The 144179-nt window shown below is 34.5% G+C and overlaps 5 protein-coding genes, 2 long non-coding RNA genes and 1 other non-coding gene across 10 annotated transcripts in view; 4 read left to right on the forward strand and 4 right to left on the reverse strand.

Moving 5' to 3' along the window:
- The first annotated feature begins 3324 nt into the window (after positions 1–3324).
- On the forward strand, positions 3325–11291 carry LOC117931280 (guanosine deaminase). The gene is made up of 5 exons (XM_034852219.1): positions 3325–3562; positions 5195–5252; positions 5838–6028; positions 10643–10753; positions 10863–11291. The coding sequence occupies exons 1-5, from the start codon at positions 3545–3547 to the stop codon at positions 11043–11045; spliced, it is 561 nt and encodes a 186-aa protein (XP_034708110.1). The 5' UTR covers positions 3325–3544; the 3' UTR covers positions 11046–11291.
- A 9916-nt stretch (positions 11292–21207) lies between these two features.
- Positions 21208–22668, reverse strand: LOC117930847. Its single transcript, XR_004653946.1, has 2 exons — positions 21950–22668; positions 21208–21851 (listed from the first exon to the last, which is right to left on the reverse strand). It is a non-coding gene; the product is annotated as an uncharacterized LOC117930847 (long non-coding RNA).
- A 1868-nt stretch (positions 22669–24536) lies between these two features.
- Positions 24537–26056, reverse strand: LOC117930845 (probable transcription factor At3g04930). The gene has a single exon (XM_034851600.1). It carries the CDS (start codon positions 25987–25989, stop codon positions 24802–24804), a length of 1188 nt encoding a protein of 395 aa, XP_034707491.1. The 5' UTR covers positions 25990–26056; the 3' UTR covers positions 24537–24801.
- Positions 26057–32103: 6047 nt separating this feature from the next.
- On the forward strand, positions 32104–32977 carry LOC117930126 (rubredoxin). The gene has a single exon (XM_034850598.1). It carries the CDS (start codon positions 32238–32240, stop codon positions 32838–32840), a length of 603 nt encoding a protein of 200 aa, XP_034706489.1. The 5' UTR covers positions 32104–32237; the 3' UTR covers positions 32841–32977.
- A 3016-nt stretch (positions 32978–35993) lies between these two features.
- Positions 35994–117536, reverse strand: LOC117930125 (5'-3' exoribonuclease 4). Its single transcript, XM_034850597.1, has 22 exons — positions 117123–117536; positions 99709–99811; positions 99554–99630; positions 99278–99469; positions 98986–99105; positions 98750–98812; positions 98545–98667; positions 98263–98427; positions 97761–97838; positions 92828–92914; positions 83207–83287; positions 64486–64581; positions 60195–60265; positions 59678–59806; positions 59445–59521; positions 59319–59359; positions 59143–59217; positions 49457–49608; positions 49239–49343; positions 49078–49153; positions 37801–37883; positions 35994–37342 (listed from the first exon to the last, which is right to left on the reverse strand). The coding sequence occupies exons 1-22, from the start codon at positions 117315–117317 to the stop codon at positions 36604–36606; spliced, it is 2928 nt and encodes a 975-aa protein (XP_034706488.1). The 5' UTR covers positions 117318–117536; the 3' UTR covers positions 35994–36603.
- A 16531-nt stretch (positions 117537–134067) lies between these two features.
- LOC117930842 (cysteine synthase) lies at positions 134068–140414 on the forward strand. 3 transcript variants are annotated; one of them, XM_034851594.1, is made up of 11 exons: positions 134068–134173; positions 135061–135115; positions 135209–135324; positions 135792–135843; positions 136576–136839; positions 136917–137054; positions 137213–137264; positions 138404–138483; positions 139330–139389; positions 139578–139658; positions 140041–140414. In XM_034851594.1, exons 2-11 carry the CDS (start codon positions 135074–135076, stop codon positions 140131–140133), a joined length of 978 nt encoding a protein of 325 aa, XP_034707485.1. In that variant the 5' UTR covers positions 134068–134173; positions 135061–135073; the 3' UTR covers positions 140134–140414. The 3 variants fall into 3 exon arrangements, with proteins under 3 accessions (XP_034707485.1, XP_034707486.1, XP_034707487.1); XM_034851595.1 differs by having other exon boundaries at positions 134072–134230; XM_034851596.1 differs by lacking the exon at positions 134068–134173 and adding an exon at positions 134281–134395.
- A 352-nt stretch (positions 140415–140766) lies between these two features.
- On the reverse strand, positions 140767–140921 carry LOC117931464. The gene has a single exon (XR_004654040.1). It is a non-coding gene; the product is annotated as a U1 spliceosomal RNA (small nuclear RNA).
- Positions 140922–141630: 709 nt separating this feature from the next.
- LOC117929886 overlaps positions 141631–144179 on the forward strand; it is a 6768-nt gene continuing 4219 nt past the window's right edge. The window contains exon 1 of the long non-coding RNA XR_004653818.1: positions 141631–141897. This is a non-coding gene — a long non-coding RNA (uncharacterized LOC117929886). The remainder of the gene's footprint in view (positions 141898–144179) is intronic.

Raw genomic sequence — 144179 nt, forward strand, 5'->3', positions numbered from 1 at the left:
TGAGAATATCTTACTTTTCAAAATAAATTTGAGTTTTCAGACTAACAACAAGGTATCTGTAGGCACAAATAGAAATGATACAAAAGCGAGATTTGAATGTGAGACCTTTCGTTAAATCAAACTTTGATATCATATTGAATTATCAATTTTTCGAAAAGATTAAACATATAGGATTTAGATTCAATATGCATATCATGCTCCATAACATAAAATAATCATAAATTTGTAAGCCTAATTTTTCATATTTTTTAGCTTAAAATTCATTTTTTTTTATACAAACACCCTTACTTTTTTCTTTTTTAAAAATATATTTTTTTTTATAAAACTTACAAAGAAATAATCAAAATATTAATAAAATATTTATGTAAAAAAATGAGCTATTTTTCAAAGTAAATCATGGGAAATATTAAATTTATAAATTTAGGATTCCTTCATCACTTTTAATGAAATAATTCTTAAAAATATGAAAAATATTTTTGAAAAACAATTTATTTTTAATATTTCATGAATCACTCATCTTCGTCCAACTTGGCCCCATGCCAATTTCTACCAAGATCTAATAAGGAGAAAAGTAAGGGAAGGGGTGGTTGGAAATGAAAGGGAGAGGTTGGGGTGGATGTGAATTGAGCTGAAAAGGTTCGGTATGAGCGTATGCTTGCGTAATCCATTCCCACGACGCTACCTTTCCACGACGCCAGCATTCCACGCATCTATCTAGAAAGGGGCAGAAATAGTAAGAGAATATAAAAGCAACAATAAAAAATATTATTCCTATTTCTATAAATGTTTTTGTTTTGAAAAATGAAAACTATTCTCTAAAATTTTATAAAAGAAAAATATACTTAAAAATTTAAAATATTTTAAAAATAATCTTATATTTAATATTTTATTTCTAATCATTCTATATATTTTAATAATTATTATTTTAAAAATAACTCTAAAAAATAAATGATAATAACTAAAAAATATTAAGAATATGTTTGACAGTAATTTTAGAAAGTATTTTTAAAATTATTTTTGAATACATTATAAATTTAATAAAAAAATAGGATCTCGGCAATTAGCTCGTGAGCTCATTTGACAGTAATTTTAGAAAATATTTTTAAAATTATTTTCAAATATACTGTAAATTAATACAAAAATAGGATCTCGGCAATTAACTCGTGAGTTCCTTTTAATGACATTGCTTGAGTTGGCAGTGAGTTGGTGTGAGGTAATAGACCCTGGTGAAGTCCAGGACAACCACGTGGGTGGCTACATCTTTATTTAATACATAGAATGGAATAGTGAATTTCCAAATCATCCATTCTCATCTATCATCATCCTCTAGTTTGTTCTGTCAGAGAGAGGGATAGAGAAGGTTTTTATTGGAGTCTTGAGCAAAAATGATTTCTTTAAAAAAATAAAAAAATATTTTTTTAAATAGTTAAAACCATAATTATCAATTACGACATTAAATTTAAACTTAAAACCAATGTTAATTATTACAATTTATGTTTAAAAAAATTTCAAACATAATAAAAAAATTCTCGGATCACGTGTATGTGTAAGCGACGGAGATACATTAATTTGAAAATTACTTTCATTGAAAGTTTAGTTTATGGGTTTTTTTTTTCCCAATATATTATTTTTGCTCAAAACTCGTTTTTATTGCCCCAAAAGTATAAAATATTTTCAAATAAAGTTCATAGGGTAAAAAGAAATCATGTGATTGTATAAACTTTTCACCATGGTAGTCATTATAAAATATAGGAATTTTTGTGGTCTATGCATCAAAGGGTTGGTAAAATAACTTGAAGCTTATTAATTAATATTTGTGATAGTAAATATTTTAAGTCTAATAATTTTTGAAAATTCTTAAGATAATTTTGTCAAGTGTTTTTAAGTCAACAAATTTATAACTTAGTCCATTAAGATTTGAGTCCTTAATTCCATGAAATGTCACATGGGTCCTTCCATTTTAGGGTACCCATGGTCCCACTTTGAATTAAATGATTTTGATATGTATATTGTTTGGCATGAACTCAAACCCTAGAGGAGAGTAGAATTAAGAAGAAAAAAGAAAAAAGAAAAAATCCCTCTATCCCACTAGCTAGTTTAGAAAATAGGGTACTTAAGGAATATGAGAAAAAATGGATGTAGGAAAATAAAACATAAAATCTAAAAAAATCATTAAGTCATAAATGCAAATTATATGGGATCTAATGAGATCATATTCATTGATGAGAGTAATGCTGCAAAAAAAAAAAAAAAAAGAATTGATCAAATTCCCCATGAAAAATGATTAAAAATGAAAATTTCATAATGTTTAGAAAAATAGATAAAGGAATGTTTGGTAACTATTTTTTGAAAACAATTATGAAAAATAGTTTTTGAAATTTTTTTTTAATTTTACTAGAACAAAAGTTTATTTGAAAATCTAAAATATTTTTAACATGTTTTTAATAATTTTAAAAATAATTTTTATATCTACTATTTTATTTTAAATATTTTTATGTATTTGTATAATTACTTTTTAAAATAACCCTAAGAAAATAAGTGAAAATAATAGAAAATAATTAAAATATGTTATCTAAAATACCTTATTTTCTATTCTTAAGATCAATAAACAAAAAATAGTTTTTGGTTGTCCAACATGTTTTATGTATTTTTTATTCTAAAGAGTAGAAAATTGTTTTAAAAAACAATTTTCAAACAAGTCCTAAATAACTTCCTAAAGGAGTTATAAAAACACAATTTTTAAAAACTTTAGGGTCTATCTAGCAGTGATTTTAAGAAGTGAATATTTTGAATAAAAATAAAAATAAAATATTTGACAAAATTTACAAAACACTTCTAAAAATTCGAAAATTCACTTAATTATTAAAAAATTACTTATATTATTTTTTGAATAAACACTTGATAATTGTCTCTTCTAAAAAGCATTTTCACTAAAAATATTTTGAGAAATATCATGTTTTTAAAATCTTCTAGTTTCTTTTAATATTTGAAAGATAAAAATTTTTAAGTGTTAAAAAAATTAGAAATATTTCGAGGCTTTTATAATCATCTCATTTTCTTGTAATCCAAAAAAATATGAAAGGAAAAAAAAAGGAAATTTTTTATAATCTCCACAACTATGAAAAAAGTTTACAAATCTAATTGTAGTTAATTTACATTAGCTTTTTATGGAATATGAGAAGGAGACTCATTCCTAAAACTTTTCCAATAGGGGCCTTTGCGTATTAGTCAGCACAAAATTTAAAGTAAATGGAGAAAATGGAAAAAATAAAAGTACATTACAAAATTTGAGGAGTAGTTGGAGAGAGAATCAGAGAAGGATTCTTTCTTCACCATTGTCTCACCTGTCATTGCTCTTTTCTCTTTCTTTGCCTTTTTGTCCACTGCTTTCTCTCTCATCACTCTATTTCCCTATAAACAATCCAATTCGTGGACTAGTTTTTCTGCGTCTCTATCACAGCTTCGTCCCTCTCTTTTATCTCATTTTTATTTTTTGTTCAATACCCATTTCCAGAATTCACTGATTTGTCTTCTGAGTTTCATCATGGAGGATGCCAAAGTGGTGAGGCTCTTATAATGGTTTATCCGGGTTCTTTTTTTCTTTATTTTCTTTTCTTCTTCTACTTCTTCCTTTTTTTTTTTTTTTTTTTTAACTTTTTAATTTCTTTTTTTTTCTTTCTTTTTGTGATGGCTGGAGATGATTGGTTTTTTGCTTCAATGTTATGGCATATGGTACTTTGATCTCTTTTCATTGTTTGTTTATGAATTTTTTTTTAGTTGTGTGTTGAATTCTACCTGGAGTTCTGTTCTTGGTGATTCTGAATGGTTTGAATATTGATTGGTATGCTTTTCGGATCTCTCGGGTTTTATAAATGATGGGTTATGTGCAAAATTGCAATTCTTTGAGCTTTTGGATTTTTGAGTTAGGTTTCTCAGATGGGTCTGTTTCGTTTCAACTTTTGGGGTCAAATCTGCGGGTGGGGTTGTGTCATATTGCACTTTTAGGAGTTTTTTTTCAGTATCCACTCTTTGGGTCTCTCTCTCTCTCTCTCTCTCTCTCTCTCTCTCTCTCCATCTGAATTGAATTGTACTTATGCCTGCTTTGTACATTTAGGGAATTGGGTTCTCCTTGTTTGTGCCTTTGCATCTTTGTGGACTTTTGTTGCTGATGGCAATACTGTGGCAGACTAGAATCTTGAGCCATGGATGGGGATTGAATTGAAGCCGCTTTACTGAAATTATAATCATTTTTAATTACTGAAAATACATGATATCATACAACAATCCGACTAATAGAAATCGATACATTTTGCAAAGAAAATTCAAATTCAAATTTATTTTTAAAGAATTAATATATTAATCATTGGTTAAAAATTAATCATAAAAGGATGAGAGAAGAAAAATAATTCTACAAGAAAAACTATATTCTTGTTGTCAAAAATAATGTTGGTAGGTAATTAAATTTATTCTAACAATAAATCTATGCATTAAACTCATATTTTGTTAAAGATATAGTTTAACTCTTTAAATCCTACTATCTTTCATGAAATTGGTTATATATCACTCTATGGTTTATGCTTCCGATGCGCGTGCACACACACATTTATACATAATTTTTTCTATATATTTTTTACCATATAAAAAAACTTATAATACATAGTACGATATGATACACGAGACTGAAAAATATAAAAACAATACATGATACATTTTACGAGTTAACAACTATGATCCTAATACATGGCTTGTATATTTTATAATGTCTTTCAAATCCTTTGTACTTCCCTCATTAACTTAGCAATGATGTTTTTAGGGTGTAGAATGGTGTTATTCAATTATCACTTGATGAGATCCAAGCTAGCTCACCCTTTTGGTTTCTTATTGACAATGATGTCCGGTTTATTTGTATTTTTTTTCCCATAATGGTCTACATGACTCATTTTCTCATTCATGGCTAAATTAAAGCCTACTTTGATACATCTCTGGGTATTGGAATCAGAAAATAGGTGAGATTGTCAGTTTTGATTGTATTTGACTTTCAGACTCTTCCTTGTGCTTATAGTTCACAGCTGTAGTTCCATTTCATTGGAAACTTTTGAAAAGTGTTTTTTTTGTTTTTAATTTTTTTATTTTTAAAGTAATATCTGAATTATTGAAATGGTACATTCACTAACTTTATTTGTGTTCATTAGTGGTGGAAGCAAAAGATGGAACCATTTCTGTAGCTTCTGCATTCGCTGGCCATCAGGAAGGTAACTGAATCTTGTCTCTTATTTCAATTTGTTCAATTGTTCTTTTTCTAGGAAATTTGTTCAATGAGTTTATTTTTAACAAGCATAAATGATGAGGTTTAATATAAATCACATCAAAATAAGTTTTGGTCAACCAACCTATCACATCTTCTCTTTGGGTAGACAGTTGGGTTTCTATTTCATTTTCTTCCTCTATTTTTTTATCATACTTATTTCCAGACCACATAATTTTTCCTGCCTTGAGATATGACACAATCAGATGGGATGATTATGATTCTGTATGCCTTCCCATTTGGTCCATGAATTTTCCCTTTGTTACCATGTCATTGTGATAGTTTGGATCAGTATCATGCTTAATGAATCGATTTTCTGCTTGGTGATTGCTGTTGCATGTTCGTTCTCACAACTCTTCTTATATATCACATGGATGGGCATTTGATTGACCATAATATATGTAAAGATGAATAGCTTAGCTTAGTCTATGTTATTTAATATTAATTTTGTTGAGGAGGGCTGCAGTCTGAAGCCTACAAAGGTGGTTTATGGTAGTTATCATGGTTTCCTTTCGGGTGATTGTTCAACCAGTTGTACAGGATAGAGACCACAAATTCTTAACAGCAGCAGTTGAGGAGGCATATAAAGGGGTTGAATGTGGAGATGGAGGTCCATTCGGTGCGGTTGTTGTTCGTAATGATGAAGTACTTGTGAGCTGTCACAACATGGTTCTGACAAACACCGATCCGACTGCACATGCAGAGGTTACTGCAATAAGAGAGGTCAGACAGAATTTATCCTCTGGTCACTTTTACTTTGTTGGTTTGCATTTAAGTTTGGTGGTGCCAATTATTTAGGAATCCTTGTTGCTATCGAACTGTTTATATTTTTAGCAAGAAATCTTATAGGGTAATTACATATTCATCACAAGCAACCATCTTTTAGATTTGGTAGATGTACATTCATGAGCATGATTATAGATGATGATGGCAAACACAATACTCATGTCTTTGGTTGCTCTCAGAAACATATTTTGTGCTTTTTTATTTTCTCTTTCTTTTTCTACTAAGTTCTTTATTCTTTCTCTCTCATCTGAGAATTGATGCACAAGCTCTCTTCTATTGTTCATAATAGACTCTATGTCTCAGGTATATTGAATGGTAAAATTATGTCTCAAGATTTGTAAATTTAGATCTTTTTTACTTGTTAGAGTTTCTAATTTGGGAGCTTAGTGTTTTACATAATGAAGAGGGTGACATCTGTACTTGACATCCTCTCTTTTCTCCTTTTGGTTATGTTTCTTATTTCATTGAACAAGGAAAACTAGAAAAAGGGTAATGAGTATCATACATCAAAAGTAGTAATGTTGAGACGTTTTAATATCTTTTGGTTCTTTTTTCTTTTCCTTTGTTTTAATAAGGTTTGTAATTAGGAAAGGACTTCTCATCCTTCTCAATTTTACTTTGTTAATAAAAATGTTTATGTTTTTGATCCAAAAAAAAAAAGGGAATATCAAACATAAAAAATATATCAAGGTCAAATTATGATCATGGACAACATGCATCTCACCTGGTTCTTTTGTATGGTTACCGAACTGATACGAAAATTCTAATAAAAAATTGTTGTATCCTGTCCATGATCAGAAATTTTTAAAATTCTTTGAAGCCGAAGCATGTATAGTTGTTTTTTTTTCAACCCAAAACAAAAATTCATCAATACCGAGTTAGAAGAGCATGAGAAGGATGAAAAATCTTTCCCAAATATACAAACTCTAATCAAAAGATCTAATGTATAAAATGGCTTTTATATACTACACATAACTAAACAACAGGAATGAGGTTTTATTCTCCTGAGAAATCAAAGCATCTACAAAAGGAGGTTGAAGCTTTGCTCCAAGATTTGTTGTTTTAAAAACTCTATTCATCAATGTTAAAAAAATCAGCTGGACAGGTTAGTCCAATTAGTCAAACCGTTGACTGGAGTGTGGTCCAGTTCAATTCACACATTGAGATGAGGAACCTTTGAACCAGGGTTGAGCTGGACTAACCAGCGGTTCAAGCCCCAAACCAGTGAACCGTTTCAGCTGGTTCTGGTTCTCTTTCATTTTTTGGATTTGGGCAAAAGGGTCACAACCCATGCTTTTGGGCTTTAACATTGGCTCTAGAGGCCACTAGTATGCAACATTGGAATGGCTGAATTTTAATTTTAAGGGCCTCTCTTTCTCCATCAATATCTGATGTGTGCAACCACTAAGCCAAGTGCCAGTTTTGTTAACAATTGCATGTTTAGCTAACTATATCATGTTCATTTATGTAATAACAAATTTGAAAATAATATTAGCAAAATAACCTAATATCTTTTAAAATTATAAAATAATTTGATATTTAATATATAAATAAAATTAAATAATATAATATTCTTTTCATTTTCAATTAATTTATCATATTTATATTTATCTATTGTTTAATTTGAGAATATCAAGCATGAAAAATACATATTATTAATTTGAAGTTTCTTTATACATATTTTAGTTTTTTTATAATTATTTTTAATTTTAATAAAATATAAATTATATATTTATAACATCACTGTTTCGTCCACGGTTCAACCATGGTAATTTTTCTGGTTTGATGACAAGTTTAATTTTGAAAACATTGCCATTTACACACCAAGTTCCAATTGAGCTGAATAACGCTAATAAAAGTGCCCTTGATATCTGAAGCTGTTGAAACCCACGAAGAGGAATAGAAGTAGATTATGTCCTATATCGGTTCTATACTTCTCCATCTATCCTAAAAAATCCTTGCATTTCTCTCCTATCATACCATCTGAATCAAAGTGAGGGAAGCAATTTTCCAAAGAGTTTTGCCCCACCTTTATTCTCCAGGCCTTTGAAGGAAAAGATCATCATGTCACTTATACTCCTACGAGGAACCCAATCTAGTTTGACCATGCTGAATAAGCTATGCCAAAGCACCATAGTCATCGAATTGTGTAAAAAGAGATGATCGATCATCTCATCACTTATCATATACATAGGGCAATGGCCATGACTAAGGGCTTTGTGAGGTCTTCTCACCTATAGCAAGTCATTGACATTGACCTCTTGTTGGCCACTAGCTAGGCGAAGGCCTTAACCTTAGATGAAGCTTCAGATTTCCATATGACTTTTTCTGGAGAGGAATGAATAGGAGTTGATAGATTGGATTGGCCTAAAAGGAAGGATTTTATTGAAAATATACTTGAAGAAGATAAAGACCAAACTCTGTTGTCAAGGATAGACATAATCAAGTGCACATGAGAGAGAGGAGGCGTTAGACTTTCCAAATCCTTTATCTCCACATCAGTGATGGTTATATATGCTTGATTAGAATAAGCTTTGCTAAAGAAGTATCTACTAGTTTGCAAAGAGTTTTCAGTGGATCAATGTCCTCTTCATGTTATGGCATGAGGGAGATGCATAGGAAGTCCTTTTTTTCCCTGTTATAATCTGTTTCTTTGGTTGGTTTCTTATTTTGTTTCTGAATTGGGCCAGTTGAATATAAATTGTTGTTTCGGTTATGCTTAAGGACCAAAAATGAAAATTTTTGTTTCAGTTCTTGTTACTTCTATTGATTTATGCATTTCAATTATTTGGTGCAAATATGGTCTTATGTGGGTTGTTAATAAATTTTTTTGCCCATTGTTTCTTCGTCATCACTGGCCTATTTGCTTTCATATCTCTAGGATTTTGGAAGGAAGGTGTTTTTTTCCTTTTCTTTCTCCACTGATGTCAGGGTCCAAGCCGAAATCTCTTGGCATCCTAGGTTGGGGATGGAGTGGAATCTGGGGTTAGCATTTCTTATTAAACTTCGTGAAAGTTGGAAATGAGTTAACGAGTTTGATGGAAAGAACTAACTCTGATCTCATGAAAGAATAGGTGTTGGAGAATATGACATCCTGAAGATGTTAGGAGTTTTGAAGATTGTGTTGGTTGCATTGTTTATAGACAGAAAAAAAAAAGGTCATTGTTAAGAGGAGTCATGTGAAGACTTTAATAGGAAAGCGAAAAACATGAAATCATGATGTCACTTAAGTCACTTAAGTCATTAAACATTTAAGTATTCAGTTTTACTGAGTTAATAATTTAACTTAATGTCATGTTTAATCTCTTGTATTTCTCTTATCTTTTATATCTTTGTGGTAGGTGGATGGCCTGTTTAATCTCTTGTATTTCTCTTATTTACAATTGGATTCACTAATAAATGAAAAAACATTGGTACCTTTATTTGTTTATTTTTGTTCTCTCCTCGTCCTCCTCTTCTTTTTTTTCCTCTTTTTTCCTCTTTTTTGTTCTCTTATTTTGACAAGAACTTGTGCAACTGAATTCTGTTTGCAATTTCCAAATGGTTGGATGTTACCTTGCCCTCTGTTTGCTTTGAATCTGCCTATGCTCCATATTTTTGTTACTTGCTCATACAAGTTAAACCATTGATTAAACACATTAGTGATCATGAAACTTGAAATGCTCTTTTATGTTTTCTCAAAATTTTAACCATTTCATTGGGAATTATTATGAGCTTCACTGCAGCCCTTTTGGCCAAGTTCATAGGCAGACTTCTAGCGCTTAGAAGAATCCAGAAGGGCCTGATCTATGATCACCCACTATTTTGGATACCCAAGGACTCCAATCATATGGATATGTAAATTACAGGATTTTCAATCCTAGCAGGAAAAGGAGGGAAATGGATACTCAATGTAAAGTGAGTAAACAGTATTCCATACTCGATGGCTACTTACCCATTCAGTGACTTTGGCGCTGGATGTTCTCAAAATGGTACTATTGGGTTGGGTGAATTCAATAATAGACACCTGTTCCCTGAGTAAGAACCATTGGATCATCACTTATTCTTTTTTTATTCAATGAAAAAACTATAAATATAATGACTAAAATTCAATGTGTTGATCTTTTAAATCACATTTGACAGACTGTAGCATGGGAAGCATATGGATTGTTTGTTAGGATTTTCCAAGCACTCAGGTGCTACCCTGAATGGTTTTCTTGCTTGAACTTGATAATTATTGGCTGTGTAAGTAGCTGATTGCAATAGATATTGCATTTATTGTATATATATGGTTATTTTTGCTGTTTGTCGTATCCAATTGGATCGATACTGGCTGGTTTGTAGGTAGGTATAGGTAAGGAAGTGCTGCTGCTGCTGACAGTGGCAGATGCAGTCTAACATTGAAAAATTAGACTCTGCCCTTTCGATATTGTAGGGGTAGAGTATGAAACTATTTCCTTTGTGTTGGCCAAAACTAGATTGTGCTCATTGAATGACAAATCTGCAAGTGATTCACTTCTCTTTTCAGTGATACTCTTTGTTTCTCATGCTTGGAATGAAACCTTCCTGCAGGCATGTAAGAAGCTCAACCAAATTGAGCTATCAGACTGTGAAATCTATGCCTCTTGTGAGCCTTGCCCAATGTGCTTTGGTGCTATACATCTTTCAAGAATTAAGAGATTGGTCTAAATACCCTACCTCTCTTCATTTTCTTCTAACGTTAACCATCGTACATTACAGCAATTTCCTAATCATTTTTATCCTTCGTATTGCTCTTTTGCCGCAGAGATTGGTCTATGGGGCCAAAGCTGAAGCAGCTATAGCTATTGGATTCGACGATTTTATAGCAGATGCCTTAAGGGGTACTGGATTTTACCAAAAGGCTCACTTGGAGATCAAAAGGGCTGATGGTGATGGTGCTGAAATTGCGGAACAAGTTTTTGAGAATACAAAAGCCAAGTTTCGTATGTATTGATTTCTTCAGCTTGCTGCCTAACTATCACAATCTTTAACTTGATGCTTATAATCAGTTCATTGCAAAAACTATTTGAACATGCTGGAAAAACCTAGCTTATGATTTGGGGGTTTGTCCCATAAATGGGATAGGATTGTTGATCTCATACTTGTATGTCAACTCTCCCTTTGCTTTCTCCAGAATATCCCATAAATTCTTCTCAAGAAAATGATGATTGAACTGGGCAATGCTCTATTTGATTGCTAAGAAGACGTGCACCACTTGTTGGCTCTTTGCCCATAATGATCACTTTTTAGTTTTTACTCTATAGCCAGTGTTGTAGGAGAAGACTTCAAGCTGTCTCTGCATTTCAGTGGAGTTTCATAAAATCTTATGCACCAATATTTATTTTTTTAGAAAAAAATTGGCAAAACAGATCAAATGATAGTCAAAGCCATCCTTTTAATATTTAAAATGAAAAAAATAAATGTTTTGAGGATTTTAATATTAGTTGCTGAATCAACAGAGAAGGCCTTTAGACCAACCATAAGTTAAGGTTTCTTGAGACAAAAGTACAGGTATCTTGTATCATATGATAAGATGGTCAGAGGTGGAAAAGCAAAAGCATTTTGGTTCTCTGTATCTGACAACATTTACTTTGATATATTTTATTAATTGCCCCCATTATTTTATTCCACCCAAATCCTCTGTTTATATTTTTGGGTTTTTAATTGAGAAATAGTTGGTGTTATGGATCACTATCTATGTGAAGGTTTATGTCATAATTTGAAGTCAAAAGTGTTTGGTGGGACACAATAAAAAGTAAATGTGGAAAGGGGTAGGTCTGGGTTGCAGTGGGAGGAGGGCAGATGGAATCATGGAAGCATGTGCTTGGCAACTAAGACTCAAGACTAAGAGGCATTTATAATGTTTGATGTTTGGTTCGATTTAGAAGATAGAGCCACTATAGTATACCCACATGTGATGGCAGCAAGAATGGCAACATCCCATGTCCTGCATTTCTGATTCTGACCTTGCCTTCCATATATATTCCTGGCTGGTAGGGCTGGCATTCGCTGGGGCTGCTATTAATCCAAGTGTGTAATCCAAATGAATGAGCATTCAACTCTAACATAACTTGAGATATTTAATTTAATTCTAACCTAATCTTATCTTTTTTAAAAGTTAAATTGAGTTCAAAGTTAGTGCATATTAATGTATGTGAGTGTTTTAATGTCCTTACACGTGGAGGATACGGGTATTTCATCACTTTCTTTGATGATTATTCTAGATATGATTATATTTACTTTAGGCATAGAAAATTCGAAGCCTTCTCATGTCATGATTTCAAAAGGTGTATAGTATGATATCTATTGTTGGATGTGATATAGTTATACATGTGAAGTGTAAATTTATAATTTATATTGTGAAAAATAATTGAAATAAGTGTTTCATAAATAATTTTGTTAAAGTCAGAAACCCTTAGGCATAGAAAATCCAAAGCCTTCTCATGTCATGATTTCAAAAGATGTATAGTGTGATATCTATTGTTGGATGTGATATAGTTATACATGTGAAGTGTAAATTTATAATTTATATTGTGAAAAATAATTGACATAAGTGTTTCATAAATAATTTTGTTAAAGTCAAAAACCCTTAGGCATAGAAAATCCAAAGCCTTCTCATGTCACGATTTCAAAAGATGTATAATGTGATATCTATTGTTGGATGTGACATAGTTATACATGTGAAGTGTAAATTTATAATTTATATTGTGAAAAATATTTGAAATAAGTGTTTCATAAATAATTTTATCAAAGTCAGAAACCCTTAGGCATAGAAAATCCAAAGCCTTCTCATGTCATGATTTCAAAAGGTGTATAGTGTGATATCTATTGTTGGATGTGATATAGTTATACATGTGAAGTGTAAATTTATAATTTATATTGTGAAAAATAATTGAAATAAGTGTTTCATAAATAATTTTGTCAAAGTCAAAAACCCTTATCTACTAACTGTGTTAGAATTGGGTAAAGTTGAATTAAGTTGAATTCATTATAATGATTTGATTTGATTTTTTTATATTTAGTTAGGATTGGGCAAAGTTGAATTCATTTATAATGATTTTATCTTATTTTATTTATTTTACATTTATACTAAAATTAAAATAGGAAAGATACATTATTTTATGATAATAATAAATAAAAAAATGATTTTCTTTTGAAATTATTTGAAAATCATATGAAATAAATATTACTAATTATGAATATTGTTGATGCTCAACTAACAATTTCTTTCTTTTTGGATGGCTTCTTCTACTTAGTTGTTAGTGGGACTTGCAAAAAGGTGTCCGGATGTTTATATGAGTAAAACCCCTTTGATGGCTAAGTTAGTTTTGGGGAATTTTTGGTATGAGTTAGAGTGCCTACCTTTTCCCTAGGATTTGATGGGCTTTTATAGTGAGTGGTGTGTAATGTTGTTCTTGCTCTTATGATTGTGATTTATTGCAATTTTAATGCGTAATGCCCAATTATTGGTTGTCAATAACATCTAGCTATTTATGATATGTGATGGTTGTTTGATCAACAAATAATGTGTAACTAACACATTTATGACGTCCAACCATCAAGCCTTTTTGAGTGTCAAATCCTGGTTTTGTGTCATGCTACTTGGGTGAAACACTTAACATAACCGATTGGCTTACCACTGACCCTAGTGCCCACAAATATCATAGAAATATTAAATTAGATTGGGTTGAGTTGAACCAGAACTAAGTTTCGATTGAGTTTTTATCGAAAATTATCATCCAATATTCATTAACAATGGATTTTGTTTGAGTTGAATCATATCGACTCATGCAAAATACAATCTTATTGGATTAGTGGATTAAAAGTAGAATTTAGTATTAAAAACATTTTAAAAATTATAGATGACAATTGCCCACTTGATTCTACTTTAATGGGATGTTTAATTCTTTATGCTTTATTTACCTTTTGTTTTTCCTTACTTTTTGTCCACTACTTTAATGGTACAAATGGTGCCTTCCCATGGTGCCTTCCCATGATCCTTTCAAGAATTGTAAAACATCTCATTTCTCATGTCACCATGCATATCTAAAGTTTTAAATCATTGAGTAATTCACAATCTTTTCATTTACAATGTTTTAGGGTTTAAGACTTTAGCTACATTTTGGAAATTTTTTATGGTTTAGGGTTTTAATGGATACAGGAGAGGCCACTCCCTTGTGATGTAGCCATTCAATTTGGAACCAATCAAGCAAACCCAACCCCCCCCCCCAAAACCCAACCAAAAAAAAAAGAAGGAATTCAAATTCTTTTGTTTGGTCTTAAATTATCTATTTTTAAATTATTTATTCCTTATATAGAAAAAAATATTTTTAAATTATGTGGAACATAATAAGAATGAACAATGATAATTTAAGAATATTCAAGTAAAATGAGACTAAATATAATGTGGAAAAGCCCTATTAAGGGAGATAAAAGGCTGTAAAAAAGTTTCTTTTACTTCAATAAAAATGAGAATACAAATAAAATTTCACTAGTTTCTTCATCTTGATAACTAGTTGAAACATATATTAATGCTTGGGGTGGAAATCCAACATCTTCAAATAACAAAGAATATGAAGAGCATAAGGCCTTGTTTGGCAATTGTTCTTTCAAAATAGTTTTTTTCTCTTCAAAATAAAAAATAAAATATAGAAAAACACATTTAGCAACCAAAAAACAGAAAATAGTCTTTTATTCTTAAAAACATAAATGTGACATTTTTAGATAATATCTTTTAGTTATTTTCAGTTATTTTAATTTGTTTTCTGAGGGTTGTTTTAAAAAATATTTATACATATATGAATCATACTTAAAAAATAAAGTAATACATATAAAAAGTTATTTTAAAACATGGAAAATATGTTGAGAATGTTTTAAGTTCTTAAATAGACTTTTATTCTACAAAACAATAAAGAACAGTTTTCAAAAATTATTTTAAGAAACTATTCTTAAAAATCGTTTTTCAAAACTATTTTAAAAAGCACTTCCAAACAAAGCCTAAAAGATCATACCACATAAGGTTTTCCAAAAGATTGATAAAAAAACAAGTATTTGGAGCCTTGAGTCTTAGGACAATGCCCAGAAAACAACCTTATTTTTCTCTTTCATTTCTCTCAACCACTTTCTTAGCATTCTAAAAAAAACCCTAGATGTTACTTATATTTAGGCTTAGGAAATACCCAAAATAAAAGAATAATCCAATAGATGAACTTAAGAAACTATTCATGGGTTTGGACAAACTTAACCCAACAATCTCCCCTTCCAACACATGACAAAGGAATGCTAATTTATAACTCCATCACATGGAGTTTAAACCTGTCATGCCAATACACAATTAAAGTTTCTACTTGGGAGCAACCTTTGCCAATATGTTTGAGGCATTCTTCTTTGTGTGAATCTTCTTTCGCTTAGCTACATTTTCTTCAATTATATCCCTCAACCAATGATATATTACGTCAATATGCTTGGTTTGAGAATGATAATACATGATGCTCTTGCTCAAATCCATAGCACTTTGGTTATCACAATAAACCGCATACTCATCTTACTCTAGACTTTGTTCTTGGAGAAAACTATTTAATCACAATATCTCATTCATTGCTTTAGTTTTTGTTGTGGGGAACACTAGATTACTTCATTCTATATCACAGAACTAGGTTAGATGCATGCAATTCTCCCTAGGCTTATCTAGATCCTATGCACAATGGAAAAACATGCATTTAAAACAATTTCAAGATCTAGAACATGAGATTAAATAACTTACCTAGATCTGATGTTCCCAAATCTAATCCTTATGGTAAAGATTGTCATAGGATAATCCAAAAGTTGAATATGTTCTTGCAAACCCACAATCTTTGGTCCAATGGCTCGACTTTGAAACTTGACACTAAAAAATGATGGAAATTTGGAAAGTGGAGGCTAGGGCTCTTTCTTTGGAATGTAGGGAGAATATAGGTGGTAGATTGAAACCCTAACCTTAAAGATAATCAATAGAAAAATAAGTACTTCAAGAATAACAAAATTGAAACATCACTCCAACAATTTAAGAAAATAATAATAATTAAGTAACCACAAAAATTATCAGACCACAAAAATGTAAAGTAAAAAACCTAAGATCTTAATAAAATGACTCCCCCTAAAATATAGATCCTAAGTCCTAAACTCATGAACACAAATATATTCCCTCTAATTGTGAAACTCTTCCCCTAAATTCATGACAAATATTCAAGCACACTAAAAAATAAGGCTTAAACAGAAAACATAAAAAAAAAAAAAAAAAAAACCTAAAGACTCGTAAACAACAATAGGGATAAGAATGAAATACTAGGCTATGAAACAAAAAGTGTTATTAAGAAGGGAAAGTTCCTAAAGATTTGTTAGAAGGTGAATCCTAAGAGAATATAAAGGAATAGAAAAATAGCAAACTAGACCTTTACTTTAAAGTTCAACAAGGACATCTTTCATAATCCAAATTTGTCTAGTCTTAGGGATTCTAAAAGATGAATTTGAAGTACTAATATAGGAATCATGAATATTCATCATAGACTGAGCGTGGGTGGGAGCTTTTGAAACCCATTGAGTATTTTTTTCTTTTCCTATCAAATAGAAATTTATTTATTAATGCCTTAAACTCAACCACAAGCTTGCTAATTTCCCTATAAATTTCTTTAAACTTCCTAATGTGACACCTATCACTAGTGTGGCCATTTCTATGACAAAACTAACATGTGTGCACGACCCTAGTTGGTGTTTGGACAATAGGAATTGCCTTTTTAGCCTTAACAAAATTAGTCTATCTACTATTAGGACTAATAGACTCATCAAGATATCCTAGGCCTTGCTTATTTCTTGTGGACTTTCCTTTACTAATGATTTCATTCAAAACCTTAGTCCCAGAGTGAAAAATCTCATTGTTTGAAGAAATAGATTTTTTTTTTTTATGGCGTTCAATCTCTTGAGTTAAAGCGTTGTTTCTCTCAAGTAGAGATTGATACTTAGTTTCGAGAAATCGATTTTTCTCAATATAGTTTATCTTTTCTTCATTTAACATCCCTATATAAGATTTTTGAGATTCATAGGCAATTGTGAGTTTAACATGACTTTGGATCAAATGTTGAAATTTATCAATCACATTTTCAAGAAAAGAAGCATTCTCATGATCATTAAATTGGCACTTACCATTTATATCATACTTAAAATTAACAAATGTAACAAAAGCAATGTAATCATTTTGATTATTTTTATTTTCATTTAATGATTTACTTTCACTTAACTTAGAATCACTCCAAGTTGCTTCCTTTGCTTTTTTTATTTTTCTTGGGACTAACTTTTTCCCTAGATGATTCTTTCTTGAAATTATTTATTTCAAGAGTTAACGACTCTTTACTTCTATGACACTCATAATTTTCTTTTTATGAGAAAACAATTTTATCAGAAAGTGATAATTTTTCTTCATTCAAATTAACAATTATTTCTTGTTGCCTTTTTAATTCAAGGGATTAAGATTCACACAAAGATTCTAGTTTCTTGTGTTTTGTATTCAAATTTTTATTTTCTTTATGCAATTTTTCTTAATCATAAAAAACTTTTTCACAAGCCAAAAGTAATTTCTTTTTTCTTTTCTTTAAATTCCATGAAAACAAGATCAAAAATAGGAATTGAAGAAAATTTTGATTTATAAATTTTTCTTTAGTCTAATACCAATTGAAAGTTTGTAGATCTTACTTACGAAATATCTAGTAGAGATGAATAACCTAAGATCCAATAAGGTAACACCTAGAGGGGTGAATGAGTGTTTTTCAAATATAAGAGTTGACATTTTTCAATTTATTTAATTAATTCTTTGAGAATGAATAATAATTAAAAACAATGAACCATAAGTGAGACAAATGATTTTTACATAGAAAACCAACCACAAAACGTGCGGATATAAAAAGCACGAGATCAGAGACTTTAAATCAACAATCTACTATATGAGAAAGTAGTACACAAAATTACCTAGCAGATAAACTCGTAGACCTACTTTCTAGAACCTATAATGCAATCTACGTCCGTTACACAGAACCTCATGTGTTCTAGTGGATCACATCTCAACTCTTGACAAGATGTAGGTCTCTTTCACAACCAAACAAATGAAAAGTCAAACATATTTGAAAGTTTTGGGTTAAACGTAAAGAATAATGACCTAAAAGTTTAATCGCGTTTTCTCTTGAAAGAACTATTTCAATTGACATATATAAGAGAAAACTTAGTGGACTTGGAACCAATTTAGAAATCATATTTGACTACAAAATAATTTAAAACTTAAGAATTTTAAAAAGATTTGAAATTTTTTTATATTTTAAATGCAAAACAATTTGGAAATATTTTTCTTTTAAAATTCCTAATTTATATTCTTTTTCAAATCTATTTTCCAAATTTCTTAAAAGATTTAGAAGAATTCTTTTTTTTTTTTTTAATTCTTAAATTAAAATTCTTTTCCAAATTAATTTTATTATTTGTAAAAAAATTTCATTTTAAATTGAATCAATTTAAAATTCCTTTTCAAATTATTTTTATTATTTTAAAAGTTTTTTTTTTTTTAAAAAGAAAAAAATTCTTTCCAAATTAATTTTATTTCTAATTTCTATAAGTTCACTCTATGCCTTTTATGTCATTATTCTAAAAAAAACTCAACCATATTTACCTCTTTTCTCTCAACTTGATTATGCACCAAATCTTGAATCTTCAAAGGAGTGTAAATTACAAGAGAGTACATTGAGTCCTAAACTAGTATGAATGGAACAAATTTGTCAACTTAATCTAACCTAATGCACTAATAACAATACTTTAAATATGAATGTTTAATAAATAAATTTATTACTTAAGATTAAAGAAAATAAATATTAGTTATAATCAAGGAGGATAAATATTAGTTAAAATTAATGAGGGTAAATATATCAATTTGATTAAAATTTTAGGTTAACTTTACTAAATAACCTTAATACTTAAGGTAAAAAATAAGTTATAAGTTTTAAATTAATAATTTAAAAATAATAACTTAAAATCAATTTAAATCATTAAGTAATAAGCATTAGGTTTTATCAAATACCCTCAAAATATTGAACAAAAAGATGGAAGCCAAGTCAATGTGGAGCTCTACATTTACCATCAAGACACAATTAACTTAGATCAAAGAGAAGCCTAAGGCTCTAAAGTCAAGTGGTCCCAAGGGGGTTCCAAAAGGTAGCATCAAGTCCCTACTTGTGTATACATTCTTTGGAACTAGAGAGTCGAATATTTGGCACTTCAATGGTGGGTGCTCTAGGCACATGATTGGTTCCAAGTCATGTTTTTCTATCTTTGAAGACTTGGAATAAGGGAGCGCGTTTAAAGATTGGAACATCACAAAAGAGAAAAGCAAAGGAACTATTAAAACCTATGGTTTGCGAACTCTCAATGAGATTTTGTTCATTGAAGGTTCAAAAAAATTAGTCAGATTAGCATTGTTAGATGCATGACAATAATTATAACTTAAAGTGTTACATATAGTTTGTTAACTCTCCTTAAGATTTTGTATATTAAAAGTTTAAAAGTGAATTTAATCAACATCGGTCTAACGTGTGACAATAGCTATAACATGTGTGTTATTTATGATAAATGCATGGTAAGAGATAAAGCAATCTTTCTAGTTGGATCTAGAACCACTTATGATTGTTCTACTCTATAGGCTAATTTGACTTATGTACATAAGAGAGCAATGCTAAAGCTCATTCGATTATGGCATCATTGATTAGGTCACTTGAACTTTGTAAATCTAAACTAATAACTAATTAGAGAAGTTCTAAAGTTGTCTAACATTCCTTAAAGAGATGCGAACTCATTAGTCAGGTAAGAAGAAGACAACTATGCCAACTCTTAAACTCTAGGACTTATTGTATATGGACTTGACATGGCATATGAGAGCTAAGCCTTCAAGGGGTACGAGATATATTTGAGTCATTGTAGATAATTTTTTGAGGTATACCTAGTAGTATAAGTTCAAAAGGAGAAAGGTTGCATCGTAGTTTGAATTAAGAGTAATAGACATGAGGAATTTGATAACTCAAGCTTTGTGAATTTGTGTTGATTTAGAGATAAAGCATAGATTCTCAACTCCCAAAACACTTCAACAAACTGATATGACTAAGAGTAAGAACAAGGGTTTTCAACAAATGGTGGGAAACATGATTCATTTTCGTCTTAGTACTAAAAGGACTTGCAATGATAGTAATGATAAAAAGATGGTGACTAAACATTAAACCAAATTAAATGAAGCAATTTATGCTTGCAACATCTCTCCACTAAACCTATCTCGGATGATAGGTTTTATGAGAAGTTGAACCAAAATGATGTTTAATATTTTGTTCTTAGGCGTAAGAGGTGTAAACATAAGAGGAAATAAATGGATTTTTAAAAATAAGTCAAATAAGTTAGATGAAAAATAAAACTCGGTTAGTAGCTCAAGGGTATGCTCATATTGAAAGAGTGGGTTAGTAGCTCAAGGGTATGCTCATATTGAAAGAGTGGGTGAAAGAGTGAGAGTGATGTGTGGAAATATATCTTAACACTTCTGTTTGAAGATCAAGAGGTTGGAGGAGCCCTTTACTCAAGATTGCCCAAAGATCATGGAAGCATTTTCACTTTAGAAATCCATACCCCATTTAGTCCATTTGGAGTGTGTTTGATGATAATTTTAGGAAATGTTTAACACTCGAAATTTTTTATTTTTCAAATATTAAAAAAAGTTAAAAACATTTTTTAAAATTACTACCAAACGCGTTAGTGGTGTGAATTAGTACAGCCAAGGGTGAATTACCTTCCATGAACATGATACCTATCTAATGCGATGTGTGAAATAGACAAAGGTGGAGTGTTAAGTGCCCCTTGTACCTTCTGCTGATGGTCTTGCCCCCTTGTGGGTCCAGAGCTACAAACTCTATCGTAAAGAAGGTAAGATCAAAATCCTACATCCTAAACCCGAGGTCACCCTTCAATGCGCTGATAAAAGGTAAAGATGGGGAGGGCCACACCTCGCTGTTTCTTAGTGTGTACCCAGCTAAAACTGAAAAATGATAATAATATAAAAGAGAAAAAAGAAGAAAAACTCAATGATTTTGTACATGTAAAATGAAGCATCAGTACAAGCATTATAGGCAAATGGAGGGGCTCTACTCGACATGAATGTGCATGGTGGGTTAATTGCCCGTTGTAGTGGTGGTGGTGGGGAAGTGTACCACTACCATATCCCCACTACCATTGGAATATTTGTAAACCTGCTGCTCCTAAGCTCCCCCTTTGTTTTTATATATAAGCATCAAAAAGGCCCTGCTATTACAGTGCATTCAAGAATCTCTGTCTGCTGCAATCATTCTATTAAAAAACATTCTACTTTTGTTGTTTGTCTCTGTAAAAAGAGACTCTCAGACATTGATTTGTTTGATCTTAAAGTCTAAAACACAAGTATCTTATATGGGAATACAGCAAAAGCGAACCATTTCACTTTGGAATTAGGTATATAATACATGGAAAATTCTACCCAATTCCGGACATGAGCCATTGATGTTCCCAGTAAAACTTGAGCTATTGAATATGCGTGTGTGCATGTGTATAAAAAAAAAAAATTTAGAGTTTGGATACAAAGTATCGAGACTATGATACAAACAAATGGAACTAAGGCAAAGGTACAAGCAAAAGAAACCATTTTTGTCCCATGACAGACTTCTCATCGACCATCATGTCCCTGTATGGTATTGGAAAGTAACTTTTTGGTAACATAAGATAACCCATGCATATACATATGCCTAACTATGCTAATGACTCTCTAATCAAGCTCCAAACCTTTTTCAAGTGGCCTTGGAAAGAAATTTCAGACCATGTTCCCAGCTTCTTCAGCAGCAAAAGCTGCTTCATAAACAAACTCACAGTAAAAAACCAAAGCAAAGCATTATATTAGTATTTTGTACCAGAAGGATATGAAACAAAGGATCTGTGGTCAATGCAAACAAGACCTAGGCTGTAGGCTTTTCATAGTATAAAGCATAATAACTTGTGCATGTTTTTGCCATGAAGTCAAAATTGTGCAGAAACCCATACCAAACCTTTTCAAAGATATGACACAACTGATCATAACTACCAGCAAGGAAACATTTGGACATCCCATGTTGATTCAATGATCGTAAATATAGCATTCGCAAAAAGCATATGAAACAGAAACCATGATCACAACTCACAAGTTGTGGCAGTCACCTATGATTGTGAAACCACAGTATTTCATTTTTCTTTTCATTTATTAAACAAGCAAATAATAACATATAATAAATAAAACAGACACGATTGAATTTTCATAATAAGTTTAAAAGCAGCACAATCCTAACATTGTTTGGATATTATAACTAAACATTTGGCTCACAGAACTGGTTTCTGCAATTCCCTTATCGGAAGCTGGATTCATCAGGGAATGAAAGTAGAAATCACCTTACCATTGTTGCAACAGTTTTTGGCAATGGCAAATATGGAATAAAAAGAACAATTTTTCTAAAACATACATTTCATTTTGCCTTTACCTTCAGGCAAAGCAGAAAATCTCACTTTCTCAGCTCAGCTGCAAAAGGAACACCCAGAATATAAATAAATAAATAAAATAAAACATTCATTATCCCTTACTTTTATAGTCAGAGTAACAAAAAGGACTTTCTCAGCAACCAAATTTAAGCAAAACATAAAATTTTAAAGTTTTGAAGTTTAAAAAGTTTCTAGGAAATCTCCACTCCCTTCTTCTTCCCTACGCTTTCTAGGCACCAAACAGAAGATCACCACTTTCTGAACAATAAATAAAACAAAAGAAAAACTTTATTGCTCTTACTTTTCTCAACCACCTTTGCAATCAAAAGTACACAAATATCAAATTAGAAGAAAATTCATTCTTTCCTCCCCTACACTTTCACAGCAATCATAGGAAAAATCTTCACTTTCCTAGTGAAAAACTACAGAAAACATGAGATTTGAAATTAAAAGGACCATTATTCTTCCATCCTTTCTACCAAATTCTCTCCAACTAATAGAAAATCCTCAGCAATCAAACCGTACAAAACATCAAATCTAAAAAATAAAAATGGAACTTTTTTTCTTCTATTACCACACTTTCATTGCAAGAGAACAAAAATTCCCCACTTTATTATCTAACAAATCATACAAACCTTATTGTTGAGAATTCATAATGAATATTTCTTGAGCCAATTCTCAATGATACCTGGATGAGAATACTGGGTGAAGGGATGGAATGACCCGACTTAGAAATGGATTTCATTCCCACTCCTCCCACTTAACGCATCCTAACACTGGAGTAGGAAGAAAATGGAATTTCTTTCCACCTGGCTTCGCATTACATCAAAACAATCTAATGTAGGACAACAGAAGAGCTACATATATAGAAGAAGAAGGGAATTGGATGAGAACAGAAAAACAAAATAGATGAGAAAATATGGGGAAGGTGAGAGGAGAGAGACAGAACGTGAAATTCAAAATCACAACCTCAACAAGAAGAAAAGATAAATCCCTATGAGTCATAAAGGCAACTTTAAAAAAACTTGGGGGTTAGCAGAGTTGTACACATAAATCTCCATGTATTCCCTTAAAATCCACAATTGAAGTGAACATTTGAAATTTCCAAATCTGGGAGTGGAAAAATATGCTTTGGCCACTAGCATTTGTTACATAGATGTAGTCACTGCAGCCATTCCAGGTGAAGAAAATGCAATTTCAAACCATCCATTAATTGTCCTCCATTGCATAGTGTAGTAAAGGCAGTCATTTCAGGTAAGAAGTATGTAATTCAAAACTATCAACTAATTTTGTCACCTGCACAGAACACTAGAACCTCCATCGATCAAGGCATATCAAGCCTCTCTAATTAGCAAAGTGACCTTCACTTATTTCATGGTTTCTGGCTATATAATCACATTTTTCGTAAAGAAAGATGAGCATAGTTTCAGGACTCACAAACTCACACCACCCAAGAATCAAATTCATTTTCCTCTAACCCATGGAGTCAACAACCAAAAAACAGGCACACCCTTCCCACAACATGGAAATTCCATTTATTTTTCATTCTATAGCTTTGAAAGCACAATTTCAGCAAGACCCCCAATGCATCTTGCCAAAGAGTTGGAGTCCGCCTTCCAGTGGAGATGGCAAGGAGCTAATTTATCATCTAAATGTAAAAACCGCTTGCAGAGCAGCCATCACCAAGCCGCAACCCACCACACATCAACAACATATCACCCAAACTGTATATGATAAAATTTTAGCAAAAAGGGAAGTTTTTACAAACATTACACCACATATTTATATGTCCATCCCCTAATCACAGCCATGCAAAGTTTGCGACAAGCAGGAGATGATGATCAGATAAAAGGCACTACTTAAATGGTTTTAACCTATATATTCATTCCATTCAATTTGGGAACCCATTATATCTGTGCACATATTGAAAGAATTTGAACAAACTACTGAAGACTAAATAAACAGAAACCATTATTCAACAACAATAAATTAAGATAAGCAGAAGTATAAAATTCAAAACGCAATCATCTCAGCTACAATATTAACCATTGATCATCGACCAATAAATTTTATGACCTAAACAAAACTCCAAACACGTACTAGTATCATCCAAACCCAAACCACCCCCATCAACTTCCCATACCTCTCAGCTCCTGTAATGCTGATCTAATCTGTTCTTGCACCAACTCCAATCGCTTTGAGTACACCTCCAACTCCAAAATCTGTTGCTTTCTCCACCTCTCATCCGTCACCTCTGTGCCTCCAAAACTCAAGGGCATTGGATTCAAAGCCATACCTCCAAACCCTCTTGCACCACATGATGGCCCATTAACCGCATTATGCAGCAATTCCTTGAACAACGGCGATAAACAACTCCTCACCGTTTCCTCAATTAAGCTCGGAATCGAGGATGGCATTTCGTGATTCTGATTATTCAGCACAGGCTTTTCATCAAGCTTCGCTCTAGATCGTTTTCGCGACCTAGGCACCTTCTTCTCCGCACTATTCACATCGATGCTATAACTGTTGAACCCTTTAGGGGTGGGATTGGGATTGGGACTAGGGTTGGTGGTGGGGTTAGGGTTAGGGTTTGCGTCATCGTCTTCGAGCACGGTTTCTTCTGGGACACCGGTGATGGCCGTGGCGGTGCTCCAAATTTTGCGAGAGATTTCAAAAGTGGACTGATCGTGAGGGCTTTTAAAGGAAAATTCCTTACCGGAGCTGATCCGACTCACGACGTTCCGGTACTTCTTCTTCAACCTCCGGAGCTTCTCCACAAGCTGGTTCTTATTGAAATCAAGCTGCAATTTTGACTTGATCTGATCGTAAAACGCAGTCGTATCATGATGGTGGGAGGAACTGTTGGGGCCTCGCTGCGCACTGTACTCCAGAAACCCCTGCAACAGCTCGATCTCATCCTCGTCGGTCCACAGCCGCTGAAACAGTCTCCGAGACTCGTCAAAGGGCTTCTTCTCCTCACCGGCACGAGGCCGCTTCGGATCGGAAGCAGAGTCCACAGCGGCAGGGATGGGCTCGCCGTTGGGTACGCCGGGGACGGCGACGGTGACCACCGGAACTGTAACAACAGGAGCGACGGAGGAAGAGGAGATATGAGGATCACCAGAGGTGGAAGGTGAAGCGGAGGCCTCGTCCAAAACGTCGTCGTCTTCGTCATCCTCATCATCTTCATCCAAAACGTCGTCGTCTTGGTGGGAGGGCAAGGCTAGATTCTCCTCCTCCTCTTCGCTGTCTTCGTCCTCATCGTCGTCTAGGTCTTCTTCCCCGAAGACGGTGGTGGGGTCTTCCGCAGAGGCCATGGGGGAGGGGGGTTTGAGAAAGAGAAACAGAAAGAGAGAGAAAGGTAGAACAGGAAAGCGGGGGGTTGAAAGCTGGGGAAGCGTTGGGTGTGGGTTAGGTTTAATGTTGAGGGCAAGGGGGGGTGTGACCGTGTGGGCGTGGGTGGCCGCGTGGGTGGGGTTGGACCTGGCTCTCTCTAGGGTGGTTAGGCCTGTGGGTGTTCACGAGTTTCGTGTCACACCGGGTGACGTGTACGTTTCATTTGGTGCCTAGTTAGGGAGGAAATCTCCAAACTAGGCATCTTCCCCTTATGTTTTTGGTCATCATTTCATCTTCCTACCATATCATTTAATTTATACTTATATGATCATGATACTAGTACAATTATGAGTTGAATTTATCTCCTTTCCACCCATTTAATAATTCTTTTTTGTTCTCGTACGAAAATACGAGCCCTAGTTATAATATCGAATTAATATACAAAAAAAAAAAACTCGACGATCATACTGCACCGCAAATGTATTTTCATTTCATTATTTTGTATCAAGTTCGATTTCATCACTTATTTTTAATATTCTTGTTCTTACTGATTTTATCTTCATTGGTTGAGGTGCAGAGTTCACTACCCACAAAATCGATATATTAATTTTTTTATTTATGAATACGACTAACATAATTATTAGTCCAACTCGCATGATATATGTTTATTTTACATAGTTTTTGTATAGTTTAAAATTTATTCTAAAATCAAATATAATAAGGGTATATTATCCCTCAACCTTGACTTTATAAAAGTGAAAATATTGATTTTATTGTATGTTTAATAAACTACTAAATAGAGGTAGCTAAATGATTGATTTTTAAGCTTATAGTTGAAGATGGGTAAGGCACTCATAATTGTCCAACTTCAATCAAAATCAAATGTCATCCACTTCCACCTATTTACAAAACAAAAATTACATGAACAATAATATCATGCATGCCCAAATTGGAATACAACATGTAACCAAAATTAGATATCAAAGTCCTGTTTGGGAGACTTTCCTAGATGCTAAAACTAGTGTTTAAATTTTAAAAGCAACTTCTAATAATATTGAATACATCTCTCATGTCCCACACGACTCATAGCAAGGCTTGTTTTTGCTCAAACGTAATGCTAGCTAGAAGTAAATATAAGTTCAATAAAATTTTAAAAAATGTTCTAGCTATTCTTATTTTTCCTAAGATCACTTTCATGTTCCTAATTAGGTCTAGAGTTACAACTAAGATTCTATTTGATAATTATTTTTCAAAAATAATTTTAAAAAATAATTTTTGAAAACTGTTTTATGATGTTTTGTACAATAAAAGTATATTTGAGAACTTGAAATGTTTTTAATATATTTTAAAATAATTTTTATATTCAATGTTCTATTTTCAATCATTCTACATATATATATAATTATTTTTTAAAATAGTCATTAGAAAACAAATAAAAATAATATAAAACAACTAAATTTTTTTTGATAAAAATACCCTATAGAAAATAGTTTTTGATTACCAAACCTTTTTTTTTTTTTTTTTTTGTTCTGGAGAACAGAAAGTTGATTTCGAAAGCAGTTGTCAAACAGATTCTAAATTTCTTTATTTATGTTTTTAAAAATTTCTTTAATTATTATTTAGGTTGGCTTGTGAGTCCTGAGAAAAGTGGGCTTAATGAACATTGGGTTGGTTGGCCCAATTATGTTGAATAGTGTTTGGACTCGGCTAAGGTCAACATCGTGGTTTGGTGTTAAAACATAGTGTTAAATGGGGAAATTTGTATATAAATCCCTCTTTATTTTTTTATATTTCCCTTCCTTTTTTTTAATTTATTTATTTGAAATTAAAATTAGTATGCAAAATTCTTATCCTACCTTTTTCTTTCGTGTCAAAAGACCTTATTCCTACTTTTAGTTATTCCTCTTCTTCTCTTGCACCCTCTTATCCTCCCCACCATTATTTCCTTCCCATCTTCCTTATCTCACCTTCCTTGCTTAAATTTACAAAAATAAAATAAAAAAAATAAAAAAATAAAAAAATTCCCCTTAATTTCAACTAGGAAAAATGGAGGAACTTGAGATTAGGAACATGGAAGGTAAGAGAAGAGAAGGTTGGAAAGAAGGAAAAAAAGAATTGCATGTAGAGTTCTTATGTGTGTGTGTGTGGGCAAAAATCTATTTAAATTTTTTAAAAATAAATAAAGAAAAAATGGGGGAGCATATAGAGAAACAATTGGTGTACATCTACATTTCCCATGTTAGGTTGCATCCCATAGAAAATGAGTAGGGAAAAAGTTTATAGTCATCAAATCAAAAAGGATAAGTGAGAGAGGAAAATTTTGTTCTCATTTCATTTATGACCCATTAGAGTTCAAAATATCTTCCTCTATATTATATTTTATTCTAGAAGGTATAAATAAAAAAAGAAAAAAAAATTAAGAAAAATGATTTTTTTCATATTTAATTGTATTATGGAAAATAAAATCTGATTAAAATAAGTTAAAAACTTATGTATTTTCAATCTATTTAATCTTTATATCAAAGATTTAAAATAAATAAAAAATAAATTTGAAGTAATATATAAAAATAATTTATCGATTTTAAATCAATTTTTTATTTTCCTTCATGCTTTCTTTCATTCTACTTTTCTTTTTTATTTTTTTTCCCTCAATTTTTTTTCAGAAACTAAACATAGCCTTAATTGTATTATTTCTTATCTTCCACTCATAGAAGTACACTAACAAAAAAAAGTGAAAAATGAAAATAGTAGTCTTGCTAATTTGATATTTAGAGGGTTATATCACAACTTAAAAGAATAAAAGTTTGTTTTACGATATTTTTAGAAAATACTTTTAACTTCAAAAGTATTTTTGAAGAAAAATTAGACATTTAATAAAATTTAGAGAACACTTAAAAAAAATTAAATATTTGATAAATGATTCCACTAAGAAACCTTTGAAGATAAATACTATCAAACATATTCTAATTTTTGAAGAATTATTTGGGACATACTAAATTTCAAATTGGTTTTGACTGTTCAAAAGTTTGAAAGAGGAGAAAGTAAATATTGAAAGTTGATAAATTAGTCATAAAAGAATGGTCAATTGATTGACATAAAGGTAGACCAATTGGAATATAACAATCATCTTCGCCTCAATCAATCAACACGTTATACAAGTTGATTGGCTAGGTTAGGCCAACCCTATATTGCAATTTCAAAGAAATATTAAAACTTTAGGATTCATTTGGATCCAAGGGTAGTAATGTATAGTGAATTTCCTTAAAAGCCTTTTTATTTTTTTATTTGCTTTGTAAAGGATACGAAGTCACTTTATGTTTCTAAAGATTAACTATATTTTTGGAATATCTTATTTGACTTGACTTTGAAAAAGCATTCACTTAATCATTACGGTGGAATTAAGGCTATGATTATTAGAAATAGATAATTTTAGAGTTTACTTTCTATGAATTTCGTTGTCTTAGTAGTTTTCTTTATTATTATTATTATTATTTTTACTTTTATAATAACACACTTCTCATGCTAAAGTCCTTTCTCAATATAAACATGTTTCCTTCAACTTTTTATATTAAAAGCATATTGAAGAGATTTCTTTATTTTATTTTATTTTAATGATTTTTACGTTGAAATGATAATATTATATGGCTAGAAAATATGAAGAAAATAAAATTTTGAATCTTCTTCTCAAATATCCCTCAATAAATATTCTTAATCATGAATTGAAAAAGAATGTTGACATATAATTAATTGACCAAAGTAGAATAAAGCGATTAAGACAAAACTAAACTTAGCTATAGAAATATTAAGACCCGAAATCCGATGCTTAAAAATATAAATTGGATACAAGTGAACCTAAAGATATAATTCACTGGATGTAAATGGATCAGAAGCTTGATGCGTGAAGATGGAAAAACTATTAGATACAAATGAGTTATTATACAGAAGTATAATTGAAACGAAGGAAAAATATTTTGCATATTACTTCTTGCAATGACTCAATCATATGGTTGATAATTCTTAAAAGACTTGATAGATTTTTTATGATGTAGCTACAATATATTTGTGGAGATCCATAGCTAGATATATGAAAATTCTTTAATGATTCAAAATGCATGAAGCAAACAAGTCCATTAAAGATTCAAAATACTTGAAGCAAATAATTCTTTGAATGATTAAAAAATGTTTTAAACAATGATTGAAATTTTGTTTCACATTCAAGATCAAGCCAAGATGATAATATACTTAATCAGATATACGTAGATAAATCGACTAGAGCCTATTCCAAGTTTACACATTAAAGGCTGCTTTTTCTCCATTAGTTTGCGATGTGGGATGACATCTTATGAATTACTAAGAGAAGGGACAGTGCAACTGCTAGGGCGGGTGTAGGTTTTGTTGACAATTGCAAGATAATAGCTAAACTTATCATGATGGTTTATATAATAATAAATTTGAAAATAATATAAGTAGAATAATTTAATATCTTTGAAAATGATAAAAGAATATGATATTTAACAAGTAAATAAAATTAAATAATATAATTTTCTTCCCATTTCCAATATATATCTTCATATTTATATTTATCTATTATTTAATCTAAAAATATTAAATGTGAAAAATAAATATTATTGATTTTAAGTTTCTCTATACATATTTAATTTTTTATAATTATTTTAAATTTAATAAAAGATAAATTATATATTTGTGATGTTATTGGTTTGATTACAGTTCAATCATTGGTCTAATCATTGAATTATAAATTGATAATTTTTTTTATTTAATGAGTGACCTGATTTTGAAAATATTAGTTAGAACTCTTAAAGAGTTTAAAAAATAGAGAACAACGACAATGCAATTTAAACCAACCTCGACTGAGGTAAGGAAGGGTGCGGGTTATGTCATTGCATCGAGGCCTTAGTTAATTTGTTATATATTTATTGTCTCTTTGATTAAGTTATATATTTGTTTCAATATTAATTTAATAATATTGAAGTTTATTCATCAGTGTATATTTCTCTTGCCCATGTTTCAATAGTATCAAAGTTTATTGATAAATACAAATATGGAATATTTGATTAAAAAAAGCAAAATAATCCTTAATTTGCAAAATAGAATGAGTTGTATGGGAAATAAGAGAATAGATATAGCATTAAAAGATGAAATAAACTCCCTAAAAAACTAAAAAAGCTATTATTTGTCCATTTCAAATATTAACTTAAGCTTTGGAGAGACGTGTCATTCAAGCACAAGTTGTTGTAGGTACACACGTCGTTCGCTCGGAGGAAGCTAATAGGAAAGGATGTTGGTCTTGCACCAATAATTTTTACAATTTGAAGGTTATTTTGGCCTATGTGCCCGGAGTGACCCTAAAAATATTTGTTCATCAGGAAAGAAAATTACTTTAGGGGGTGTTTGGTACATGGGAATAGGGAGTGGGAATAGACATCTCATTCCTTTTCTCCCTTATTCCTATGTTTGGATAAATGTTAAGAAGACGGAAATGAAATAAAAAATTATTTCGGCAGAAATCAAATCCAACTTATGAGTCGGATTTGGATTCATTAAAAGTAGGTGGTATTCTGATTCATTAAACCTATCTGATAATATAAAATAACCTAAATTACTATTTTACCCTTTTATCTTGTTCTTGATGTTTATCTTCTTTGTAAAGGTAGAGATCTATTCATCATCCACTTCTTATCTTCTTTGCAAAGCTAGAGACCCACTCATCATCCAATTCTCTGCAACAAGTGCTTCTTCCAAATTGAATCAATTAAACCTTCCACGATATTTAAAAAAAAAAAAATCAATTTTTAATTTATAGGGTTTTGGATGTTCATTTTGATTGTTGGATCTAGGATTCGTCATTGTTTGTTGCAACTAGATTCTGAAAACTCCCTTCTACATCTTCGATCAGGTTTACCTTATTTTCTCTTTCTTCTAATATAAGCAAATTGGAAAGGAGTATGTGGTAGTTTATACACACAACGTTGCTGAGGTAACTTCATATGAGACATGGGTTGTTGGCTACATGGCATGACTCATCATCAAAGACAACAAATCCAAGAAAAATCAACAATCCCACACACCTTATCCAACTCTCCCTTTCATCACAACAACAGCATATGCTTTGCTATGCCATCGATGATCCCATTTCCTCTCTCTCTCCTCCACCCAAAGCTCCCCATCAAAAGCCCTTTGATTTTCCCTTTTCAGTGTCCTTAGAAAGATGGCTTGTGCAACCACAAGACCCGCCTTCTCCTTCCACCTCTCCACCACTCTCCCTCAACCATCCCCTCCAAAGCCCAAACCCCATCTCACATTTCCTCCTCATCTCCCCAAAATTCCCTCCATTTCAGCTCTTCACAAACCCCCAAAGCCCCAGTTCTCTTCAAGGTCCGTTGATGTCTCCAAAGAAGACAAACCCACCTCAGAACAGCCTGATTCATCAACACCCACCTCGGATTCTCCTCCCCAGGAGCCTGAGAATTTCGACAAACGCCGTCTGGAAGAGAAGTTCGCGGTGTTGAACACCGGAATTTATGAATGCCGGTCTTGTGGGTATAAGTATGATGAGGCTGCTGGTGACCCATCCTACCCTATACCACCAGGGCTGCAATTCGACAAATTGCCCGATGACTGGCGGTGCCCGACGTGCGGGGCGGCCAGGAGCTTCTTTGAGAGCAAGAGTGTGGAGATTGCGGGGTTTGCACAGAATCAGCAGTTTGGATTGGGTGGTAATACACTGACTTCTGGGCAAAAGGCTGTGCTTATATATGGAAGCTTGCTCTTTTTCTTTGTGTTGTTCTTGTCTGGTTACTTTTTGCAATAATAGGCCCTCCCTGTACTTATTTGTATGTGTATTAGAAATATATTTGTGATATGTGAAAATAGAAGAATTTCAGGTTAAATTGGATGATTTGAAATAGCATATTATGATTTCTATTGAATATCTATGTCATGGTGATATGTGGAATGGAGTTCTCAATACTATAGGAAGTAGTCAATCTTCAGTTTTGGCACTATAGACTTACAAACTGTGGAAGTTTCCCAATTTTCTGTCCAAAATTCATTATTCTATTGAATAATAGAAGGGAAAGTGCTATACTATGGAATGTAGTTGGAAATTGCTTTATTTAGCTCAACAAAGTTTTATAGGAAGGGCTCAAACTATTCCTTTCCAGTCCCTTTTTTCTGTTGAGATTCATCCATCTAAACATCTGCAAGTCAAATATGACCTTGTCATTGTTACTCCTCTTGATGATTCATACTTTAAAATATGGCTTGTGTTTGCAATATCTTGTGGAACTTTCCCTTGAATTTGGTCAGTGGCGTTTCCAATGACCCTTTAGGGGCAAACATCCTTCCCATTCGATGCATTGCAACCTCTTTTCAAATCTCTCCATCCTTACATATGTTTGAACCTAGATGGGAACCTAGATGGTCAAAATGGCTGCTAGATGTTTCTGGTCATCATTCTTAACCATTACCTATTTTGTACTCCCAGTTTTATTAAGATTACATTCCATATGTTATCATACCATGCTGTTTTTGAAACCATTTGCTTCAAAATTCTCTCCCTACAATTTCATTGAACTGTTTTCCCCTACTCTGGTTAAGTAAACAAAACTATCTTTCAGCAAATAGCAGTAAAAATGACAATATTGTGTTCTTGCTCCATTGATTTGCTGGGATTGAACTAAAAATAACTAAACCAAGTAAAGAGAAAAGGCAAACTCGTGGTCAGTGGTTTCTAATCTTATTGATGTGTTGTATCATACTACCAAAGGGAGTGTAGAACTCTATGGGCTTCAGCTTAATTTGATAGTCTATTCCCTCTTATATTTAATGAGACAATTAAGGTCAAGAGTTTGGCACTTTCCAAAATTTGAGTTTTATTTGAGGTCAATTTCATAGAATTTATAGAACCAAAATACCTCCTTTTTCCTAAGCCATCCCTTGTGTTATCAACGGTTCTCAAACCATGTCAGGCTCAGTAGCTTTATTGAATTTGTTTTCAAACACAGTATTATCAGACAACCTCAAGGAAGTGAACCAAGAAATCATGATTTTGGTAAGACTAGGTTGCCAAAGGGAATAATGCTTTTGTCGGGATCTCATATGAGCCTATTCAAGTAATGGACTAGCTCTCCATAGTAAGCCTATTTGTTGTAATTCTGGTAAGGTTCATCGGCCCATGATTTTTAACTTCTAGAATTAATTACCCATAAAAGGTCTTCATCCATGGAATTAGAGTCATGCAAGAGGAAAAGTGATGGCAGATTCAAGTTCGGTTAGGATTAATCGATATAGTTCATGAAATATGATTAAAGTTGGTTATGTATAGATGCAAAAATTCAAGGTTGGGTTAAAATAACCAAAATGATATTTGAGAATAATGATGGAAGCATCATGGTTAAAGGATTCTCTTAATTAAATGGTAACCATAATGGTCTTGGCAGGATGGTATGGAGTGGGCAGAATTCAGTATTCACAAAGAAAGAAAGGGATAAAACAAATGGAAATGAAAAAAAAGGCTCCTAGTGGCATGATGAGCCATCATGCATGAGAGAGTACATATTTTGGAAGCCATCAACAATCTATGCAAGCTAATGGTTATACAATCAGATGGTTGTTGACATGCTTAGCACCATTATTCAATCTAATCATGCACATGCTTGACAATTTTACTCTCTTTAATCCAGCATGGAATTATTGATTTACTGAATGCGGACATGGTGGCTTCATTCCAGTGCATTATTTGCCTGCTTGTACAGAAGTCCAAATGGGTCTTGGCCTTCAAATTGCTTCTTCTCATGGTTGTGATTGTGGGGTTTTGATCCTTTCCATCGTACCCTTTCTCCATCCCTAGTTTCTGAGCAGGTCTTCAATGTATTGCTAATCAGGGATTTTGATATTCATGGCTGCTATGCAATCAACTCGTCTTTATTACCTACTGTGAATTCTGAAAGACTTTTAAACACATTGCATCCAAGTCTTTATCATCTGATCAGAACAAAGAAGGGAGGGGGAGGTCCAGTTGAGAAAAGTGAGGTAGATGGGAAGGGTGTGATAGAGGGGAGGTAAACCAGGGACTGTAGCATGGATGAGTTTTACCTGAATGGTAATAAAGTCCTAAAGCAAAGGAACTAATATCATGAATCAGGTATCCGCAGTAAAAGGCTCATTGTTCTACCAACGTCCTATGGCCACGTTAGTTTAGTTTGATGATACCCCTTGACTTCTGGTTAACTTATTGATGGGGTTCTAGTCTTGGAGAAGGCTCATCGTTCTGCTCGATATCTTTTTCTGATACGTGTCTACAGTCTGCTGCACTGTGTATGGTTATGATCCAGGTCCAACAAGTTTTAACACCACACAAAATAGTCTCTCGTTGGAATCAGCCACACGATTGTCTAGAAGAATATCTAATATCGGACTTATTTCAGGCACCTTTGCTCTTCATTTCCTCTCTATTGGAACAAGAAAACTGAAAGGGTTCCTGAGGTATGAACGTCACTGAAATGCAGGAATTGTTGCCTTAAGTTGCAGAAAATATGTTCCAGCAAGTTTAAACAAAGAACTTTAATTTCAACCACGACCGTGGAGCCTCTTCCAAGAAGCATTTGAATACCACTGAGGCATAGCTCAATGGTGAATTAACTTTCTGGCATCAATGGCTTTAGAAACCTATTCCAAGCAAATGAGAAACCCCAAAGCACAATCAAATTTGCTATGCTTCACAAATGTTCTTTTGCAAAGAAGCAGGGAGACGGAATCCTGAAAGTTTCAAAAAGACAAAAAGAGAAGAACAATAATGTAGCAAACAGAATGGGCTGCAAAAAAAAGGCATATTATAAGAACTCAGAACAGCTTGCAAGAAATGGACAATGAACCCGAAGGGCAGCAGGCATGAGAACATAATACTCATCAGCAACCACAAACAAGAGCCAACTCAAAACCGAGTTATCTTTTGAGTCATACAGCCTGCAACCAGCCCTCTCACCAGATTCCACATTACCATTTCATTGTCAGAGATTTATAAACTCTTTCCGAGTCATGATTTAATTTGAGGAAATTGTAAAGAAAATAATATTTTCCAAGTACAAGTTGATGCCCATAAACAGAAAGTTCTGTGTGGGTTACATCTCCAGAAAGAAGAAAAAAATTGTTACATCTGCTGTTGTTTTGTCCCGGTGAAACTGTGATTTAAAAACATCCTAAAAGAATACAATGACAATGTTTTGTATGCTCCTTAACCCAACTGCAACTCAGGTGTCTATTTTACATCTCACTATATCAACCCACCAGAAATGAGTGTCCTTGTAGCACTTTCCTCCCTCCAAAATATGCAAAATCATGCAGGACTTGCACATATTCTACACAAGAAATCCATCTCCAATGTAGCCTGGCATGCCAAACAGCTACGTGTCAACCTTGGTGCAAAAGAAAATTAAAGCTGAGGCTGTGCTCACAACCACATCGTCAAGTTTTGGGATGCTGTGCATGGCAGGCCCCAACAAGTGTCAGGCATGTCCTCTGGAAACATCTGCTCTAATCATAGAGACAGCCAGATTCAAGAAAAGCCACAAGAATCACTGCTGGGATCCAGGATCAGATGAATCCTGCATGTGTTGCATCTTAACCTGATAAACCTTTTTTATAGGTTTCTCATATGTTCCAGCTGACACATTGTCCTGTTGTCTAACATTCATTCCAGCATTTCCAGTTGCATGTCTCTCTATCCACTTTGAGGGTGGTGCTGGAGGACTTTTGTTCTGTACAAACTGGTTATTAGTGTTCAGTGTGTCTGCTGCACTTGGCATCCTTGATGGCCTTACTATAGGTTGCCTGGTTCTAACCCCTTCTTCTATAGTCAAAGTAGACATTCCCGTACTTAATTCAGAGAACTGGTCTTGATAAGGTGGTCTATGTTGAACTCTGAAATTCTGCTCTGTTGTCAAAGCAGACATTCCTGTCCTTGAGTTGCGATACTGGTCCTGAAATGTTGATCTATCTTGCACCCTGAAATTCTGCCTGTTGCCTTGCATATTGTTGGGAGAGGGGGGGAACCGAGGGATACTGAGTGCACCTCGGGGGTTGTCATAATGTCCATAGTAATAATTTGAGTCTCCATTGAAGCCCTTCTCATACCCAGAGGGTCCAGCTGGCCTTGGCCGGTTTACTACATAATTGCTTGGCATATTACGATATGGTGTTTGTAACAACATTCCAGAAGATGTGTTGTTGGGTTTGATATTCAGTGTGTTCTTAAGTAGCCGGTGTGCTGCTTCTCCCAATAGAGGACCAGATATTGCCCGTGGCACTTGTGGCCTGAAAGAGCAATATTTTGAGATGAGTTGCAGTTGGCAAAATTACTAAAAAAAAGGGAACTGAAAAAAGAAAGGAAAGAAAGAGTGAACTAGTTATTTTTCTTTTCTTTTTTCTTTTTTCAAAGATCGAATAGTGCTATTCATCCTTTTGAATGAAATTCAAACTTTTAGTTTGAAATTTTGTGCTGAAGTACACTGGAAAGGTGAATACTCCAACATTGCGAAAAGTGTTTAATAGCCATAGAGAAAAAGGGAAAGGGAGGCCGATAGTAGCTCCAACTTTGTTCTCCTGATGGATTCCAAAGATCTCCAATTAAAACTTCTTGATGTATATTTTACTTTTTGTCTGGTAGGTGCACATTTCCCAAGCTCTCAAGTCAAAGAGGCAACTTTTAGCACTGTAACAATGATGGGGAGACTGCAGATTTGCAACAGAAAATTGTGGAAATAAAATTTTACCTCTCTCTGCCTTGCTGGCGCCGACCACCATTGTCCTCATGCCACAACACAGGCAAGGGCTTTATGTCGAAAGGTCTTAAAACCTGCAAACAAATAAAATAGCAAAAGTGGACTATGACTACATGAAAATAAAACTACCTAATAGCATCCAAAATAATAGTGCATGAGATAGCACCCACAATGATTAGCAAGTTTCTTTATAATTATTATTATATATACTGACTATGACCTGAGCCTCGCCAACCTTGTCGAAAATCAACCCTCCGATTTTTATTTCCTACTGGATTTACTTCCTTGATTCTAAGCTGATTGACTGACTATATTTAGGTTCCTGGTTTACCTTTACCTTTTATGGCTATTCTTTTGAACACGTTTTCTTCTTGATTTCTAGTTGTAATTTAGGAATGCTATCACTGTAAATCTTCATTTCCTAGGTGGTTCCCATTGACCTATTGTACAATTTTTTTTTTTTAAATATAAAATTATGATCAGAATTTGCACATGATATTGTCTTACAGATTCTGGGTATTGTCAGATATTCTCTTGTTGGTGGTTGTTTATTTTTATTTTTATTTTATTCTTATTTTTTTTGCTAGTGTAAATTACAGGTCGTTCTGTTTTATTTTTTGGCTCCTTTGTTAACCCTATTGGTTGGAGACATAAGTTTGAGTTTGGTTTCAGCCTTCATCGCCGATCAAGGAGTTTAATATTTCTCTATTCTTGATTAATTATTTAATAGAAGAATGTCAAAGATCTTTGAATTTCTAGCTGGTTTAAATCTAGATTTGGATCAAGGACGTGGGCAAGTTCTTAGCAAAGAATTCCACCACTTTAGAGGTTTATGCTTTGATTTCTACTACTTCACATGCATTTGCTTGGCAAAGTGAGCGGAAAAATACAAATAATTCTGCCATTAACCCAAGAAGACAAGAAACAATTCTGTTTACCAAAGAACAGTTGGAACAACTATATAGGTTTATAAATAAGTACATTTTTCTTCTAACCCTTCTTTGTTGTCCAACCTAGCCAAACAGGTAATTTTTTTAACTGCATTAAAAGTCACCTCAAGAAATTCTATTCCTTGGATCATAGATTCAGGGCAACTAATCATATGACTAGCGTGTCAAGTTTGTTTTCTACTTATTTCACTTGTTAAGATAGGCAAAAAATTAAAATTGCCGATAGATCTTTTTCTTCTATTGTTAGAAAGGTGGAAAGGGTTCTATTACTATTTCTAAACACCTAGTCCTAAATTCAATGTTACATGTTCCTCAGCTAACTTGCAATCTCCTTTCAATTAGCAAAATTTGACAAAGGATCTTAATTGTGTGGCTAAATTTTTTCCTACTCATTGTGAATTTCAGGACCTATGCACGGGGAAAAGATTGACAATATTGGAGAGGTAGATGAGCTCTATTACTTTGAGGAGGATCTAGAGTTTCAGGATGTTTATCCCAATCTACTCATGTTGGTGCCGCTTTCTTCTATGAGAATGAAATCAAATTATGGCATTAAAGATTAGGACATCCAAGTTTTCCACATTTGAAGGTTTTATACCAAACTTTATTGAGGAGTAAAAAGGTTGCTGATTTTCAATGTGAAATGTGTGAATTGCCCAAACATCATCGCGTTCATTTTCCTATCCAAAACTATAAACAACCACAACCTTTTTCACTCGTACATAGTGACATTTAGGGTCCTTCATGTGTGACAAATGTATTGGGAGCTAAGTGGTTTCTTACTTTCATAGATGACCATACCCATGTATGTTGGGTCTACCTTAAAAAAAATCTAAAACAGTTATATTGTTCTAAACCTTCCATAGAATGATTCAAAACAAATTTCGAGCTAAACTTCAGGTTTTTCTAAAAAAATAATGGCAAAGAAATTTTTTTCTTCTCCCTTGGGTACCTACTTGAGTGAGAATGAGATTGTTCATCAAACATTTTTTGTTAATACCCCTAAAAAGAATGGAATAGTTGAAAGGAAAAATGGTCATTTGTTTGATACTGTTCAGACTTTGTTATTCACCATGAGAGTGCCTAAATATTTATGGGGAGAAGCTATTCTCATAGCCTCTTATCTCATCAATAGAATGCCTACTAGGGTCCTCAATTTTAAGACACCTTTGAACTCTCTAAAGCTTATTTTTCTAACTTCTCGCTTGTTCAATGCCCTTCCACCAAAAGTTTTCGGTTGCACAACATTTGTTAATATCCACAATCATGATTAAGCCTGATCCTAGGTCACTTTAGTGTGTCTTCCTTGGCTCTTCTCCTACTCAAAAAGGGTATATATGTTTTCATCTTCCAACTAAAAAGTTTTCTCCTACTAGGATCTCACTTCCTTTGAGTCAAACCCCAATTCACTCGAACTTCTCTTCAAGGGGAGAGCAAGAGTGTGGAAGATCAGTTTTAGGCTGGTGAGGTCTCACCAAGACTTGGTACTAATCCTGCATCTACATTACAACCATCTTCCACCTTACCTATAGCTAAAATTAACCACGAAAAAATTTCAACTGATGATCAATTGGGTGTGGGGAAAAAGGAAATTGAAATTGAAAAGCCCCTGAGCTGCAAGCGTATTCTTGAAGGGATAAGTCCAAGAAAAATTGCCAATCTTCTGATCCAAACATAATGCCTCTAGAAAACACATGTAGCATTGAACCTTGTCCTACTCCATTTGTTATTTCTTTTGAATCTTGCTTTATTGATCCCATTGTTCCAATCTCAGATCTTGATTTGTTTATTGCTCTTAGGAAAGGTGTTAGATCTTGTTCACAACACCCTAAAAGCAACTTTCTCATCATAGACTGATTTAAAAGTCTTTACTACTAATCTTTCAATTGTGTCTATTCTTAAAACCATATAGGAAGCTCTTGTTGTTTCAAAGTGGAGAGAGGCGATCCAAGAGAAGATGAGAGCCCTGAAACAAAATCATACTTGGGAGCTAGTGAGTGTTCCTTCTGAGAAGAGACCAATTGGATTTAAATGGGTGTTTATTGTGAAGTATAGGGCGGATGGATCAATCGAAAGATACAAGGCAAAATTTGTGGCAAAAGGTTTCACACAAACTCATGGCTTTGACTATCAAGAGACTTTGTTATCTGCATGGTGAATTGGAGGAAGAAGTGTATATAGACCACTAATCCAATTTTAAAGAGATGTACAGAAATGGAAAGGTTTGCAAGCTTAAAAAATCCATCTATGGCCTCAAGCAATCACCTAAAGCTTGATTTGAAAGATTCACACAATTCTTTTCAAATATAGGTCCTGTCTAAGTCAAGATGACCATACTATGTTTTTTTAAACATTCTAAGAATGGAAAGATATCTATTCTTATAGTATATGTAGATGATATCATCTTGACCGACAGTGATATGCATGAGATGGAAAATTTGAAGCAACTTATAGCCAAAGAGTTTGAGATTAAATATCTTGGGGCATCAGGTATTTTTTTGGGGGGGGGGGGGGGGTTAAGGTTGTAAGGCCACAAAGAGGGATATTTTTATCACAAAGGAAGTACTTGCTAGGCCTTCTAAAGGAGGTTGACATGATGGGGTGCAAACCAAGTGATACTTCAATTGAGCCAAACCATAGGCTAGGAGTTTATGTTGAAAGCAAACCAATTGACAAAGGCCGATACTAAAGATTGGTTAGGAAGCTAATTTATTTATCTCATACCAATTTATGTACTCACCAAATAAGGCTCATATGGAGGTAGTTTTTAACATCTCGAGATACTTCAAGGGCACACATGGGAAAGATATTCTTTTTTCCAAGAATGATCACCTATGAGTAGAGGCTTACACAAATGCAGACTAAGCTAGATCTATTGATGATAGGTCTACTTGAGGGTATTGCACTCTAATTAGAGGTAATCTAGTGACTTGGAGAAGCAAAAAGCAAGTCGTTGTAGCTAGGCCAAGTGTTGAAGTTGAGTTTAGAGCAACGACATAAGGAATTTATAAGTTACTATGGTTGAGAATTCTTCTAACAGAATTGAGGATGGAAAAAATAGATCCTATGAGGCTATACTATGACAACAAGGCAATTCTTAATATTGCTCATAACATAGTTCAACATGATTGAACTAAACATATATTTTTTTTTTTTGATAAGTAAGGATATGTATTAAAAAGGCAAAACGCCGCAAAGCATACAGGAAGTATACAAGGCAACTTAAGCCTAAAAAAACAAAGACAAAGAATCACCTCCCTCTAAGTGGAAGCTATCCACTCTAAGAAGCCTATAAGGGAGAACGCCTCCTCTCCTACATACAATTTGGCCCAACTCCACAATTACAAACAAAAAAATTCTTTAACTTTTGAACATTTAAAATCCCCCCCCTAAAAGCTAATCTATTCCTCTCCTTCCACACCGTCCAAAAAATACACAACGGAATGGTATCCCATATCTTTTTCCTTTTCTTTCCCACAAACGATCCCCTCCAACTAGCTAAAACCTCCTTTACAGTTTCTGGAAAAACCCATTTCACATCAACTAAACCAAAAACAATATCCCATAAGGCTCTAACCACTGTACAATATATAAGGATATGATTTACACTTTCTTCCTCACAGCCACACAAGAAGCAACGGTTTGGCAGTTGAAATCCTCTTCTTTGAAGATTATCCAAAGTTAGCACCTTCCCCCATGTTGCCTCCCAGGCAAAAAAAGCAACCTTAGTTGGCACCCTTGCCACCCAAATACTTCTTGAAGGAAAACCTATATCATCAGACTTTGCCAACAAACTATAAGCTTCCTTGACCTTGTACTGATCACTCTTTCCTTTCCTCCACAGAACTGAGTCTTCCTCCAAGGAGGGTTTGAAACCCCTCAAAATGTGGAGGAAGTCCCCAACCAACTCCAGCTCCCAATCATTGAAATCCCTCACAAAGTGTAGGTTCCAATTTCCTTGACCCAAATTCTGATCCCACATTTCCTCAACCGTTGAATTCCTTTGCGCAGCCATACCAAAGAGATGAGGGAAACACTGAGACAAAGAAGTTTCTGAACACCACACATCTGTCCAAAATCTGATCATGTTGCCTTTCCCTACTCGGAATGTCATGTTATCCCAACACCACTCTGATTCTTTCCAAATCTCCTTCCAAACCCCTACTCCAACCGCCCCATTTGCCTTTTTGGGCCTCCAATCAAGACCCTCCTGCCCATACTTCACCTTGATCACTTGTCTCCACAGATTATCTTTGTCACAGGCATACCTCCATATCCACTTTCCAAGCAAAGCTTTGTTCAACAAAGCTAGCTTCCTAAGTCCTAGCCCACCATTATCCTTGTCTGTACAAACCACCTCCCACTTAACCAGATGAACTTTTCCCTCCATATGTCCCCCTCCCCACAGAAAATCCCTTTGTAGTTTCTCAATCCTTCTAACCACTATCTTAGGCATTCTGAAAAGGGACATTTGATAGATTGGCATGCTAGCCAAAGTACTTTTTATTAAAGTGACTCTTCCTCCTTTCGAAATATATTGCCGTTTCCAAAGAGCTAGTCTCCTCCTTACTCTCTCCTCCACCCCATCCCATATATAAGGCGCTCTGTTTGGAGCCCCTAAAGGGAGACCCAAGTACTGAGAGGGTAAAGCCCCCACCCTGCAGCCTAGCTCAACCGCCAACTCCTCCAACTCCATCACCTCTCCAACTGGGATGATTTCACTCTTGGCTAAATTGATCCTTAGCCCTGAAGCCGCCTCAAACCAGAATAAAATCCAACTTAAGTGAGTTAGATGATCCTTTCTAGCCTCACAAAATATAATTGTGTCGTCAGCAAAAAACAAATGAGAAATGTTCATTGGAGGACCACTTCCACCCCTGATGTTGCATCCTGATAAAAACCCCCCCCTCCACAGCTCTCCTGATAAGAACATCTAGCACTTCCATCCCCATAATGAAAAGATAAGGAGACAAAGGATCCCCTTGTCTAAGTCCTTTAGTGCTAGGGAAGAAACCTGCAGGCACTCCATTGACCAACACTGAGAATTTAGCTGAGGATATACAACTCCACATCCACCCCACCCACTTAGACCCAAAGCCCATCTTTTGTAACACCTTCATCAAGAACTTCCAGTTGATGCTGTCATAGGCTTTCTCTATATCCAATTTGCATATAATACCCCTTCCTTTTTGTTTCTGCCACGTGTCTATCACTTCATTTGCAATTAAAGAGGCATCTAGTATTTGTCTTCCCCTCACAAAGGCATTCTGAGAAATGGACACCACCTTGCCTACTACTTTCTTCAATCTATTAGCTAGCACTTTAGCCAACAACTTGTAAAGCCCCCCCAAGAGACTGATAGGTCTGAAATCTCTAAGATCCTCAGCCCCACATTTCTTGGGAATCAATACCAAGAAAGTATTGTTGAGATTCTTAAGGAAAGAGCTGTAATCATAGAAGTCTTTGAACATTTCTAAAAGCTCCTCTTTAATGAACTCCCAACAACTTTGCCAAAATGCCATAGTAAAGCCGTCCGGACCGGGGGCTTTATCCCCATTCATCTCCATCAAAGCCGCATGGATTTCATCTTCTGTAAAGGGCCTCTCCACGTTCTCAGCCTACAAGTCAAATTGAAGATTCCCTATGTCCGCCTTCCACCCCGCATCTTCTGAAAGCAAACTTTGAAACTCATTAGCAATTCCTTCCCCGATTTCCTTCTCCTCCATCAACCACACTCCATTGATCTTAATTCTCTCCAAAGAGTTATATCTACGGTGAGCGCTTGCCATGCGATGAAAGAAACCCGTGTTTCTATCCCCCTCCTTCAGCCATATTTCCCTAGAAAGTTGTCTCCAATGCGTTTCCTCCATTATCACCCATTTTCTATAATTATCCTTTGCCTCTTTCTTGAGCTCTGATTCCTCCACAGTCAGAACTCTTTCACTTTCCTCCCTATCCCAGACTTCCACCTGCTGCAAGGCTAAGGATTTGTTGCTCTCCAGCTGTCCAAAGACTTCTCTATTCCAGACTTTCAATTTCTGTTTGATTTCCTTCATCTTAGTAGCCAATCTGTAACTAGCACTGCCCATAACCTCAATTCCTTGCCACCAGCTGTGAACTAGATCATTGAAGCCCTCTACCTTCAGCCACATATTTTCAAATCTGAAAGGAGTCGGGCCCCGTCTTATCCCCCCCCCCCCCCCCCCCCCCCAACTAACGTAATTGGAAAATGGCCGGATACAGGACGGGGCAGCCTACATTGATTAATCCCATTGAATTGATCTATCCAACTAGGGGATACTAGGAACCTGTCCAATCTTGCCCATGCCTGATTGTTTTGTCCCCTATTCCAAGTGAATTCACCCCCCTGAAGGGGAAGGTCCACCAGCCCCAGCTCATCAACAATTTCAGCAAATTTCCTCATTGCTGAATTTATTCCCCTCTGACTACTCCTTTCCCGTGGAAACAGAGTAATATTAAAATCCCCCCCTATACACCAGGGGTCTTCCCACAGCCCTCTGATCGCCCCAAGCTCATCCCATAATGCCTCCCTTTCCACTTTGGAAAACAATTCATACACTCCCGTAAAAATCCATATAGCCCCATTCTCAACATTCCGAAATCTGCAAGATAACGTGAACTGACCCTCTTCACAATCTAGAATACCCAAAGTCCTTGTATCCCAGCATATCAGAATTCCTCCCGAAGCCCCTTCCGCATTCACAGCTTTCCAAGCTAGGAATCTTCCGGATCCTAAACTTCTCGCAATGCTGTCCGACATAGCTTGAATTTTTGTCTCCTGAATACAGATTACGTCCACCCTCTGGTTCCTTATGAACGTCTTAATAACTTTTCTTTTAGAGCTATCATTTGCTCCCCTCACATTTCAGCTCAGAATTTTCATCTTCATTGGGCAATCACAATCTGGCGCCCTTTGCCCTGTACCGAGCCTTTCTGTTTAATTCCTCCCTCATAATTAATGGAGCATTCCAATCTTTTTAACTCCCTTTCAAACTTAGATTTTTCCAATAGCTCTTTACTATGGATTTTCTCTCTTCTTTTTCTGATCTTGGTCAGGAAATTCAGAATTTCCTTCTCCAACCCCTCCGTGGAAAAGCCCAGAAATTGGCTGAACTTCGCCAAACCACTCTCCTCCCATTTGCCCTCCTGCTCACCTCTCTCTGTTTGGGCATCACAAATATCTCCTATCCCAAAAAGCCCCTTGCCCGTATCACTGTGACTTATTTTTGCTCCCAGTTCCTTACCTCCATTTCTTCCTTCATTACAGCCCTCATACACCGTTAACCACATTGAATTATCCTCCCGATCCTTCTCATTCCAGTCCCCAGAATGATCGAAAAACTCCCCCCCGGGAGTCCGATCAAAATTAAAAGAATTGAGAAGAGAAGTCCCCAAAACCCTTTTCCCCCAAGAGCACAATCCCTTTCCATACCTCATTGCTTCCTCTTTCAGCGCCTTATCCGTCTCTGATATCCCAGCCACTCCATATAATTTCCTCAGATCCTTAGTCTCCCGTGCAACAAAAGGCTCTGGCACCAGAGGATTACCTGGAGCTGGTCCCGTCGGCAGAGAATCCTTCTTCTGGGGGTTATTTTGGACTTGGGCTGCTGAAAAGGTTGGGCCTTCCCTTTGTTTTATAACTAACCCAGAACCGTTGTTTCGTAACTGGGCTTTTGGCGCCACTGGGCCTATAGAAGAGCAGCCCACTTCATCACTCCTGTGAGACGGGCCTGCTTCTGGGCTAACAACTACACCTTTCAGCTTCAGGCCCATAACACCTCTCTTCAGACCAAGCCCATCACCCTCTCTTGACTGCTTTGGGTTGACAGATGGGCTTAAGAGGTGTGGTGCACCATTTAGAGCCTAAGATCTGGAAGTCGGGCTTTGAGAAACCCGACCCGACCCAATCCTCTGCTCATCCGTCCCATCAACTGACGGGTGCAGGGTCTCGAGACCCCCACTCACCCACCCCTTCCTCACTCGCTTCTCCGCGCGTGGGATCTCCTTATCCCTGTCCTCACTGCTGTGACGACCTTCACTTTGTCTGCAACTCCTCCTTATCACCGGACGACATTCCCACCATAGCGATACAGCATAGACCTCCTCCTCCACTTCAACTTCCAGGACACTCGGTCTAGCTTCACCTCTCCCTTTCACCAATATTCTAGCCCACTGGAGCTCGCCCATCGTTCTCGTTTGGTCGTCGACTGTGATAAAGCCGCCACATTCATCCCCCACCTTCTTCAAGATCTCTGGGCTCCAAAGCGAGACAGGGAGTCCAAATAATCTCACCCAAAGTTCCTCTGTCTCATCCTCCTCTGTCCAACATCCACACCTTGGACTCCAAAAATCCAGCCCTAACTGAATCCCATCTATCCTGCGATTTCCTGAGGATACCACACGACGGGCCTCTTCCAAGTCTTCAAAGTCCAGCAAAACCCTTCCCTTATCCAACCTAGCCAGCCCTAAGCTACCCTTAAGCTCCCACGATTTTGCCCAACGCTGTCCCATCTTCTCAAGGTCACCATCTTCCCCTGAGTTGTCTAATCTACTCGCCACCACACAATGTTCCAATTTCTTTAGTAGTTCTATTGATTCCTCCCTTTTCACCTTCACTGCGATTGCGTTTGGGTTACCCGACAGTGCTCGTTTTGCTATTGATGCATACGATCTCCCCCCAACAATCTTACCCATGTCCTTTTCTCCCTGGGTCTCTGGTCTGCTACCAAAAGAGCCTACCATCTGGTTAAGCTTCTCCGCCATGATCATCCATCCCCTTTTATCCCTTCTGCCTCTCGGGATGAAGACGCAGAACCAATTCTTCTCTAGATCAGAGACCCCTAGCCGAATAAATCCCCCCGCTTTGTTTTTTCCTCGCGACATGGAATACGTTCGGCCCTGCTCCTTCCATTCCCTTCCCCATCTTGCTTCTTTCTCATCCTTTATGCAGAGATTCAGGCCTTCCAGGAAAAACCCTAGGCTGTACGCTCCCAAACGCACCCATGACGAAACCCCTCCCTTCTTCTCCACAATAATAACCTGGATTTTTCCTTTTCTATCTTCCCCGATAATCTCAAACGCCTTGGATTCCACTATGAAGCTGCACTCCTTTCGTCTGCTTCGCGGCGCCGGCCTCTCCTCCCCCTCCTCACCATCGCACTCTCCTACGCACTCTCTCTCGCCTTCTCTCGCTCTCTCTCTCTCACCCATCTTAATCTTTTGTTAGTTTTGATTGAACTAAACATATTGAAATTGAAAGACACTTCCTCAAGGAAAAATTAGAGTGGTTTAATTTGTATTCTATTTGTGATAACACGAGTAGTTAGCAAATGTTCCCACAAAAGGCTTGTTAAAACAAGTGTTTCACTCTCTAGTAGGCAAGTTGGATATGATAGACTTCTTTGAACCAGCTTGAGAACCTTCAGATTTTTATTTTCTAACCATATTTATTTCCTTGATTCTAGGCCAATTGATTGACTATAATTAGATAGGTTCCTAGTTTACCCTTTTTTTTTTTTTTAATCATTCTTTGTTATTCTTTTGCACAAATTTTCTCCTTGATTTTTTATTGCAATTTTGGAATGTTATAGATGTAAGTCTTCCTTCCTTCCCTAGGTGCTTCCCATTGTATATAAATGAACTATTGTACAATTTTGAGAAGATATAAAATATTATTCAGAATTTGCACAAACCTCAGGCTTAGAATAGTATTACCAAGCCCAGTGCTAAACATGCAAGGTCAGGGTATGGACCAGCCCCTAATCAATATTTTTCTTTTGCTATACTGAAGTAGGCTTGGCTGTGAACAGGTGATTAAGGAGTGATACAATTCGTCTGTCTTTTTGCATAAATGCAGAAAAAACATATCATGTATATTCATAGATAGCACCAACGCAAGGTTAGGCAAGGTTAGGTCAGATTGATTTGGGTCTATGCTCCAGTCCCAAGCCAGGCACACATTTGATCAGGAATTCCAATCACAGTCTAGCCAGGTCCTATAGCCAATATGCCTAGGAAAGGCCCAGTATATGATTAGTCTGGGCCATTCAAGCTGTGCAGGTCACCAGTGCTCATAGCACAAATACAAGATATACAAAGCCACCAACTGATAAGGTTAAGCAAGGAAATCTACTTTGCTAAAGAAAGAATATGGCAAGCAACCTATTCCAAATGTTATAATCAACAGGGAGGGATGAAGTACCACTGCATCAGGTTTCCTATTTCCTCGCATATCTCCCCATAAATAAATTGTAATTACAAGAAATTCTAAGAGTAAGAAGGAAGGTGGTTCACATACTTTTTCAGGCATGACCACTCCCATGAGAGGTTCCGGAACATGCTTGTGATGTGGAGGATTAATATAGGTAACATTGCTGCAAAAATATAAACACTCAAACTTCAGGAAAGTAAAGGATCCTTAAGCTTCCTAAAAAGAATAGCACAAAAATGGTAACTTACAAGACTTGGTTATGTTCAATATTTTGCAATCCACTAATGGAAGAAGGAAATTCTGATCTCCAACCATTCCTCTCACATAACCATAGGTATCCATTCATTCCACCACTGTCAAAAATTAATAATAAATGAAGCTAGTAAAATTAACCAACCTCTGCCTACACTGATAAGAACCATTCAAACAAGAAAAGACTATACATTCTGAAATTAAACAAACCAACCTGGCATTTATGTCAATAGGCCATATAACTCTTGCAAGTGGAGGTGAACTCTGATAAAAATGGTAGTAATAAATAATTTGTGTAGCTAAAGGATGAACAGCATGGACATATAGCAAATCAAACATCACACTATTCCGGACTTGCTCTTCCACCTGCATATACCACATGGTGAATGAGAACACTTGAGGATTCAAGAAAGAAATGAATTTAATATTATGGTTTTATCTGGGTGCGCCTAATTATCAGATTATTAGAGAAAGCACAATTAGAGGATGATCTTAGAGGTGTAGAAACATTATATATGAGGTGAGTGATGGATAATTAGGTGCAGGCATGGAGATGGGGCTCATGGACAAGCCTAATTTATGGAGGAGATCCTGAACCTTATTTATGGTCTTCGAAGTGCAGAAACATTTGTCAAGGATCTTTGAGACAAGATGGGTTCTCAGCCCATCAAAATATAAGGGGGGAAAAAAACAGAAACAAAAAAATCAAGAGGTTGATTCCTAGGAGAAGAGAGAAAGCAAAGATGAGCATCGCACTGGGGATCACTTCGCTCCTCTCTAGTTTCTAGGGTGATTTTTGGTTTCCCTCTAGTTCTTTGTCATTCTTTTTATAGCTACACTGAGTGATTCCTATTCAGAGGTTTCCTCCTCCTTTCAAATCCAATTTTCTAAAATAAAAATCTCCTCCCTGTTAAAAACAAATGTAACTGCCAAAAAAGAAAAACAACAACAACAATGCAGAATAAAGGGGATTATGAGAACTTCAACAAATGTAGCACACTTGTCAAGACATTCCTCTTAGAAACTGAGTTCATATGACCTGATCTTTCAGAAAGCAGCACTCTCATAAAGAAAGTAGAAAAGAGTTTTCTAATGGGGTCTAAACAAGCTGGAGATGAAGATCAAACATCAAATCAATCAAATAAGAGGATGACAAAAACAACATATTTTGATAAGAGTACCTAGTGGCAACACTTTTTTTTTTTTCAGTGTACCTAATAGAAGAAATAAATTTACCTCCAAGATTGTTACAGAAAGTTCTCATGAGAGGAGGAGGTACAATTCAGATGGTATAACAAAAGAGATACTGGAAGCTTATGTTGGAAATCAGTACTCCAAATAATCTAGCTTAGGAATTTGATCAAGAGGAACTAAAGGCAGATGTCTTTGATCTTGAAGGAGCCAACATTATCAAACTTAATATATCTTTGATTTTGAGAAAGCCGACACCCTCAAAACCAATGGTTTGATCAATCCTTTACCACTTTAAGTCTGGCCTTAAGGGCAGAATCTAGAATATCATCTTTACTAGGAACTCTTATGATAAGAAGTTTTGAAGTTTTTAATTCTAGAAAGAAAGTTGCTATTATCATATAAGGTTAGGTTTCCTTTTTCATGGTTTTATTCAATTTTCAAGATTTTCTAAAGCCAATAAATAAAGCTCATTGTTGTAAAATGAGATTAATGATTGATGATGAATAATATGAATTTTTTTTCATAAACCTTGTAATTTATAATAGTGAGACTTCATTACTTTCTTTTAGATGAGATTTCTAGAAGACCTTAGTGAGATTCTAGGTTTCCTCTCTCTTCTTTATCTACTTGTTTTTTCTGTTTTTCATTTTCATTTCCCCACTAGCACAAGTTTATTTCATTGTTGCTGTTCTTGAATCATAAAGGATTGAAGCCTAATTCACCTATTTGATTGTACACAAATCTTCCTAAGGTTGTTGTCCTACATCACTCTTCCACCAGTAAAAATGATACTCCCATGGGTATGATAAGTATGCTCTTCTTTCCTCTTGTAACCTTTACCCTACTTGGATTATTAAATCTGGTGTCTCATTTGTTAGGTACATACTTCATCCATCTCACCAAACTTTTTTGTATGGTTGGTAGATCATTAGATCATTCTTTTTCACTTCTTGGTGGTCAAGGTGTTCACAATACCTACTACTTCTACTTACCTCTTCACTATGACAATAGGTACAAGCTTAACATTGGACGCATATGAGGTACATATGGCCAGGGAATTTAAGCTAGTAGGTACTGTCATGGATTTTCTTCACAATCTCATATGGCTAGGCAATTTAAGCTAGTAGGTACATATGGATTTTCTTCACCCATGGGCCTCTGCACATTGTTCAGTTAGATGGCTTAGATGAAGAGAGGTCAACAAACCTGGTGAATTTTGTGGGTGGTGAAGTCAACGAAGGAATAGTTGAGGATGCCTTCTTTGACGATGCTTTTGGAAAATTGCTTTCATTGAGAGAGTTCATGGGGTTGCCGATGGAGGGCTTCGAGAACAAAATCTTGACACTGCTACAAAGGCTGGAGTGTAGAGAAAAGGGCAAAGATTCAGCTCTTGGAGGAAAAAAGAGTTCTTTTCTCAGGTCTAAATTTGAGAGAATTACACAAGCTAGAGTGCTCCATTAATTATGGGTCGTCTTCAGGTTCAAGAAAAAGGAGTGGAAAAAATGTTGGGAAGTCTCCGAGGTATGCTGATGTTAATTAGAATCCTCTCTTGGAATGTCAAGGGAATAAATGATGAGGATAAGAGGAAGGAAGGAAGTGAAAGCCTTTTTAAGATCACAAAGGGTAGACCTAGTTTGTTTGTAGGAGACAATAATCCAGTTCATGTTGGATCTAGTAGTGAGAAGTCTAAGAACAGGCAGATTTTTGAAATGGGGTAGTGTGGACCGTAAAGGGCATGTAGGGGTTATTTTAGTCTTTTAGGATAGCAAAGTGTTGGAGCTTCCGGAGATGGAGACGGGGGAGCACTCTATCTTGTGTCAGTTCAAAAATTGTGATGATAATTTCATTTGAGTGTTTTCCGAAATGTATGGGCTAGTCAATAATGCTAAGCGAGAAGCTCTTTGGTCAGAACTTGGGGACATAAGGAGTTTGTGGAATGATCCTTGATGCATTGGTGGAGACTTCAAAGTGGTCAAATTGTCTGGGAAAAGGAGAAACTGTTTGAGAATGTCTATGACAATGAGGCATTTTTTGGAGGTAATTGATTAGCTGTAGTTGAGGGATTTGCTTCTCATAAGGGGCTCCTTCACTTAGTGTGTCAGTTTAAATAATAAGTCTTCTTCTAGGCTTGATCATTTCTTAGTTTTAGAAGACTAGGAGAGTCATTTCAGTGGTCTCTTTCACTGTTTGCTCCCTAAACCCACATTTGACCATGCTCCTATTTTACTAGACGGAGAAGGGATCAGAGGCAGAAAAACAGCTTTTCACTTCAAAACTATGTAGCTAAAAGTGGAGGAGTTCAAAGACTTGGTCAAGAGTTGGTAGTAAGTTAAAGGCTCTAAAGCAAGATCTTAAAGTTTGGAACATAAAGTTGATAGGGAATGTCTCTATGAATAAAAGCATCGTCCTCGGTCGGATTGGTTTTTAGGACGCCAAAGAAAGAGACTGTGGTCTCTCTTATGAGGAATCCGAGGCTAGAAGAAATGTAGTGGAGGATTTCAGCAAGTGGGCAAGCATAGAAGAGACCTCTTAGATGCAAAAGTCAAGAGAATTGTGGTTGAAAGAAGATGATAAAAACTCAAAAGTTCTTTCACAAGATGGTTAATGACTAGAGAAGAGGGAATTTCTTGTCTTCTATTATAGTGGATGTTAGCAAGTTTGTCGAGGAGGTTGAGATAAAGGAAGGGGCAGTTAACGTGTTTCAGAATATTTTGTCAAAGCCAGGGGATTGGAGACCAAGCATTATTAGTTGCCTTTTCCTCTTTGGACAGTGATGAGGTGGAGACCCTTGAGGATGCATTTTCTGAGGAAGAGATCCACACAGCTCTCTCTAGTTTGAGAGGAGATAAAGCCCTGGACTAGATAGGTTCACTTTTGCTTGTTAGCAATTTTGTTAAGATACAGTCAAGTATGAAGCAATGGGCTTTTCACAAAGTTTCATGAATTGGGCCACTTCGATAGAAGTTTAAACTCCACCTTTATTGTACCCATACCTAAGAAAGGGGGAAAAATGATTTGAAGGATTTTCACCCTATTAGTTTGATGGGGAGTCTTTATAAGCTCCTAGCTAAAGTTTTGGGAAATAGATTGAAAAGAGTGGTGGGGAAAGTGATATCGAATTCCCAACATGCCTTTGTTGAAGGTAGGCAAATATTGGATACAGTCCTCATAGCAAATGAGGCCTTAGACTCAAGACTAAAAAGCTTAAAGGGTGGATTATTTGCAAAATGGAAATTGAAAAGACTTATAACCATGTGAATTGGGGTTTCTTGTTAGTAATCATGGAAAAAATGGGGTTTAGTGTAAAGTAGGTTAGTTGGATGAGGTGCTACATTTCTTCATATCACTTTTCTATTTTGTTTAACACTTCCCCAATAGGCTTTTTCCAAAGCTCTAGTGGCCTAAGATAAGGAGGTCCTCTTTCTTTTTTCCTCTTCATTATGATAATGCAAACGTTTTCGTGTATTTTGAAGAGGGCTTCGCAAGGAGGTTTTCTAAAGGGCTTCTTGGCTAGTGGGAGAGGAGGTGAAGGCATGACAGTGCCTCATCTTTTATTTGCTGATGATACCTTAATTTTTTGTGACTCAAGTAAAGAGCATTTGGAGGTCATGAGTTAGGCTTTCATGTGGTTTGAGGCGGTTTTTGAGTTAAAGATTAATTTGAATAAAAGTAAGTTGATTGCAATGGGGAAGGTTTCTAATTTTAAAGATTTGGCTAGGGTATTGGGGTGTAAGGTGCGTTCTTTCCCCACTTGTTATTTGGGCCTCCCTTTAGGAGCCTCTTTTAAATCCCCTCGTGAATGGGATGCAGTGGAAGAGGGATTTTAGAAGTGGCTCAGTTTGTGGAAGAGGCGATACTCATCCAAAGGAAGGAGATTGACTTTGATAAAGAGCACTCTTTATAGGCTTCCAATCTACTACATGTCTTTGTTTGTCATTCCTTTGCAAGGTGAGGTTAAGGCTAAAAAAGATTCAAAAGGACTTTTTGGGGGGAGGAGAGCCCCAAAGTAGGCCTTATCTAGTGAATTGGTCTATAGTTTGCATGGAGAAGAAGGATGGGGGCTTGGGTATCATAAATCCTTCTATGCTGAATAAAGCCCTTCTTAGAAAATGGTGTTAGAGATTTGCTTTTGAGAATAAGCCTTTCTAGAAACTGGTGATTGAAGCGAAATATGGAGGAAGAGATAGGTTGGTGTTTTGGTGCTTCAAAGGAAGGTTATGGAGTGGGTCCTTGGAAGGCCATCAGGAATGGGTGGATGAAGTTTAGTAAAAGGGTGACTTTTATGGTGGGGAATGGTAGAAGAGCACATTTTTGGAAGGATAGGTGGTGTCAGTGGCGAAGCTAGAAAATAAGTTGAAAGGGAGAAAGGGAAGGGGGGCGCAAGAATAATAATTTATTTTCAGGGGGGCAAAGAGGAGCAAAAATCAATTGCATAGTTGTGTGGTAAGTTAGGTTGTCTTGTATATTAAAGGGCAAAGGTTCAAATCCTCATACATGAATGTTTTTTTTTTTTTTTTTCAAAATTTCAGGGGGTGCATATGGCACTAAGCCTTAGTTGGCTCCACCCTTGGGTGGTGTGGAGAGGATTCCTTGGAAAAGGCTTTCCCAAGCTTGTACTCATTAACCTCCTCTAAAGATGCTTGGGTAACACAGTTATGGGAGCAATTAGAGGTAGTGGTCATTGGAACCCTATATTCACAAGACATAATAATGATAGGGAAAGAAGAGAGGTGGAAGCACTCTTCAAAAGGTTGCAAGGACTAGTGCTTAGAAGGGACAATGAGAATGTCATGACCTTGTAGGCTTCAAAGAAAAGCCTCTTTATAGTTAAATCCTTTTACTCCTCCCTAACTGTAACACCCCAAAATTTAATCTAGGGGCAAAGTAGTAATTTATAAAGTAATTAAGTAATTAATTAAATTCATTAAGAGTGAAAGAGTCCTTTTACAATTAAAAATCTTAGGTGTAAATTGGACTTTTCCTCGTCTTTTTCATTTAGAAAACCTTATCACCTAGAAGTAGAGAATTGGAGATCGTAGGGCTCAAGGGTTAGAGATTCAGAGTTGAAGTTCAGGTTTTTCCAGGTAAGATTCTAAACCCTAGATTAATATTTTAGATTCATTAGTTAATTTCAAACACATTAGATATTTTTTGGAAAATCCAAATCTAGGTTAGGGTTTTTTTATTTAACTTTTAAATCAAAATGTTTGAAAAATTGCAAGTATAGGTTGATTTATTGATGAAGATAGGAAAATTTCAAAAATTTCAATGGAATAGAAAAAATAAATAAATAAATTTAAAATGAAAAAAAAAATCAGAGGAAGAAAAGAAATTTTAGATTTAGATAATAAATAAATAAGTAGTTTGTGGAGGCTTTAGATTGAAAAGAAAATAAATAAATAATAGGAAGAATTACATGATTTCTGGATTTTGGAGGGGTGATCTAGATACTTGTATTTATGGTATTGAGGCATTGTAGTTGTGTGCACGTTGCTGGAAGAAAAAAAAAAGGGCATGTCAGGGTTAAGAAAGAATTTAAAAAAAAAAAAAAAGGTGTGTACATTGGATGGAAGGAAGCAACGTAGGAAACAAGCAAGCAGAAAACCTAGTAAAGAAAAGTTCTATGGGGTAGACTACTAGGAGACCTTTTCACCAATTCCTCATTTTAATTAGGTTCATATCCTCATTTCTTTAGACATTAAGTTTAATTCGAAGATCAATCAATTGGATGTCAAAAATGTTTTCTTATGTGGACACCTAAATGAGGAAGTATAAGTGGATCAACCACTTAGGTTTGTTGCTTAAGGAGAGTCTAAGTCCAAGTATGTCATATAGAGAAGGCAATCTATAGGTTCAAGAAATCTCCTCATAAATGTTTTGTTAAGTTCAATATTGTGGTAAGAGAGTCCGAGTCCAAGTATGTCGTCTAGAGAAGGCAATCTATAGGTTCAAGAAATCTCCTCATGAATAATTTGATAAGTTCAGTATTGAATTGAACACTTATGGATTCTATCGGAAGCCAATAAAAAAAGGAGCTTAAAATAGTAATATTGATAGTATATGTGGATGATATAGTCATTTTAGGAAATGATTATGCAAAAATTGAACAAGTAAAGCCCTTAAGACTTGACTAAAGTGGCAAAGGGATGGGAAGGGTTTGTGAGAGGTTCCAAGTTCAAGTCCCAATGAGGACAAAAATTTACCTATCAAATATATATATATAACAAGTAAAGAATAATTTAAGAAAGAACTTCTAAATCAAAGATTTTGGATTATTACACTCAAAAGGTTTATTCAAGAAAATGAATTAAAGAACGAGAAGGAGAGAAAAAGAAAATTATGTTGATTAAAGTTATTTAGATTCAAGTTTAGTGCCAGTTGGCTATTTAAGTCTTAGTTAAAATTTATAGAGTTTTCTTTAAAAATTCCACATTGCAATAAGTTCTATGGTTTAAACTCTCCATTTCCTAAAAGCTATTGTTTTATAAAAGTTCCTCATGTTCTAAAAGCTTCTATTTTTTTTTTGATTGGAAACGCCACAAAGATATATTAATATAAAAAAGAAGTACAAGAAGAAGGATGAGAAATCCTCCCACCAAAGACAACTAAATTACAGGAAAATACACATAAAACAAACGAACTCCCACTAAAAGCTTCTATTTTTCTAATAAGTCTTTGTCTTTGTTTTCTATAAATTTTTATCTAGGTAAAAAAAAAACATCTTATCAGTTGGGACAAAGTGTATAGGCTAAAGTAGTCTCGAGGCTTAGGGTGTGGGAGGACTACTCTAAGGAATCAAGCATGCTCTCTAAGGAAAGTGACTTTAAGGGTTCCTCGGGGAAAGTTCTACCCTTTAGCATCAAGTTATTTTGAGTATTTATGGGCACATCCTAACGGATGGGACGCCAACATGCTAGTTAGATGGTCACACCATTGTCCTTGAAAGGACATTGCACAAGTATTTCGGGATTTTACTTCACAAACTCACTTTGTGGTGGGTGATAGGGAGAATATTCATTTTTGGAAAGATTTGTAGAAGGGTAATCAACCTTTGTGTCCACAATTTTTAGGTCTTTACAGAGTCATCACATTAAAAAATCTCATCATTTCAACTATCCTTGGTAACTCTTCTTCTACTTCTCTTTCTTTGAACCTTAACTTTCATTGCAACCTCACTAATGTGAAAATTGAGAACCTTGAAAGGCTCATGTCCTCAATCACCCTCGTGCACTTATATCCATCTGTCCTATATACAAGAGCTTAGTTTTTATCCTCTACAAGTTTATTCTTAGTAAAATCACTCTTTTTGGCCATGTCTAATTGTTCAAATCCAATTCCTTTCTCTCCAATCAATTTTTTTTGGAAATCTAAAGTCTTATCTAAGGTTAAGGTCTTTGCTTGGTTAGTGACGTCCAAGAAAGTAAACACCAATGACATGCTACAGTTTAGAAGACTTTACGAATCTCTTAGTCCTGATTGGTACATCTTATGCATGGGGAGTGGAGAATTGATTGACCATCTTTTTCTACATTGTCTAATAACTTTAGGGTTGTGACACAATCCATTCAATCTAGTCAAGATGGATTGGGTTCCGCTTAGAAGCATATACGACATGATAACCATTTCTTATAGGGGTTTGAGGAGTTCTATTAGAGACAAGACTCCTTGGCAAATTGTTTGCCTCATATTGCTTTGGATCGTGTGTCGAGAGAGAAACATTAGTATCTTTGAGAAAAAGTAGAGGACAGTAAAGATATCGAGGTATCTACTTCACTTCTACTCCTTCTGGGCTTTTATACTAACGCATTTAATGGCAATCCACTCAATGTTATTCAGATTAGTTGGCCTCTTTTGCAATCCAAAGGGTTAGACAACAATGAGAGGAGCTTATTCCATAATCGATAGATATCCTTAAGTGGACTAAACATTTTTATCCTTGGATGGTAGAGGAGCTTATCCATACTTTGATTAGTCTTTTGCATTTTGTGGGGAAGACCCCTCATTCTTATCATGTTCTTTTTATCCATAATAAATACATCTTTGTTTCTGATAAAAAAAAAGAAAAATTGTTTTCTAAAAGTTTCTACTTTCTAAAAAAGATTTCTAGTTTCCAAGAAGTTTCTATTTTCTTCTAAGTGGAAGGTTCAATAATTTTAGAAGGAATTAAAAGTTTTATTAAATATAAAGATCAGTTTTTTTTTTTCAATGAATGGATAATGAGTGATATGAGTTTTTCTGCAATCCTTACAATTTCTTTTCCACTAGTGAGACTTCATTATTCTTCTTCTAGGTAAGACTCTTAAAAGGCCTTAATGAGGACCCTCAACTTTTCATTTCTTCTTTATTTTTCTCTTCCTTTCCTTACATTTAATTCATTTTTCCCCACACAATAAATTTAAATCCTTATCCTAAAAAAGTGAAGCTCTAGCCCACCTTGTTTGATTGTAGACAACCACCTCAAGGTTGTTCCATCAAGTTTTCTGCTCTTCTAGTGGCCTCCCTTCTTATTTTAATTCATTTTTTTATTTATATTACCTAAAGGTTTTATCTTGGTCAAGCCCATTGTTAGTTTGAATTAGTAGGCTTATCTGTTCTTAAAAACTCATTACCTCTCAGAGAAGGTTCAACCTAAGAAGATGTTGATGCATATCTAGTCATGTATTCTTTAAGCATAAAACACAGTAAAAGCAATAAAATATTTCAAACCGTTAAAGTGACTTCTAGCTTCTTTGTTTCAGCAAGTAATTTCTCCTCATCAATGAATGGCAACTTGGCAACACCCTGAAATTCCAAATGCACAGGGGAAAAAAATGAAGATCACTTCCATTACCTTGTAAAGTAAGGATCCAGAGAGACAATGGTAATGATAGGGAAGCCTATACCTGCCATGCATAGCGCTTGCCATTCATGTCAATTTCAATATCTGTCCAGAGAGAAACCCAAGAAACACTGAAAAGGAGAAAAGATTTTGGAAAATCAAAGTGAACTGAAACAGTCAATCAATTTACCAGAAGGATAGAAGTCAAGGATAGGTGATGATTGATCAGTCATCAATTTCCTGTAATTTTCAGGAAGAGAACTTGCACTGCAACATAAAAGAGTTAAGCCTCAAACATCAGTAGGCAGCATAAAGAAAAATAACCAATAGGGAGGGTAATGGATTTTCCATCTTCAATAAATTCAAATTGTAGATATGAAAATAAGCAAAATAATTATTGAAAAAAAAAAAAAACTAAAAAACCTTGCAGCTGGTAGAGTTCCCATGAGCTGATCAAATGGCTTAAATGGCTCTCCCAAGAAAAATGTAATCTCCAAATCAACAAGATCTTTAAGATCAGAAGCAAAAGGAGCATAGTGGAATGGATAATACCTGAAACATGCAGCAAAGAGAAGTAAGTTTTAAAAATCATTGTGGTGACCGACAATACTGTTCTATAGTGTGAGATGGGAACAAAAAAAAGGAAAAATCTCTAAAAAGGTTACAAGTGCATGATAAGACCCAAAAGGATGACAAACTTTGCAAATTCCTGGCAAGGTCCTAGATAATTCTCCTAAGTCCCCAAAAGGTTGTTTGTGAAATTGCCATTAATTACAAAAATGCCCTCTTCAGTTTTTAAGTACTAAATTAGGTGTATTTTAAGAGGGTTTAGCTTTTTGTAAAGTAGTAAAGTCACATGTATAAGCACATACAAGTAAATTAACATTGACACAACATTTAGCAAGAAAATGGAAATACTATCAATAAGGAACAAACTAACCATTGCCAAGAACAAACACCTTGGTAGTAATACCGGCAAACCCAACATAAACCTTCAACGTACTTCATAACCTGCAAAGACATGTTGCATTAACTATGCTATTGCATACAGACTTATGAACTGTAGCTACAGTCTTCATATATTATAAAATCTGACACTTGATTGGGAAGAAAATGAAAACTTGCATCAAGGAATCATTAATTATAGCAAAACGCAGTGCAGTAAAATTTTATCTCAATATATATAAATGAACTTCTGTCATTAAGTACAAAACTGCAACTATTATTAACAACATAACCAAAACACAATTTGCAAACCCAACACCAATCTTCCAAATACTTAAACCCTCTTTGATAACTGTTTTCAAATTTTGAAAAACAATTTTTTAGTTTGAAAACCGTTCTCTAATGTTTTTAGAACAAAAGTCTGTTTGGAAACTTAAAACGTTTTTAACCTATTTTTAATGTTTTTAAATATATTCTTAAAATAATTTTTATATCTAATGTTTTATTTTTAATCATTTTCCATGTTTGTATAATTATTTTTAAAACAATCCTCAAAAAACAAGTGAAAACAACTAAAAAATGTTCTCTTAAAACACTTTATTTTATGTTTTTAAAAACAGAAAACAGAAAGCAGATTTTTAATTATCAAATGTTTTTTCTTGTTTTTTGGTTCTACAAAACAAAAAACCGTTTTCAAAAACAGGTGCCAAAAAGAGTCTTAAAAACCTAAAAGCCAACTTGATTCATCAAAGGTACCCTCCATATTGAAGGGATCTTATAGCCTTATGGCAACTACTGTGTACTTTGGTGTTCCCTTTTTGGTGTTTTATTTATACTATATAAAAAAAAAAAAAAAATAGTGTAGGGATCTTATGGACTGTAATATGATGTTTCATTAATTTGGATACTTGATTCATCAAAACCCAAAATAAAAATTAAAAATTAAAAAAATAAATAAATTCTTCTTAAAATACATAAAATTAGACAATCATTAAAGAAGGAAAAAGGGTATATTGATTGGAGAATTAGGAAACTTTTTCATATAATGAAGTGAGGATTATACTATGAACAATAACCTTAAATAAGATGCCAATAATCTTGGTGGTAAACAAAAGAGATTCATCCTCAAATGGATAAAGAAGTTTATGTCGAAAGGGCACCACATTCCCGCATTAACAAATTTCACAAGCACAAGAGGATTGCAATGTCTTGACTTGATTTAGATTGGAATACTAGGTTGCATTAGAAGAAAAACACTGCAACTCAATGACTACCTGTCCAATAGGTAAGAAGTTCATCCAATTACAATCAGAAGCAATGTCATTAAAAACTAACTTAGAGACTAGAAGGCAGGAACCCATTCATATATGCTGATAAACCCAAAAAAAAAAAGAAAAAAAATCATTAATAAATTAAAAATAAAAAATAAAAAGTTGAAGAACTAACAAAGGAAACAAATTTTCTAGTAAAAACGAAACATTGTTTCACCAAGACAAGATTATAATAAATATGAAAGGCCATTGGATTCTGTAGCTGACGTGAGCAGATTTCAGTTCACTGACTCATAGGATGAAGAGATCACCAAGTTCAGTCTCGAGTGCTTGATAAACAAGACAATATCTCTCATGGGAGATCTTGAGTTTCTATGGGAGACTTCAGGGCAAATGCTGGATTGGTCTCCAATCTCAATGGAGTGCACTAGGTGGTTGGAGTGCCCTTCACTATGGAGGAAATTCATGCAGCTGCTTTTCACCTGGATTTAGGAAAAGGCTTCTGACCCCAATGGTTCCTCCTTAGTTTAGTGCTAAGATTCTTGGAGACTATTAAGGAGGATCTATTAAAAGGTTTTTTCAAAATTTTACAACAGTAGGGTTATTAATAAGAGTACTAATGCCGTATCTGTTCCTTTGGTGCCTAAGAGGAGTGAAACTACAAGAACTTCAAATTTTAGATCCATTGATTTAGTGACTAGTCTCTATAAGATTATAGTCAAGGTCTTGTATTACTGAGACCATTACTTCTTGCAAACAGATTCTATACATGACTCAATGGAGAATGAAGCAGCAAACGAAAATGAATGATTAGAACAGGAGGGGGTTAATGTTCAACATTGATTTTGAGAAGGATTGTTATGGATATAGCATCGTCATTTGTTCCTTGTTATTTATCATCTTTCTTCTTCTTATTCTTGTTTTTCCTAAGTAAATAATGTATATGTTATCTCTAAGAAATCCTCATCATGAACTCCATAATTCATTTGAATGTTATCTATCACCTTTTATTCATGTTAATTGTAGAGTTGGTGTCATAATACTTAGAGTATTGATTTTTTTTAGCGTTGATTCCATTAATAAACATATTATCGAGAGTTTTTGGTGGACTATTGTTTTTTTTTATGCTTATTAATTAATTGCAAAAGATTATATTTGGATATTTTGTCAAATATCATAAAATAGAAAAAATGCTACTGAAATTTTGGCCAATTTATTATTTGCATGCATGAATAAGAAAATTGGAAATCAACTGTAAATAAATATGTTTACATTGCAAAGCTTTGCTTTTAAAAGTGATGAAAGTATTTAAAAATAGATGCATGTTGTTTTTCAAATGGAGGAGATTAATTTTTAATGTTTTAATTAAGTATATATTTGTAAAAATTTAATTTTATAAATCTATAATTATTTGTTGCAGGGATGAAGATGGGAAGCGGTGTAGCAAAGTCTGGGGGGGAAAATGGTAGAGAGTTTAGGTTGGAGCGTCGTTCAAACAGGGCAGGCAGATTCATTCTTTTTGTGGTGAATTCAGTGGAGGCCAAGATATTTTCTCTGTATTTTCCTGAGGGAAGGAGTCTAGCTATGGGGTGGTCTGTGCTGGCCGAGAAGCTTCGCCACCTTGGTGTTGGTTCTCTTTCTATGGCAAGTTCATCTCCCCTCTCGGTCACCCCTAGGATTGTGGATGACGAGGGTAGCTCGAAGGAGGGGACAAAAGGTTCGTAGGCTGAGGCTGTCAAGAAGGCTCATGGTAGGTTGGGTGATGCAATCTGGATTCAGGTGGGGAATGAAGAGGTTCAAAAAAGAAAGGATAAGTTGAAGCATTGTTTGATTGGATGGTGGGGTAAGTGATCTTCCCCTGGCCCAGGTATAAGCACTTTATACAGCTGGGTGACCTTTAATTGGCCTTTGACAGGGGAAGTGAAGATCTCTCAGTTAGGGAGAGCTTTCTTGTAGTTCAATTTTAAGGTTTTTCTAATGCGAAGAGAGTACTCTAATGGGTGTTTGAAGGTTTAAGGATAAGGTGTTAAAATTGGAAAGGTGGAACCCTGAGGTAGGCTACTACCGAAAAGAAGTCCACACAAAGGAAGTGTGGTTAGAGTGGTGGGACTCCCTCTTCTCCTCTTGTGCAGGGAGATTTTGTTTTTTTTTTTTGATAACTGAGGAACCTTCCATGGCCAAGCCTTTAGGACTCTCCATGGGGACCCAAACCTCAGGGGGCTAACCCCCATCCATCTTGGTCTTCCTTTGGGTGCTTCATTCAAATCTTCTATGATGTGAGATGTAGTAGAGAAGATATTCCTCAAAAGGCTAGGCTCATGGACAAGTTAGTATTTGTCTAAAGGAAATATGATGAGGAAGAGGGAAGATGGTGCACTAGAGTTGTCAGAGAAAGGTATGGCGTGGGAGTGTGGAAGGTAATCAAAAGTGGGTGGAAGACCTTCAGGAGTAGGATCAGGTTTAAGGTGATAAAGAAGAGAACATTATTAAGAAAGCAATTGGTCACCATACAATAATTCCTCCTGAAAACTGATCTTCAATCCATCACCAAAAATGGTTCAAGCATGACAAATGAAGTCATGATAACCCAGCAGTGTGAACTCCTAATCAGAGCATCAATATCCCAACATTATATGCAGCCCGTTCTTAGTAAACATCTACTAAGTCATTCTCCACTAGACATTCAACTTAGTCTACTAGCATATGTTAATTATAAAAACAAAAAATGCTAAACACAACTAATTCCAAATCCACAACTGTCCATCATTGACAGGTTCCAAATTATTTCTTGAAAAAATTCCTTAAATAACTCCATTAAAATTATAGCCTATTCCCACAATTCTTAAAAGGGGTAACTATCATGAAATTTCCAATAAAACAGCACACCATGATTATAGCAACTGCAGATCTTAAACACAAACATCTCAAATTCACCAAAAAAAAAAAAAAATTGATAACTTAAATTCAAAATAAATCAATAACTTAAATTCACTACAGGGAAAAGATAGAACTTACTATTTCTTTCCTAACTTTATCAATCTCCTCTGGATTGGATAAATTAAATTTTTCAGTATAATATCTTTCTTTGTATCCAGGCTCCCCCAATTTCACCTGAAAAGAATATTCATGACTAATTTAATATTATTCAATTAGGAGAAAACCACTACTCCGAGTATCTATCATGTGCAGGCAGGTATGTAGATAAATCAAGGATTTGGAGACCCAGAACAAAGTGAAAAAGCAACTACTTTTCAAACGTAAACTAAACGGAAATACAAATACAAGCCTTCAGCACCTGTTTTGAATTATAATTTTTCTTTTATCAGAAACAAACTAATTTATTGATATGAATTTTTAAGTACAAATGAAGGATGAGAAATCCTTCGAAAATATACAAAATCTGATCAAAAAAGGAGAAAGACAACTTTTCTGATAAACTTACAAGAATAAGAGAATACCTTTAGTCTAGGAATTAAAAAAAAGGGTCAGGTGTCGGGTCTGGATTTGAGAGAGACTTGCAAAATTTGGAGTGCTCCATCAATCATTCCTCTGCTACAAGCAAAGGGGCAAGAAGTGGGAGAGGGAATTGGGAGTTATCCAAGTTTTGTTGATGAAGCACTGCATTCTTTCTTGGAATGTTAGGGAATAAATGAGGGGGATAAGCAGAAAGTTATTAAATCTCTTATCAGATCTCAAAGGGTAGACCATGTGCGCCTTCAAGAAACTAAGGTCCAGCACATGGCTGTTCAGGTGGTGAAGAGTGTGTGAGTAGGTAGATTCTTAAGTTGGGGTGTCATGGATACTAAATGTCAAGCAGGGGGGATCCTGGTTATTTACAACAACGAAGTGTTGGGAGTTAGTCGATATGGAGCTAGGGGCTTACTCTATCTGTTGGAGGTTCAAAACAGTGAAGAAAGCTTGATCTAGATATTTTCAGGAATGCATGGGCTGGTTCAAAGTGGGGAAAGAGAGGATTTTTGGACAGAAATGTATGATATTAGAGGGCCTTGGAATGACCCATGGTATATTGGTGGTGATTTCAACATAGTAGCAAATGAGGAACTGCCTAAGAAGTTCAGCAGCAATGTGACATTTCTCAGTCTTAATTGAGGAGCTTCACTTGAGGGACCTCCCCCTGGCAGGTGATACTTTTACTAGGAGAGGTAAGTCAAATAACCAGTCTTCTTCTAGGCTGGATCGCTTCTTGGTTTCTGAACAATAGGAAAATCACTTCAGTGTCCTGACCCAATGTGTTTTGCCAAGACTGGTCTCAAATCACACTCCCATTTTATTGGATAAAGTGATGAGGAGGGGTAAAACACCATTTAGGTTTGAAAGTATGTAACTAAAAGAAGAAGGGTTCAAGGAACTTATTAGAAGCTAGTGAACGAGCTACGCTATTAGGGGTTCGTATAGCCACATCTTGGCAATCAAGCTCAAAGCTCCAAAGCATGATACTAAAATTTGGAATAAAGATGTTTTTAGGAACATTGCCACCAACAAAGATGCTGCCTTGAATCAAACCGGTTTTTGGGATGCAAAGGAAAGAGAAACAATTTGGCAATGGGGAAGTATTGCAAGTGGGCAGAAATTGAAAAAAATTTGCATAGACAAAAGTCTTGTGAATTATTGCTTAAAGAGGGAGATAAGAACATAAAGTTTTTCCATAAGACATTCAATGAAGGAATTATTTGAATAAAGTTAGGGTAAATAGTGTTACTTTGTCAGAGGAAGCAAACATAAAGGAGGGGATGGCTAATGTTTTTTAATGCCTTCTTTTTGAATCAGGGGACTAGAGACCAAGTATTAGTGAAATGATTTTTGAAATTTTGGATCAAGAACATTCAGGGCATTTGGAGGCTCCTTTTCTAAAAGGAGGAAGTATTTTTAGCCTCTTTAGTTTGAGTAGGCCCCTAGGCCAGATGGCTTCTCTATAGCCTTCTGGTAATTCAATTGGGACTTTGTGAAAAGTGGACAAATGGACTTTTTTAGGAAGTTCTATGAGCTGGGCACTTTTCAAATAAGTCTAAATGCAACCTTCAAGTGTTAGTTCCAAAAAGGGGGTGCTAAAGACTTACAAAGATTTCAAAAGAAAAATCACTTGCAAAGTGGGAAATAGGCATAGAGTATGTTTTAGATGAACCGGTGGTGTGGGACTAAGCCCTTAGGTGAGGCTTTCCTTACACTATTCTCAATAGCCCCCACTAAAAATGCATGGATAGTCAAGATGTGGGATCAAATTGGAGAGGGTGGTGGGTGTTGAAACCCTAGATTAACAAGATAGATTTGCGACTAGGAAATAGATGAGGTGGAAGACTTTTTCATGAAAGCTCAACTGCAGTCGATTAGTAGTGGTATAAAGAATAAGAAGATTTGGTAGCACACAAGAAGTGGCAATTTCTCAATTAAGTTTCTTTATTCCTCCTTTTCAACTGTAAATTTTGAAGCATTCCCTATAAGCTTGGTTTCGAATTCGTGGGTCCCCATGAGGGTGAGTTTCTTCACATAGGAAGCTACTTGGGGGAGGATTTCAACATTAGCCACCTTAAAAGAAGGGAATGGACAATTCTAAATAGATGTTATTTGTGCAAACGTAACAGAAAAAAAAAAAAATTGATCATATCCTCCTTCACAGTTTGAAAACAAACATGTTGTGGCATCTTATTTATGCTCTATTTAAGATAAATGGGTGATGCACTCTGCTACAAGAGAGGCCTTTTTAAGTTGGAATGGATCATGTGTTAGGAAGAAAAAGAAGAAAGCTTGGAGAGCTACCCCTTGTGTTTATTTTGGACAATTTGGAAAGAAATAAATAGGAGAGCTTTTGAAAACATTGAAAAAGGGGATCAAGTAATCAAGCAAACTTTCATATATATATATATAGATATTTTAAGAGGGGGTTAGAATGTACATAGGTGATACCTATTTGTCCCTATTAGACTTCTATAATTAGTTAAGCTTTAAGAGATGCAAAGAAGTTTTTTGTTTTTCTTTAGCATTGTTTGCCTATTGGCTCATTTGTATACATTGTGTATACCTTTGTGCACCTTTTTATAGGCGCTAAGAGGAGGTTTTTTTAAGGCTTCTTAATTGGGAAAAGAGAGGGTGCATGGGTGGAGATCTTCCCTTTTTTTTATTTGCTAACACCACCCTTGTTTTTTGTGATGCTAGTAAAGAGAACCTAGAGTACCTGGGATGGGCTTTTATGTGATTTGAGGTTTTATCAAGGCTAAGGATCAACATGGAGAAAAGTGAGATGATCCCTAGTGGGGATGTTCCAAACTTGGAGGATCTTGCAAGGGTTCTAAGGTGCAAGGTGGGTGCTCTTCCCACCCGCTAAGGTAGTCCAGTTGGTCAGGGCAAACACTGGGAAGTGTGGTCCCAGTAAATGGCACGTGGTGTTGGGTTCGAATCCTACCACTGATGATACCCTGACTTTACCTAGTGCTCATTGTTATGGGGTGGTCAAGACCTTGTGATTTGGGTCCCCATGGAGAGTCCTAAGGGTTTGGCTATGGAAGGTTCCTCGATTATCCAAAAATAAAAAAATAAAAATAAAAAGGTGGGTGTTCTCCCAACCACTTACTTAGGCCTTCCCTTGGGAACAAGTCATCCAGGATTTGGGAAGGGGTGGAAAAAAGATTCCATAAAAGACTTGTTTCGTGGAAGAGACAATACCTCTCGAAAGGTGAAAGACTTACTATAATAAAAAGCACCCTATCAAACTTGCCAATTTATTTCATGTTCCTTTTTGTCATCTCTAGGAGGGTAGCTATTAGATTGGAAAAGATTCAAAAGGACTTTCTTTGGGGAGGGGGGGCCTTGGACCAAAAGTTGAATCTAGTTAACTGGGTTACAATGTGCTTGGGAAAACAAAAAGGGCCTGAGCATTAGAAATTTATCCATCCTTAATAAGGCTCTTTTAGGGATATGATCTTAGAGATTCGCGAGTGAAAGGAACCCCCTTTGGAAACAGATAATTGTAGGCAAGTATGGGCAAATAGGAGGGGGGTGGTGCACTAAAGAGGTGAGAGAGGGATATGGAGATACGGGAACAGGGTGAAATTTTGGAAGGAGAAATGGTGCGGGGACACACCTTTGAGGGAGTCTTTCCCGAAACTCTTTTCTATAGCCTCTTCAAAAAATGCCTAGGTGGTAAATGTTTAGGACAATGGTAGTTGGAATCCTAAATTTGGGAGGCAATTGCATGATTGGGAATTAGAAGAGGTTGAAGTCTTTTTTGGGAGGTTGTATGAGTACTCCATTACTGTGGGTACTGAGGGTATTATGGTGTGGCTGGTTACAAAGAATGGTAGTTTCTCAATTAAGTTTTTTTGCTCTTCTTTGGTAGTTAGGAGAACAGAGACATTTCTAACTCATAGTTGCTATCAAGAATCAGCTTTTTTGCACATGAAGCAACATGGGGCAAGATTTTGACGTTAAATCAGCTCAAAAGGAGGGGTTGGAGAGTTCCCAATAAATGCTACTTGTGTAAAACAAAAGAAGAAACAATTGATCATATTCCCCTTCATTGTTTGAAAGCGCAATCTTTGTAGCATTTGATTTTTGCTCTCTTTGGGGTTTAGTGGGTGATGCATTCCACAATTAGTTGTGTTCTCTTAAGCTAATGCAGGATTTTTGTTGGCAAAAAGATAAAGAAAGCTTGGAAGGCTGTTTTTTTGTGCCTATTTTGGACCATTTGGAGGGAGAGAAATAGAAGTGTCTTTTATAATTGTGAAACCATGGATAAATTGATCATAAATTCTTTTTTGTAACTTCTTTAGGATTGCGTTAGATTGTATAGTGGGGTCAACTCCATGTCATTGGTTGACTTTGTGGATTGGCTAGGCTCTATGTAAAGTGTGGTTATAGTTTTTTGTGTCTTCACATTGTTTTTTGGTAGTTAGGTCTCTTTGTATACACCGTGTATACCCTTTTTTTCCTTTAATACGTTTTTATTTTCCCTATCAAAAAAAAAATCACTTGATAGTTCAATGAAAGAAAGTCATTTGAATTTTCATTAGTGAAAGAGTTATCATCAAAGAAGACATAATGATGTTAATCAAAAGTTTCCCTCCAGCAGGATTATCAAAAACTGCAGCTATTCTAGTTCAACACCTTATACGAAAATCGTTAAATCTATCACATAGGTGATTAATACTCAAAAAGAGCATATTTTAGATAGTAATTCTCATGAGTTTCACATATTTTGAGTAGCAATTATGATTAAAATACTCAATTAACAAGTTGTTGCCCTAGCAAAAGTTATTAACAAGTTTTATGAAGTTTTGGAGTCATTTCAAGGTATGATTTTGATAAATTAGTGATGAAAGAGATGAATCGAATTGAAGAGTGCAAATAATGTGAATGATGAGAAAGAAGCATTGTAATTGGATCGAGATTTGGAGATAGTTAAAGGGGAGTCAAAAGAAGAAAATGGAAGAAATGATCAAAAGGAGGTCAAAAACAAAATATTACAAATTCGCATGATCATGCGAAAATTTCGCATAACTGTGAGAAATGGACCGGGGGAGGAAAATTGGTTGCAGTATAAGGAGGATGCCTAAGTTGATTTTGCAAGAATATGCGAAAATTTCGCATAGTCATGCAAAATGGTCCAGAAAGTTGTTGTTGTTGCTGCTGTTGCTGCTGCTACTCCACTGATTTCGCACGACCATGCAAAAATGACAGTCATCGTGTGAAATGGCTGAAGCTCATACGAAATCATGATTTTGATGCTAAACTCCAGATTTGTGAATCTAAAAGGTTCTAGAAGACCAATGAGAGGTTGCCAAGTGTCCACTTGACCTTGGCCTATAAATAGAAACTTGAATTTCTCATGTAGTAGTTTTTTTGGTACTTTGGATTTGAAATTTTTTCTAGAAACTTTTTTTGTAAATAGAATTCTCTATTTACTTTCATTTTCCCTCATTTTCTCACTAGCCAAACACGCCTTGTGAGATCAAATCTCCAAGTATGAGTGGCTAAATCTCGTTTTTTTTTTAGGAAAGAGTAGAGGCAAGATCCATGGTGAATTAGAGAAATAAACCTTAATTGCAAAGGTAAATTGATCCAATTGATTGATTAATTGAATTTTGGGAATTTTTCTCTTCAAATTATCTTAAATGGCTATTATATTGCAAACTAAGAAGATTCATTAAATTCTTAAAACTAAATTTAATGAGATCGAATAGTTGCATTGTGTGAAACATTAGAAGATGATTTAAGATGAATTGAATATATTGTTTAAATTAATCTCTTGGATTAAATAATCCAACTTGAAGATAAATTAGATCTAGGCCTAAAGCTAAATAAAAAATCGGCTTAAATGAGAATTTAGATTTTCAATCTAACTTGATGAAAAATAGATCTCAACATCTATTCACTATGGAAACTGTTTTCTAGAAAATCCTAATTCCAAAAATGTCTTTTCCAATTAATTTTCTCTTATTTTACATTCTATTGTTCTTCTCAATTAGAAATCATTGTTATATTGAATTTTCACCATGAATTGTCAAATCAACTTCACTTTATCACAATCATTTCTTTTCCCCCATTCAAGCCTTAATTACTGGAAATAATCCATCCCCGTGGACGACACCTAAGACCACTATACTACAGTAACTTTTGCTAAAAACCTTTTTTGATCGGGTAAGAGTTACTTTAGCATGGTTGAATTAGGTTATAAATTTTATTTTAATGCGATAAACGACAAAAAATAAATCAATAAAAAATGGCGTCGTTGTTGGTTTGTTTTGGTTTTTCTTGGCTTGTTTTGTAGGCTCTCCATTGCATGCTACATTGAGAATAAAATTTGAGGGAGAGCTTTCAAAGGATTATATTGCTAATCATCTTTGGTTTGTAATCCAATTTTTGAGGAAATGGAAAATCAAGGGGAAGACCAACAAAGTCAACATGGACTAAACAATGACAATTCTCGCATGTCTAGGTCAATGAGAGAATATATGCATCCTCAATGGATAGGTGTGGGATCTTGTATAGTTCTTCCTAACGAGCCTATTGAGATAAAAACTCACTTGGTACCATTTCTACCTCAATTCCATGGAATGAGAAATGAAAATCCATACACTCACATCAAAGATTTTGAAGAGGTTTGTCATACATTTCATGAGGGAAATACATCCATTGAGCTTATAAGATTAAAGCTTTTTCCATTCACATTGAAGGATAAGGCAAAGTTGTAGTTCAACTCATTGAGGCCCCAAAGTATAAGGTCATGGTTGGAACTACAAACAACCTTCTTGTAGAAATTTTTTCCTACACACAAAACAAGTGGCTCGAAAAGGCAAATTACCAACTTTGCAGCATTGGAGAATGAAAAATTTTATGCTTGTTGGGAAAAATATATGGAAGTAGTCAATGCTTGTCCTCATCATGGTTGTGACACTTGGATGTTGGTAAGCTACATTTATGAAGGCATGTCACCAACTATGAAGCAATTGCTAGAAACCATGAGTGGAGGTGACTTTATGAGCAAAAATCCAAATGAAGCCTTTGAATTTTTGAATTATGTGACTGAAATATCAAGGTCATGGCATGAGCTGTGGAAAGGATTCACACGAGTCCAAGTCTCAAAACAATTCAAATGGAGGAATGCATATGGTGAATGAAGATGTTGATCTACAAGCTAAAATGATAGCTTTGACAAGGCTAGAGGAACTTGAAGCCAAGGGATTTCATGAAGCAAATGCAATATATGATAATCCAATTTACATGGAGCAATGTTCTAGCTGTCAATTTGTGGAACATCAAATGAGTGATTATCCTACAATACCAGCTATGAGAGAAATGAATGTTGAGAATCATCCGAACATGTCATGGAATTGTGGACAAGAGCAATTTTCTTCAAACCAACACTTCATGCAAGACTCTCCACAACAAGTTTCTTTGGTTGAGCAAGTTATTGTAAACTTGAGTAAAATTTTGGGTTGGTGATCAAAAGAATATCAATACTCAAGTAAACCAAAGGATAGACCATTTGGAGACATCTTTGAATCAGAAATCTAAAAGCTTGCAAATCAATCTCATACAAAAAAAATGATAATATGCAGCTTGCTATTTCCAAACTCACAAGCATGAAATTGGAGAGACAAGTGAAAGTTCTACGAAGGAGGATGAATTCAAAGCAACCATTACCTTAAAAGGTGGTAAGCAAGTTGATCAACCTATGCCAAAACCAAAAGAGAAGAAAGAGAAGAATGAAGATGATGGGAAGAGTGAAAGAACAAAAGTTGAAAGTTTTGAAAAGGAGGAGAAGTGCGAAGCTAAAATGAACAAGGATATGCTCTTAGCTCCACCTTTTCCCATGGCTCTTCAATCTAGGAAGGAGGTAAACAATGCTCCTAAAATTTTTGAAGTTTTGAAGCAAGTAAAAGTCAATATACCACTCCTTGACATGATTAGACAAGTTTCACCCTATGCCAAGTTTCTTACGGATTTGTGTACCATAAAGAGAGGGATGCATTTGAAAAAGAAAGCTTTCTTGACCAAACAAGTTAGTGCAATCATTCAATGCAACACCCCAATCAAGTCTAAGGATCTGGGATGTCCAACAATCTCGTTGAATATTGCAACACTTTTGTGAAAAGATCACTTTTAGACTTGAGGGCAAGTGTGAATCTTCTTCCCTACTCGGTATATAAGCAATTGGGGCTTGGAGAACTAAAGTCTACCTCCATCACACTTTCATTGACGGATAGATCGCATAAGTTTTCAAGAGGAATTATTGAAGATGTGCTGATCCAAGAAAAAAAGGCACAAAACTAGAGTGTGAGTAGAGTGATGAGAATGGTTGAGAGGAAGTCGGTGAAGGTCTTGATTGAGAGGAAGACCTTCTTGATTAGGTTGGAAGGCGAGCAAGGAGGTGAATGGTGTTCGATGACAGAGATAAGTAGAGGCTCTGTTTTTGCATTAAGTTTTGAAAAGGAGGCAGTGGGGTGGTTGGTTGAATGCTTGATGAAAGCCTTAGCATTGAAGAATCATATGGGTTTCAACAAAAAATTCAGGGGAAAATGCAGGGCTCATCTGTTGGAAGTGGGCTTCAACAACCATGGAAGGTTCATAAGGATCACAGAGTTCGTTAACAACAGAAAACCTCCCGTTCTGATCATTCCTGAGGGTGACAAGGGCAGAGGTTGGGAGAGTATCAAAAAAGCGTTAGCTACAATGTTGGTGGTCCCATATCCGAGTGCAGCAGAAAAAGGAAGGAATATAAGAGGGGAAAGCTGGCCTCACAACAAAGTGGGTTCGATGTACAGATCCTATGCCAAGACAGTTAGTGACGAAGGGCCAAGAGGAGGAGGTCTAGTTCCAGTGGGGAGGTGGGCGCGAGCTGTGTTATGTGAAAGCAAGTTTGGCAGGGAGAATTGGGCTGAGGTTGGAAGATTGGTGGCGAGAAGCTTAGGGAAGAATGGCGTGGTAACGATCGTACCCATTTCAGCTGGAAAGGGTGTATTTTTCGTTGAAACAACCGAGGAAGCCATATTTCTCCATGATTTGAGGAAGTTAAGGGCTGGGGAAAGGAACTTCATTCAGTTGCGAAGATGGTCGCCGAAGGAAAATGCGGAATTAGACGGGAAATTTAGAGAAGGATGGATTGAATTAAGGGGGTTGCCATTTCACCTATGGTCGGAGGTTCATCTGAAGAAGATTGTGGAGCAATGGGGGTCTGTAAATGAAATCGATTGGCGTACGCTGAAGTTATTTGATCTCAGCAGGGCGAGGTTAAAGATTGTAATGAAGGATAGGGCAATACTTCCAGCTATGTTGGAGGTGACTGATGGAGATTGGGTGTTTACAGTCGTCGTCGTTGTGGTCGGAGACGAAAAAAGACGGAGAGGTAGCAGAAACAATGAGTCGACTCGGGTGGCTGTCGCTTCTCACACGGGGACAGGTGGAGGAAGACGAGGGGAGTGCGGCAGATCAACGGTGGAGGGAAGGTACCGTGTCGGGGAAGATAACAAACATTGGAAGGAAGGAGAAAGGGGTAAGGGCTGCCAACTCCCGTCGCAGTCTCGTCTGAAGTCACTAGATGGGATGGACGGGATTGGTGAAGAAGGAAGAGATTGGGCTGTCGGGCCCGTGAGAGGAAGGCCCAGTCGCTGGCAAATCCAAGTGAAGTTACAATGGGCTGCAAGCTTAAAGGCCCGTTGGGCTTGGGCCTAAGCCCAGAAGAGGCTACCCCAGTTGAGACAGTGGCGCCGTTACGTAAGGAAGAAGAAGACTCTTCTTCTACAATCGAAAAGGGAAAATCAGCTCCTGGACTCCTTGAGTTTCAATCGAGCAGGCCAGCGGAGAAGAAGGTGTGTTACGGTTCAAGGAAGCTATGGTCAACTTTCTTTCCCCCAAGCTCAGAGCATCGACAAGGTATCCGATGCAGCAGCGAGCCCATTTTGCGGGGAAAAATCAAGGTGGACAGCAACGAAGACCTAAAGACAGATGATTTAGGCGCCGAATCTCAGGCAAACAGAAGATCAATTGCAAGCCCTCTCTTTTCTCCGTGTTTCCAAGGTTTCGCAAGAAGATATTAGGGGAAAGGGATGCGTCGCCGAGAAAGGAAGCTGATCTGAACATTCTTTCATCCGACAAAGATATGGAAGGTTTTTTGGGCCGAGGGGGGTCTGATTCTCGTGGCTCAACAGTCATGGTTAAGCCATCTTCACCAGAAACCAGAGGTAAAGGGCTTAGCTTGAGGGGGAACAGTGATTCGATGGTTGCGGAAATTCTGGAGGTAACGCCTTCACTTTTTAATTCCACCCATCCATATATACCCCCTTCTAGTGGCTCCATTAAATCCCTCTTGAATCCTTCCGTCCACATTTTGAGTCCCCCTACCCCCTTGCATCCCGATTCAGCTCCTCAACCTCTGGTACTTATGGAAAACCGAGTAAACTCTGAATTTTTTTCCAAAAAAACCAACGATGATGGCCAAACTTCTGTTGATATCCCTAATTTAGAAATGGAAATGGAGGTGATCCAGCCTGCTTGTCCTTACCAGATGCCTGAGGGTGTCAATTCTCTCTCAGCAAATTTAAGATCACCTGTTAGGGAGTCCAGTAAGGATACAGGTAACTTGGGAGGTATTACGGGCTCTCCTTCGGGCGAGTTCCAAATAGAAGGACTGTCCCCTAGGAAAATGGCAAAAGTACGTGAGGTTTTAAAGACTCTGGATATCAAAGTATATTCCAGGAGGAAGAGCAGATGCTCCACAGGATTGTGAGACTAATTGGTTTCGGTTCGGAGATTAGGGTCAGAGAGTTTCACATGAAGATTATTAGTTGGAATACCAGGGGTTTGGGTTCAAAGAAAAAGAGAAGGGTGGTTAAGGATTTTTTGAGATCAGAAAAGCCGGATGTAGTGATGATTCAGGAAACAAAAAAGGAGGAGTGTGATAGAAGATTCGTGGGTAGTGTTTGGACAGTCAGAAATAAGGATTGGGCAGCCCTTCCGGCATGTGGGGCTTCGGGTGGGATTTTGATCATATGGGACGCCAAAAAATTGTGCAGAGAGGAGGTAGTGTTAGGTTCTTTTTCGGTCTCAATCAAGTTCGCATTGGACGGTTGCGAATCTGTATGGCTATCTGTAGTTTATGGTCCAAACATCTTAGCTCTCAGGAAGGATTTTTGGATGGAGCTTTCAGACATTGGTGGGCTTGCTTATCCGCGTTGGTGTGTGGGCGGGGACTTTAATGTCATAAGGAGAAGTTCAGAAAAATTGGGCGGTTCTAGATTAACCCCAAGCATGAAGGATTTTGATGATTTCATAAGAGAATGTGAATTGATAGATTTACCTTTAAGGAGTGCATCATTTACATGGTCAAACATGCAAGAAAATCCAGTTTGCAAGAGATTAGATCGTTTCCTGTACTCAAATGAGTGGGAACAAGTATTTCCTCAAAGTATTCAAGGAGTACTGCCAAGATGGACATCGGATCATTGGCCGATTGTCTTGGAAACTAATCCGTTCAAGTGGGGTCCAACGCCGTTCAGGTTTGAGAATATGTGGTTGCAACATCCTAGTTTTAAGGAGAGTTTTGGAAGATGGTGGAGGGAGTTTCAAGGAAATGGGTGGGAAGGGCACAAGTTCATGAGGAAATTACAGTTTATTAAAGCCAAATTGAAAGAGTGGAATAAGGTTTCTTTTGGAGAGCAAAGTAAAAGGAAAAAAGATATCTTATCTGATTTAGTTAACTTTGATTCGTTGGAGCAAGAAGGGGGCCTATCACATGAACTTTTAGCCCAAAGAGTTGTAAGAAAAGGGGAACTAGAGGAGTTGATTTTGAGGGAAGAAATACATTGGAGACAAAAAGCTAGGGTGAAATGGGTAAAAGAAGGGGATTGCAACTCAAAATTTTTTCATAAGGTGGCCAATGGCAGGAGAAATAGGAAATATATTAAGGAATTGGAGAATGAAAATGGCCTAATGATGAATGATTCAGAGAGCATAAAAGAGGAGATTTTAAGGTATTTTGAAAAGCTCTATGCGAGTCCTCCTGGAGAGCCTTGGAGAGTGGAAGGCTTAGATTGGTCCCCCATATCTGGAGAGAGTGCACTTAGGTTGGAATCCCCCTTTACTGAAGAAGAGATTTTTAAGGCTATTTTTCAAATGGACAAGGATAAGGCTCTGGGGCCGGATGGATTTACCATTGCAGTGTTTCAAGATTGTTGGGAAGTGATAAAAGAGGATCTAGTGAAAGTGTTTGCAGAATTTCATAGGAGCGGAATTATTAATCAAAGTACCAATGCTTCCTTTATAGTTCTGTTACCTAAAAAAAGCATGTCAAGGAGAATCTCAGACTTTAGACCTATTAGCTTGATCACTAGTCTATACAAGATAATAGCCAAGGTGTTAGCAGGGCGCATAAGAGGGGTACTTCACGAGACCATCCATTCTACTCAAGGAGCCTTTGTTCAAGGGAGACAAATTTTGGATGCAGTTCTCATAGCCAATGAGATAGTGGATGAGAAAAGAAGATCAGGGGAGGAAGGAGTAGTATTCAAAATTGACTTTGAAAAGGCCTATGATCATGTAAGTTGGGATTTTTTGGATCATGTGTTGGAGATGAAAGGTTTTGGTCTTAGATGGAGGAAATGGATGAGAGGTTGCTTGTCCTCGGTTTCTTTTGCAGTCTTGGTGAATGGTAATGCGAAAGGGTGGGTAAAGGCATCTAGAGGTTTAAGACAAGGAGACCCTTTATCACCGTTCTTGTTCACCATAGTGGCAGATGTTTTGAGTAGGATGTTATTGAAAGCTGAGGAGAGAAACGTCTTGGAGGGTTTCAGGGTGGGTAGGAACAGAACAAGGGTTTCCCACTTACAATTTGTAGATGATACCATTTTCTTTTCCAGCTCTCGAGAGGAGGATATGATGACCCTTAAGGATGTCCTGCTTGTGTTTGGGCATGTTTCCGGTTTGAAAGTTAATCTTGACAAAAGCAATATCTATGGTATTAATCTTGAGCAGAATCACCTTTCTAGGTTGGCCGAGTTGCTTAACTGCAAGGCTTCCGGGTGGCCTATACTTTACCTGGGTCTTCCTCTGGGAGGGAATCCTAAGGCGTGTGGCTTTTGGGATCCTGTGATTGAGAGGATATCAAGGAGATTAGATGGGTGGCAGAAGGCATATTTATCTTTTGGAGGCAGAATAACCCTCATTCAATCTTGTCTCACCCATATGCCATGTTACTTTCTTTCCTTGTTTAAGATTCCCGCCTCTGTGGCAGCAAAAATTGAGAGAATGCAAAGAGATTTTTATGGTCAGGCGTAGGGGAAGGCAAAAGAGACCATTTGGTTAATTGGGACGTAGTGTGTAAGCCGAAATCGAGAGGGGGATTGTGTTTTGGAAAGATATCTATAAGGAATATCGCTCTTTTAGGGAAGTGGTTGTGGAGATATCCTAGGGAGGATTCAGCTCTGTGGCATCAGGTTATTTTAAGCATTTATGGATCACACTCCAATGGCTGGGATGTTAACAACACAATTAGATGGTCTCATCGTTGTCCTTGGAAGGCCATTGCACTAGTCTACCAAGAGTTTTCCAAGTTTACTCGGTTTGTGGTAGGTAATGGGGATAGAATTCGGTTTTGGGATGACTTGTGGTGGGGGGAACAACCTTTGGGAGTCCAATATCCAAGATTACTTAGCGTAGTCACGGATAAAAATGCTCTTATTTCATCAATTCTTGGATATACTCGCCCATTCTCTTAGAACTTCAATCTTCGCCGAAATCTTTCTGATTCTGAGATAGATGATTTAGAGGGCCTTATGCAGTCTTTTGATCGTCTTCGCATATCACCTTCCGTTCCAGATAAGAGATCCTGGTCCTTATCTCCTTCAGGTCTCTTCACAGTCAAATCTTTCTTTCTAGCCTTATCCCAATATTCTGAGTCGCCTCCAGTTTTCTCTTCCAAGATTGTCTGGAATGCTCAAGTCCCTTTTAAAGTCAAGTCCTTTGTCTGGTTGGTGGCTCACAAGAAGGTTAATACTAATGACTTGCTACAATTGAGAAGACCCTGCAAAGCACTTAGCCCTGACATATGTAAGTTGTGTATGAAGAATGGAGAAACAGTAGATCACCTTTTCCTTCATTGCTCTTTGACGATGGGGTTGTGGCACAGATTATTCCAATCAGCAAAGATGGATTGGGTTTCCCCAAGGAGCATCTCTGACATGTTATCTAGTAATTTTAATGGTTTTGGATCTTCCAAGAGAGGGATTGTCTTATGGCAAAACGCGAGCATTGCGTTAATGTGGGTGGTGTGGCGGGAAAGAAATGCAAGGATTTTTGAGGACAAAGCAAGGAATGCCGAGTATCTTTGGGATTCTATTTGTTTTCTTACTTCTTTTGGGGCTTTTTGTTCTAAGGTTTTTAAGGGGATTCCTCTTAACATATTACAACTTGATTGGTTAGCGGCGTGTAACTAGAGTGTCTTTTCCCTTTTTGTACTTTCTTATATTTGATTACTTGTAGTCTTGTTTTTCTTTGTTGGGAGGATTCCTCATCCTTCTATTTGTACCTTCTTTTTATCAATATATTCCATTGTCGTTTCCTATCAAAAAGATGTGTTGATCCAAATCGATAACTTCTATTGTTTGGTTGATTTTGTGGTGCTTGATACAGAACAAGGAACTAGTGGACTTAAACATGTTCCTATTATACTTGGTCAACCTTTCCTTGCCACAGCAAATGCATTGATTAATTGTCGAAGTGGGGTGATGCAACTTACCTTTGGTAACATGACAATTAAGCTAAACATTTTCCATTCATGTAAGAAACATGGTACCAAAGAGGAAGAGGAATTTATGAAGGCTTATTTGATTGAATTGTCTATGGAATAGCTAGTGAAAGAAAAGGTTGAAGAAAATTTTGCAAAACTTGGTGAAGCAATTTCCAATGAACAGGTTGAAGTTTGGAGGATCAATGAAGAAATTCAACCTATGAAGTTAATAAAGGGGTGCTTCGGCTTGAAGAAGGCAAAAACAATGAAACATGGTATGCACAATAATCTAAAGGCTATTAAAAAGAAACTCAAGAAATGGTATGACCAGCTTATTCAAAGGAACAAGCTCAAGGAAGGTTATTTCAAGGCATATCCTTTTGCGGGAAAGCTTAAATACCGAGGAGTTGGTCCATTCATTGTTTGCAAGCCATATTCAAATTGAGAAAATATAAGGGTCGATGGGCTTAGTCATATCAATGGCTAGCTAGCCCAATGGTTTCTTGTTTCTCTACTTTCTTTTGAATCTTGATTTTTTTTTTTCCTATTGAATAAAAATCCATCTTAACTCCTTGATTTGTGTTTTGAAGGACTTATAAAGAAGATGGAGTCTATGAAGCAATGCAAGAGGACATTCTAATGGCCTATCACCATTTTGCACAACCATGCGAAAACAGGGGAAGCCATGCCAAAACAGGGGAGTGTTCATATCGTTGAAAATTCAAAAGTTTTAAGCCTCTATCTCATTTTGCATGATTGTGCGAAACTGATGTGAATGATTGAAACAATTTCAAGCCTCTGAACCAATTTGCATGAATAAGCGAATTTTTGCATGGCTATGTGAAAATTATGTTGAAGGCTACAATAAGAAAGAGCTTTCTGGACCAATTCACAAGTACATGCAAATTTTCACATGACTATGCCAAATTCTTTTAAACGAAGAGAGTAGTTGCAGTACACTTCACCTTCTTGTCTAGTTTGCACACTTGTGTGAAACTTTAAAATTCCATGCGAACCATTAACTCATCATTGAAATCATGTTTCCTTTGGAGATTGTCATCATCTATACCTTGATTTTACTCCACACATTGTGTTTCTAACATAGTTTTTCCTTTATATTTTTTTTCCATATTTTCTTCTCTTGTATCATTTTATATCCTACAATGCTCATGTTTAATCTTATTTTTGTTGCAGCTCTTGAAGATGAAATTCATGAGAGATTGAGGTATTTTCCCTTCCTTTCTTTGTATATTTTCATTACACATTGAGGACAGTGTACAAGTTAGGTTGGAAGGAGGATTAGAAAGGAAGCGAAGGAAATATGTTGTTAGTTTTTCTATAATTTTTTTTTTTTCATAAATTACATTTGTGACTTATTTGGTGAAATTTTTTTTTAGAAGACTAGCATTTGTGATTGATGAATAAGCATACCTAACTTGAAAGAAGTTGATTTAGAATACTAGCTTATTTGTTTGATCTTAGAAGACTTGTTATGTAAATTAAAGTTGATTTGACTTTAAAGTTTTCATTTTCCCAAGGATCATTTCTATTCAAGTTTTGACACATTGTACACTCTATACCCCGGATATAAGATGAAAAACTAGTCTAACCTTGAAACTTGGACTTAATTGTCATGGTAACATGGATTACTTTTGAATTGAGTTGAGACACCTTGAAAAGAGGCCAATGTGCCCAAATTGAAAAAAAAATACATATATATATAAAATATGAAGAAAACAAAAGGTTGATGAATAAAAAGGTTGAATTATGCTTATCTTGAAACCCAAGCAAGGTCCGAGGGGTATATGGCCCAAAGGTCTTTGAAGCCCGATGCCCTAAGCCATTTTGGTTGGAAGCCATCGACCTCAATGCTCGCTACATGAGTGGATGGGTGGAGTATGAGCTCAATTGTAGGTGCTAAGGTATTGGATCCTAATTTGAGGAGTCTGGGGTGAAGTCCGAGGAGTTAGTGGCTGGTGAAATAGTCATATAAACTTGGTGCCCTATGCCTTATGGTTGGGAGTCATCGATGAATTCCCGCTACATAGACCATATGCTTGGAGATACCTTTAGCATTGCACTTCTACAATTAGTCCTTTGAAAAAAATAGTAATAATAAATAAAGATAGGTGCATTCTTGACCTATGAAAGAGTGGGTTTTTGTTGCTTGAGATGAATTAAGCTAGGTTGGGGAGAGGATTAGTTTTGAGCATTATATTCAAGGGCTAGCTGAATTACACTCAAGACTTGTTTGGAAAGATTGTTTGAGGAATGAATATGGATATGTTTTGATACCTTAATTTGCATGATATTTTTTCTATTAGAGATAGTAAATAAGTTGGGATTTTGTTGATACCTATGGATGGTAGGGTGTGCTTGCTTATCAACCATTTACACTATGGAAATTTCAAAGATATTTTCCAAATAATTTGCTTATGTGACTTGTGATTTCTTTTTTAGTATTCTTTTTTCTTTCTTTTTGTCATACAATTGCTAAGGGACGAGCAATGTTTTGGTTAGGGGGAATTAATTGAATTTTGGGGATTTTTATCTTCAAATTATCTTGAATGACTATTACATTGCAAACTAGGTAGATTCATTAAATTATTAAAGTTAGATTTAATGAGATCAAATAGTTGCATTGTGTGAAACATTGGAAGATGATTTAAGATGAATTGAATATATAGTTTAAATTAATCTCTTGGATCAAATAATCTAATTTGAAGAGAAATTAGATCTAGAACTAAAGCTAAATCAAAAACCGATTTAGATGAGAATTTAGATTTTCAATCTAACTTGATGAAAAATAGATCTCAACATCTATTCACTATGAAAATTGTTTTCTAGAAAATCCTAATTCCGATAATTTCTTTTCCTATTAATTTTCTCTTATTTTACATTTTATTGTTCTTCTCAATTAAAAATCATTGCTATTTTGAATTTTCACCAAGAATTGCCAAATCAATTTCACTTTATCACAATCATTTATTTTCCCCCATTCAAGCCTTAATTACCGAAAACAATCCATCCCAGTGGATGACACCTAAGACCATTATACTACCATAACTTTTGCTAAAAACTCTTTTTGATTGGGCAAGAGTTACTTTGGCATAGTTGAATTAGGTTATAAATTTTGTTTTGAGGCGATAAACGATGAAAAATCAATCGATCAATAGGTGATAGGGCACTAGTTCTACAAAATCAAATACTTTACAAAATAACATATTTGTTGTACCCATGTTTCCTTCCTAAGAAGCTTTTATAAGAAAAAGGGAAAAATCCTAGATGCAACTCATAGCCAATAACCATGTTGAGCAAGAAAGAAGTCTAATGAAGGTGTCATGGTTAAGCTTAATTTGAAAAGCCACTACTATTCCACTAGATGTTTGATAAGCAGAAAAAGCAATTTAAGCAAGTCCAGATTCCATGTTACCAATTCAAGTTAATCGAAGAGTCCACTACTTCAGATATATTGCAAAGAAAACCTGGGTACATACACACCTTGTCTTCAACTGAAGCCCGTGGCTCTTCAGAAGCCTCTCTCCTTGTTCTAAGCTTCATCTCTTCATTATTCTCCAGTGCCTGGAACAAAATAACCAGTATTAGTAACAAGGCCTTTCTATTTATTAAATATATGAAGATATAAAACCCATGAATCAATTTGAGGAGAATGCCTATACCACCCTCCTAGGAAAATGACTCTAAATAACATTAACAGTGGAAACACATATTATTGCAGCTTTGAATGATTTCAGGGCAGAGCAAAAGTATGCTAGAATCCATGAGCCTACAAGAGCCCATGGCTTTAAGATTGTGCTGAGAAATACATTTAAATCACAACTGAAACTTTCTATAAAAGGCATGGCAGCATTCATTCTGAAAGGCAGCATCAATGCCATGAAAGCCTAAGCTTCTCAAAAGGCATGAGCTTGGTGAAACTTGCTTTGATACAAAGACCGTAAGGTGCCAAGGAGCTAAAGTACAGATGATAACAACAAATCACACCGATACTTCTTGACATATGATAGGAACAGCATTATAGTAGGATTTCAGAATTGTTGGATGCCAATCCTCATCACCATAACAAGATCTACAATTAAGCATTATTACTCCATAATGTAGGTAGCCCCATAACTGATTCATGAGATGACTAAGGACAAGTCAGGATTCACAAGTTACAATGCAGATTGTTTATGTAAATAAGGCTTGACACCTTATAACTTGAAACAGCACATCTTTGTGATAAGGCTTGACATCTTATCTGAAGAACTGTAACTCACTTGACTTTTGTAAGATAGGATGGCTCCTCATGATCATCTAAGTGTTTGGCTCTATGTAAATGTGTTCATCTATTTTGAATACATTGAACAAGTTCAATGTTAGGACATATCAGAGGAAAATTACTGTCTCCTGTTGATGTTATTCCTGTTACTAACAAATTTAAAAGACTGTCAATCCTGAGAAGTTTAGCAGACTCAAGTTTTGGTACTGATAGATTTGACAGCAAAATCCTTTCCAATCAAAACCCGAACATCTAGGGTGATTAGTGTTAAGCTTGTGGGAACACATGCTCAGTAAGAAATCAACTACTCTCTTTGGAGTAAGATGTCCCATTGAGTCCATTTTAGGACTTATGATGAGGATGAATCTTCAAGACATACTAACAAAAGGAAGAAAAGAGAATAAAGAAATCCTAATTTACTCCATCAAGGGTATATGGGTAATATGGAGATTTTTAGTTACTTACCATCATATAGTTAGTTATTTTAGTCCTACTTAAAAAGTCCACTTTATAAGTTTCTTATTCTAATAAAGGTACACGAAAAGAATTCTACTTTCTAAAAATTGCTATTTCTTAAAATATAGTCTTTCTAAAGCTTCTAGGTTTTGGAAGGTTTAAAAGTTTTAATTAAGAATAAAGAGTCATGATGGGTACCATATAGGTTAGATTTCTTCATATAATTTGTTGAGTCTGGGTTGGCTAAAGCCTATAAATAACATGATTTTGATGCAGAAACCAAGGAAACTATGAAAAACAATGTATGATATCAATTTCTTTTTCCTTCTTATACTTTGCAACTTTAAATGGTGAGACTCCGTTGTTTCTTTTATAAACAAGAATCCTAAAAGGGCTTAAGTTAGATCATGGTTTAAAATTTCCCAAAATTGGGCCAAAATTTCGGATATCAGCTGGGGTCAATATAATAAATTAAGAAAAAAAATCTGTTGAGAAAAATTTCCACAATTTTCCTTGTAACCCTCTTTCTTTGGTTTTTTTGCCTTTAGGGGTCTGTTGTATACTTCTTGTATGCATTGGGTTGGCCTTTGGGCGCCCTATTTTATTATTATATACTTTCTCTATGCTTTTACCTATCAAACAAACCACAAGAACCAACTGCTGATTCCCTCTACATTTCAAGGCTAATAACAACCTCCATAGGACGACACATTCAACTTTCCAGAAAAGTAAGGGCCTCTACTTCAATAGCTTTAAGCCAGAACTTAATGGCTTAGAGAATCCTCTAATAATCCTATCCTTGCTAGGAACTAAAAGCACAACCAAATAATGTAGTAATAGCCGCTAAAAACCCAAGGACAGTAAGTAAATTATGAGAATCTCCTCAAACCATTGACAGGATCAATTTCCTACGTAGGATTTACATGAGCACCAATTGAGGTTAACACATGACAAGCAATTTTTTTGCTTTCAGATATGTATTGAGAGTGTAAACTAAAACATCAATACAAAGAAATGAACAACAATCAGTCAATTAAGCATGCCATCATCCCCAAACAGTCATGAAACACTAGGACTATATTTAATTGGCCGGATAGGATAGGATAGAATATGTATATCCTAGGATATCACATCCCATTAGATAGGAAATGAATAATCCAAAATATGATATCCAATGGGATATAATATCCTTGGATATTAAATCCAATGCACATGATATCCTAAGATAACATATCCAATGAGATATGTTATGTTTATATTTAGTTTGTAAAATGAATAAAATAAAATAAAATGAAATATATGTTATTTTTTAATGTTTAAAATAAAAATTATATTGCATTTCAATATTTTATATTTGAAAAAATATAAAATTTCTTTTACGTTTAACAATATTCATGATTAAAATATTTAAACTTCATAAATAAATAAAAAATTATATTATGTTATTCAATATATAAAAATAATTTATATATATTAAATAAGACATATTTAATATTATTTTACAATATATTTATAAATATTTTTTTAGACCGCAAATTTAATTTTATAATAAAAAAAAATTATTTGAACAATAAGTGATAGAATAACTTATCCTATCTCATCATCAACCAAATATGAGATTGATGTGTTATTCCTTCTCTTACCCTATCCCATGTTATACCCAACCAACCAAGTATAGCCTAAGAGTTTATTTGGAAACGTTTTAGTAAACAGTTCTCAAAAAATAGTTTTGAGAAAAGTTTTTAAAACAATTTTTTGATGTTTTCTAGAATAAGATTCTGTTTAGGAACTTGGAATGTTCTCAACCTATTTTCTATGTTTTCAAATATTTTTTAAAAATAACTTTTATCTATAATGTTTTATTTTCAATCATTCTCCATATTTGTACAATTACATTTTAAAACAACTCCCAAAAAATAAGTGAAAATAACTTAAAATAATTAAAATATGTTCTCAAAAAGCACCACATTTTTATAACATTTCTCAAAAACCTGTTTTGGGAACAATTGATAACCAAGCATAGCCTAAGGTACCTAAATTTTTCTCTTGTGTATAATGTATAGAAAATCAAGTTAGAAGTAAACAACTTTCAGAACTTAATTGAACCATAATAAAAGAAATAATATAAAACAGTATTCAACATGGTGCATATTCTGAGAACTAAAGACAAATAATCAAAATCTCAAGGAAATTGAAGACAAAGAGTTGATTGAAGCAAAGGGCCAATTCAAACTCTTTTCACAAAGATAACCCCAAGTATACTAAGAAATTCTACAAATCATGGCCATTGATATACAGTTGCTTATAGTGGTGCCATGTATCAAATATGAAAGTCCTATGCCATTTATGATGTCACGTGCCTAGCATGTGACTGCTCAAGTTGAGGTTAATAACCCCCAAAGTACAAGGATAATACATAGAATTTAAAATATGATAACAACACAATAGCACACGATTTAATTAAGTCCTCAAACAGATAAAAAGTAAAATGACAAAAAAAATAATGATGGATCACAGAATTTATGGACAAATTGGGGTAAAGGAATAAGCCACATCGCCAAATGATTCCAAGCTCTACTAGTTTTGCTAATAAGCTATTTCTTTCAAAAGGCTAAGTTGCATCACCATTTACAGTCCAGATTTTAGAAACTCTCCCCTCTTGCCACATTTATTCTAAACAAGAAATTTGGAACATCAATCACTTATGTCATAAAAAGAACAGCTAATCTCTGAGGAAGCAGTTTGGGAAATCAAACTTTCCAACCATTTATCATTTTTAATCCATTGAAAATGATCAAATTAAATTCAATTACCGATAGCCAATAACATTCAAAACCTGTCTGGATCCATTATAATGAAATAAAATGTGATTTATTGATTCTTCACTAGCTTTTTAAAGACTACATTTGTTCATTGTTGTCCACCTTCTCCCCATAAGGAGATTAATGGTTAGGATCACCTCAACCCGGGCCAAAAAAAGGGTCTTTAATGGGGAACAAGTACCCCAAACTTCTTCAACAGGGAACTGCTCTAATTCTCAGCATATACACAGTCATAAAAAGATTTCACTTAGAATCTCCCCTTCTTATCCTCCATCCACAATAAACTGTCTTCCCCTGTGGCCTACTGCTTGCAAACTCACAGCATGAACAAGCACCATAAACTAATCTAGTCCCCCATCTCCCAATCCTGAAAATGCCTTCAGAAACGAAGAGAACAATGCCTCCTTCCTCCCCAACCTCCCACAAATGTGCTACCCTAGGATCAAAGGAAAGTCTCTTTCAAAGAGCACTCCCTGCCCTACTAAACCTAAACCCCACCCTCATCTCCCATTCTAGACTGCAATAGAGGCTCTAAGCTGAAATCTCCCATCCTATTCTAATTTCTTCCCACGATCCCCCACCAAAAGTTTCTCGCATGTCTAACATGCACTACCCCCATCCAACACTCATAAGCATATCTCCACAACCATTTGCTGAGCAATGCACTATTTTAGAGCATCCAACTTTCTAATTCCCAACAGTCCAAACTTTATTTCCTAGCATATCATCATTCAACCTATTAGTTGCACTTTCTTCCCTTTCAATGACTCCTCTACCAAAAAACAAAACAACTCTTTCTATCTTTTCTAGTCTAATTCTTACTTTCTTAGGAATTACAAAGAAATAAATGAAACATATTGCAAAGCTAAAGAAGGTGCTCTTAGTAAGGGTTAATCTTTACCCCTTAGAGAAGTATTGCTTCTTCCAAGAGGCCAATTTCCTTTTAACCTCTCTTCCAACACTACATAAGACCTATGAGTGACTCCCAAAGGCAATCCAAGATATATGGCAAGAAGGCTCCCAACCCTAAAACGGAGCAAGGAGGCCAACATATAACCCCCTCTCCCTCACAAATGAAAGCAGGCTTTGTCTTTTCTTTTTCTTTTCCTTCTCTTTTTCCTTATTTAATTTTTTTTTCTCTCTTTTTTGGTTTGGGAAGCAGCTTAGAAAAGATCTTACAGTAGATCAACAGAAGAAAAGCAAATGGCATCAACTGACTAGTGTTGTGTGTGTAAAAGCAATAAGGAAGTGTCTACCCATATCATTCTTCATTGTGTGTAGAGGGAAGTTCATGGCCCTTGTGAAAAGAGAGAAAAGGGAGAATCCCTAATTTTTGTTAATAATACACATTGGACTTGGGTATATATATACATGTTAGTAGGACTCACAATACAATAAGGAAAAAAAAAGGAAAAATAAATAACTGAAATAACTGTACACTATCTAACACTCCCCCTCAAGCTGGAGCATATATGTTATATGCACCAAGCTTGTTACAAATGTATTTAATTCTAGGACCTCCGAGAGATTTAGTAAAAATATCTGCTAGTTGATCATTTGAATTGACAAAACTAGTCGCCACACATCCTGATGTGATCTTCTCTCTAATGAAGTGACAGTCAACTTCAATGTGTTTGGTCCTTTCATGGAAGACTGGATTGGATGCAATATGCAAAGCGGCTTGGTTGTCACAGATGAGCTTCATCTGTTCATCCTTTCCAAATCGCAACTCCTGAAGAAGATGTTTCAGCCATATGAGTTCACATGTTGCCAGAGCCATAGCTCGATACTCGACTTCAGCACTAGATTTGGCCACTACATCTTGTTTCTTACTCTTCCAGGATATTAGGTTACCTCCAATAAAAACACAATACCCGGAAGTGGAACGTCTATCTGTGGGTGAGCCAGCCCAATCTGCATTTGTGTAACCAACAACCTGGGTATGACATCTGTTCTCGTACAACACACCTTGGCCTGGTGTGCTTTTGATATATCGAAGAATGCGGATTATAGCATCCCAATGGCTATCACATGGTAACTGTAGGAATTGACTAACAACACTTACAGGAAAAGAAATATCTGGACAAGTAATGGTGAGGTAGTTCAGTTTACCTACAAGTCGCCGATATCTCCTAGGATCTCCTAAAGGCTCCCCCTGTCCTGGTATAAGTTTGACATTTGGATCCATAGTAGTCTCTACCGGTTTACAGTCTAACATACCAGTTTCTTCCAAGATGTTTAAAGCATACTTCCTTTGGGAAAGAACCACACCGGAACTGGATTGAGCTATCTCAATCCCTAAGAAATACTTGAGTTTCCCCAAGTCTTTAGTCTAAAAGTGGGTGAAAAGGTGTTGCTTTAGTTTCTGAATACCATTTTGATCACTACCTGTAATGACGATGTCATCCACATAAACTACTAGATAAATACACTGCCCCGACGAGTTATGATGATAGAAAACGGAATGGTCTGTTGTACTGCGAAACATGCCAAACTCCTAAACAACAGAACTAAAACGGCTAAACCATGCTCGAGGAGATTGTTTCAAGTCATATAGAGAACGGCGTAACCTGCACACCAAACCAGACTCCCCCTGAGTAACAAAACTGGTTGCTCCATATAAACTTCCTCAGCAAGATCCCCATGAAGGAAAGCATTTTTAATATCTAACTAATAAAGAGGCTTTGAGACTCACATCCTATGCCAATCGTCTTCCCCGTACTCCGGTCCTGCAAGGTCACAAACTTATCAGAAAAAGTAATAGAGTAGTTAAGAGTACGAGTGATTTTGCTAATGGAGATAAGATTAAAGGAACACTCAAGAGTATAAAGGACAGAAGTGAGAGGTAGAGAAGGGAGAGGATATGCCAAACCAATGCCTTTAGCCACAGTTTGAGAACCATTAGCTAAGGTAACAGTAGGTAAGGCAGAGGTAGTAGTAATAGAAGAGAAAAGATCCTTATTACCAGATATGTGATCAGAAGCGCCAATACCAGTCTGGGCAACAGAAGCAACGGAAGCTGACTTGGTGGCCTGATAGCGCAAATAGTCATCATACTCACTGTCAGTGAGGGAAATACCCTGAGATGTGGAGGAACTCGAAGGCTGAGGCGGCTGTGGATCAGATGACTGGGCCACGTGGGCAGTGCGGGGAGGCTGCCCATGTAACTGATAACACCGATCACAAGTGTCGCAAGCTTATTGCAATAGGTGCAATGAGGACGTTGGCCTCTACCTCGGTTACCACTACATCCTCCTCGAGAGTTAGTTTGAGAAACTAACACAGAAGAATCTGAAGTGTTATCAGATGGCAAAGTCTAAGTGGAGGAGATACGGAGGAGGCGAGTAAACACATCATCCAATGATGGAACGGAGGAACTGCCAAGAATCTGATCACGGACGGTCTCAAGATCTGAACGGAGGCCAATAAGCGTAAGAACCATGAAGAACTTGTCAATCTGTGTTCATTGATCCCCAACATCAGTAGTAAGAGGCATCACGGTCAAGAATTCCTCCTTAAGAGAGGCAATCTGGCCAATATAAGTAGATAAATTCATGTCTTGTTGTCTGACATTGACAATAGAAGAAGCCACCTTATAAAGACATTGGATATCATTCGTGTATAGCCCTTTCGCTTGATTCCAAAATTTAAAGCATGTTTTGAAGGCCCGACGATGAAGCAGAATCTTAGGATCAACTGATTGCCATAACACACTACATAACTGTGCATCTATCTTCCTCCATTGTACTTTGTCAACCTCAGGGATATCTGCCTCCTGCATAACAAGGTGATCCTCATAACCTTGACCCATAAACCAAAGCTCCACAGAGGCAGACCAGGACAAATAATTTTCACTGCCAACCAATTTCTCCGAAGTAATCATAGGACATCCAGATATAACAGAGGAAAAAATGGAACTTTTAGTAGCCATATTTACTTATCTGGAGAACGAAATATGTTTGGATCGAAGAGAGCCCTAATACGGCTTTAGATCGCGGCTGAAAGAAGAAAAACCGAGGATCTGCGGCTGTGAGAGACCAAATAGTAAAGAAAAACAAATGTGGCACTACTAGAAGGGTAGAAGAACACTTCCTAAGACACGTGCAGGGCTCGAGGTGGAGAGGAAGTCACCGGAGGTCGCCGGAAAGGCTGTTTAGAGGGCCGACGGAGACAAAAAACCCAAAAAAATGCACTTGTAGGGCTCGGATGGCACAAGCACAGATGGAGAGTGGCTAGACGGTCAGGCGAGGCTGGAGGTGGAAGCACGTTGCCGGAAAGTGCTCCACGCGCCCTCACGCGCTGGCGCGTGAGCTTCAAGCCGTCGAAGAAGAAACGCGCGTGGCCGGCACGTGACTGAGAATCTCCCTCCGGTGCTTTGACAAAACTTAAAGATCTCCTCCTTGCGCACCTGATGGTATGGTCGATGTCGGAAAAGGACTTCACCGGAAAAAGTTGCCGGCGGTGACGGTTTTCTAACTGCGATGAGGGTTTTCTGACGGCGGTGAGGGTTTTCTGACGGTGATACGATTGACAGGAAAGCTTTAGGAGATGGGAAAGGTGACCGGAATGAAACACGGTCATTGTAAGGTTTCCCAGAATTGATTCATAGATAAACCGAAAATAATTAGGTTTTTTTTCTCCCTAGGCTCTGATACCATGTAAAAAGAGAGAAAATGGAAAATCTCTAATTTTTGTTGTTAAAAACTGTTAATAATACACATTGAACTTGGGTATATATATACATGTTAGTGGGACCCACAATACAATAAGGAAAGAACAAGAAAAGTAAATAACTGAAATAACTGTACACTATCTAACAACCCTGTTATTCTCACTCTTCGGTTTCTCCTAGTTGCTACCTCAATCAGTAAGGGAGGTGTTATTCAGCTATGGGAGTTCCATAGAAAAAGCATGGAGGATGCTTCCATTGTGTTTGTTTGAGATCATTTGCAGGAGAAGAAACGTAGGTTGTTCGATGGTTTAAAGTGTCAGGTTCAATTGTTGAAAGAGACTTGCCCAATCCCTTTTTTCTCTGGTCTAGGAGTTGCTTGAGTGTAGATTGTCTATCCTTGCATGATTCCATTGATTGTATAAGGTCACACTAGACTTGTTTTGGCTCTCTTCTTTTCTGGCTTCTTGGCACCCTCTATAGGCTTCCTATGTGCTAGGGATGAGGCCCCACTTGGTTGAGCTTGTAAATAAAATCTCTGTTAGCCTATTGAAAAACAAAATGAAATTTCTAGAACAAACCAATAATTCTACCATTCAACCTAAAAAAAACTACACAAAATATATTTGCATTTTCATTTTAGAATCATGTCATTCCAAATAATAAGAATATTAAACCGCATAATATCATAACAATAATAATATATAGTAGTAAGTGCCTACAAAACAGCCCATTCATGATCATGACAATTGGGAGAATTTGAACCAAGACATGAGGACTGTGTACATAGTGTCTCCTCTTTTGTTCAGCGTTTTTCAATAATATCAATATTGCCTATCAGAAGAAGGGGAGAAAAAAAGGGAGGGAGAGCCAAGATATGAGGAGAGCAGAACCTGTTGTATACGAGTTCGCTTCTGAAATATTTGGTCTTCATAAACTGCAACTGACTCAATAAAATGTTCTACTCTATCCAGCAAGACCTGAACATGTAAAATAATTGGCATGACAACATATATATAAGAAGCAACCACTACCAAGCAGACAGCAAATGCATTGAATAATGGGTGCTGAATCAAGTAATTGAAAAATGATTATCATGTACTCATGAAATATTAATTTAATTTTTAAAGCCATTATTAAGCTCAAGAAAAGAGAAGGATTAGATCTACAAACCCCTACAGACCCCTTTCTAATGCCCAAGACACAATGCATGCTAAAATGAAATACAAAAGATCACATAAATCCATCCATCAGCTTCACAATCCCAACAAACTTCCAACACCTTTAGTCTTAACCCATCAAGATATCTACTTCTCAACATAGAGCTCCTTCAACAACCTACAAGCACCTAACTCATTGCAAAACAAGGAAAGCTCAAACTTAAGTCATATCCTCTAGTATAAATGAAAGAAGAGATGAGGAACTGCTTTGATGAATAGGAATTTGTCTGATGTAGCACCATTGAAGCTAAGCCCTACATCTTAGCACCTTCCAGCTGAATAATTCAAAAACCTCCTCTCATTCATGGCAAAGACATATCTTTAGAGGTTATTTGTCCTCACCTCCAATCAATAAAGCTGCTTTCATCCTCATGAAGTTCCTAAATCAATTATCTTTCTAAGGACCAATTGCACTGTTCAGACCCACCACTTTCTAACCGAAGCAATTTTGAGAAACCCTAACCACACTCTACCCCATGGTTTTAAAAGGCGCAAGGCACACTAAAGGCACAAAGTCATTCTAGAGCCTAGGCACAAGGCACAAGCTTAAGTGAAGCACACCCTAAGTCAAATGTATAATTTATATAATACAGGAGTAAATATTTACAATAAATGAATAAAAAGTTTAATAGCTTTAGTTATCAACATAAATAAATAGATAGATAAATAAATAAAATAAAATAGAAATATTACATAATTCAATTTAAAAAAAAAAAAAAACATGTAGATAATAAATAAGTAGTTTCACAATTTAAACTTTCATTGTATAATTATCACAAGAAATGGATAATAAATAATTCACAATATATTCAGTTTTTTTTAAAAAAAAAAAAAAAAGTTTAAAGATAAAAAAACAGATGAGTAAGTTGTTTTGATCTTCAAAATGTAGATCTTCATCAGCTAGGTATCAAATTATCATAAAAAATAAACAAATAAATAAAATAAAAATATCCCAGTGGATCATGAGTACACTATACACAGGAGAAAAGGAGAAAAATGAGCCCTCTCCAAGAATTACCAGCAGCCACCAGGTATGCAAGACCCTTCTCTCTATCCTTCCTCACTTTGTCTTCCCCTCTCCTTTACTACTCTTCCATATTCTCTTCTCAGCTTTTTCTATCAAGCCTTAATTTGGGCTTTTTTTTTACTCCATCAAAACATTAAAAGCAAAGGTTCAAAACAACATCATTTCGCCTTGGTTTTTTTAATTTGGAGAGCCTTGCACCTAGCTCAAGGTGCACGCCTTTTGTGCCTAAGTTGAATCAGCTCCTTCATGAAAACCTATAATTGTCTACTGTAGATTCAAACCTATCTCAATGTAACATATTTATATATCTGTATGCATCTATATATATAAACAAAACCATCGAACGATAGATATTGAGTTTTAGTAATTAACAACACAAAGAGCATGATCAAAGTCAGTATAACTTAAATCCAACCACAAGAAGTTAAATCTTAAATTCTGAAGCAATGAAATATATGACTTGAATGAGAATGATGAGTGCATGTAGAAGCAATGCTCATAGAAGAAGGAACTTTATTGCCAAGCTAAGGGTAGATGGTGTAATGTTAGATGGGGAGGATGACATCAAAGAAGCAGTCACAAATGCTTTTCAAAGAATTCTGGAAGAAATGGGGGAATGGAGGCTGAGAATAGATGGGTTGGTCTTTGATTCCTTGCAGCTTGCTGATTCTGAAGCTTTGGAGACCCCCTTCTCTGAAGAGGAGGTCCTTGTAGCTTTATCCAACTTGAGTGGAGATAAGGCCCCAGGCCCGAATGGTTTTTCCTTGGCGTTTTGGCAGCACTGTTGGGATTTTGTCAAACTCGAGGTTATGGGTTTTTTTTGCTGAATTCTATGGCTAGGGGTCTTTAGAGAGAAGTTTGAATGCTACATTCTTAGTTTTGGTGCCTAAGAAAGGGGGGGCAAATGACCCAAAGGACTTTAGACCTATTAGTTTGGTTGGAGGGCTTTACAAACTTTTGGCTAAGGTACTAGCAAACAGACTTAAAAAGCTACTGGGCTCCTTAGTTTCAGATTTTCAGCATGCCTTTGTGGCGGGAAGACAAATTTTGGATGTTGTGTTGATAGCAAATGAGACCATTGATTCCAAAATTAAGGAAGATTTGAGAGGTGTTTTATGCAAGTTGGACATCAAAAAGGCCTATGACCATGTTAATTGGAATTTTGTCCTAGCAGTTACGGAGAAAATGGGGTTTGGCTCCAAGTGGATGGGATGGATTAGATGATGTATTTCTATAGCGCACTTTTCTATTTTGGTAAATGGCTCCCCTTTAGGTTTTTTCCAAAATTCTAGAGGACTGAGACAAGGAGACTCTTTGTTTCCCTATTTGTTCATTTTGGCGATGAAGACTCTTTCCTGTTTGCTCTCTAAGGCAAAGGAAGGTGGTTTTATTAATGGTTTTCTAGTCGGAGCAAAGAGTGGTGTGGGAGTGGAGATGTCACACTTGTTGTTCGCAGACGATACCCTCATTCTGTGTGATACTAGTAAGGAAAATCTTGAGTAGCTAAGTTGGATTTTCATCTGGTTTGAGGCATGTTCAAGACTGAAGATTAACCTGGAGAAAAGTGAGATGATTCTAGTAGGGAATGTCCAAATTTGGAGCAGCTTGCTAAGGTTTTACGTTGCAAGGTGGGTGCCATTCCAACCACCTACCTTGGTCTCCCTTTAGGTGTTTCCTACAAGTCTTCTAAGGTTTGGGAAGGGGTGGAGGAGAGGTTTCAGAAAAGGTTGCTTAATGGAAGCAACAGTATCTCTCAAAAGGTAGAAGACAGACCTTGATTAAGAGCAACTTATCTAGCTTACCGATTTACTATATGTCCCTCTTTGTCATCCCTAAGAGGGTAGTGGCTAGATTGGAAAAGATTTAAAGGGATTTCCTTTGGGATGGGGGAGCTTTGGTTAACAAGCCCCATCTATCGAGTTGGTCGGTTGTTTGCTTGGAAAAAGTGAATGGGGGATTGGGATTTAGAAATCTTGGGACTTTTAACAAGGCCCTACTGGGTAAGTGGTGTTGGAGATTTGTGACTGAAAAAAATCCTCTTTGGAAACAAGTAATTGTTGGCAAGTATAGGCAAGAAGAAAGGCTTGGCAAATGGCCCCCTTATGTTTATTTTGGTCAGTCTAGAAGGAAAGAAATTTGTTAGCTTTTGGGAATGAGGAGTTTTCGCTTCAAAAGCTGAAATATTCTTTTGTATGTAATATTTGGTCTTGGGTTAGGGTGTTTATAGTTTTGAGCCCTTCTTCTCTTGTTAGCTTTTTTTAGTGGCTAGGCTCTAAGTAAGGGTAGGGGTTGTTGTTTATATCCTCCTCCCTTGGTTTCGAGTCTTTGGGCTGCTTTTGTATACTCCCTATATACTTAGAGAGCACTATTTTGGTGTTTCCTTTTTCCGTTTAATATTATTCTCTTTATCTATCAAAAAAAGATGAGGGTTGGTACACAAATGGGGTGAGAGAGAGATATGGAGTGGGGGTTTGGAAGGCAATCAGAAATGGTTTAGAGGATTTCAAAGTTAGAACTCGCTTTAGGGTTAAATCTGGGAATAGGGTAAAGTTTTGGAATGATAGATGGCGAACGGATTTGTCATTAAAGGATGCTTTCCCAAATCTTTTTTCTATAACCTCCTTTATAAATGCTCAAGTGGTTGATGTTTGGGATGGTGGTAGTTGGAATCCTAGGTTTATTAGACCGTTAAATGATTGGGAGTTGAAGAAAGTAAACAACTTCTTTGGGAGGCAACATGACCATTCCCTTTCTATGGATTCTGAGGACTTAGTGGAGTGGGCGGACACAAAGAGTGGTGTTTTTTCAATTAGGTCCTTCTACTCCCCCTTGGCTAACAGGAGAGCGGATCCTTTTCCTCATGGTATAATTTGAAACTCATGGGCCCTTGTTAGAGTTAGCTTTTTTGCATGAGAGGCAACTTGGGCCAAGACTTTAACTTTGGATCAACTCAGAAAGAGGAGTTGGAAAATGCTACATGTGCAAAGAAAAAGAAGAAACAAGTGGTCATATTCTTCTTTATTGTCTGAATGCGCATATTATGTGGCAGCTGATTTTTGCTTTATTTTGTGTACAGTGGATGATGCACTCTTCGGTGAGAGGGTTGCTCTTGAGTTGGGGAGGCTTTTTTATTGGTAGAAAAAGGAAAAAGGCTTGGAAGGTTGCTCCTTTATACCTTTTTGGAACCATTTGTAGGGAGAGAAATAGGAGAGCCTTTGAGAATAGTGAAAGTTTAGATCATTCTTTTAAAAGTTCTTTTTTGTATCTATTTTGGGATTGGGTTAAATTGTATATTGGGGATGGCCTATGTCAATGTTTGATTTTGTGGATTGGTCAGGAACTCCGTAAAGAGAGGTTGTTTGTTTTTGTGTATCCACGCCTTTTTACTTTTTGGTTGCTTGTATACATTGTGTAAACTCCTTTCTTTTTAATACAATTGGTTTTACCTATCAAAAATAATGAGTGCGCACTCACTTAGATGTTACATAATTTGACATATCCTAAAGCAATTTTTATCATCTAGACAAAGGGTATTCAGTAGAATATATGCTTTACAGAACATGTAAACAAGAAAATTACCTCACCCGCATCAGTAAGATATCCACCCATAGCAGAAAACTCACGCCTATAGACATGCATCAGCAAATTTATAGCACCCTGACATGTAAGGAATGTTTTACGTGTAAAGAATGTGTTTATGAAGCAAAAAAGTGCAGTATAAGAGGACAATATATCAACAAAAACATGTAGATTGGGTTAGGGTGCATGTAGATTGTACATCATGGTCCATTTTCGATTTCATTGATTGGTTGGGATGTAAGTAAGGGATTTTATTGGCTATTCCTTTTCTTTTTGGCCTTGTTGCCTTGTATACATCGTGTATACCTTTAGGTGTACTTTAGGCTTTCTTAATACAATTGATTTTACTTATCAAAAATATATATATATATATATATATCAACAAAAACATGTAGTCTAACAATTTCTATCACTGTGATCTAAGAGAAGAAATGGTAAATTGTCATAAAATTGCTCTGAGAATAACTTATAAGAGGTACCAGAAAGTATTCATGTTACATACCTCCCGGATTTCCAATGTAGGCATATGTGGGAGAAAATCATTGCCCACAAAGAAACAGAGAAATACAAAATCATCCAGCAGACGTTCAAAGTTAATCTCAAATGGAGGGTTGAGAATCTCCAAATCATATTGCAAATATTCTCGTAGTACCCATATGTTCAGGAACTGCTCACGAAATAAACAAGTTTAGGACTAATGTCTGGCATGATGAAATAAATTCAAAAAAAAAAAAAAAAAAAGACAATATTGAAGTTGCAACAAGCAGGATGAAAATTATCCAACCTGATATTTTTTTTTGTGAATCGGAGTGTCATCTACCACTTCAATACCACGACATTCAGCAGCCAGATGACCAACTTGACCACAAAGATAACATTTCTCCTGTTGCCCAGGCGGAGTGATCATCTGTATAGACAGAAAAAGGTTTATCAATATACAACCATGGACTTAGCAACCCAAGCATACTCAGAAAAAGTTAGCTATCAACCTCTCTCAAAATCGAAAAATGAACCTCATGTGTAGCTAAAGATAGCATAATCAGATCTGCATCCTGATATTTATAAATCAAATGAACCCATTAGGACAAAACATATTAAAAGATTATAAAGGAGAAATAAAGAATGAGTTTCATATTTAAGGAACCAAATAACATGAAAAACAACAAAAGAAGTTTTGTCTGTAATTTGGGTAGAGGGAGGCATTTAGGATTGAATGTGGACTCACCAAACCATATAAACAATGACGAGTGTTTGGATTAAAACCCAGAAGATTACGCTGTGACCGAATGTAGGACATAATTTTGTGTTCTCCCTCACCCGGAACATTCGAATCAGAAAGAATAACCTTCAAATAATCATCCAATGCAGCCCGATAAATAAATTAAGAGAGAAAGTATCCTGAGAACCAGAAATATATGGACAAAAGAACCAGAAGGGATTACTCCACAGACGAGGAATCATCCGATCTTGAAGGGACTAAGGGAAGCAAGAACTATCTAAGATAGTGTCAGTCAAACCTTCGTTGAGCACCAGCCAGGATTGCGATTCAACCTAGAGTGTATATAATATTGAAGTGCTACTGAGAGAACAGCCATAAATTTAGTGCCAGGAGTGATGACATTTGAGTCAGATGTTTCAGGCTTTTCTTTGGGAGACAGCATTTTTCCCTCCACCTCAAACTCTTTCCTCAACCTTTCCTCTTCAGCTTCCTAAAATGTGTAACATTAATGAAGAAAATATTTACTGAATCCAGTGTAACATGAAACCTTAATATAGGATAAAGAGGATCTTACTGCCTCAGCAGCATCTTTTGCAGCTCTGAAGCGCCGAGAGCGTTGCTGATTCATTTTAGCTCTTGGTGCGACCCCATCTACAAAATTCAAATAACTAACTCCAATTATAGTGCAACTAGGGAAGGAAAGAGTGAAAAGTCTTAAATGATGCTCACCAATAGCCATATAAAGAAGCCTTCTTGGGCGAACCAATGAAAATAGGTGGTCAATGTAATCAAATATCGATTTAAACACATCATCATAGGTGGTAGGCGCAGGCTGCACAACCAGAGAATAAAATGTCATTCAGGTCTATTATTGGAAGGTCAAATTCATGAACAGAGAGGGAAGAGAGAGCTGATATATTCCCTTTTTTATTTAACCATGGTACCAATTCATCCAACAGGCCTCTTAGTCAATAATCGTCTTTTCTTACATGTGAAAAAATGTGAGTTTGAGATCTCTTTTCAGGAAGAATGATGCACAACAAACTCACCAAGGCTCATATTATAATAGCAGAAATATATGGCAACAAAAAGGTCTATTTTACATTTCTTAAAACTCTAATGTGCCTTTTAGGAAACTAAATGTCTTCTATTCCCATTCTCCAAATATAAATTTGACCAAAGAAACAACAACAAACTAAAACATTACTGTGACTGATGATGAATGCTTTCAATAATCTAGACCTCGTTTTTCATTTGATAATCTACCCCCCCTTCTCAACTCCCACTCTCCTTTTCTCTGCATCAACCAGAAGCCTTAACGAGATAATTCACTAAGAAATGTTATTTTCTATATTTAAACAGTTGATTCATCCATTCTATATCTCTGCCCATGTGGTCTATGGATTCTAAAAAGTCAGAAGATGATATTTCCAGGTGTTGCTCTGTAATAGCTTTGCAGCAAATACATTGTTTGAAAAAATGATCAAACTTATGTCAATAATTTGCCTTCATAATAAGGCAAAATAATGCACTAAACATATTTCTATATTTTATAACCCAGACAATAAAACTCATTTTCAACCATTTCTTCAGCCTCTCATGAACAAGGCCCTTGACATTTTCTCTCAGATAAACATCGACTACTCTTAACAATTTTTATACTAGATTTTGGGGAAGCCATCTGGTGTATTGAATAGGGGTTAAACATGGTCCATTTTCCCTAGAAACACAGGAACTCCATGCAGTTTTCCACAACAATGAGGGGTTCCTCTGATTTCATTGACAAGTTCAACCTCATGGATATTGTATTGAACAGGGGTTAAATATGGTCCATTTCCCCCATGAACACAGTAATACCATGCAGTTTTCCTCAACAATGAGGGGTTCCTCTGAATTCATTGGCAAGTTCAACCTCATGGATATTTATTTCACAGGTAATGCTTCCACTTGGTATGGAGTCTATGATGGTCAATTTTCTTTCATTTGGACTATGTTGTAGTCCCAGTGGATTTGGGAAAAATGCTTTTCGAGTGCTTCTCATTGAATTCTTCATAGGCCATTGTTAAATCATTGCCCAACTATCCTTTTTGATGACAAAGGCTTTAGACGTAGCAAAGCCTTGTTTCAAATAGTGTTTAACTTTTGCTTGTAACCATAGAAGAAATAAAAGCAAAAGTAATTATTAATGTGATGCGAATTTTATGTTAGGGACTATATTTTAAAAATACTTTCATTAAAAATAAGAATAAGTATGACATTTTTTAATTTTTTTAATGAAATAAAGATTTGTTTCCCACATCACATTTGAGGAAAAAAATACTTCTCCCTACTTCTTCAAAACACAAATAAATCATGTTGGGAAATGTAGGGCCCATGATTTGAGTGTTTTATCTAAACACTCCCAAAAATTGCGATTAACCTTCAAAGACTACTTTTCATGTTTGAGTTGTTCCCCCAACAAGGGCTTAGACGTCCTTTCAAATTTGAAAACATATTGCTTAAGGAGGAAGGGTTTAGGGATATGATGTGAAAATGGCGAGAGTTATGCTGTTAGGGGTCATTAATTAGTTTGCATAAAAAGTGTGGGCATTCAAGAAAGATTTGGAAATATAGAACAAAATAGGTGTTCATAATGAGCAATAACAGAGAAGACTTCTTGTAGGTAAAGATCTTAGGCTTTGTGGCTCAAGAATGAAGGTAAAACTACAAACCACATGATGGCTGATGATCAAAGGAGGTAAAACTTCATTAGCAGATTGAGAGTTGAGAGGACTTGGCTTGCTGAGGGATTGGTTTTCTGTTGAGTCAATTGACCATATTTTCCTTTCCTGTCTAACGGCTTCAATGTGCTGGCAAAAGTTGTTCAAACTTGCCAAGATAAATTGGGTTCCTCCCAGGAGTGTGATCAATATACATCTCTTTTAGAGGCTTTACGAGTCTGGTTTTTTGGAGTTCTCTTAAGAGGCAAAATATCATGACAAATAATGATCTCACTTTCATTTGAACAACTTAGCACAAAAAGAATGCTAGGAGATGAGGATAAGTAAAGGATGGATTATATTAGGACTTATGGCATGTCACTTGATTCCTAAGGAAACAAATGAGAGGGAGTAATTCCCTTTCCTTCCATTTCATGTGTTCATTTAGATTTGGAGTCAATAAATGGAGTGAGACCCACCCAATTTTAGGAATCCCATTCTCCACAATGAAGAATGGATTTCCTTCAAGCTCTCTAAAGAAGCCCATGCCATTTCCTTAGGAATGAGAATTGGACAAAAATACCCCTAAGATTAATGTAATTATTTCAATTCAATAATAAGTCAATGTGGCTTACAGTGTATGAGGCAAGTAATGAAAGGATGAGTGGCTGCAAGGAAGTGGGACTATCCAAAAGCAGTAGTGATAAAGGCAGGGGAATGAATGGGGTTGGGGACATATATGATGCTCAAGTTGAAAGAAGGGAATTGGAGGACAAATGGGAAGAGAGTGGATTGGCGAGGTTCAGCCAGTTCCTGGGATTCCCCACGGAGGGGTTGGAGAAGGAAATACTGAATTTTTTGACCAAAATCAGAAAAAGACGGGAGAAAATTCATAGTAAAGAGCTACTGGAAAAGTCTAAATTTGAAAGGGAGCTAAGAAGGTTGGAATGCTCCGTAAATTATGAGGGGGGGATGAAACAGAAAGGCTCGGTTCAGGGCAAAGGGCGCCAAATTGTGATTGTCCAATGAAGGTGAAAATTCTGAGTTGGAATGTAAGGGGAGCAAATGATAGTTCCAAAAGAAAAGTGATTAAGACTTTTATAAGAAATCAGAGGGTGGACCTAATTTGTATTCAGGAAACAAAAATGCAAGCTATGACGGATAGCATAGCAAGAAGTCTAGGTTCTGGGAGATTCCTTGATTGGAAAGCTGTGAATGCGGAGGGGGCCTCGGGAGGAATTTTTATATGTTGGGATAAGAGGACTTTGGACATTATAGATTGGGAGGAGGGTCAGTTCACGTTATCTTGCAGATTCCGGAATGTTGAAAATGGGAATGTCTGGGTGTTTACGGGAGTTTATGGCCCGTTTTCTAAAGTGGAAAGGGATGCGTTATGGGAAGAATTTGGGGCAATTAGAGGGCTGTGGGAAGATCCATGGTGTGTAGGGGGGGATTTTAACATTACTTTGTTTCCAAGGGAAAGGAGTAGCCAAAGGAGAATTAGCTCAGCAATGAGGAAATTTGCTGAAACTGTGAATGATCTTGGGCTGGTGGATCTTCCTCTTCAGGGGGGAGAATGTACTTGGAAAGGGGGCCAAAATAATCAGACCTGGGCACGTTTGGACAGATTCCTGGTGACTCCTTGCTGGATAGATCAGTTCAGTGGGATTAATCAATGTAGACTGCCCCGTCCGATTTCAGATCACTTTCCAATAATGTTAGTGGGGGGTGGGATAAGACGTGGGCCGACTCCATTCAGATTTGAAAACATGTGGCTTAAGGTTGAAGGCTTTAAAGAGTTGGTGCGCAGCTGGTGGCAAGAAATTGATGTAAGGGGCAGTGCTAGTTACAAGTTGGCTACCAAGATGAAGGAAATAAAAAAAAAACTGAAAGTCTGGAATAGGGAAGTCTTCGGTAAGCTGGAGAGTAATAAATCTGAAGCCTTGCAGCAGGTGGAATTTTGGGATAGGGAGGAGGAGGAGAGAGTTTTGACTGTGGAGGAAACAGAGCTGAAGAAAGCGGCAAAACAAAATTACAGAAAATGGGTGATAATGGAGGAAACACACTGGAGATAGCTCTCAAGGGAAATATGGCTAAAGGAGGGGGATAGAAACACGGGGTTCTTTCATCGTATGGCAAGTGCTCACCGTAGAAATAATTCTCTGGAGAGAATTAAGATCAATGGGGAATGGTTACTAGAGGAGCAGGAAATTAGGGAAGGAATTGCTAATGCGTTTAAAAATTTTCTATCAGAAGATTCGAGGTGGAAGGCGGATATTGGGAGAATTCAGCTTGAGCAGATCAGCCATCAAGAGGCTGAAAACTTGGAGAGGCCCTTTTCAGAGGAAGAAATTCATGCGGCCCTGATGGAGATGAATGGGGACAAAGCCCCTAGCCCGGATGGATTTACTCTGGCCTTTTGGCAAAGCTGTTGGGAGTTTATCAAGGAGGAGATCCTAGAAATGTTCAAGGAATTCTACGAACATGGTTCTTTCCTAAAGAGCCTTAACAATACTTTCTTGGTGTTGATTCCCAAGAAAAGTGGGGCTGAGGACCTAGGAGACTTTAGACCCATTAGTCTCCTGGGGGGGTTGTACAAGTTATTGGCTAAAGTGCTAGCTAACAGACTGAAGACAGTGGTTGGAAAGGTGGTATCTACTTCTCAGAATGCCTTTGTGAGGGGAAGACAAATCCTTGACGCCTCCTTAATTGCAAATGAAGTGATAGACTCGTGGCAGAAACGAAAAGAAAAGGGTCTAATATGTAAGCTGGATATAGAAAAAGCCTATGATAGTATCAACTGGAAATTTATGTTGAAGGTGTTGCAAAAAATGGGCTTTGGGCCAAAGTGGGTGGGGTGGATGTGGAGCTGCTTATCTTCAGCCAAATTTTCAGTGTTGGTTAATGGTGTGCCTGCAGGTTTCTTTCCCAGCACTAAAGGTCTTAGACAAGGAGACCCCCTGTCTCCTTATCTCTTTGTTATGGGGATGGAAGTGTTAGATGTTCTTATTAGGAGAGCTGTGGAGGGGGGTTTCTTATCAGGGTGTAATATAAGGGGTGGCAGGGAACCCTCTCTGATTATCTCTCATTTGTTCTTTGTTGACGATACAATTATTTTCTGTGAGGCCAGAAAGGAGCATCTAACTCATTTAAGTTGGATTTTATTCTGGTTTGAAGCGGCGTCAGGCCTAAGGATTAATCTAGCCAAGAGTGAAATCATTCCAGTTGGAGAAGTGGTGGAGATGGAGGAGTTGGCTGTTGAGCTAGGATGCAGGGTGGGGTCCTTACCTTCTCAGTACTTGGGTCTTCCCTTAGGGGCTCCTAATAAAGCGCCCTATATGTGGGATGGGGTGGAAGAGAGAGTCAGGAGGAGACTAGCTCTTTGGAAACGGCAATATATCTCTAAAGGGGGAAGAGTTACCCTAATAAAGAGTACTTTGGCTAGCATGCCAATCTACCAAATGTCCATCTTTAGAATGCCCAAGATTGTTGCTAGAAGACTTGAGAAAGTGCAAAGGGACTTCTTGTGGGGAGGGGGAAATATGGAGGGGAAAATTCATTTGGTTAATTGGGAGGTGGTTTGCACAGACAAGGACAAAGGTGGGCTAGGCCTTAGGAAGCTAGCCATGTTGAACAAAGCTTTGCTTGGTAAGTGGATATGGAGATTTGCTTGTGACAAAGACAATCTTTGGAAACAAGTGATCAAGGTGAAGTATGGGCAGGAGGAGTTTGGGTGGAGGCCAAAGAAGGCTAATGGGGCAGTGGGGGTAGGGGTTTGGAAAGAGATTTGGAAAGAATCAGATTGGTGCTGGAATAACATGACTTTCTGAGTAGGGAAGGGCAACAAGATCAGATTTTGGACAGATGTGTGGTGTACAGAGTCAGCGCTGTCCCATTGTTTCCCTCATATCTTTGGTATGACGGTGCAAAGGAATGCAACGGTTGAGGAAATGTGGGATCAAAATTCGGGGCAAGGAAATTGGAATTTAAACTTTGTGAGGGATTTCAATGATTGGGAGATGGAGTTGGTTGGGGATTTTCTACATATATTGAGGGGTCACAAGCCCTCTCTGGAGGAAGATTCAATCCTGTGGAGGAAAGGAAAAAGAGGTCAGTTCAGGGTCAAGGAAGCGTATAGCTTGTTGGCGAGGTCTGCTGATACAGATTTTCCTTCTAGGAGCATTTGGGTGGCTCGGGTGCCTACTAAAGCTGCTTTTTTTGCGTGGGAGGCGACTTGGGGTAAGGTGCTCACTTTGGATAGACTTCAAAGAAGAGGGCTTCAACTTCCAAATCGTTGTTTCCTATGTGGTTGTGAGGAAGAAAGTGTAAATCATATCCTTATTCATTGTACAGTGGTTAGAGCTCTATGGGATATTGTTTTTGGTTTAGTTGATGTGAAATGGGTTTTTCCAGAAAGTGTAAAGGAGGTCTTAGCTAGCTGGAGGGGCTCGTTTGTGGGAAAGAAAAGGAAAAAGATTTGGGACGCCATTCCGTTGTGTATTTTTTGGACGGTGTGGAAGGAGAGGAATAGATTAGCTTTTAGGGGAGGTGTGTTGAATGTGCAGAAGTTAAAGAATTTTTTTGTTTGTAATCTTTGGAGTTGGGTCAAATTGTATGTAGGTGAGGAGGCGTTCTCCCTTATAGGTTTCCTGGAGTGGATAGCTTCCAGTTAAAGGGAGGTGATTCTTTTGTTCTTGTTGTTGTTTTTTGAGGCCTTAGCTGCCTTGTATACTCCCTGTATACCTTGTGGCGTTGTGCCTTTTGAATGAATATCCTTTACTTATCAAAAAAAAAAAAATTCAATATAATGATATTTTTAATTACGTTAAATTTATATATTGAATTTCACAAGATAGTACAATTAAGACCTTGTTAGGATTGACTTCTAAGAAGCCAAAAACTCTCTTCTAAGCTTAATAAGAGCTTTTATGCCTATTAGGTTGATTTTGTTCAACGAGATTATGGCTTAAAAAATAGCTTACTATGGAAGTCAAGAAAATGTTGCTCCCTATGGAAGCTTTATTTTGGTTTATACAACAAGTTCTTTCATGTTTAATATATATTTAAGGAAAATGCTCAAGTTCTTTCATCTATTTTAGAAAGATTTCTCTAAAGAAATGAGCCCTTGTAGGGAAATGACTTTGGAGGTATCCTATGGAAGTTTCAACTCCTTGGCATGAAGTCATTTTGAACATTTGTGGGACAAATCCTAATGATAGGGATGTCAACATTACAATTAGATGGTCACATCAAAGTCCTTGGAAAGCCATTGCACAAGTTTTTCCAAGATTTTTTCAAACACACCCACTTTGTGGTGGATGATGGGGAAAGAATCTGTTTTAGGAAGATTTGTGATGAGGGAAACAACCTTTGTGTTTACAATATTCTAGTCTTTTCAAAGTTGTCATACCTAAAAATCTCCCTATCTCAATTATCCTTGGCATCTCTCCTTTTTTATATCATAACCTTAATTTTTGTAACAACCTCACTGATTCAAAGATTACGGACCTCAAAAGACTCATGTCCTCTCTCTTTCAACTTGTCCCCATCAACCTCAAAAACAAGAGCTTAATCATTATCCTTTTCAGTTCCTTTCTCTCTCACTAAATTTCTTCAAAAATCTAAAGCATCATCTAAAGTCAAGGTCTTAGTTTAGCTAGTGAAGTAAAAAAAGGTAAACACCAATGACATGCTACAATTGAGAAGATCATATAAAACCCCTAACTCTGACTATTGCATTTTGCACATGGAGAATGCGGAAACGATTGATTATCTTTTTCTATACTATCCACTAACTTTGGGGCTTTAGCACATATCATTCAATCTTGCTAGTTTGGATTAGGTTCCCTCAAAGAGTATGTGACATATTGACCATCTCTTATTTCAGTTAGCAAAGATGGATTGGGTTTCCCCAAGGAGCATATCTAACATGTTTTTTACTAATTTTAATGGTTTCGGATCTTCTAAGAGAGGGGTTGTTTTATGGCAAGACGCGTGCATCGCGTTAATGTGGGTGGTGTGGCGGGAAAGGAATGCAAGGATTTTTGAGGATAAAGCAAGGAATTCAAGGTATCTTTGGGATTCTATTCGTTTTTTGGCTTCTCTATGGGCTTTTTGTTCTAAGGTTTTTAAGGGGACACCTCTTAACGTGTTACAACTTGATTGGTTAGCGGTGTGTAAATAGGCCGTTAGTCTTTTTCTCGTTGTATTTCTTATATTTGATTACTTGTAGTCTTGTTTTTCTTTGGTGGGAGGATTTCTCATCCTTCTAATTGTATCTTCTTTTTATCAATATATTCCGTTATCGTTTCCTATCAAAAAAAATATTGACCATCTCTTATAGGGGTTTAAGGAGCACCACAAGAAGCAAGTTCCTTTGTCAAATAGCTTGCCTCACCTTAATTTGTTTTGTGTGGCAAGAAACAAATGGCAGAATCTTTGAGGACAAGTGAAGAACCTTAGAAACTCTTTGGGACCTAATTCATTTTTACTCCTCTTTTTAGCCATCCTATACCATTGCTTTTAAAAGCATTCCTCTCAATGTTGTTCTGCTTGATTGGAACTCAACGTGTAGAACAAAATGTATGTATAGCAAGGAGAGGAGCATTGAATAGGACTTTATTGGAAGGAGATGAGATGAACCTTATAGAGTGATAAGATGTTTTATTTGTATATTCCCATGAGGTAGTATTTTGATGTAGAGGTTTCCTTAATATAGCGAAGTTCAATCATATACTTTTTAATCAGTTTTTGTATTCTTAGGGAGGACTCATCATCCTTCTCATGTACTTTTTATCATACTTATTTCATATCATTTTCATAAAAAAAATGTTTAACAAAAAATTTTATAATAACAATATTGACCTTTTTTTTTTATAGGTAATAATAACAATATTGACCTTTAAAAATTGTGACTTCGGCTTCAGTTTCAATTTCCAAGTCAAAAATAGGCAACTCTTCCAACCAAGCCTTAAAAGTAATAATATATTTTCTAAAAAATTAAATATAATGACACAATGATTAAAGATGGCCTTGTGGCTGTTTTGTATACTTCCTGTATGCGGTGCGGCCTTTCAGCCTTCTTTAATATATTTTGCTCTAGCTTATCAAAAAAAAAATGACTAAAGATAATAAATTACTTTTAATTGAGATAATAACATGTTTAATCATCAAAATTTTAAATAAAAAAATTTTATATATTATAGTGTAAGTTAATGCATCTATTACATATTTTAATTTATTTAGTTTAATATTAAATCTTCTTAATCAATTGAGGATATTTATTTAATAAATAATACCAAATCCAAGAGGCTTTCGCATATAAAAGGAAAATTAATGAACAATAGTTTTATATTTGTTTTATTTTATTTATGTAAATATTAATTATCAATTATAAAATTATTGTAAAAAGATTAAAAATATCTTCTTAATAACTATTTTTAATTAATGAAATATAAATATTTTAATTCAAATTCCTTTTAATTTTATATACATATATATATAAGATGAAAACATAACCATCTCAAAATATAACATTGAAATGAGGATTATTTTAAAAAAATATTATTAATATTAAAAAATTTTATCTCTTTGCATAAGGGTACTTAGTTTCACTCCTATTCCATTTTTTAATATTTTTGTAAACACTTCAATGGAATTCTCAATTCTAATTTTGGTTCCTTTCATTCTCTTTCCTTCCCATTCTAATTCCCTTCCCTTTCATTCCCTTTCCTTAATAAGTTTAGTAAACATGTCATTAGTGCATTTCTATTCCTCTCTTAAATCTTCTACCTTTGCAATTTTTTTTTTATGAGAAACAACGGTAGAGCATACTAAAGTAGTAAAAATAAGTACAAAGAATGATGAAAGATCCTCCAAAAAGTACACAAAAAGAAAGCAAAAAACCTCCCAGTTCAAGAATCTATACAACTATGAGGTTCCACAAACTATGTCTCATGTGGGAATATACAAAAATAATCTATCCTTGCTAGCCCACACCCTTGGAACTGCATAGCAGCATCCAATCAAGTTAGATCAAATTAAGGGTAACACCCTTAAAAGTTGTGGTGCAAAGGACCCAAAAGGAGACTAAGAAATGAATTATGTCCCAAAGACCCTCCGAAGTTCTCGCCTTGTCGTAAAAAATCCTAGCATTTCTTTTCCACCACACAACCCACATTAGAGCAAGACAAGCAAACTGCCACAACACCTTGCCTCTACTAGTACTTCTCAATGTTTTATATAAAATAACCACCATGTCACATATAAACCTAAAATGAACCAATCCATATGAACCAAGTTGAATAGTCTATGTCAAAGCCCCAAACTCAATGGGCAATGTAAGAAGATATGATCTACCATTTCATCACTCTCCATACACAATAAATAAACATCAGGACTGAGGGCTTTTGTAGGATCTTTTCAGTTGTAGCATGTCAATGGTGTTTACCTTCTTAAGTGTCACTAACCAAGCAAAGGATTTAACCTTAAATAGGGCTTGCGATTTCCAAACAAAATCAATAGGTAATGATGGAGTTAAATCAATATGGTTGGACATGATTGAAAAGAACAACTTTACCATGAATAAACCTCAAGAAAATAGGGACCAAGCTCTCGAGTTAGGACCGGATCGAGATAAATGCAAGTATAAAAGAGAGGACATGAGTCTTTCAAGATCTTCTATGTCAAGATCCAAAAGATTGCGACGAAAGTTTGGATTCCACAAGAAAGGATTAGTGAATCCAAGAACTGATGAGATAGTGAGGTTTTTAACTATGACAATTTTGAATAGACCTAGGAATTGAGAACACAAAGGTTGATTCCCTCAACACCAGTCTTCTCATAACCAGGAAAGAAAATATCGGTGTGTCGACAGGTCCCGAAACAATATATAGCATGGATATATCGGTGGTCAATGGCTGGTCAACACGATCAAAGCTCAAAATTGAGCTATTTTTTGCTGCTGTTAGGGCAATTTGAACCCCCAACAAAAGGTTCATCATGCATCACAGGCTCCCCTAGGGCAAGCTTGCCCTTTGATATATAATATGCACTAAATAAATATATATCAAAAGTTAGGATATAAATAAAATATTAAAAAAAAAAACACTTTAAAGAACAAATTAATTATAACTATTTTATAATTGAATGAAAATTTTTCATTTAATTGATTAGTAAAAATATATCATAATTTTCTTCATAGTGTTTTTAATATTATTAATATATTAATTAAATATTAAAAATTTATACATTTATCATCATTTATTTTATAATGTATCATAATTTTAATATTAAATAGATTTTAAAATTAAACATATTATAATCACATATCACAATATTATCATCAAATAATATTTGATATAATTTAATAATCAATGTACACTTATCAAATTTATATTTTTTATTAACACGTACAATATTATATGTGTATATATATATATATATATATATATATATATATATATATCAATTTATTCAAAAAAATAACTTTAAAATATCTATCATGCTTTTAATTTCATTTCTAAGAGTTTTATTTTATATTTTTATAAGTTTTGATCAATTTTAGATCTATCGATATTTTGTGTCAAAATATCCACCGAAATATATTATAATCAAATATCACAATATAATCATCAAATAATATTTGATATAATTTAATAATCAATATACACTGATCAAATTTATATTTTTTATTGATACGTACAATATTATATATATATATACACACATTAATTTATTCAACAAAAAAACTTTAAAATATCTATTATACTTTTAATTTCATTTCTAAAAGTTTTATTTTATATTTTTATAAGTTTTGATCAATTTTAGGTCTACCAATATTTTATATCAAAATATCAACCAATATATTTTATATATCCGTAAAATCGAAATACCGATATATCCGTGATTACCGATATTTTCATCCTTACTCCTAACCAAATTCTTGTCTCATCTCCCACCACAATGTGACCACTTGACTATTGTATTGGCATTTCATCCATTTGTACGTGTCTCATATATACTTAGAATAACCTAATGCCAAAGAGTATACCTTTCACTAGGAAACCTCCAAATCCATTTCCCTAATAGAGCGCGATTCCTTACAAAAATTTTCCCAAACCCTGATCCTCTTCCCCCTTAGACTAATACACTATGTCCTAACTAACGAGATGGTCTCTCTTATGCTCCCTAAACCCTAACCATAGAAAATTCCTTTGCAATTTCTCAATTTTTAGCGCCAATGAAAAAGGGATCTTGCATGCAAAGAAAGTAACTAGGAATATGAGATAAGCATGAGGGGATAAGAGTTATCCTCCCACCTAAAGACAAATAAACTTTTTTCTACCCATCTAATCTTCACAAAACTCTCTCAATCACCGGATCCCAAAACACACTTGCCTTTAGGTTCCCCCCTAATGGAAGTCCTAAATAGGAAACAGGCTAATCCGACACCTTGCAATCAAGGACCAATGCCATCCTATTAAGTTGATCTAGATCAACGTTGATGCCAAAGAGAATACTCTTTTCTCGATTGACTTTAAGTCTAGAAATATGTCCAAACACTAACAGAATTATCTTGAGAGTCTTTAATTCTTCCAGACAAGCTCTTTAAAAAAAAATGGTGTCATCTGCAAATTGCAAGTGGGAAACAATAGCCTCACTCCTACCAACATTGAATCATTCCAATAACCCACTCTCCTCGACCCTCAACATCAATCTACTTAGCACATCAACTACAATGGAAAAGAGAAATGGAGATAGAGGATCTCTTTGTTGCAATCCTCTAGAAGTTTGAGCCACCGTTTGGCATTACCATTTACTAGAACTACAAAAGAGACAAAGGATAAACAATCTCTCATTCAAGTCCTCCATCTAGAACTAAACCCCTTCCTTTCAAGTACATGGTCTATAAAGCCCCAATTCACATGGTCATAAGCCTTTTCAAAATCAATCTTGAAAACTACCCTTTCCTCTCCAAATTGTCTTTTCTCATCCACTATCTCATCGGCTATCAGCACGGCGTCCAATATTTGCCTTCCCTAAACAAAAGCTCCTTATGATAGTTTCATTAAGAACACCTCGTAACCGCTTGGATAAGACTTTGGCTATGACCTTATACAAACAAGTGACCAAGTTGATAGGTCTAAAATTAGACATCCTTTTAGTCTAACTCTTTTTAGGCACTAAGGCAACAAAGGTAGCATCTATGCTCTGATTAACTACCCTGTTTCTATGAAACTATGAGAACACCTTCATTAAATCCTCCTTAATCACATCCCAACACTTTTGGAACACGGTAATAGTGAAGTCATCAAGGCCAGGAGTTTTATCCTAATCTAACTGAAAAATGGCTTGATGAATCTCTTCTTCAATAAAGGCATGTTCCAACCTAGAAGTACTCTCTACCGAAACGGGTGACCAATCTAAACCTTCTAACCTCCAAGATTCTCCATGGGGACTCGCATATGGTTTCCCAAAAAAATGCAAAATCTCCATTGAAACACTGTCAATGTTATCCAGAATTATTCCTTCATTCTCCAAGGCCTTTATATACTTCCTATTGCGCTTGAAATTAGCCACCCTATGGAAAAGTTTTGAATTACAATCCCCTTCTATTACGTCTGCCATTAGCCACCCTTAAAAAGGAGTAATTTTGGGGGTATTCCTTAAGAATCTTTTTTTATTGGCAAACAAGTATACATAAAAGACGTCAATCAAAGAGGAGAGGCTCCTTTAAGAATCTATAACTTGATCGGAACTTGGTTTGCAAGTTAAAGAGTTTAGGTGGGGAGTTGCACCAATGCAAATTCCACCCTCCATGGATTCAATTAAGTAATGCACTTTCTTTAACTCTAGTTAGCTAAGAATTGGAGGACCTTTATAAGGCATATATGATCATGTTAACTACAACTTCTCAATTGCGTTCTTGTAAAAGAGGGTTTGGCCAAAATTTAGGCTGGATGGATAAAATGGTGTATTTCCTCGACAAGATTTTCTTTTTTTGTTAATGGAACCTCATTTGGTTTCTTTCAGAGCTCTAAGAGTTTGAAGTAGGGCGATCCCCTCTTTCCTTATTTTTTCACTTGGCAATGGAGGTCCTTATTCAAACATCGACCGAAGCCAATGGTGGAGGCTTTGTATTGACTTTTAAGGTGAGTAGAAAGAGTGGGGAGGGGATGGAAGTGTATCACCTTTTGTTTGTCAATAACACTATGACTCACTATGATGTCAATCGTAAATCAACTGAGATATTTGAGTTGGGTTTTTATGTGGTTTGAGGCAACATCTAGCTTAAAAGTTAAGTTGGATAAAAATGAGATAATTCCTATTGGGGGAGTAGCTAACGCAGAGGAATTAGCCTCAATGTTGGGTTGTAGAATAAGAAAGTTGCCCTCTACCCATTTGGGTCTCCCTTTTGAAGCCTCTCACAAATCTTCTAAAATGTGGGATGCAATGGAGGAGAGATTTGGAAAAAAAAACTAGCAATGAGGAAGAGGCAATAACTTTCTAAGAGAAAGAGACTTACCCTAATCAAAAGCACTTTATCAAGTCTTCCAATTTATTTCATGCACTTATTTGTCATTCCATAAAAGGCCAGTTCAAAATTCAAGAAGATCAAAAAGACTTTTTGTGGAAAGGTGGTGCTGTAGAGAAAAAACCTCATTTGGTTAATTAGACCATAATTTGCTTAGGAAAGAAGGAAGGGAGTCATGGCATTCACAATCTTTTAATCTTAAACAAGGCTTTGCTTGATAAGTGGAATTGAAGATTTGCTACTAAAAAGGTGTCCTTGAGAAAACAAATTATAACAGAGAAGTTCAGAGAGGAGGAAGAGGGGTGGTGTTCAAGAGGGTAAGATAAAGATATGGAGTGGGGATGTGGAAAACCCTTCAGAATTGAGTAGGAGGGTATAAAAGTTTCACTTTTCAGTTGGTAATGGGAAAAGGATTAAATTCTGGAAGTACTTATGGTGTGAGGATTTACCTTTGGAAGAAGCCTTTCAAAACTTATTCTTTTTTGCATCCAGCAAAGATGGATGGGTCGCAAAGGCATGAGAGCAAGTTGGGGAAGGGGGTGGTTGGAGCCCTTACTTTTCAAGGAAGTTTAATGATTGGGATCTTGACAAAGTGGAGATTTTCTTGTGGAAATTGCAATCGTTCTCAATTGAAAGGGAAGAGGAGGACAAATTAAGATGGAATGAATTCAAGAGTAGCAATATTCGACCAAATCCCTCTATTCATCCTTATCCAGGGGAGATAGAAAGCCTTTCCCAACAAGTGTAGTGTGGATCACATGGGCACCAACAAAGTTAGTTTCTACCTGGGAAACAACTTAGGACAAAATTCTAACTCTTGATCAACTCAAAAGGAGGGAGTAGACTTTGTTGAACAGCCGTTATTTGTGCAAAGGCTATGAGTAAATGATAGACCACTTGCTTCTCCACTATTCCAAAGTAAGCATGTCGTGGTAGTTGTTACTTTCGCTCTTTTGTGTGGTTTAGGTAATGCACGCTTCAGTTAGAAGGAACCTTTTGAGCCGGCATACTCGTTCATGGGGAAGAAACGGAAAAAAAAACCTAGAGGATCACACCCTTATACTTATTTTAGACTCTTTGGAAAGAAAGGAACAAAAAGGCTTTTAATGATGTTGAGACCAAGCAATCAAATCTAACTTTATATATACTTTTGTGAATTAGGTTAAGGTGTACATGGAGGACCAATCAATAACTAGGATAGATTTTTTAGATTGGTTGAGCTTCAAGCAAGGATAGGGATTTTTTATTTATCTTCTTCTTGCCTAGATTAGGCGTCCATTGTATATATCATGTGTACATTGGTGCGTCTTCTTTTAGGCGCTTTTAATGTATTTTCTCATTTGCCTATCCAAAAATAAATAAAAATAATCAAGGATCATTATGATTTTTTGATAGGCATCAAAGATTATTATGTTATAGTATTGAGAGCCTTTTAAAACCAAAGGGAAAGGATTTGGCTGTAAAGGCAGAGATAGCACTCTTAGAGGGCTCACTGCAAGTCAAGGCTGTGATTTTATCTCATTACTAGGTGAAAGAGAATTCTACTATTGTGATTTCTTGGGTGCCTAAATCAAAAACAGACCCTTGGAAAGTACGATGGGGGCTTTGCCTAGTTTTAGATGTTACTTGTCACTTGGGTTGCTCTTGCTTTTGGACTTCATGTTTAGCCAACCATATTACAGACTAGTTAGCAGAGTAAGGAGCCAAGGACAAGGCTTCTTTTGTAGGTGATTTTCATCCCCTGAAATTGTAGAGAGTTCCTCTTACTTGTACTCGTTCTTATTATATCTTGAAGTTGTATAGCCGTTTTTGCTCCTCTTTTCAAGAAGTTTCTCACTCTTTAGCTTTTATAAATTTTGGAAAGATTTATTGTAGTTCAATATACTTGCAAGTTTATATCAATGAATCAGTTTGTTTCTGATTCTAAAGGCATTTCCAGTTTCTTTCAACTGGTTTTTTCAAATTCTTGGGTTCACCATCCTGGTGTTGTCAAGGGAGGATGCCAGAAGATAATGCATTATAAGAGAGAAATAAAGATATGAACTTAAAATGAAGAGTTACTAAATTCACTTCTCTGTCTTTCAACTTTCTCAGAAATCAAAAGGAGAGGAATCTAACTCTGCACAATTTTCATTCTAGAACCAAAAGAATCTGAGACTCAAATATTTAAGAAATTTGTCAGGAAAATGTCACTTAAAAAAAAAAAAAAAAAGGAAAGAAAAAAACATGCCTCGCCTTCAAGGCAGTGTTAATAAAAAAAAATTAAAAAAAAAGGTAAATAAAAAATTAAAAACTATATATATATTACACTTCAAGGCAGCGTAAACAAGGGGGGAACGTTGCCCTAAAATTCAGGTCTCAATAGAAATTTCAAAGTCGATGTCATTGCTGTAGCATCCTCTACATATTCCGATTGCAGCTTTGGCTGCTGGAGAAGTTACGAATATAATTTTGTAAAAAAGAAATATGAATTTTAGAGGGGGAAGCCCACTCAACTAAGCCCAACACAACAATTCAGCTACGCCGAGGTGATTTAGCCATTTTTTTCAAAACCAAAACAACAAAATTCATAATATTGCAAATACCTTTTCCCCAGTTTTCTCAGCAACCAAGCAGCCTGCAAAATAAACCTCAATCTCCCATTTTCATAAAAAATAACCTCATCAAAAACACCAAAATTAATGAATTCAATGATCAAAGCGACCCTTAGTTCCCCAAATCTATCAATTTCATACCAGAATAGTCAAATTCCAACCATAGAAAATAAACATTTTCTGGTTGAGACCAAATTTTCATTTCAACTCATTGTTTTCTATTCCTTCCTCACTATGTCACCAGCTAAACAACATAAACAGCTAAAGATTCCTCACAAAAACAAATTAAACTACACAAATTCTGACCAAAATTACCTTGCCGTCGGGATGAAAACAAGGGTGAATGATCCCATTCATGTCCAAGTAAAGATTATCAAACTCCATGCCGTTAGGGTTAGGTCTGGAGACATCAATCTCAGCCCCATCCTCCGACGGCTCTTCTTCGACCACGTCCATAACGGCCAGAGGGTACCGATCTGCGAGCCACCGGTAAAACGCTGGAACCCCCATCCGTGATCTGCTGAATAGGGTTTTTGGAACTTGAATCCAAGGTGAATAGGATTTTGCTGGTTCTCGATGAAAAAAAAAAGACGTGTCAGTGAATTAGATCCATGTGGAGAGTGTGACAGTACAAATCCGCTGTCAGGAGTGGGGATTGGGCAAGGGATTTTCGAGAGAAAATCTCAGGAAATTTTTTCTTTTTCTTTTTCTTTTTTCTTTTTTCTTTCTTTTTATTTTTATCGACTTCACTTTTTTTCTTTTTATTTTTCTCAACTTCACTACCTACCCCTTACTCAAGGATGTTCAATTATTGAAGCTCGATATAAGCTTATTTTTATAAATTGGAGTTGAAAATGAATTTAACTTGAATTAATAAATATATTTTATCTTCGTTATATCATCCAAATTCATACCATCCAGTTACAACATTAGGTATATATGGAAAAATGAAATTAGAAATGTAAATAATCTTAAGATAAACGCGCGGATTGGTTTCTAAATGTTGAAATTCTATTTGAATTTAACAAAAGTTTTTATACCCATTTGAATCATTTTAGTAATATTTTTTATTAAAAATAATTTAATATGATTTTTTTTAAGATATTGTTTCTCATAAATGCTTTTTTTTCCTTATATTCATATTATGTTAACTTTTAAATATGGGACAATTGTATTTTGAATCAGTTGTCCAAAAATTAAGATTTGGTCCATAAAAATTGCATAATTGATAGAAATGATTTAAAATATGAAAAGACTAATATATCTTTCAAAACTATTTTGAATATTTTCTACCACAATGTTTGATAAACTTTTATTTTTTTAATAATTATTCTGAAAAATTATTATTTTTAGAAAACTAATTTTTTTTAAAAATATATTCTAATAATATATCATTTAAAAAAAATAATTTTAACATATTTTTAGTTATTTTTTACATACATAATTTTAAATATATATATTTTTCAAGATGTTTGATTTTTAAATAATAATAATAATAATAATAATAATAATTTGTTTTTTATTTTTTATTTTTTGAAAAATGGTGCATTTTTTTCCAAATCACTAAATTAAATTAAAATTTATTGAGGTTTACAAAATGAATAAAATTTAAATTAATGTTTTTCTACTCTTTTTTTTTTATAGTCAATAATGGTTATTTTTTAAAAATAAAAAGTTCATATCCTTCTTCTTTATTTCCACACTTCCTCTAGGTATTAGGTTTAAATAGTGAACTTATATGAACCAAAACTTAATTTTTGGATCCAAGGTCCAAAACACAATTCTCTCTTTAAATATTAGGTGGTTATATATTTTTTAACTGAATAGAAAAAGTTAAAATATGATTTTTTTTTTCTATTTAACTGAAAATATTAATCAATATAATTAAAGTAAACTAGTTATTAATAGGTTGAGTTTAATTATATTAGTTAATATCAACATTTTATTTTTGATTTAACAGAACAAGTTAGATATTTTGGTTTTTCCTATTCAATCAAAAAACAAACACGATTTTAATATTATCTTTCTCAAATTATGATTTTGATTTTAACTGTTTTATTATTATTAAAGGGGATGAGTATAGGAAATTTTCATTTCCATCAATTTTCATTTTTTTTAATTTTTGAGACAAACATAAAAATGTGTTTTAATAATCAAAATAGGATCAAGATGTGGGTGTTATTGCTCAACCACCCCTGTTCATCAAGGTTAAAGTTTATCACCTTCATGGACTGTTCACCAAAGGTGAAGTCAAGCTAAAATCGGTTTAAGTTAGAATTGAGTAATCAAGTTTTTAAAGACCTAAAAATTAACAAGAATTCGACTAGATACATTTAAATAACCTTGGGAAACTCCTACATACTTTATAAATCAATATCAAACTAATGCAATACGATTTATAAGAATTTGAAACCAAATTATTGTTCACTCTACACAACCTTATCTTTTTCATATTCTACCTAAAATATTCAGTGTCTTCATGAGTAATCGTATGGACTAGAGTTGATATTCAATGTAAATTAATTCAATCTTTCTTTTTTTTTTTTTTCAAAATTTGTTAACAATTGAATCAAATTAATAAAAAATTTAAGATGAGTTTGAAGAATGTTTTTTTTCCATCAAAATTATATTTAATAAAAAAGTTATTTTATATTTAATAATAAATATAATATTATTTTTTTGAGGATTATCGATTTGATTCTATCTTTCAACTTCTCATTAAAACTAAACTAAAGAAATTGTACCCGTTTAAGGATTTAACCTTTCAAAAATTTGAGAATTATCTTAGACAATATAGAAAGTAATAAAACTTGTAGGAGATGTGACTTATTATTATTATTATTATTATTATTATTAGTTAATACCAAAAATAGAAAATAAAGAAAAAACAAAAACAATAAATGTAATATCTTCAAAAGTAGATAAACAAATATTTTTTGATGTTGTATATAAAATTCAATATGAAGAAACACAAAGAAATTATTTAAAAATTTTGAAAATTTTAATTCTCAATGAAAACTCAAATAAAATTCAAATTAAACCTACACAATATTCAATTGATGAAATTTATAATAGATTTAAAAAGACTTAAAGGCCAATAACCATTAAAGACTTGGAAGAAGAAATAAAAGAAATAAAAACTCAAATAAATCAATTAAAAGTAGAAAAATGAACAAATAAAAATAGAAAACGAAATAATAAAACAAGAAAATGAGCAAATAAAACAAGAAAATGAACAAATTAGAAATGTAATACAATATAAACAAGATTTTACTGAAACATCTGATAATCAAGATTCAGGAATAATAATACCTAATAGACAAACTCCTATAGAATCATTTATAAATACAATAACAAAAATAGATTTTCAAAGATGGTATACAAATACAAAACTTATAGTAGAAGATTTTGAAATGGAAATAGTAGCATTAATAGACTCAGGAGCTTATATGAATTGTATTCAAGAAGGATTAATTCCTGTTAAATATTATGAACAAACGAGACAAGAACTTTTTGCTGCAAATAAAGGAAAATTAGAAATATAATTTAAACTTCAAAATGTTCATATATGTCAAGATAATTATTGTTTTAGTTTCGAATAATGATGTAAAAAGGAGTTGTTGAATATTTTGAAATTACATTTATTGATTTATATGAGCATGCACAAATACCATCATAATCTTTTTTATTATCTTATTCTTCTTCTAGACTTGACTCTTCACTTGATATTTCTTGTGTTATTAATATTTGATTGTCTTCTTCCGAGTCATAATTTTCACTTGATTCTTCATTTTCTTTATCAATCATTAATCCTATCATTAGATTTTTAAGTTTATCACTTATTTCTAATGAATTAATCTTGTTTTCTAATTGACAATCTCTTGAGTAATTTCCTACTTTTTCACATTTATAACATGTTGGTGTTTTCTTTTTTAAAGTTGTTTTATTTGAAGATTTTGATTTATTAAGAGTAGATTTTATAAACTTCTTTTGAAATTTTGACTCTATGTATGGTTTTTTACTTTTTATTTTATTTTGTTTATTTTTTCTTTTTGAAGGAGCAATTATTGTATCATAACCATAATATGAACAAAATTTTCCTAATTCTTTTTTACTATCTTGTTTTTCTTTTTTCATTTGACTCTTTAATTTAAGATCTGTACAAAGGGTTAATCCTTCATTATTGACAAAAGTAATTAATTCTCCATATGTTAATGACTCATAAGGAATTCTACCATTATGAATATTTCTTATTCTTTGTCTAACTTTTTCTGCGAATAAAGTGGGTAAACCTGATATAAATTTTTCTTTCCAATAATGACTTCCACAATCATGTCTTGTCATAACTTTGACCAAGAACATATCTTTATACCACTTGAAATCTTGAAGTGTTGGGCATCTAATATTATTAAGGATTTTAGAAGTTCTTTCTTGAAAACAAACTGGATCTCCTATAAAATGTTTTGTTATTGCAAATATTAATGTATTGACAACATCTTCTTCATAGAATTGGACTAATGTTCCTTCTTCTTTAACTATTGTCTTTTTTGCATTTAATATGTATTCTCTATCATTTTGACTCAAATAATGATCCCACCATCCTTTAAGTAAACCAGTGAATCCTATTACTAGGGCACCGGCAGCATGAAAGTCAAAATTACTAGTTTTGATTCTATAAGCATTAGCAGCCATCATCATTTCATGAAGTAAATTAATTATTTGATGTTCATTCATTCCATCTATATTCCATTCATAAAAACTACTACCATCATAACTAGTAGCTAATTGATAATTTCTATCTTCTAATTGATAATTTCTATCTTCTAATTGAACGTTAGGAAAATAGGGTTTTGAATAATAATTTTTTCTACTTACAAAATTATTAGAAATTGCATTGACTGTTACAGGAAGTTTTTCTATTGAATCAAGAGACATTTTGAATTGTTCTTCTAATTTATTTATTTCTGATTTTCCTTTTGTTATAGTTTGAATTTGGCTATTAATATCGTTAATATTGAGTTTGTCTAATCTAATTTGTATTTCTTTTAACATTGTTTCTGTTGGTGTGGATAATTGAATATTAGATTTTGCAGCATTTATGGGAATAATAAAAGGTTGTTCTAAAGATTTAGATGATGATAAAGTTGAGGAAATTTTTGAGGATTTTTGTTAGCCCAAGGGTTCTCCTAATCGGGTTTTGATGATAACAAACCATGGTTAAGTAACTAATTGGTTTAATGTTTAAGAATCTCAGGTATAAACTCGAAAATTCATCAAAGGACCAAATGGATACAAGATCGAGACGCTTGGAAGACTTGAGATTATAGGAAACTAATGTAAGATGAATGCATGAGTGCACTTAGGATTTTCATATGTTTTCATGCATCTTAGAAAACTCGGTTTATTCTTTAAAACGTCGACTTCATTAAAACCCGAGTTTTTAACTAATTTACCTTAGGCAAAATGTTTCAAAATTGGCTTAATAATTTACCTAAAGACCTTGCCTAAGTGTTAGAAAATAAAGGAATCAAAAAATAGGTTTTTCGGGGCCAAAAAGGCTCAACTGATCGAGGTTATGGCCAACCGGTCAACCGGTTGAGGAACCGGTCGACCGGTTGAGGTCGTCCGGTCAAGGACCGATTGAGGTCGTCCGGTCGAGGACCGGTTGAGGTCGTCCGGTCGAGGACCGGTTGAGGTCATCCGGTTGAGGAAGGTTAAAAACCTTCTCTCTCTCCCAGTAGCCTTCTCTTCCCGGTCGAGGTGATTCCTTTACCGGTCAAGGATCGGTTAAGGTAATGGTAACCTGTCATGCATTAAATGCTCCAACGGCTAGTGAACCGGTCGACCCCTAGCTCAACCGGACGAGGTTGCCTTTTGCTGATTTTGACTCCCGAACTTAGAAACCTATAAATTGAGAGCTCCACTTCATTTATTGGAAAGAGAACAATTGCATTCAAAGCCTACCTACCTGTTCTTGATCAAAAAGCTCTCATTTCTTTCATTGTGCATTAAATCACCACTTGCATATCCTTTAGTGCACTATTGTTTATCATCCTAGCCTTGTCTTGTATTTGAGCCATCTTTAAGCTAGGTTGAGTGATTATATCTTGTAACAATCCGAGTGTTAAAGCCTTCAAGAGGGTTGAATCTTGAAGAGGTTGTGTAAGAGTCCATTGGAGCTGGAATCCAAGTGTAAGAAGATTGGAAGCTTGGTTGAAGCTTCAAGTTAGTGGAACCCTCACTCAATTAGGAGGTTGAGGAGAGTGGACGTAGGCAAGGAAGTGCCGAACCACTATAAACCCTAGTTTGAATTCTCTCAACTCTATCTCTTTACTTTGCTTATTTTTTGTTTAATTTTGTTGTGATTGAAAATATTTTAAAAACTAAATTCACCCCCCCTTTTGGGTGTTTTTCTTAACTAAACATAGTCTTTGTTTTTTCAATTTTGATGTTAATGTTTCTATTTCTCCTATCTTCCCTCCCGGGGCAGAAAAAAACAAAATTTTAGAAATTTTTGTTGTTTGTTGACTTAGATGTTGAAGAGAATGATTTGTATAATTTAATTGTTGTTGAACTTGTCTAATATCCTTGTAAATTATGGGACTTTGTTCATCTTTGGTTCTTGAAATTTTGAAGGGTGATGCAGAGATTGAATTATTATCAAAATTAAATTGATGATTATTTAAGGGTGGTTGTGAACCTAATTCTAAAGTTATTGTTAAAATTATTTTTTGAACATGTTTTGAGTGTTTTAGTGCTAATTGATGTCCTTCTTTATCTCTTAAAGTTATAATTTGTTTTCTTTGTTTTTTAAGTTTGAAAAACCAATAGAAAAAAGGAATAATAATTTTCTTTTGATTCATATATTTTTCATATTGTTTTCTTAATGCATTTCTAGTTTAAGGGGGAAATGATTGAAAATAAGCTCTTTTAGTATTATTATAAGGGGCAAAATAATCTGATTTTATCTATTCCATATTAGGAGTAAAAGGAGTCTTTTATAATTTTTCTTATGAATAATATTGACTTGATTAGGATACATATCCGAATGAGTAGGTGACGCAGGGGGAGATTCTTATTGCTGATATACAGGAATAGGAATTTTTGGAGTAAAATCAACACCATTTAGACTAGGATTTGAAGTAGAAGGTCTTGCAAATATAAAATTTTGACTAAATGAATATCTAGAGGCCGGACTAAATTCTACTTGAATAATATCATATGTATGTTGTATAATTTTTTAAGGAGTTGTTAAAGGTTTAATTAGTTTTGGAAGAGTTAAATCTTTTAATTCCCATCGACCTCCTTGAGTAATTTCATTCCATTTTAATTTTTTTAGGAACAAAAGTTTGAGTATTTTTAGGATTATATTGTAATAATAATGTTTCATCTTTGACAGATTGACACGTATAGTATTAGAAACTAACTTTTTATATTTATATAACATTAAAAATTAACTTTTTCTTTTATTTAATATAGGATATCACAACTATTCCATCATCTATAATAGTTTATACCTAATTATATAAATATTAATCATTTAATATTATTTTCATTAACAAAGCTCAACTCAATAAATAAATATATATATATATATATATATATATAAAAGATTAAAAAGAATTTATACTCTTAGAAACTAACTTTTTCTTTTATTTAATATAGAATATCACAAATATTCCATCATCTGTAATAGTTCATACCTAATTATATAAATATTAATCATTCAATATTATTTTCATTAACAAAGCTCAACTCAATCTTCTTCCTGAATAGTTATGAACTGTTGATCACAATATTAGACCCGTCATCTTAAAATATTAATTATTAACGGGAGCCCTTCATTCGTAGGTCTTGAACTTATCCTCAAAACCAGGTAGACTCCAAACAGGCTGCTCTTTCCCAAATCCAATCCCGTGTGAAGAAACAAATTCTTAGCCGATAATTGTTGAAACCGACATTGATCATAAGCCCTTTTGAGGAAAATTCAAAGGCTGACGGCTAAGAGAAACAGCTCCATCCCAATTCTTTTATTTTTTAATTTCTTCCATTTTGTGCGGCTTGACCAAGAGATCTCTCATGTGTTCATAATTTGGGCCCCACCCTCAAATAATGGTTAGTTTTCTCATGGGACTAAGATTCCAAGTCAATATACATTGGGATTTTATTGTACACACAACTCAAGGTAGTCGATAAGTTGGTCAATTCAATCACTATAAGAAAGAGAAAATAGTGGTCTTTTACAACAAATTTGATAGATACCATGCCGTGTTTAGATCGACTTTCCAAGGATAAAAAGTTTCTTTTTATTTATTTTTAAAATTTAATAAAAAAATTTATACTTGTTCATCAATTTCATTTTAAAAAAATTAATATAAAAATTTTAAAAATATTTCATCTCATAAAAATTCTGTTTTCATTTCTATAATTTTTTTTATATTTAATAAAATTTTTATAATATTAATATTATCGTTTAAAAATTATAATTTAAACATAGTAAATTAAAAAAAACATATAAATCAATTGTATAACTTTAGAAGGATTTATTTAAATATTCTTAATTTTATAATTTTTTAAGAATGATTTATTTAAATATTCTTAATTTTATAAATAATTATAGGACTGTTTATGAAAAAAGTGAAAGTAAAGGTCATTATATATTTTTTTAAAAAAATCATTCCCTCCTCAAACTAGAAATGCATTAAGAAAACGATATGAAGAATACACGAATCAAAAGAAAATTACTATTCCTTTTTTCTATTGGTTTTTCAAACTTAAAAAACAAAGAAAACAAATTATAACTTTAAGAGACAAAGAAGGACATCAATTAGCAATAAAGCACTCAGAATATGCTCAAAAAAGAATTTTAACAATAACTTCAAAATTAGGTTCACAACCACCCTTAAATAATCATCAATTTAATTTTGATAATAATTCAATTTCTGCATCACCCTTCAAAATTCCAAGAACCAAAGATGAACAAAGTCCCATAATTTATAAGGATATTAGACAAGTTTAACAACAATTAAATTATACAAATCATTCTCTTCAACATCTAAATCAACAAACAATAAAATTTTTTAAATTTTTGTTTTCTTCTACCCCGGGAGGGAAAATAGGAGAAACAGAAACATTATCATCAAAATCCTTAAAAATTTCCTCAACTTTATCATCATCATCATCTTTATCATCATCGTCATCATCTAAATCTTTAGAACAACCTTTCATTATTCCGATACTGCAAAATCTAATATTCAATTATCTTCACCAGCAGAAACAATGTTAAAAGAAATACAAATTAGATTAGACAAACTCAATATTAACGATATTAAGAATCAAATTCAAACTATAACAAAAAGAAACCAGAAATAAACAAATTAGAAGAACAATTCAAAATGTCTCCCGATTCAATAGAAATAATTTGGACCCCACCCTCAAATAATGGTTAGTTTTATCATGGGACCAAAATTCCAAGTCAATATACATTGGGATTTTATTGTACACACAACTCAAGGTAGTCGATAAGTTGGTCAATTCAATCACTATAAGAAAGAGAAAATACGGGTCTTTTACAACAAATTTGATAGATACCATGCCGTGTTTAGATCGACTTTCAAAGGATAAAAAGTTTTCTTTTTATTTATTTTTAAAATTTAATAAAAAAATTTATACTTGTTCATCAATTTCATTTTAAAAAAATTAATATAAAAATTTTAAAAATATTTCATCTCATAAAAATTCTGTTTTCATTTCTATAATTTTTTTTATATTTAATAAAATTTTTATAATATTAATATCATCGTTTAAAAATTATAATTTCAACATAGTAAATTAAAAAAAAACATATAAATCAATTGTATAACTTTAGAAGGATTTATTTAAATATTCTTAATTTTATAATTTTTTAAGAATGATTTATTTAAATATTCTTAATTTTATAAATAATTATAGGACTGTTTATGATAAAAGTGAAAGTAAAGGTCATTTATATATATTTTTTTTAAAATTCAAATACAAATAGGAATGACAAATCTAATATATTTTATTTAATTTGAATTATCTATTATGGATGAGTATTGATTTATTCCCATAGAAAAATAAACCTCATTTTTATTTTCATAGGTGAATTTAGTAGGTGATTATACAATCCATGACATGCTCTAAAAAATATTGGCATTAGTAGGTGAATTTAGGTGATTAATTATAGTAATCTACATAAAATAATTCTAACAAAAGATAAGTAGTCAATAGTCATGCAATGATGTCAAGCATAGAGTTCAAAATATGGTTAACGAGTATGAGATAATAGGTCAAATTATGAAAAGTAATTAGTTCAGCCAACTTAAATGTGTCTTACCTAGGTACTTCAAAACCTAAATGGTTGGACCTCAACGTTAAATGTTTCATGATACCATTTGGTATCAACATGTAGAACATAATACAATAATAAATCCTTTCAATTGACAAATCTTTTGATAGTTGATTGCTTTCATTTAAAAATTTTTTTTTAAAAAAAAATGGTTTTGGTTTTCACCACCAAATGTACACAAAATTTAATTATTTGATATTTTGAATGGTGACAAAAAATTTCGGGCTTATTTGATATATTGTTTTTTAAAATAATTCTGAAAATTAGTTTTTGAAAACCGTTCTTTGATTTTTATAGAACAAAAATCTATATTTTTATATATAATATTTTATTTTAATCATTCTACATATTTATATAATTATTTCTTAAAACAATAATTTGACAACAAGTGAAAACAACTAAAAAATGTCTTAAAAAACATAAAACAGTTTTCAATTATCAAACATATTTATTGTGTTTTTTATTTTGGAGAATAGAAAATTGTTCAAAAAACAGTTTTCAAGCATACCTTCACTACCATAGTATAATTATAATGGTAATCTTGTTATAACAAATACTATTATCAATGATATTAAAAAGGATAACGTAATATTCTTTTTGATACATCCAAGCATTACTTTTTATGTAGGTAAATGATAAAATATAGGGTAAAAGTGATTATATATATATAAGGTATTAAATTAGCTCATGACAGGTGCTAATTTTTAGTTATGAAGATGTAAAAATGGAGTTTTGGATAAAAATAATGTATTTGGAAAAAGAAATAATTCATTGACTAACCCTCCCATCAAAATAATTTCCAAATTAATGTATTTCAACTACTTGGATATCCATATGGTTTGAGAATTTTTATTTTATTTTTTTTGTCACAAAATTGTAGTTATTAACTATGGTTTTAAAAAAAAAAAAATTAAACATAAAACTCTAGTTGGTGATTAAAATTTAAATTCGTAATTATCAATTACGATTTTGACTATTTTTAAAAAAAAATTAAAACTATAATTATCAACTATAGTTTTATGACATGAATGCCTACATGAATAAGATCTATCGGTTGGAAAATTATTTTGAGAATTAAATTTTTGTTTTTAAAAAATCATTTTTGCCTAAAACACGTTGGGCTTTGAATTTGGGTCTAAATTTGTCTAATTCAATGTTGGGCCCACCATTTGGTAGAACTTATTTGTCACACCTTGTAATTGTGGTATGGTTGCTTTGATAGGGGAAATAATAAAGAGCTGTTTTTCTTCATTCCCTTTTAGGGGACATATACAAAATCGAAGCCAATATTTGAAGATTGATGGTGAACATTTCCCATTAGGCTTTTGCATTTATTATTATTATTATTATTTATTAACATGAAAGTTGGTGAGCCTAATGGTGGACCCACCTTTACCTATTTATCAAATGAAAGGTTTATCCAAGAGAGAGATCGTACTACATTTATATATAAATGTTGATTTATCAAAAATATGCAAGAAAAGGACTTCAAATTGTTGATTTATGGCCACCATGATTCCACTCTTAGAAAAGAAGTGTAGAAAAAATAATAACTATGTTCCAATTCCACCAACAAAAAGACATTGGGAATGACATAATATCTAATACCTCATTTTCCAAAATAATTTCTAAAAACACTTTCTTAAAATTGTTCATTTTACTAGATAAATGGAAGCACTTTAATAGCAAATAAGCATTTCTACGATGAACCCAAAATTCCGTCAATAAATATATTACCTCAATTTTACTCAAGTTAAAAAAATTTATTCAATAGTCACTACTTAGTGCTTTTTATCTTAAATCTTTAGGGTTGCTTTTTTCAATGAACATTGGTTACGTTATGTTATTTGTACTAGTAACCGGTTTATAGATGAGTGCTATTGGAAAAATTATAACGTGATGTTAATTCAAATTTCCATCATGACATAAAAAATCCGTATATCCATCAAGTAGATTAATAAGATAAGATTTTTTATAAGATAAGCTTTTTCATATATCAATGGCAACCCATACAAGTAGAGAAATGCTCATACTGCGTTTTCTCTAAAGACAGCCAAAGGGGGACACACCCTTTGCAAACATCTTGATACGGTATTTCTAGCATATCTTGAGGACCCCATTGTCTCAAATTGGAAGACACATTTTTTGTACAAGTATTTAAGCATTTTGATGATAAAAAAGGTTTTGTGTGCAAATTACACAAAAATTTGTACTAACTAATCACACAAATAAATGTCTGTATTTTTACAATAATATATAGGACGGTATTATTCGATAAAGATCGAGCTGTGAGATTAATCATTCCATGTCATATGTATTATTATGTCCTATTATTTTGAATTCAAAATTGGTTTCTTCATCTCACTCTTTTAAGCTATGTTTGTTTCTTGGAAAAATTGAAGGAAAGTGGATAAGAAAAGAAAAAATAAAGGAAAATAAAAATTTAGTTTAAATGTTAATAAATTATTTTTATACATTTCTTTAAACTCATTTTATTTATTTCTCTCTATTATAACAAGATTAAATAATTTTAAAATATATAAAATTTAAATTAATTTTAATTATGTTTTATTTTCTTTTATATTTTCTATAGTGAAATCAAACATGATAAAACTATTTTCCTCAATTTTTTTTTTCTTTCCCTAATATTTTATGAGAACCAAATATAGCATTAGGGTTTTTGGTAGGAGTATAACAATTTATGAAAAACTGTTCTATCAACATAAATTGTGAAAGTATTGTACTTTATGATTTCATGTAGAATTCATATTTTGAAAATACGAACTCAATGCACAATTTTTCAATGTAAAGGTGAAATCGTTTTTTCAAAAGACATTCAATATAATAGTGTAAAATTAAAATAAGTGATAAAAAATATCATATTTTTGTATTTATTTTATAAACAACCGTTTTTTACTAACATTTAATAAAATCATATTCCTTTGTATTTTAATCCAATTATTTGTATTCAATCCGATTCTCTTGTACCAATTTTGTTATTTATACTCTTATCCAATGATCTAGATTCCATAATAAATATGAAATAAACATGCTCACATTTATTATTATTAAAATTCGGACCATATATACGACATTCGACTAGATTCTTTTGTTATTGCTTGTTATTACGAGATTACCATTCTAATTACATCGATATAATTAAATAATAAATATGTTAAAAAAGATTCTCGTAAGTATCATATAATTAAAAAAGTACATATCTTGGTCTTACTATTTGTATTGTTACCCAGATATTTTGATTCTATCATATACTTTTAACAACTATGAAAAGATGAGAAATTTAACGTAGGCTAATTCCATACCTTAACCATGTCCACATTTAGTATCAATCAAATTTGAGGTGGGGGTGAGGGGATGGGGTGGGGCGGGCCAGGGGGGACGTGTATGACAGTTCCCCAAGCCGGCCCTAATATGAATTGATACGTGACAAAAGAGACTTATCGCCACACTGACCAAATCCTCTGACTTCCCAAAAGTACCAGACAAAGGTTCCTTCAATAAGTACACATATGGAGATGGTGGTCCAAACTTGTGCCCCTCTTGTTGGGCAAAATTACAGAGGTGGGTCTTCCACATTTTCTAGAGTTGATGATTGTAGTAAACATTTGTGACCGCACCGAAATCATTACTTTATTAGTCTCATCTCACCTAAATTACTTATCTTCTATTAGGGTCTCGGGCCGCCATTTGAATCTGTCGTGTTTATTTAAAATAATTTATATTTATGTCCCGAAAAAAAATTTATATATTTGTTTTGTCTCGTTTAACTTTTTTCTTTTGATTTTTTTTTAAGTTTTTAAAAATTATTTTAATAAAAAAATAAAATTTAAATTAAATTAAAATGTAAAATTGATTTTATGTATAATGAAACAGACGAGACAATTCCTAAACCCGTCTCAAACTTGTTTTGAATTTTTTTAATCTTAAACCCACCTCAAACCCATTTATTTAAAGTTCAAATCTATCCCATTAAAGGCCAGATGGCACCGAAAAAACTCACCCGAGTGTATTCCTATCTTTGATTCCATGTTCTTATAGGGAGATTAAAGTTGTGACTTTAATTATGGTAAAATTTATTTTATGTTATTTTAATGTTGGAGGAAAGAGACCATTCACCCTAGTGCATTCCTATCTTTGATTCCATGTTCTTCTAGGGAGATTAAAGTTGTGACTTTAATTATGGTAAAATTTATTTTATGTTATTTTAATGTTGGAGAAAAGAGACCATTTTAACCCTATCTTCAACAAAGTCAGTGAGGAGCCCACATGACCCCACCACCATTGACTCATTGACCAGAAATTTATTCATAATCAATTTTTTTAATTTTTTTATTTGTAAAGGTTACATACATTATTGAGGGGAACATGACTCAATCAGACCGCCACCGAGGGATTGACCCCATTTATCATCATATTTCTAAAACAAATTATAATTACCAAACCCCTTTTTTCCCTCAGGATATATACAATTCACCACATATGTATTTCATCTACATAAATACTAATTACCTCTTTCTTAACTATCCTCAAAACATTTTTTATTTTTAAAAACAATTTTTTGTTTTTTAAAATAAAAATATTAAAAAACATGTTTGATAACCAAAAAATAGGGTGATTTTAAATAACATATTTTAGTTGTTTTTAATTGTTTTTACTTATTTTTTGAGAGTTTTTTTAAAAATAATTATACAAACATGTATGATTATTAAAAATAAAGCTATAAATATAAAAAAATATTTTTAAAACATATTCAAAAATATTAAAAATAAGTTAAAAAATATTATAGGTTTTCAAATAGACATTTGTTTTTATAAAATATCATAAAATAGTTTTCAAAATTATTTTAAAAAACAGTCACCAAACAAGGACTAAGGCTTTGTTTCACAATTATTTTTTAAAACATAAAATACTTTTTTATTCTTAAAAACAAAAAATAATGAATTTTTTACTTGTTTTTTTTTTAAATAATTATACAAACATGTATGATTATTAAAAATAAAACTATAAATATAAAAAAATATTTTTAAAACATATTCAAAATATTAAAAATAAGATAAAAATATTTTAGGTTTTCAAATAAACATTTTTTTTTTATAAAATATCATAGAACAGTTTTCAAAAACTAGTTTTTAAAACAGTTACCAAACGAGGACTAAGACTTTGTTTCACAATTATTTTTTAAAACAATTATTTTGTAAAAAAAAAAAAAAATGTTTGAAAACTATAAAACATAAAATAATTTTCTATAATTAAAAACAAAAAATAATGTATTTTTTAAAATCATTTTTAATTGTTTTTACTTATTAAGGGTTGTTTTAAAAAAATTTCAAATATGAAAAATGATTAGAAATATAGAAAAATATGTTAAGAACATTTCAAATACTCAAATGGATTTTTATTTAATGAAATATTTTTAAAAATTGTTTTTAAAAACCATTTTGAAAAATACTTCCCACATAGTGTATACTTTTTCATTCTTAAAATAGAAAATATAGTATTTTTTAGAATATATTTGAGTTATTTTGACTTATTTTCACTTATATTTTAAAAATAATAAAATAAATATGAAAATTAATTAAAAGTAAATATTCCATATAAAATTTATTTTTATAGACATTTGTTTTGACAAAATATCAATAGTTTTCAAAAACTAATTTTGAGAACCATTTGAAAATACTCCTAAGATTTCATTTGAATTTTAAATTCTCTCTATGTCATCACAATCCATTAAAAATAGACATTTTTCAACTTCTATTGAATTTAGAAATAAATTTTATTATTATATATTTATTTATTTATTTATTTATTAGGATAATTACAAATCAAAGCAATTGAATGTTTGCCTTATATGTTTTTGACATAATTAATTTATAAAAAATACTCTTTAACATTCCACCTCCATCTCACATACTTCACATTTCACATCCGATAAGTATCATATTTATAAAATACAATTCCTCCTATTTATTAAAAGGACTAATTAACTGTCTTTATAAGATTAAGAAAACAATCCTCAATTATTTGTTAAAAAAAGGGTATTTAAAATAAATTAATTATGTTTAAGCTTGTATTAATTATTAAATTCTAAGTTGACAAATTTAGGATTTATTTGGGAAGTGTTTTTTAGAACAATTTTTTGTCATCCAGAATAAAAAAACACAGAAACACATTTGATAACTAAAAATTATTTTATATTTTTTGTTTTTAAGAACAGAAAACATGATGTTTTCAAATAACATTTTTTAAAATATTTTACGTTGTTTTTATTTGTTTTTCAAGAGTTGTTTTAAAAAATAATTATACAATTATATAGAATAATAAAAAATAAAACACTAAATATAAAAATATATTTAAAAATATGTTAAAAAAATTAGGTTTCTAAATAAATTTTTATTCTACAAAATATCAAAAAATAATTCATAAAAACTATTGTCAAAAAATATTTTTCATAATTATTTTCGAAATCATTTATCAAACAGGTCCAACTTGTTGGTTGCTAAACGATATTTTTCTAATTTTTTATTATAAAAAATAGAGAACTGTTAGAAAACAGTTATGAAACAGACTTATGATCCAAAAAAAATCAGAATTAATATTAATATAAAATATCAATTTGGAAATTTGATTTTAAATCTTACATTATTTGTCAGATTCATTGTATGTGGTCACATTTTTTTATTTTAATCCTATTTCTTTTTATAGAAAAAATAATTTTTTATGTAATTAGCTGTTGAGAAGAGGTTTTTTCAAAAAAATTTTCCTTATTAAAAAAAAAAAAATTGTAAATGTCTCCATCAAATACAGTTTTTCCTTTAATAACAAGTAATTGGCTGACTGGCTGTCATCCCATAAAACAGCAGGAAAAACAATTTGCCATCCTGCCATCGTTGCTTATTAAGGTGGTGAGTGTGGAAACTGTTGGTGACATCCAAAAGCCACAGAATAGAAAGAAAAAAACAAAGGATTAGAAAAGGAGGTTTGTCAAAATTTCTCTGCCTTTCTGTGACTCTTTCAATTGGGAACCCCAGATAAGGTTTCTCTTGAAAAATATTGTCCATTCATTTTTTTCCCCTCTTTGATTTGGTATTAGCGTTGTTCAAGGATTTGCTTGGAAAATTTGCATTGTTGCAGCTTGGTTGTTTCTTTTTTTTTTGAGGGTTTTTGTTTTGTTTGAAGATTTGGTGGTTGGGATTTCTGGGTGAGTGATTCATTTTCTGTGGGATGTTTCAAAAATTTTGAGAAACAATTCAGTTTGTTCCGTAATTGTTTCTCTGTTAATTTTGTTTGTATTGTTTTGCTTTGATTTGATGCAAGATTTAGCTTTCATTTTTATGGGTTGTTTCAAGATTTTTGAGACCATTCAGTTTATTCTGTGATTGTTTTTCATTTTCTGTGTTTTACAGTTTGTATTGTTTTGCTTTGCTTTGGTAGGTGTGGCTTCCAGGGCCGCGTTTGGTTGTGCAGATTTGTTATTTTTTTCTGGGGTATTGTTCTTTTGTGGATTTGGGTTATGGGATTTGAGTCTGTTTGTTTTGCAGTAAAATGATTTCCCCCCCTTGTTTTTTTCGTGATTGACTAAAGAATCGTGGGTAATTCTCCTTAAGCTGCAATATGTAGAGCAATGAAAGGAGAAAAATTTTCTTGCTGGAAAAATTTTCATGGAACAAATTCATAGGTGTCCATTGTTATTTAAGTAATCAAACTGTGGATTTTAAGTTGGGGGATCCAAGTTCATTTCCAAATTCTCAATTCTGTGCAACCAAATGCAGTAGATTCGGGTTTTGTTGACATATGGATGTGTGATTGTATATTGTTGATTTGCTTCTTTTTGCTGATACATTCACCTCTGTTTTGGTTGTGCAGTGATCTTTGTGAAATGGCCGAGGAGAAGTGTTTCATTGCCAAAGATGTTACAGAAGTGAGTTGTGTTCATAGATTTTCATTTACTGCATTTTTTGGTCATTTGATTGTTGCTTACCCATATGCATCCTTTCTATATTGGACTGTGCAGTTAATTGGGAAAACACCATTAGTATATCTGAACAATGTGGTAGATGGCTGTGTGGCTCGTATTGCTGCAAAGCTTGAAATGATGGAGCCTTGCTCTAGTGTCAAGGACAGGATCGGGTACAGTATAATCAACTTAGATTAAACGACAATGAAAAGTGAATTGTTCCAATTTTCTTTGTATGGTTTTTGAATTTAGAAATGTGCTCTCATGTGTGGGGCCATTTTGGGAAACGGCTGTTTTATTGGCCTAATGATTGTTGTCTCATTTTGCAAAACCGACAATTGATCCCATACCATATGGTGTTGGGTGTCAATACAATTTTTTTTTTAAAATTGTATTTTTGCATGAAAGGAAAAAGTAACTAAGTGATATTGGAATCTGTATCACTTTTTACCGTCCATTGATGTTCATTTTTGTAGATGGTTCATATTTCCAATCGGATTTTTATCAATATATTTGGGATGTCCAAGCTGGCTCTTTGGATTTTGATTCACATGAATTTTGGTCATGATCTGTTTGAATTTTTTAGTGATCTTGTTAACAAATTTTGATGTGGAAATTCATTTTCTCTATGCAGGATCGGGTACAGTATGATCACAGATGCAGAAGAGAAGGGCCTCATTACGCCAGGGGAGGTTAGCAACTGAATTTGTTGGAATTTAGTCTTTTACATCCATATCTGGCCACTACACATTTGAGAATTTTATGAACTTGAGTTGTATTACTTTCTATGCATTTACAGTAAGAGCAATGATATACTATCCCCATTGAATCCATCTGATGATGTGGCTCTTTCTCTTTGCCATTTCATGCATCTGAGAGCAAAATGACTATCATTCGTCCCATTGTTTTTAGAACTGCCCCTGCCACAATCTTTGAGCTGTTTATTTAAGAACTGCAATTTCTTCTATGATCCATGATCTAATGCCCCATGCAACATCTGTTATCAATTTGTTTCAGTACCATAATTACCAGATTTTACTATTTTTGCAATGTTATTTGCCATATACATACCTAGCTATCCATGTTCATGTTTACCTCATTTATCTCTTACTACAATGCAACAATCTATCGGCGCTATAAAATAGATTATCAGAGAAGAATGTGTTCCATTTGTTGCAAGCTTGCCTATAACTGGTGTGTGCAAGTACCAGAATGGCATGCAGTGTGTGATCTTTTCTGTTTCCATGTTCTTCTAGGGTTTAATATACTTCTTTGATATGATATGCGTTTTATTGAGAAACAGAAGATTTTCTTTCACTTTAAACAGAAGCCAATCGTGATATGGTGAAAGAAAAATTGTCAGGATATGTTATCTGTTGAATTTCTGTACTGAGAAAAATCTGGTGTCTGAATGACGTTTGTAGAGTGTCCTCATTGAGCCTACCAGTGGTAATACTGGCATAGGGTTGGCATTTATGGCGGCAGCTAAGGGTTATAAGCTCATCATTACAATGCCTGCTTCGATGAGTCTTGAGAGAAGAATAATTCTCCGAGCTTTTGGGGCTGAATTGGTTCTCACAGATCCAGCCAAGGGCATGAAGGGGGCTGTTCAGAAAGCTGAAGAGATACTGGCAAAGACACCTAATTCCTATATTCTTCAGCAATTTGAAAACCCTGCCAATCCGAAGGTAACAATTTTGATATCTTGTGCACATTTGTCTAGCTGATTGAGAAACTTGCAATCATGTGGTTGTTGCTTACTTAGATTCATTATGAAACCACTGGACCTGAGATCTGGAGAGGCACTGGTGGGAAAGTTGATGCTTTTGTCTCTGGGATAGGGACTGGAGGTACCATAACAGGTGCAGGGAAGTTCCTCAAAGAGCAAAATTCTGACATTAAGGTAATTTTTATGCAACTGTGTGGTCTAGAAGAAAATTCATTACTCAATTCTGTTGATGCTGGTTCCTATTATATGTCCTTACTCCTTGTTTCTTATCTAGCTTGTCTGCTTTTTCTTTTTTATTTTTATTTATTTATTTATTTTTTTGTGTGTGATAGCTGTATGGTGTAGAACCTGTGGAAAGTGCAGTACTGTCTGGAGGAAAACCTGGTGAGTGTTAACGTCTCACATTTTCCATTTAGATCGCTTTTCTCTGTTCAACATTTTACTTCTAGTTTTTGTGCACCCTTTGCTTATTTATTATATTCCTTAGTTTTGTTTGTTTGTTTTTTTTTGAAATAATTCATTACCTGACACTTTTCTCTTAGTTTTTGAAGTATTTTCTTCATCTTTGTGAGTGCTAATCTTGATTGGACTTGCATAAAAACCAATGCTACCTTTCCTCTTCTTACTATTTTTATTTTCTTGAGTATTCAATACCCACATCAATTTTGAACAACCTGTGCCTAGAAATGTTTCTATAGATTGGGCTTCATGTGTTAGTTGTTAAAACATATGTGGGTGTCAGAAATGAAGTTGGGGGGATAAGCAGCCCAGCAACTGGTTGACTTTGCAATATGCCCAGTGAGGTGTACTATTGATCCAAAACAAATCCAATTATATTCAGCAGACAATGACCTTACATTTGATCTTTTAAATATTATTTTTACTTGTATGATACCGGTGTCATTGGATCTACTCTCTTGGGCTTTAACTTTCTATGGATCATGATTTTCAGCCATTAACTGATTGATTGCATTTTTGTTCCTGCACCTCGATGGCCTAGTTGTGAGATTTTTTTTTTTTTTGGTTCTGATCCTCAGAAATAAGTAAAAAAACTGTCATTTCTTTTTTCCTGTAAACATAATTTATTAAGCTATTAGAGAAATATTGAGTGGGCATGAAACCAATTTTCAATGTTGCCTTGTTTACAAGCATGTGCTATGTTGCATATGACAGTAACTAATTTCATAAAAATTTCATGCTTGAATTTTCAATTGTGTTTTAATAATGTGGTAACCTTGTATTAATTTATCTTTGAGTTTTGTTGAAGTTCCACCACACACATAGATACACAAGCAAAACATCATCCTATTTCCTCAGCATTGGAATTCACATGTCAGTTGGCATTTGACACTCATCATATTTAGACATTTGAAGCATTGACAGTTGCCATTTGTTTTTTGCTTAAGCATTTTTGTTCATGTACCAAAATTCGTTTTTATTTTTTATGTCCTTGGAAACATAAAATATCTTGTTATTTTATCTTCTGACTAACTCGATAAATTGCACACATGTAAATGTATTAGGCCCGCATAAGATCCAAGGAATTGGCGCTGGTTTCATCCCTGGAGTTTTAGATGTCAATTTGCTTGATGAAGTTGTTCAAGTAAGCCACAATTTTTTTTATTTATTTATTTTTATTTAGCATTCTCTTTTGATAAAGATGTGAACCCATCTTCTTGTGTGAAAATTCTGCTTTTTGTCATTGTTCTCTAAAGCACAATGCATGAAAGTAGCATGCCATAAGAAAACATCATAACTGGACATGAGTCAAAAGAACTTTCATTATTCAATATTTTGATGCATTGTATTACTTTACATTTTTTTTTTCAAAACTTTCATGGAAGAAATTCATAAAATCGATCATATTTGAAAAGGCAAAATTATTTGTGGGTGTTTGTTGGTTATCCTCTCTCTCTTTCTCACACTTGGATGCCCAACCTGAATGTGCTAATCCTGGAAGTGTGTATGCACTCTATCACAGAAATGAGTCCTCATTTCAAAGAGGTGAAGTGATATTCGATGCCATTCCCCAATGGGCTAGAAACCATGTTACTCCCATGATTCAACTGGAATGGAGGGCAAAGTAGTCCAATTCTCACATTTAGAAATATTTTAATTAATAGGGAAATATGCCAAGGGAGTACAAGGTTATTGAATTTAGGATGGGCATTGGTTCAACACAGTACTGGTATGCTTGGGGAATTTTAACCATGAGGAAGTTTGAGCGAAAGACAAGTCCAAGGTTTTAAAAAATATTTGATGATTATGTGAGTATGCTTACATGATATGACAGATATTTGATAAGTTGTAACATTTTGTTTCAAATTGGTGGAAAAACATAGAGGCATGCATTGCTACTTCTTTCCATTCATTCATTTTCATTCTCTGTTTGCTCTGGGACCTAATCTCTAATGGCTTGTATTGAATTATAACATTTTTATGACTGTAGGTTTCAAGTGAAGAAGCTATTGAAACTGCCAAGCTTCTTGCATTGAAAGAAGGTTTGCTGGTATGTTAGCATTATTGAAGATCTGTTCCAACAGGGTGTCATTTAGGATTTTGTAGCACATCAATCTATTATCTTAGATGTTCTGGTTTCCCGTTTGGATTGTGATTTATACTGTTGGGCCTTAAATAGGTTTTTTTTTTACTTCGTTTTTTCTCTGTTTATGATGATCTTGGAAAAATGTGTTGCAGGTTGGGATATCATCTGGTGGTGCTGCAGCTGCTGCAATAAAGTTAGCAAAGAGGCCAGAAAATGCTGGGAAACTCATTGTTGTAAGTTTGATAGTGTCTGACTAGTGAGCTTTGAAACCAATCATATTATTTTATATGGCTACAACGTATCTTGTGTCAGCCCAGTTTTTCAATTTCAGTAGGTCATCTTAGGCAGATCTTCCTGAATACATTTTTGGTCAGTTGGAAAATTTGGTGGTGATACCACCCTTCTTTTCTAGCATTACCTCTGATAATAAGAGAAATTAGATAGACTGACAATAATTATGATAGTTGTTGATGATACCCTGTCTCGTTGTCAACTTCCCTGCCTTGAGATGCTGCAATTGTTCCCTTGGCTGCAGTACCATATAAGTTGTGTTGTTTGTCTTTCTCAATGCTATGTGTTTGTGCTATGACTGAAACACCTGTCTCTGCTAAACAGGTGATTTTCCCAAGCTTTGGAGAGCGTTATCTGTCCTCGGTGTTGTTCGATTCTGTGAAGCGGGAGGCAGAGAATATGCTGTTTGAACCCTGAGGGAGCTCCCTGGCCTCTACCAAGTGCTGTACCCCTTTCTTGCTGAGTAGTTTGAAATTTACGTTGTGGAGTGGATAGCATGGTGTTTCCAAGTTGCAAATTGGTTGTTGTCTGGGTGTTTCTTTGCTTCTCTCTATAGGAATCTAAATAATAAATAAGCTTTGCTGGTAGTTGTATTAAGAAGACTATGCAATCTGAATCCGTAACTGGTATTGGAATGATGAGATAAAAGCTTGATATATCAATGAATGAAAGAACAGCAGTCTGCTTTTTTCTCCTAACACTTCCTTTTCACAGATGGTGATGTTACATGGTTGTAACTTGAATCAGTCACTATGCTATTGTAAGAGTTAGAGAAATGTATTGCAATTTGGTTTTGCCCATCAATGAGTTTATTATATCGCGAACCAAGTTGCATCACTAGTCTAATCATGCAGCTAGCTCATCTCTGCTTGGCTCCCAGGTAAGCTGTTAGTCTACGGTACATTCAATTTCAAAAGTAGTTTCGAAAGGGATATGACAAACAACATTTGGGAATATCGTTTTCTTTCCCAGAACCACATCATTTTGGTAGATCAAAGAGTGTTGTACACGCCTCAACCTTGATGTATGGCAATTGTTTTTGAATGAATTAGGAGGGCTGGGCGCACGCAGGCCCCACTAACACAAATTATGCCGTACACTCTCCTGCTTGGGGGGATGTTGGCAGGTGCACCTCCCAAGTGCAATGGAGGTCACCATCCTAGGCAATGGTCCCTGATCAACCTTGGATTCGTCTAGGAAAGTAAACTTTTTGAAGAAAAGAATGAAATGATATTATGTTCAATTTTATTTATGGTTTTTAAAAATTTTTAATACTTTTCTTTCATTTTTTAAATTTGGTAAAAATAATTTTTATTTCTCTATTTTACGAACCAATGGTAAGTTTTTTTTCTTTGGAACTTTTTTTTCTTCAATAATTATATTGGAAAAATCTTAATTGTGTAACCACCTTATCCCTTTCTTCAATGAAACTTTTGTTCTAAAAAATACATACAACTATTTTTAAAAATTATTCTTAAAATCTATTTTTGAAACATGTTTTCTAAAATGTTTCATAATAGGCCCTAATTTCTTATTTGCCATACATTTTTTATCCATAAAAATTTAAGTGTCTATTTCTTTTTAACTCTATGTTACTCTCCACGTTATGGTTAGAATTCAAATGTGCCTTTGTAGTCTTAAATTTATTTGTTTTGATGGTAAAAATTTCAAACTCTTTGAAATAAATTTTTTTAAATAATATTTTTACTAATATTTTTTTTGAAAATTTTATAGGGTGTAAAAATAGAATTTTAAATAGTTTTTTAACAAACACATTTTATTCATTTTATAACTTAAATTAAGTTATTAAGTTATTGTAGACCCATTTTTTTAGTTTTGGTTTTCTTGATATATTTATTTTTTTTGAGTCTTTCCCGCCACTTTGGGGAGCACCCGAAAGAAGACATTTGGAGTGGGGACCGGCTTCTAAAAAACTTTATGCATGAGGCGCATGGCTGTGGAGAGGACTACAGCCATGGTGGTGGTTGGGACTCCAACCTTGAGAGATTGGTCTTTTTCGGAGAACAGCCGCATGAAGTGAAGGAAGAAAAGAAGTGATCTGGAGAAGGGCACCATGTGAAGAAAAGAGAAAGCTGGCTGCAAGAAGGAAGATATCTGGTGGGGGGAAAGGAGAAAGAAAAAGATCTGAGGATCCACTCACCCTGACTTCTCTGGGTTCAGGTATGATTCTAATTTATTTTGCTCCTCTCATGTTTTGAACTGTTTTCCTCTGTTTTTTTTAGTCATTTGCGAATCCCTTTGATATCTGGAGACCACTTGTGCATTTTTGCTTCTTGTTTTGGGATATCCTAAGTGTAGACTCGTCATTGCATTTGATTTTTGAAATCCCTCCCAGCGGCATCTGTGGAATGAGGCAAGACCCAACAGTTTTCTTTTACATATGCATGCTCTGTTTTCTTCTCCACTTTCTCGCCTCAATGGTGGATATGAGCAGAAGCTTTAGCTTTTGATTTTTCAGAGTTTCCAGGCTTCAAAAGTAATTTTGCTTGAAACTCGGCCTTCCACTGCAAAAATGATTCTATATGCCTTGGTTGTCTTTGAATTTCCCCAGTTTTCAACGCTGCGGGGGCTGCGAAGTGTGGGCATCTGTGGGTGATTCTATCACTTTCAGCTCGTCTCTTGCCTTGATAGTTAATATAATTTTTGCGTTTGATGTTGAACGTTGTGTGTGCATCTTTGGGTGATTTTGTCATGTTTAGTTTAGATGTCGTTTTCATAGTTGATATTTTCAGTTTTGATGTTGAAGATTGGTGATATATAGTGTATCTCTGTAGAAATAAATACCGTGGAATTTTGTAATAATTCTTGTGGAAGAAGGAGAGTATGGAGGGAAAAGATTATTTAATTGGTTGCAAAAAGTTAATGGCCACATGCAAGCCAAAGGAATGTTCTTGGGGTGACAATAAAAAAAAACCCCAAGCCTCTTTATGGTCCAGGTGTTAAGCATATGAGACATGAGTTTTATTTTTTTATTTATTTATTGTTATGTATGTTTCTAGTTTATTGTGTACCCATTTAAATAATTCCTCAAAGTTCCGGATTCCAAATTTTAATCCCCAATTCCCACAATTCCAATTTTTCACACTTGTTTATTTAGTTATTATTATTATTATTATTATTATTCAATATTTATTTAATTATTTTATTTAAAAATTCAAATCATTCAAGTTTAGTTATTCGAAAATTTGACTTCCTAATTTAATATTCAATCTAAAAAATTCCACCATTCACTTTCATCCGTTTAAATATTATTTATTATTATTACTATTATTATCCCATATTTATTTAATTATTTCATTTAAAAATTCAAATCATTCAAGTTTAGTTATTCGAAAATTTGACTTCTTAATTTAATATTCAATCTAAAAAATTCCACCATTCACTTTCATCCGTTTAAATATTATTTATTATTATTACTATTATTATCCCATATTTATTTAATTATTTCATTTAAAAATTCAAATTATTTAAGTTCAGTTATTAAAAAAATCTGACGTCCTAATTTAACTTTTAATCCCAAAAATTTCATTTTTTACTCGTTTAAATACTATTTTTGTTAAAATTATTTTGATCATTAAAATCCAATTCTTCAAAAATCTAGCGTCCTAATTTAACTTTTAATCCCAAAATTCCACTATTCATTTTTACTCGTTTAAATATTATTTTCGTTAATTAGTATTATTATCCCATATTTATTTATTATTTTAAATCATTAAAATTCAATTCTTGAAAATTCGACTTCCGATTTTAATTTCCAATTCCAAAAATCCCAACATTCACATTAATCTATTTAATTATTATTTTTACTTATTTATTCTAAAATTCCATTCTTAAACAATTCATTAAAATTTCCGACTTCCGATTTAATTTCTAATTCCAAAATTTCAATATTTACATTAGTCCATTTAATTATTATTATCTTATTTATTTATTTTGAAATTCCATTTTAAACAATTTTTTAAAATTCCAACTTCTGAACTTAATTTTCAATTCCCAAAATTCTAAATTTCTTTCTAATTCAATTCCCAAAATTCCAACTCTTAAATTTAATTCTCAAATAATCTTCAAGACTCCAATTTTCAAATAAATTTCAAAAATTCAATTTTCTCTCGAACAATTTTAATTCCACTCTGGTTTTCAAATAATTTTCTATCTTTTTTAATTTTATATAAACAAGAACGAATTTTTCGTAATTCCGAATAATGGAATTTATGGGATTAATTCATGCAAGATAGATCGGGCTTTGGTGGGGGCCCAACATATGTGATTTCCTTATGATTGATTGATTGTTTGTTTGATTTAATTGTCATGCATGATCGATTTTATTTTGCTCTATGACATGCTCGAAATTATTCTTTAATTGTGCACTAACCTCACTTCTTGATAGCGCTTTATGGATCACTGCCCAGGTACGCATCCACACCCGCTCGAGTCATTTTCTG

Source organism: Vitis riparia, chromosome 14 (genome assembly GCF_004353265.1).
Source record: "Vitis riparia cultivar Riparia Gloire de Montpellier isolate 1030 chromosome 14, EGFV_Vit.rip_1.0, whole genome shotgun sequence".
In the NCBI taxonomy this organism is placed as follows: Eukaryota; Viridiplantae; Streptophyta; class Magnoliopsida; order Vitales; family Vitaceae; genus Vitis; species Vitis riparia.

Coding starts and splice junctions, on each gene's coding strand:
- LOC117931280 (XM_034852219.1), top strand. Junction 5,253..5,837: donor ATTCGCTGGCCATCAGGAAG/GTAACTGAATCT, acceptor TTGTTCAACCAG/TTGTACAGGATAGAGACCAC. Junction 10,754..10,862: donor TTTCAAGAATTAAGAGATTG/GTCTAAATACCC, acceptor CCGCAGAGATTG/GTCTATGGGGCCAAAGCTGA.
- LOC117930845 (XM_034851600.1), bottom strand. CDS start 25,989: ATGGCCTCTGCGGAAGACCCCACCACCGTCTTCGGGGAAGAAGACCTA.
- LOC117930842 (XM_034851594.1), top strand. CDS start 135,074: ATGGCCGAGGAGAAGTGTTTCATTGCCAAAGATGTTACAGAA. Junction 137,265..138,403: donor ACTGTCTGGAGGAAAACCTG/GTGAGTGTTAAC, acceptor TAAATGTATTAG/GCCCGCATAAGATCCAAGGA. Junction 139,659..140,040: donor ATGCTGGGAAACTCATTGTT/GTAAGTTTGATA, acceptor TCTGCTAAACAG/GTGATTTTCCCAAGCTTTGG.
- LOC117930126 (XM_034850598.1), top strand. CDS start 32,238: ATGGCTTGTGCAACCACAAGACCCGCCTTCTCCTTCCACCTCTCCACC.
- LOC117930125 (XM_034850597.1), bottom strand. CDS start 117,317: ATGGGGGTTCCAGCGTTTTACCGGTGGCTCGCAGATCGGTACCCTCTG. Junction 99,631..99,708: donor GCTTCTTTATATGGCTATTG/GTGAGCATCATT, acceptor TGAATTTTGTAG/ATGGGGTCGCACCAAGAGCT. Junction 98,428..98,544: donor TTCACAAAAAAAAATATCAG/GTTGGATAATTT, acceptor TTTCGTGAGCAG/TTCCTGAACATATGGGTACT.